Source organism: Antedon mediterranea, chromosome 4 (assembly GCF_964355755.1).
Source record: "Antedon mediterranea chromosome 4, ecAntMedi1.1, whole genome shotgun sequence".
NCBI lineage: Eukaryota > Metazoa > Echinodermata > Crinoidea > Comatulida > Antedonidae > Antedon > Antedon mediterranea.
The window spans coordinates 19,450,253-19,555,091 of record NC_092673.1 but is presented as its reverse complement, the minus strand read 5'-3'; the positions used below and the strand labels follow the sequence as shown (position 1 = coordinate 19,555,091).

General features: G+C 32.7%; 5 protein-coding genes and 1 long non-coding RNA gene across 6 annotated transcripts; all 6 read right to left on the bottom strand.

The window, feature by feature from the left end:
• Positions 1–35,512: 35,512 nt before the first annotated feature.
• Positions 35,513–57,807, bottom strand: LOC140047662 (uncharacterized). The gene is made up of 20 exons (XM_072092700.1): positions 57,477–57,807; positions 56,529–56,562; positions 55,940–56,440; positions 54,290–54,455; positions 53,630–53,715; positions 48,412–48,482; positions 47,021–47,126; positions 46,240–46,385; positions 44,226–44,315; positions 43,827–44,006; positions 43,379–43,630; positions 42,688–42,879; positions 42,179–42,373; positions 41,704–42,006; positions 41,449–41,520; positions 40,832–41,045; positions 40,401–40,439; positions 38,395–38,937; positions 36,408–36,464; positions 35,513–35,980 (listed from the first exon to the last, which is right to left on the bottom strand). Exons 2-20 carry the CDS (start codon positions 56,536–56,538, stop codon positions 35,811–35,813), a joined length of 3,393 nt encoding a protein of 1,130 aa, XP_071948801.1. The 5' UTR covers positions 56,539–56,562; positions 57,477–57,807; the 3' UTR covers positions 35,513–35,810.
• Positions 57,803–64,809, bottom strand: LOC140046815 (uncharacterized). The gene is made up of 3 exons (XR_011844856.1): positions 64,792–64,809; positions 59,511–59,735; positions 57,803–57,831 (listed from the first exon to the last, which is right to left on the bottom strand). It is a non-coding gene; the product is annotated as an uncharacterized lncRNA (long non-coding RNA).
• A 5,072-nt stretch (positions 64,810–69,881) lies between these two features.
• LOC140047661 (uncharacterized) lies at positions 69,882–96,071 on the bottom strand. Its single transcript, XM_072092699.1, has 12 exons — positions 95,970–96,071; positions 95,415–95,609; positions 94,884–95,186; positions 94,715–94,786; positions 93,806–94,022; positions 75,279–75,314; positions 74,796–74,840; positions 73,247–73,273; positions 72,916–72,981; positions 71,986–72,525; positions 71,771–71,828; positions 69,882–70,449 (listed from the first exon to the last, which is right to left on the bottom strand). The coding sequence occupies exons 1-11, from the start codon at positions 96,069–96,071 to the stop codon at positions 71,809–71,811; spliced, it is 1,623 nt and encodes a 540-aa protein (XP_071948800.1). The 3' UTR covers positions 69,882–70,449; positions 71,771–71,808.
• On the bottom strand, positions 76,659–79,383 carry LOC140046608 (uncharacterized). Its single transcript, XM_072091302.1, has 5 exons — positions 79,288–79,383; positions 78,755–78,955; positions 78,169–78,471; positions 77,944–78,021; positions 76,659–76,901 (listed from the first exon to the last, which is right to left on the bottom strand). The coding sequence occupies exons 1-5, from the start codon at positions 79,381–79,383 to the stop codon at positions 76,659–76,661; spliced, it is 921 nt and encodes a 306-aa protein (XP_071947403.1).
• LOC140046607 (uncharacterized) lies at positions 83,061–91,894 on the bottom strand. Its single transcript, XM_072091301.1, has 13 exons — positions 91,888–91,894; positions 91,289–91,451; positions 91,019–91,104; positions 90,354–90,427; positions 90,137–90,167; positions 89,958–90,019; positions 89,820–89,844; positions 89,584–89,652; positions 89,405–89,472; positions 89,214–89,238; positions 88,551–88,696; positions 83,183–83,272; positions 83,061–83,069 (listed from the first exon to the last, which is right to left on the bottom strand). The coding sequence occupies exons 1-13, from the start codon at positions 91,892–91,894 to the stop codon at positions 83,061–83,063; spliced, it is 855 nt and encodes a 284-aa protein (XP_071947402.1).
• Positions 96,072–97,096: 1,025 nt separating the features above from the next.
• On the bottom strand, positions 97,097–102,246 carry LOC140047660 (uncharacterized). Its single transcript, XM_072092697.1, has 7 exons — positions 102,050–102,246; positions 101,616–101,701; positions 101,206–101,270; positions 100,938–101,013; positions 99,835–99,992; positions 97,540–97,629; positions 97,097–97,342 (listed from the first exon to the last, which is right to left on the bottom strand). The coding sequence occupies exons 1-7, from the start codon at positions 102,235–102,237 to the stop codon at positions 97,097–97,099; spliced, it is 909 nt and encodes a 302-aa protein (XP_071948798.1). The 5' UTR covers positions 102,238–102,246.
• Between the last annotated feature and the right edge of the window lie 2,593 nt (positions 102,247–104,839).

The following is a 104,839-nucleotide window of genomic DNA, read 5'->3' as shown; positions in this document are numbered from 1 at the left end:
ATCTAGGTTACGTTGTACCTTTCTAATCGTCCATGTAGGGTAGTTACATTGTTTAAGTGAAGTATGTATCATCTCAGTTATGTTCTGTTTGTCTGCATTATTTGTGATTATCGTGTTACATCTGTGTAGAAGTGTGCGGATAACGGATAACTTGTGTTGTAGAGGATGATGTGAGTTAAAGTCCAAGTATTGATTTGTGTTGGTGGCTTTCCTAAAAACTTTAGTGTTGATGTTGCCTTCCCCATCAACTAAAATTAGCGTATCCAAGAATGGGATAGAGTTGTCTGTTAAGGACATTTCTTCGCAAGTGAAATTAATGTCATCATCGATTTTGTTTAAGTGTTGTAATAATGGTTGTGTCGCATCCTTGGGAATTATTGTTATAATGTCATCTACGAACATGCAGACGCGTGCATCACGGAAAGTTTCGTCCTCTATTTTACATAAATCAGCAATCACGGACCATACGACCACACACAACCACATACCTAACTGGGATAAGATAGAGGTACTACACAAAGAACAAGTTTGGCTTAAACGTAAAATTAAAGAAAGCATCAGCATAAGAAAGCAAAATAAAAATACAAAGATGAATAGAGACGAAGGCGCGCACCAACTATCTCACATTTACGATCAGCTTCTGACGACGACTGGTCCCCTAGGCTACACAACAAAATCATCTAGTGGCTGGAAAGGAGACCAGTCGGCGCCATAACGCATCATAGCAACTGAAGAAGTCAAGCTGACAGCTAGACGAAACTGTCTTGCCAACGTAAGTTTTATTGGTTTACTATCAAAGAACTACTTATATTATTATACGAATCGAAACCAGAAGAAATGTTTTCATTAGTTTGGAAGCGTTTAGTTTTGAAACTATAGTTTTCCACTTTACGATTATGTCTAAGGGTCATGCAGGATCTATACTGAGGGGCAGGGAACCAGGTGGAGAATTGACCAGAGGCGTCAAAAGTTCAACCATAAAAGGGACAGGACTAGTTTGGAAGCGTTTAGTTTTGAAACTATAGTTTTCCACTTTACGATTATGTCTAAGGGTCATGCAGGATCTATACTGAGGGGCAGGGAACCAGGTTGAGAATTGACCAGAGGCGTGTGCTTTAGAGGCAAAAACCTTGCAAGAGTGCCATCTTCTAGTGTGGAGTGGTTGAAGATTTAAAATGGCAAGAGAATCCGTGTATGTTGTATATTCTTTGCCCAACACAATTTTGCAGACACGCTTCTGAATCTTTTCCACCTGATTCACGTGTCCCTGCGCAAGACCTGCATGCCACAAAGGGGCTGCATAGTCAAGCACCGGTCTCAAATAACCTTTATAAACAGAAATAAGTTCATTACTATTAGGACCTGCTTCTCTCAACTTACGTATCATAAACATTTTCTTGTTAGCTTTAATACAAATGTTATCTACATGGCTTTGCCACTTTAAATTATTTTGAATGATTACACCTAACAAGTTAAAGCCCCATTCCCTACGTTTTTTAGATCTAATTTAAGATCACAAACTATATTTAATGTAAAAATAATACTATATGGTCCTATTGCGATAACTTTTTTCGTCTTTAAACGGTTAAAAATGTGAAAAATAAGTCAATTCTAATAATTATAGCGGCCCGCTATAAATCCCAAAATGCATTGCGCGCGGATTGATATTTTTGTTTTTCACCTGTAATTCGCCCACTTTTCGATCGATCGTGAGGCCAAAACAAATGGAAGACTCCTAACTTTTCAGCGAAAATACCGGGTTTTCCCCAATTTTTATCAACGGAGTCTGGCAAAAATAGAAAGACAATTAATGCAGCAACTATGCAACGTCAGGCTAGGTATATAGCTCGCGTACGATGTTCGTACGTTACCGATGTTTACCAGCTAGGCCTACAAAACTAAGCCTAGCTAGGCTAGGCCTAAGATCGTCCACGAGAGGTCGATCGCCGCGAGCTACTTAGGTAGTGCATTGTTTCTCACTTTTTATCATAATTTACCATAAAACGTACATTTAAGACAAGGAATGACATGGTTTAATGTTTTTAAAGTAATATATATGTATTATTTTCCAAAAAACGTCCAAAATTGCAGGGAAGGGGTCTTTAACTTCCTGAACTACAGCCAAGGAGTGATTAGATATATGCAAATCAAGATAGGGGGATATATGTTTTTTATATGTTTATTAAAATCAGATTCTATTAATTTTTTGAAACATAAACCTTTTTTATTTGTTATTTTATTATTAATCAATGTAGTTGTCCCATTTTATTTCATCTTTACAATTAATTAGACCATTGTCAATCATTGTTATCTTTACAGCTACATATGACCAATTTATATTTGTTTTACGGTCAAAAATATGTAAACAAAATTATACTGATTCACCTGAATATAAACAAGAATATTTCTTACAAAAAACCTGCTCGTTTATTGTTATTGCTAAGGTCAAGTCTGGGGGTCACATCATCAGGCCTATATACTTCAAGTATCCTATTACAAACAAAAACTTCAATGGACTGTTTTGATAATAATTCAATGATTATCTGACAGCGAATTATAGTAATATCATGGGACTCATAAATACCAGAAATGCTTTGGAATTTGTCGTTAGACTCTTTTCCCAGACGTTTATTGGATTCAACAGGTGGTACCTATAAATTATAGTCGAGAATCATTTTTTGCAAAAATGTCAGTGTCAAGTACTATAACTGCTGCTTGCTTTATATCTGAATGATTTATCTCTTGTGACGTAGCGGGCTAGAGCAGCAGCGTGAAAAATTACAAGTCGATTTTTTTGTTTATTAAGAAAATTAAAGATATATGTTATTTGATAGGTAACTGTATACTTTAAATCAGTTATCATAAATCATATAAACTATTTAGTTATTATTTTTATTTCGTTTGTTTAGTTTGATTTTTGTTAGTATGTTTATTTTTTTCTCTCATTGAATGGTTTACTACAGCATCTATACAATGTTAGCCTATTACACTAGCAAATCCCTGTACATTACCTTATTTTGCAATGCTGCTGGTGTCCCATGTTGTATGAGACACGTCACTATATCTTACCATGGATCAGATCTAGTGATTGTTAGCCTATTTACTTAATGTAAGTTATTAGTCATTAAATCTACTTACTGTACAATATCAATCACAAAATTTGAACATTAATAAAATACATATTTCACAAAATTGTACAAACAAATGTTCAGCATTAAAAATATGAGGCCAATAAGAAGTATAATGAATTTATATAAATTTAGGTAATAGGAAATTTCAGTAAATAAAGTGCACCTTCTAGAATTTTTACTCAATGGTAGAAAAATTGGTACATACTTTTGGTACATACTTTTTAACACCCAATGAAACGACTATCATAATTAAGCTATTAAGATATTAGATATTAACGATTAAAACAAATTTAGTTTAAACCATTTGCCTCAATGAAAATCACATCATATCATGAAGCCTGATACCATCCCATCATCAAATGTACCAAGACAGGAATTTGGTGAACAATACCATGTAATAAACAAAATTAAGGTAATTCTCAGGATGACAATTATATTTGACTAAATAAATTACATCATATCTGTATTTATTTGCTTTGTGTACAGTGCGACTTAGACAATTTTCAGTTATTTACCAAAGTTTATGTATTCGAGAACCATCTGTGGGCACTTGCTAGTATATCACATTTTAAATGGCAACTTTATAGAATCATTTTTTCCAAAAAGTCATAAGATACGGCACTGTTTGAAAAGAATAATTTCATGTTAAATTTCTTTTTCCAATTGCATTGCTCGAACATTTTTAGATTTTGGAAACCACTATAAACTAAACATTATTTACATTTCTCTTCCATTTGTGGCAAAATGTTTGCAAAAAAAAATGCTGGAAAAGGATCTCTTTAATTGATGGACACAATAGTGCTTAGGAATAAATTAATAAATAAAGATTCTAACAGAATCAATAGGTTATATGCATGATAATGCATATAACCTAATGAAACATCTATCTGCTAACACTAATATTTACTTAACGATAAATGATTTAATATAACGGTTAGTTCGTACGTACGTATTTTAAGTCAGATTAATGATGGTAAAAAATGTTATTCTTTAAAGAGGGGATCAGAAGGTTGTAAGAGGATACCATAAAAAGGACTGTGGTATTATAGGTAGATTCACATATCCTACGGTCAAAGCAACTAAAAGTTTCTTATTTTATCTAAAAGTCCCAAAAAGGTTGGAACTAAAGGTGGTGGGTTTTCTCTATCACAGCCGCTATCATAAAATCCTGAACCCTCCCATAGATAACTATTTTCACCAGTAAGGAGAGTAAGAAGAGTACCCTATCAACCATCAAGAATAACATTGCACACTCTAAAAAGGAGTTCTACGGCATCTAGAAAAGTTTGTAAATACTTTCAGTACTGATTTTTAACACACAATGAAACCAATATCATAATTAAGTTAAGTTAGATATTAACGATAAAAAATTTAATTTAAACCATTTGCCTCGATGAAAATCATATTCTATTCATGTTTTTAGTTTTTAGCCTAATGTTGTTAATCAGTGCATGCAGGTTATACCTCCATCATCAGTGTGTATTTATATTATTATTTTTAGCCTAATGTTGTTAATCAGTACATGCAGGTTATACCTCCATCATCAGTGTGTATTTATATTATTATTTTTAGCCTAATGTGGTTCAGGTTATACCTCCATCATCAGTGTGTATTTATATTATTATTTTTAGCCTAATGTTGTTAATCAGTACATGCAGGTTATACCCCCATCATCAGTGTGTATTTATATTATTATTTTTAGCCTAATGTTGTTAATCAGTGCATGCAGGTTATACCTCCATCATCAGTGTGTATTTATATTATTATTTTTAGCCTAATGTTGTTAATCAGTGCATGCAGGTTATACCCCCATCATCAGTGTGTATTTATATTATTATTTTTAGCCTAATGTTGTTAATCAGTGCATGCAGGTTATACCTCCATCATCAGTGTGTATTTATATTATTATTTTTAGCCTAATGTGGTTAATCACTGCATGCAGGTTATACCCCCATCATCAGTGTGTATTTATATTATTATTTTTAGCCTAATGCTGTTAATCAGTACATGCAGGTTATACCTCCATCATCAGTGTGTATTTATATTATTATTTTTAGCCTAATGTGGTTAATCAGTGCATGCAGGTTATACCTCCATCATCAGTGTGTATTTATATTATTATTTTTAGCCTAATGTGGTTAATCAGTGCATCCAGGTTATACCCCCATCATCAGTGTGTATTTATATTATTATTTTTAGCCTAATGTGGTTAATCAGTACATGCAGGTTATACCCCCATCATCAGTGTGTATTTATATTATTATTTTTAGCCTAATGTGGTTAATCAGTACATGCAGGTTATACCTCCATCAACAGTGTGTATTTATATTATTATTTTTAGCCTAATGTGGTTAATCAGTACATGCAGGTTATACCCCCATCATCAGTGTGTATTTATATTATTATTTTTAGCCTAATGTGGTTAATCAGTACATGCAGGTTATACCCCCATCATCAGTGTGTATTTATATTATTATTTTTAGCCTAATGTGGTTAATCAGTGCATGCAGGTTATACCTCCATCATCAGTGTGTATTTATATTATTATTTTTAGCCTAATGTGGTTAATCAGTGCATGCAGGTTATACCGCCATCATCAGTGTGTTTATATTATTATTTTTAGCCTAATGTGGTTAATCAGTGCATGCAGGTTATACCCCCATCATCAGTGTGTATTTATATTATTATTTTTAGCCTAATGTGGTTAATCAGTGCATGCAGGTTATACCCCCATCATCAGTGTGTATTTTTATTATTATTTTTAGCCTAATGTGGTTAATCAGTGCATACAGGTTATACCTCCATCATCAGTGTGTATTTATATTATTATTTTTAGCCTAATGTGGTTAATCAGTGCATGCAGGTTATACCCCCATCATCAGTGTGTATTTATATTATTATTTTTAGCCTAATGTTGTTAATCAGTACATGCAGGTTATACCTCCATCATCAGTGTGTATTTATATTATTTTTAGCCTAATGTTGTTAATCAGTACATGCAGGTTATACCCCCATCATCAGTGTGTATTTATACTATTATTTTTAGCCTAATGTTGTTGATCAGTACATGCAGGTTATACCCCCATCATCAGTGTGTATTTATATTACTATTTTTAGCCTAATGTTGTTGATCAGTACATGCAGGTTATAGCTCCATCATCAGTGTGTATTTATATTATTATTTTTAGCCTAATGTTGTTAATCAGTACATGCATGTTATACCTCCATCATCAGTGTGTATTTATATTATTATTTTTAGCCTAATGTGGTTAATCAGTACATGCAGGTTATACCTCCATCATCAGTGTGTATTTATATGATTATTTTTAGCCTAATGTGGTTAATCAGTACATGCAGGTTATACCTCCATCATCAGTGTGTATTTATATTATTATTTTTAGCCTAATGTGGTTAATCAGTACATGCAGGTTATACCCCCATCATCAGTGTGTATTTATATTATTATTTTTAGCCTATGTGGTTAATCAGTACATGCAGGTTATACCCCCATCATCAGTGTGTATTTATATTATTAGTTTTAGCCTAATGTTGTTAATCAGTACATGCAGGTTATACCCCCATCATCAGTGTGTATTTATATTATTATTTTTAGCCTAATGTTGTTGATCAGTGCATGCAGGTTATACCTCCATCATCAGTGTGTATTTATATTATTATTTTTAGCCTAATGTGGTTAATCAGTGCATGCAGGTTATACCTCCATCATCAGTGTGTATTTATATTATTATTTTTAGCCTAATGTTGTTAATCAGTACATGCAGGTTATACCCCCATCATCAGTATGTATTTATATTTTTATTTTTAGCCTAATGTTGTTAATCAGTGCATGCAGGTTATACCAACATCATTAGTGTGATATTGCAAAATAATTGTAATTCATTGTATAAAAAAATGTTATAATAACTAATAAAGAAAATTACAATCTCTATAATTTTAAACTTTAATGAAAAGAATTTCTTCTTTGATAATATTATAAAAATATATCTGTTTTTATACCTCATTTATAGATTTCAGAAGATCTGGTTGCGTCTTACAGATTTGTTTAATTGTTTTCAAATCATTCCTTGACAAAGCTTCTACCAAATGTTTCCTGTCAAAATGTAAGAAATAATCCATTTATACCCGTGTATTTATTGAGAATGATGATTGATGGAAATATTATTATTATTATATTTAATGAGAATAAGCCCTTTAATTGTAATATTTATGATTTCATAATTTTTAAAGAAAGAAAGAATTTTGGATTTTATAATCTTTTAAGAAAGTTTGAAGTATTTTTCTCAAAAGAATATCTTAAAATCAAAGTGTTTTCTTTTTGTTTGAACTATAAATTCTGATCATAAAGTATGTTATGTATATGTATGTCAATATAACTATTCAAACATTTTAATTTGTTTTTAATAGTTGCATATTTCAATAATATCAACACATATTGGAGCTGGTTATTTTTGTTTGAAATAATTGTTAAAAACGTACCTTTCCATTGCAAAAATACAGTGTCTTCATTTAACAATTATTAATGCCGATAGCTTCTAGTGTAAAAGTAAGCCTACACATTCTCTTCTGAAAGTATGAAATGTAAAACATAATTCCATCAGACAGAAACCTTTGCATTAAATGAATGAAAGATGACCTGTATGCTGGTGTTACTGCATGAAGATGACTCCTGTATGCTGGTGTTACTGAATGAAGATAACCTGTATGCTGGTGTTACTGCATGAAGATGACTCCTGTATGCTGGTGTTACTGAATGAAGATGACCTGTATGCTGGTGTTACTGAATGAAGATGACCTGTATGCTGGTGTTACTGAATGAAAGATGACCTGTATGCTGGTGTTACTGCATGAAGATGACTCCTGTATGCTGGTGTTACTGAATGAAGATGACTCCTGTATGCTGGTGTTACTGAATGAAGATGACTCCTGTATGCTGGTGTTACTGCATGAAGATGACTCCTGTATGCTGGTGTTACTGAATGAAGATGACCTGTATGCTGGTGTTACTGAATGAAAGATGACTTGTATGCTGGTGTTACGTCTGCATGAAGATGACCTGTATGGTGATACTGAATGAAGATGACCTGTATGCCTGCATATTACTGAATGAAGATGACTTATATAAATGCTGGTGTTACTGAATGGCTGGTGTTACTGCATGCAGATGACTCCTGTATGCTGGTGTTACTGCATGAAGATGACTCCTGTATGCTGGTGTTACTGAATGAAGATGACCTGTGCTGGTGTTACTGAATGAAGATGACCTGTATGATGGTGATACTGAATGAAGATGACCTGTATGCTGGTGTTACTGTATGAAGATGACCTGTATGCTGGCGTTACTGAATGAAGATGACCTGTATGCTGGTGTTACTAGATGAAGATGACCTGTATGCTGGCGTTACTAAATGAAGATGACCTGTATGCTGGTGTTACTAAATGAAGATGACTTGTATGCTGGTGTTACTGAATGAAGATGACTTGTATGCTGGTGTTACTGAATGAAGATGACCTGTATGCTGGTGTTACTGAATGAAGATGACCCTGTATGCTGGTGGTACTACATGAAGATTATTATTTTGTTCATAATAATTGATTGACAGATCAACAACTGGAAACATTGTTTTGTAGATTCATTTTCCCAAACGCCAATTATGACTTTTCTTTAATTAATACACAACTGGCTGCCATTCAGTTTGGCCGCTATACTTTACACCCTAAAAAAACAGCAAAAACATCCCTCTAGGCAATTGTGAGTATCAGAAAAACGTATCAGTTATTTGGTCAATAATTTGGTTAATCTCTCTCTAGGCTGGGTGTCAGGGAGGGGCCGCCAAGGGCCCCCGGTGGGGGTCCAGATGGCGAAGCCCCTGGAAGCAACGCGTTCTAGCGTCATTTGAGGCAATTTTAATCAGATTTAGGGTAGCCACTTTTTCCATTTTTCATAATGCATAAATAAAATACTGCGTGCAAAAAACCGATGCACAATAACTGTGTCAATCCATTTTTTCAATTTTAAAAAGAAGTGACCTTTAAAGTTCAAAATATGCCTATATTTATCGGGTAAATTGTAGCATAGAAATCAAGGGGTCTGGAGCCTGTAGCTCGAACTAACACTTTTTGAAGTCAAAGTTCAAACTACGACTAAAGTCCGGTTTAAGAATACGGGCGTATCACTGTACTATCAGGCTAATACACCTTTTTTTATTTTCATGTCAGACATGTTTCGTTCAATATATACTTAGTACTACAAGATATTCAGCAGCCTAACTTCTGTGACCTTTGTACTCTCCAACAACAGACATTAGTACGTTTGATATTAACATTTTAACACAAGTTTATTGAACAATTTATGTGCTATTAAATGAAAAGCCTAAAAGGTAAGTGATAACATAGGCAGAATTTGAGCAAAAGATAGTGATCACCCTTGTAGTGTTCACCAAGATTACCTTTTAAGCCTCTGAATTTCGAATTAAAATCTGTAATTTTATTGTATTGCAATTTTTGCTATAAAAATAAAATAGTTGAGAAACACTTCAATGGATGCAACTGGGTTGCCATAAACCAACATTTCCAAACAAAGTATTGCTATTCCTGTAATTGTCATAAAACAAAGCACAATTCTGTAAGTCAAATTAAATATTAAATAAATAATATAAAAACTCACACTACAACTGAATCTGAACAACAGAATTGTTGGTACCCTACCCTGGAAACAATCCTCCATCCACTGGTAAATCAGTCCGACTGAACAGCTCTACATCAACAGACGCTACTTGACTATAGGGTGTTTATAATTGTCACTGTCTTCATATAAACAAAGATAGTGTTAGGAAGATATCATAATTCCTATTAACCAATGTAAACGAACAAATTATGGGCAGAGCCAGTGCCATACAAAGAGTTACGACATTGGGTTAAACTTAAAAGTCATGTGATATACAGATCAAATTGTGTCAAAATTATCTCCATTAACCCATGTAAAGTATAGATTAGGAGCAACAAAATATTTTAAACGTTTCTTATATTTAAAAAAATGTAATTCAGTGTTCTCCCCTGGCCCTTGAAGCGTCACCGTATCGTGACGCTTGGGTTCTCTGCCGTGACGCTTTACGGTCGGCTGTGACGCTTAAAACCTTATCCGTGACGCTTCAAAATATCAACCACAACCTTTCTAAAAATAGATTAATAACAGGCAGGTACTTTCTAGAGCTGAGGCATGCATAAAGTGCCTAATGCATACGAGACACGTGACATGACCACTACGAAAAACAAAAGACTGCGTAACAAAGTGTTACTGCGACTGAGACGCACTTTCATCGGCCACCACCGAGAGATGTAAACTCATGTTTTGTTGCTGCCATGTTTCTCTTTTGATCTCTAGTATTGGCTGTTGCCTGAATCGTTTAAAATGCAGTAACTTGTATATTGTAAATAAAGTTAAAATAATGATTGTATTTATATTTTCTTGTAAAAATGTTATGTGCATTAACAAATAAATATATTAATGATATTTTCAATACCACACTGAATTAATTGACTCTCTATGGATTGGTAAAATTTAATTACTCTTTCGTCGGTTACGTATGCACACACCAACAAAAATAATTAAATTGCTAGGCGCAATTCATTTGCTAGCTGCATCGATCATACATTTGCATTCCAATCAAAAAGGCTACGATTGTTCTGCTGTTTGCTAGCGCGCTATGAAGTGTCGAATTTCCTCAAATGAAATGGGAAATAGAATTTAGAGATGAAATTATTGACAGGAATGAAATATGGAATAGAAAAGTATGTAGAATGAAACACATCGTAAAAGTAGCTCAATTTAATTTTAAGTTGTTACATCGAATCATTATATGTAAAAAAATACTAAAAATATGGAAATTATCCACAACAGACAAATGTAATAAGTGTAAAAATCATATAGAAAATGAAGAACACTTATTAATTGCATGTAAAACTATTCAACCAGTCTGGAAAAAGTTTAAAGATATGCTGGTTCAGTGTCTTTCAAATGAGGTTACAGTACAGCAAGACTTCCCAAAGTGGGTTAATGTAATTTTGGGAACAACAAACAAACTTGTAAACGAATTAATTTCAGTTTTTACATTTTGTATATATATAAATCCTCCATAATATATAAAGAACTAGAAACGACAGAAAAAAAAAGAATCTGCAAATATTTGGTGTCTATTTAAAAATGAAATTATAAACCTCATAAATAATGAGTATTCGTATGACTTTTATACTGCTGATCAGAAATGGAAAAATAGTAAAGACAAGATATTTGACTTATTGAATAATTAAAATATATATGTGCTGGAGATCTCTCTCCCTACGATTTACAATTGTATTTTATATTTGTGTGACATATGCTGTATAAGTTTTAATATACAGTAAATGTGTAGCCCTTTTTTATTTCAAGTGATTTTAAATGTAACCCTTGATTATGTTTCTAGACAATTTTAATAATTTATATGAAATCCGCAATATTCAGCATGTTTGTAATATATATTGTATGGTCATAAGTAAATGTTTTTAATAATTGTAACTTTTAAATATACTATGTCATTAAAATAAAACACGTTTTAACAATAATCACAAATATGTACGCGTCACTTGCATGTGACAAGAAAAATGGAGAACATGACCTTTGTTTTTAATTTGTACTGCAAACTGAAATAAAAGTGGGAAGAGCCCATAAAAGACAAAAAAATGAAGTGTCCTTTCCGGCCAACTAAAGGTGTCCTACTGACTAGTCGGGCTGTATTTCATCAGGAACTAATCCCCCTTATCGGGTATGTTTACCGGCGGAAAAAGTAGGCTACAGTACGATCATTCTGCAGTTTGCTAGTGCGCTAAGTGTCATTTCTGGCCAAATAGAGTTGTCCTACTGACGAGTAGGCCTATTTTTTGTCATTGGGGACTTCCCCCTGACGTTTGTAATGAACGCAAAAAATGTTTCTTATCGCGTATGTTTACCCGCGGAAAAAGTAGGCTACGATCGTTTTGCTGTTTGCTAGCGCGCTATGAAGTGTCATTTCCGGCCAATTAGAGTTGTCCCACTGATGAGTAGGCCTTTTTTAAAATTGGGGACTTCCCCCTGACATTCGTAATGAACAAAAAATTGTTTTCTTATCGCGTAAAATTAGGTAGTGCACTATAAGTGTCGTTTCCGACCAAACTAGAGGTGTCATTCAGCATGAATTTCCGGCCATCTAGGGTGTCAATTACCAAAAATCGGGGGGGGGGGGGGCGGAAGCGCGACGCTTGATGTGAATCCTGGGGAGAACACTGGAAGTACTTGCGGCAAAGAATAAATAATTGGGCTAGTACATTATAAGATTTATTGATTTTGGAACAAAACATCACATAACTATGTAATATTTTTTAATTCATAATGCATGCTTTGATGACTAATTAAAATAATAAAGTGTCGTGGATATATTGGTTAATATACTGAAAAGGGTATAAACAATATTAAAATTATAAAGGCAAATTATTACAAATGAAATGATGAACGAGTCTTGGAAATTTAAAGATGTATTCTCCCTTTGACAAATTCCAAAAAAATATTTTAAAAAAGATTTCCAAAAAAAGTGGTTCATTTTGAAGTATCATAATAGTTATTAAACTTTCACCAAAAATTAGTCGGAAAAAATTCAATCATTTAACTGAAATACAGACGTTTTTTTGTTCAAAAAATAACTTCAAAACACATCTTATAATGCAACGCGCATGTTTGGCTACTCTCTCTGTATGCATAAATCATAAAACTTCCTCGCGATCTGCGAACCGTGACGAGTTGTAAACAATCCTAATTAGCATCATGCATAATGGTTTGAAATCTTTGTTTATCTTTCGCTCGTGACGATTTTCCAGACGAAATGTAATCAAATTAATTTACCTGTTAATTACGCAAAATTGTTGTTTTTGGCTAAAGTTTTCGACTTAAAGTGTATAACTTTAATATTACTTTGATATGGCCAATTTAAATTTAGAATATTTTGACCTTCATTTTTTTTGTTTCAAGGGACAATACATCTTTAATAAAGTTGGTGGAGCAGTTCGTGTTAAAAACAGAGAGCCATAAAGAGGGATGAATATGTGTGTTATATGACTTGATTTATCACAACTTGCATAGCATTTATTTTTTTGTTCATTAAAAAAATACATATAGGCTACCGAATCAAGACCAAATAAAATAAATTACTAAAACTAGATGGTACGCTCGCTTCGCTCGCGTACCATCTAGGTCGTGCCCACAGATGGTTCTCGAATACATAATAATTTCAGCGTTTTTTTCATTTCTTTATTCGAATTCATAAAATAACACAACATAAAAAAAAAAATACAAAGAATGAATTCAGGGTAACACAAAAAAGTAACCAAAGGTCAAACTTATTTCCATTGTGGCCCGTTAAAAAACTGGCGATTTCAAATGTACGTACCGCAGGACAATAATACATGTCGTTTACAGGAACGAATAAATAGACACTGTGATTTATGTACTCAACTAAAATTAGCACCCTATTACTTCCGAAAGAGAAACTTATCACAAAATAAGACCAATTGTTTAAGTCAAATTTAAACAAACTTAATTTGTGTTTTGTATGTAACATTAGGGTTGAGGGATGGGGAAGAGGATGGGTGCAAAGAGGAACAATGTTAAAATATATTCTTTATCCATTTAGTAACGAAATATTAATTGCTTTCATGTTTTACAAATAATATACCACTAAACACAGTAAAACATTGCGATGTAATACTTTGTTGAAACTATCACCGTCCTAGTCGATTGAAATAGTACAGCACATGTAACGATACATCACTACGACGTGTATATGTTTATAATATAATGTAAAACAATTTGTGAAAACCACCTCTATTCGGGGAAAATCATAAATTCGATTTAATCGTCAATAAATATTAAATTATCTAACTCAACTTAATTAGTAGGCCTAATGGTTTTCAATTGTTTCTTAGAGCCAATTCATACTTAAGTTGGTTCCTACCCTACCCACCAAAGTTGTTCTGCGTTTAGGGCATGTGATGTACCGTAGGCCTATTCTCTACTGGTTTTACAACGCTACTCATGCCAGTGAGGGAAAGGTGATGATGTGGGTAGTTTAACTGCAATAATAAAGATTTGTACATAATATACGGCGAGTGAAAACGCTAGCTCATCATCCGTTTAAAAAAAAATTATATCCAACCTCTGCAGCACAGATTGAAAACAAAAATGGATCGAATTTCGAGTATACAGTACTGTACTTGCCTTTACGACGCCTGAGGGAATAGACACTTGTGAAACAGAGATTGGAATGTTCCATTCATCGCAAATCAATACATTTGTATAATCGTATATTAAATCTATCAAAATAGTATTTTTTAAAGAAAATCGGCCTGCCTTCAACATTATGATGCTGTACTCTAGCTGTTCAACCAGTTTTCAGCTATTAAAAACAATTATCGTAGGAGGAGATAGGAAAATACGAAGCCTCCTCGTATTTTTGTGGCGGGTATTTTTCAAGATGGACATCCATTAGACAGTGTATACTACGATCGGAAAACACCCCTATTTGGGGCAAATCGTTGAACCTAAATTCGTTTTAATCGTCAATAACTAATTACCTAACTCAATTTAATTAGTAAACAGGGTTACATAAGATGGTTAAAATCAGTACCGAAAGTATGAACCAACTTTATATACCATCGAGTAAAAATTCTAGAAATAAACCGAGATTTACCGAATTTTGCCCTTACGTAAATTTATATATAGATATAAACAGAATCTAAGCATTATTTCATAGATCTAAAAATAATGCATGAACTACAGGAAAACGATATACAAAATAAACAAGTGTGCATGGAGCGTGCAAATTCTTTGACACAAAAATGGCTTCTAATCATTCAATGTTGTAACTCTTTGTATATCTCTGGGCTGAGCCATTTACTCAATTTAAAGGACACCTTGCATGTTGAGTAGGTAAATGTAAAGTAATTCTATAAGAAATAGGATGTAGAATTACAACTGTAAAATAAAGATATCACACACAAACTAATACGGTGGAGGAGAATTGACCATGTTTGGAAAGAATAGTGGTCGGCTGTGCAGTGAGTGATGGGATCGGCTGTGTAGTGAGTGATGGGATTGGCTGTGTACGTGACTCATAGGTTGTTGTGGTATCAAATTGATGGGATTATTAATTAATTTATTTATTTATTTATTCCGGTATATGCATAAAAAAATAAATATACTGTACATTAATAATTAAAATTTATCCAATAGAGCAAAAATGCAATGTCATAAAAAAATAGATAATTTCTTCATTCATTTTATCAGTACAAAGTATCATTACTTAGATTCACTAGTATTTTAAATATAATTATCAACAATATTGCAATGTCATAAAAAAAATAGATCATTTTTCATTCATTTTATCAGTACAAAGTATAATTTAGGTTCACTAGTATTTTAAATATATTTATCATGGTTTTAATTTATTTTAAGCAATATATACAATAGTATTAATTTAAATGAATTTATTTATTTACTTATAAAATTCCTATATAAAAAGAAAAAAAAAATTATTGAGAGTTAAGTAGATCAACAATATACGGTACAGCAGACCGTTTATATCTGTCGGTTTTGCATTTAGGCACTTCCAGATTTCCACCATTGGATCTAAGATTGGCTGTGTATGTGACTCATTAGGTTGTTGTGGTATAAAATTGATGGGATTGGGTGTGCAGTGGGTGATGGGATTGGCTGTGTATGTTCCTCATTAGGTTGTTGTGGTATCAAATTGTGCAACAGCTTTTCTTGCACAATTTAATTGCTGTTTAACTTTATTATTGTGCAAAATCAATGCACTATTATTTACAATTTGAGCAAGGAAATCCTCAAAATAACTGGAACCCACATATCTCAAAACGTTCATGCGAATTACCCTCCGATTAACCAAGTCTCCGAGAAACACATAGGCCAGGGTGGATCTGAAACCCGATTTTCTTTGATTTTTAAATAATAGAAAGTTTTGAATAGTTTGTTATGATAGGAATGTACGATGTATAATGTACATTATGTTTATTAAAAATTGTTGATGGCTTTTTAATTTTGGAAATAAATTACGATGAGAAAACAGTTATTTGATCATTAGATACATTCATTTAATTAAATTTGTTAGTATTACCTTTTAAAATAAGAGTAAAGATATAAGGAAGAAAAGATTATGGAGCGGCTGTTCTAGAAAATACAACACCAAGTATTGTAAAGTAATACTAAAAATGTAGGCGATCTTGTCAAAAGTCAAAGTATGATTGATAAAAGTGAGTGTGCGTATTAGCTTTGTCAATCATAATTATCCTAATAATATTTTCATTTTTTTTAAAGTTTCTATATAATTTCATCAAAGTTAAAAGCAATAATAATAAATAATAATATATTTTTTAACTCATTATAACAAATTATAGGGTATTTTTGATATCTAAGATTTTTTGAAAAATAATAAATATTACGAAACTGGATATTTCATTAAAATAGATTTCAATATCATTATTATGTTGTAAATGAAACTAAATTTAGTCTATTTATGATGGTTGATTTAATGAATATGAATACAAAAATTATTAACACGCATGCATTGTCATTCCATAGTAAGCATAAAATAAATAAATAAATAACGCACAATTACATGTTATAAGCACTTAAACTTCCACTCTTTGTGAGACTTGCTCCTTCAGTCAGTATTTTTAAATCACGACTGAAAGCCCATCTGTTCTCATCCGGTATTAATTAACTTATTCATTCATTCATTTATTCCTTCCCCGAAACCTTGACTCAGAAATACCGGGATGGTGTCCGGCGGGGGATAGCTTAACCCTAGCTTAAGTTGTGCATGCTTCATTTACTCTCTATTCTTAATTCTGGCCCCGAAACCTTGACGGTGTCCGGCGGGGGATAGTTTTACCTTAGTTAAGCATAGTTAAGCTTAATTACATTTTTTTTTCGCATTAGTGATTGTCTCCATCCCCGAAACCTCGACTAAGAAATACCGGAATGGTGTCCGGCGGGGGATAGTTTATTACCATTAGTTAAGGTCTAATGTAAAGCACCTAGAGGGGTCAGTGATCCATTAGGCGCTATATAAATACTGTTTATTATTATTATTATTAAAAAGGACAATTATTGCCTTACAATTACATCACAATTTCCAACAAACACAGTGACCAAATTTTTTCACAATGAGAACATTTTTAATAAAAAATTTAAACCATATAAAATACTTCATTGTTAAAGATGTATTGTCCCTTTGACTAATACTATTTCGCAAAAAAGTGGGTCATTTTGAAGTATCATAATAGTTATTAACTTTCACCAAAAATTAGTCGAAAAAAAAATCATTTAACTGAAATACAGATGTTTTTTTGTTCAAAAAATAACTTTGACTTCCAGCAATAAATAGGTAAGATAGTGTCAGTATAAACTTGGCAATCAATAGGTAAGATAGTCTCAGCATAAACATGGCAATAAAAAGGTAAAGATAGTCTCAGTATAAACATGGCAATCAATAGGTAAGATAGTCTCAGTATAAACATGGCAATCAAAAGGTAAGATAGTCTCAGTATAAACATGGCAATCAAAAGGTAAAGATAGTCTCAGTATAAACATGGCAATCAATAGGTAAGATAGTCTCAGTATAAACATGGCAATCAATAGGTAAGATAGTCTCAGTATAAACATGGCAATCAAAAGGTAAAGATAGTGTCAGTATAAACATGGCAATCAATAGGTAAGACAGTCTCAGTATAAACATGGTAATCAATAGGTAAGATAGTCTCAGTATAAACATGGTAATCAATAGGTAAGATAGTCTCAGTATAAACATGGCAATCAATAGGTAAGATAGTCTCAGTATAAACATGGTAATCAATAGGTAAAGATAGTCTCAGTATAAACATGGCAATAAATAGGTAAGATAGTCTCAGTATAAACATGGCAATCAATAGGTAAGATAGTCTCAGTATAAACATGGCAATCAATAGGTAAGATAGTCTCAGTATAAACATGGCAATCAATAGGTAAGATAGTCTCAGTATAAACAGGGCAATCAAAAGGTAAGATAGTCTCAGTATAAACATGGCAATCAAAAGGTAAGATAGTCTCAGTATAAACATGGCAATCAGTAGGTAAGATAGTCTCAGTATAAACATGGCAATCAGTAGGTAAGATAGTCTCAGTATAAACATGGCAATAAATAGGTAAGATAGTCTCAGTATAAACATGACAATCATAAGCTAATTTAAAGACAGCAAACCACAATTAAAAAGAATTAATAAGACATTTAAAATAGCATTTATTCTCACACAACATATTTCTGTTGGATTATAAACCAAAATATGTTTTGGTTACTGTTTGTTGTATGAACCATTGTATTGTATTATTACTTACTAACTTTAAACCATGGAGCTATTATTACAGCTCCATGTTTAAACCTTCATACAACAAGCTCTACTAGCTTAAAAGCCAAATTACTATTATGAAATTTAAAAAATATATAACTCACATCACACTAATGACATGACCCTTTAGTGCATACCAACTAAAATGATTTAACGTTATACAACATAGACCTTTGTTTAAAGTAAAATGAACGTCCTTTCTAACATTTGTCAATGCTATTTGTTTCCATTCATCTTGAATGTGATCTTTAAAAAGTAGAGTAAATTCCCAATTCTCTTCATTTACAGCATCGCGTGGAAATGACAATGAAATAGGCTTGTTGAAGGTGGTACCTTCTGGTCCACATTTAATTATAGGTGATATTATTGATTCCCGAGGATGAGATACGGGAATGTCTATTTCCTCAGAAAAAATTTTAGATAGTATAAACTGATCTAGATGTGAAAGGTTCTCAGTTTTGTAGAATCTACAAAGTCTAATTATATTTTACATCTACAGTTTTTCCCTATGTTGAGGCGAGTAGCGTACACACAATTGGGAATCGACAACGGGCCAATGGACGCTTTTGACGCATAGTTCGTTGTTAATATACAAGTGGGGAATCCCCTTTTAGGACGTGGATTTATTAATCTACTAACTGGTTCTATGACGCTATTGTTCTGTAGTTTGCAATGAGTGTGTAACTTGACTGAAAAAGTGCAACCTTTGATGTACCGGCGGTGGGAACATTTACAATGAACATTCAATAGAAACAGGTCCCTCCCAAATTACACTCATAGCGATGTTGTTCCTAGCCAGGGGAACTTTTTATGGTTCGGGATGTTAGCATTGAACACAAATGTGTGTACCGGCGGAAAAAGTAGGCTACGATCCTTTTGCCAATTGCGAGCGCGCTATTATTATAGTGGACTAGAGGTGCCTTTTATATGGATTTTTACGTGCGACAGTACCATTTCCGGCCATCTATGGGTGTCACTTAACATGGCAGGTCTGTGGCTCAAATACGCAATGTTGGGTCGCGAGAATTACCAAAATAGGATCATACGACCCATGTGGACGTGGATTTAGTTCACGTTCACTCAAATCTAAAAGTCCCTAATATATCATATGTTTGTTTTGTAGTGCATTGATGACGCACTACTTATACACAGAAACAGGTTTGTCAGGGAAAGCAATTGATCCCAAAATAAATTATTGAGAGGTCATCATTAGCCTTTTGACCCCTATAATAACTCATAAAAATGAAATCTATGCTCTGAAACAGGTAGCTCCTAATCGATCACAAAACATTTCCAGTTGTAAACAATCACTTTGCTTGCTAATTATGCACCATATTATCCATCAATATTATCCATCAATATTACTTTGACTCTAAAAACCGTTTTTGTACCCCTACCCCGTGAATTGTATTTTTAATGACTGTATCATTTGTGATTATAGTCAATGCTAATGAAAGAAGAAAACTATCAAACCTGTAAATGTGCATAATTCATTCACATCTATATAAGGCATGGTTCAGAAATTATAATTAAATTACATACCGTATATTTCGGTGTATAAGTCGCACCTGTGTATAAGACGCACCCCCAACTGAGAGTAAAATATCGGTATTTTTTATATCGTCGATGTATAAGACGCACCTTATATTTCATCAAAACAATTTTTTTAAATTGTAATCAATATTATTGTGATAATATATTTTGTTATATCTACAACGGCGTCCTTTATTCAGGTTTTTACTTACCTAGGCTCGGCCGCGCCCAGCCTCAACAAGTTCTTTCTAACTTGTTATTCATGAGTTTCGCCGCAACATCGAGTGCATGACCGTGTGTGTAACACGCACGTGTGTGGGCTAGCCTCGCTCGATCATTTCGAGAGGGCGCACGTTTTCACGGACAATCGTATTCGATTAGTATCTATGTATCCGAGAAGTGTGTACGCTAGGTCCATGCTATAATCACCTGGAGAATATACTACTCGAATACCGTACACCATGTGCCACCAAAAGAAGGGCTTGCGCTTGTGGTACGGCGATCGTGCGTATAACTACTGTATAAATAAATACTATTCCAATCGTACGACGTAAACGTTTACAAATGAAATTTTATCGGAGCGCCATAATGAACAAATCTTTTCATCATATTTAGTATAATTAACATCATGCTAAAATGACTTGAAAACTAGGCCTAGGCTAGGCAGAAGCAGGTTGCCGTTACGTTAGTTAGTTACTGTAGCTAGGCCTAGCCTACTCAGGCCTAGCAAACGAGGTGACGATAGCCTAGGCCTAGGCCTATGTACAATCTGTGTGGTGAGGCATTTATGTTCGGTGTATAAGACGCACCCTTAATTTGGAGGTCAAATTTGCGTGTCAAAAGTGCGACTTATACACCGAAATATACGGTACATCCTCACAATGATTCTCTATAAGTTTAAAGAGTTTTTCAATAGCACAATGCATGGATACCGTACATGCACACAATTTACAGAGCTCATCATATGATCAATTTATGAGAAACAAATTTGAAATTCCTTTAGTTTGCCTTTTTTTGGGTGAAAAACTTTAATATTTTGGGAAAATTACAGATTTCACAGCGCAAACCCCCAAAAAAGCTGCGCAAACCTCCTTCAAACCAATTAATATTTATTAGAACACAACTAGACCTATATAGGGAGACATTTTATGGAAAAAAGTTTGCCTTTTTTTGGGGCAAAAACTTAAAATATTAAATTTAAATATTAATTGGTTTGAAGTAGGTTTGCGCAGCTTTTTTGGGGGTTTGCGCTGTGAAATCAGTAATCTTCCCAAAAATTGAAGTTTTTAACCAAAAAAAGGCAAACTTAAAGGAATTTTTAATTTTTTTCCTCATAAATTGTCTCCCTATATAGGTCTAGTTGTGTTTTAATCAATAATAATTGGTTTGAAGGAGGTTTGCGCAGCTTGTTTTGGGGGTTTGCGCTGTGAAATCAGTAATTTTCCCAAAAATTGAAGTTTTTCACCCAAAAAAAGGCAAACTTAAAGGAATTTCAAACTTTTTTTTCACATAAATTGTCTCCCTATATAGTTCTTGTTGTGTTCTATCAATATTAATTGTTTTGAAGGAGGTTTGCGCAGCTTTTTTTGTTGTTTGCGCTGTGAAATCAGTAATTTTCCCAAAAATTGAAGTTTTTCACCAAAAATAAGGCAAACTTAAAGGAATTTCAAATTTTTTCCCAATAAATTGTCTGCCTATATAGGTCTAGTTGTGTTTTAATCAATATTAATTGGTTTGAAGGAGGTTTGCGCAGCTTTTTTTGGGGGTTTGCGCTGTGAAATCAGTAATTTTCCCAAAAATTGAAGTTTTTCACCCAAAAAAAGGCAAACTTGAAGGAATTTCAAATTTGTTTTCCCATAAATTGTCTCCCTATATAGTTCTAGTTGTGTTCTATCAATATTTATTGTTTTGAAGGAGGTTTGCGCAGCTTTTTTTGTTGTTTGCGCTGTGAAATCAGTAATTTTCCCAAAAATTGAAGTTTTTCACCCAAAAAAAGGCAAACTTAAAGGAATTTCAAATTTTTTTTTCACATAAATTGTCTCCCTATATAGTTCTAGAAAGAATTTCATTTAGCTTCGATTTTGTATAGATGACATATTTCGTTAACGGAGTACTTACTCGAACGTTTCGATCTCTATCAGAGATCCTTCTCAACTGACTGCGGAGTGTTAATGCAGCTTGGTCATTCTTGACGTCATCTGTTGATGACGTCGTACGCCTCCGGTTGTAGGTTGGAGGCTATGGGAAGCCCAATAAGTCCTATATTGGCGAACTTGTATCTAGAGTGGCTCGAACATCAAGCCATAAACACGGCACCCACTAACATCAAGCCTGTGTATTGGAAACGATACGTTGATGATGTATTAGCTATCATCCCCATAGGTACAGTACATACATTTAACACACATCTTAATAACATCGATATAACTGACAATATCAAGTTCACCACAGAATCCATGACAAACAACACAATACCTTTCCTGGACATGCTCATCACACTCAATGACAATGGAACAGTTACCACCTCAGTTTATCGGAAGCCCACTCACACAGACCAATATTTACATTTCAACTCACATCATCCACTCGAACACAAACTGGGGCTTATAAACACGCTTGTGGACAGAGCTGAGAAGGTAGTGGGAGATATGGATTTGAGGAAAGTTGAGATGGATAACATCAAGAAAGCGTTACACAACTGCCAGTATCCAGAGTGGTCCTTCCAGAGAGTTATGGAAAACCGAAAAAGAAAAAAGAACAAAGGACACGAACCACAGAAGGAAAAGATCAAGATGCGAGGTAGCATAGGAATCCCCTATGTAAAAGGAATGGCAGAAAGAATACGACGCACTCTCTCCTATCACAATGTCGGAACCTATTTCCTACCCCAAAATAAAATCAAGAATAGCCTCGTCCACCCAAAAGATAAAATCGAGAAGATGGATACATGTGGAGTAATCTACGAAGTCACCTGCCGCAACTGTCCACAAGTTTACATTGGGGAAACAGGGAGAGCATTACAAACACGAATTAATGATCACAAAAAAGATGTTACAACAAACACGGGGGGAGTAATGACTAGGGCCTCCAGAACATCCACATCTTCGATCATACACAAATCTGCCATTACAGAACATGTCATAAAACACAATCATGTACCAAACTGGGAGGCTACCATCTTAACCAAAGAGCCTAAACGCAAAGACAGACAGATTAGAGAATCATTACATATAAGGAGAAATAAGGAGAAGACCATGAACCGGGACACTGGAGCCCACGAACTCTCGCATTTGTACAATGATTTGATAGACACATCACCTGGCCGAGCCCCGCACAACCTCCAACCTACAACCGGAGGCGTACGACGTCATCAACAGATGACGTCAAGAATGACCAAGCTGCATTAACACTCCGCAGTCAGTTGAGAAGGATCTCTGATAGAGATCGAAACGTTCGAGTAAGTACTCCGTTAACTTGTGCTTTTACAAAAACGAAATTTGTCATCTATATAGTTCTAGTTGTGTTCTATCAATATTAATTGTTTTGAAGGAGGTTTGCGCAGCTTTTTTTGGGGGTTTGCACTGTGAAATCAGTCATTTTCCCAAAAATTGAAGTTTTTAACCAAAAATAAGGCAAACTTAAAGGAATTTCAAATTTTTTTTCCCATAAATTGTCTCCCTATATAGTTCTAGTTGTGTTCTATCAATATTAATTGTTTTGAAGGAGGTTTGCGCAGCTTTTGTTGTTTGCGCTGTGAAATCAGTAATTTTCCCAAAAATTGAAGTTTTTCACCCAAAAAAAGGCAAACTTAAAGGAATTTCAAATTTTTTTTTCTCATAAATTGTCTCCCTATATAGTTCTAGTTGTGTTCTAATCAATAATAATTGTTTTGAAAGAGGTTTGCGCAGCTTTTTTTTGTTGTTTGCGCTGTGAAATCAGTAATTTTCCCAAAAATTGAAGTTTTTCACCAAAAAAACGGCAAACTTAAAGGAATTTCAAATTTTTTTTTCTCATAAATTGTCTCCCTATATAGTTCTAGTTGTGTTCTAATCAATAATAATTGTTTTGAAGGAGGTTTGCGCAGCTTTTTTTGTTGTTTGCGCAGTGTTTGCGCAGTGTTTGCGCAGTTTGCAATACCCGATTATAAACCAAAATATGTTTTGGCTACTGTTTGTTATATGAACCATTGTGTTGTATTATTACTGACTAGCTTTTAAACCATGGAGCTATTATTTCTCCATGTTTAAACCTTATACAACAAGCTCTACTAGCTTAAAAGTCAAATTACTATAATGAAATGAAAAAAAATATACTCACACTAATGATTTTATAAATAATGTAGGTAACGATAAAATTATGTCATTTGTCTGGAAAAGAATCCTCCATCCACTGGTCCAGCAATGGGATTGTACGCTACCAGCCTATAAGGTGTTTATTGTAATGCAAAGTGCTAACACCCTCTTTGCTGCGTTCTCTGTGTCACATGACTTCCTCAATCAGTCTTGCATGACTAGCCTATTTAATGGAAAAGAAAAGATTTTATGTCAACAAAGAACAAACTCACAAATGCAGTGATGAGTTTTTATGGTCTATTGGAAATTAATAATCACTTGTATCTAAACCTGAAAGATAACAATGACTGAAAATTGCCCTGGGGTTTCCAGCCAAGGTGAAAGTGCACCTTAAACAAAAGCTAGGCAAACGCACATCATCACATGACCTTTTCTGTGTAATTTACCCTATATTATATAATAAATTATCTCATTTTATTAAACCACAAAATGTTTATCAATGCATGTTACCATTTGTTAATTGAATGAAACTTATACATCCAAATCTCAATTAGTATGAAGAGTGCTCTAAGTCTAAGCCATAATGTTTTACTGACTAATTAAGATAAAATAATTGCATAATAAAATTAAATTTCTTATCAGTTTTATTTTGTGAGGTAACAATACACATGCCTTATGTGTACAATCTAACACACAAAACAACAACACAATCCTTTGTAGTATACTGTAGATTAGAAATACTAATATTCTTTTAAACAAATTAAACTTTTCAGGCACAATAAATTAATGTCAATAAAAACAAGTATTTTTGTCGGTGAAACTGGAAACTGAATTCAGATGTACAGTAGCCATAGTACAGCACCTACAATTATCCTACTTGACTGTTGATATAAAGTTTGTGGTATACCACGTATATTAACTCCTGAGGACGATCAAAGCATATTGATTGAAACGTCGAGAAACTCAACAGTTCTTAATATACGTGGTGTACCGCAAACTTTATATCAACATTTGATTTCACCATGAAAACCTTCAAACAATATAGCCGACTTCACATATAAAATGTGTATTTATGTTGTTCACAACTTTATGTTCCTTCCAAAGGATGAGGTAATTGTAGGACAGCATCTAGTTGACAATTTTACCACACAATTAATACTATTAAATGGCAGATACTTGTCAGTACACATACTATCACAAATCACAAATCTGATAATGTAATAATAGTTAATGCACACAATTGTGACAAATACTGCATCATAAATGTATAGTGGCATTCATCCTCTGAGTTGAGGAAATTCAGATATGGCATTATACTGTACTCACAGCAGCCACAGTGCATGGTTTACACAGCACCAAGTCAATCAACACACTGTGAGATGATCCCTTATTACACTTTTTAAATAGTGTACCAATTTCTTTATCATACCATGGACTATAATTAGATAGGTCCATCATCATACTCTATGTGCATTGCAAGTTCTGAAATTGTTAAAATAAATTTCAGTATTAAACAGAAAAGTTCAGTAGTTTTTTACGCATCTCGTCAAACTTTACAGTGCATTGTAGTTATTTGATGTATCATGAAAACAACAGACCACCACAATGTGTTTTCTGAAAATGAAAGACCACCACAATGTGTTTTCTGAAAATGAAAGACCACCACACTGTGTTTTTTGAAAATGAAAGACCACAACACCATGTTTGAATGCTTGTTGTGAGATCAGGGAAACCCAATGGAAGGCCTGTTTGTTATGTGGTTACACAAGTATAGAAACGACGTCAACTAAGTTCTGATTGGTTGGTTAAAAAGCTTACATATAATATATTTTTTCTCCATTCATATACAAAGTAAAACCCGATTCGACCAACGAGATGGATGGCTTGGTGTATTGATAAGGGTATAGCCCCAGAGGCAGGGGTTGCAGGGTCGACTCTCTGCTTTTGTTCTACTTTTTTTGTGGCTTTTAAAAAAAATGTTAACCCTGATCTCCTCAATGAGTCGAGCATGAACGTTAAAGCTTCCTCATCGTGATTTCGATCCAAGTCGGCCCTAAACCGTCTCGGCCAAAGTCAAGTCGGCCCCAAGTCAACTCGGCCTCAAGTCAACTCGGCCTCACGTCAACTCGGCCAAAAAATAATCGGTCAACTCGGCCCCGTTAAAATATGGAACGCAAAAAGTGCAAATGAAGGGGATTGATAAAATAATATTTCTTCACAATTTTTTAACTATAAATAATTCTGACTTTTAATGAATATTAATATTTAGACAATAATATATTTAGCAAAAAAAGTAGGAATGATTTCACCAACTTTTCTTTATTTACGTTTAATAAAATTTCAAATTGCACAATTGAAAACAATTCGTAGCTGCGCCTCCCTGCGCCTTTGGCAGCTTTTTCGATATCTACAACTGTTACGTGTTTTCACTGACCGGGGGATTCCCCTTTTTTTAAAAAGCAAATCATGGACAAAAACGATATGTACGATCATTTTTTCTATGGCCAAATGGTGGAACGTAGGCCTCCGTGTTCGATTTACTAAAATGCGGTACCTGCACGTGTTTTTGTAACACGCGGGTACTTATATTCATATCGGCAATGAGTTCATTTTTTTATATATTATTTAATTTTTTTTTCTAATTTTTTTTAAAGCGTGGATAGGCTAGTAAGAATTATAATAATATTAAGCACTTTTTGCGTTCCATACTTTATTGTGGCCGAGTTGACCGATTAGTTTTTGGCCGAGTTGACGTGAGGCCGAGTTGACGTGAGGCCGAGTTGACGTGAGGCCGAGTTGACGTGAGGCCGAGTTGACGTGAGGCCGAGTTGACTTGGGGCCGACTTGACGTGGGGCCGACTTGACTTTGGCCGAGACGGTTTAGGGCCGACTTGACCTGCTTCGTCTGAGGACCAATCCAATCCAATGCAGTTGACGTCTGTTATCTCTTAACTAACAACAAGTTGCGGAGACTTCCTCCATGCCTACTACTCTACTAGGCCTACTATAGTACTATCAAGTAGTAGGCCTAGCTAGGGTTAAAAGCCTAGGCTAGTAGTAGTAGGCCTTTGTTAGCTAGAGCATGGCTAGAGGTAGTAGGCCTAGGCCTAGGCCTAGCCTAATAATATAGGCTAGAGTAGTATTAGGCTAGGCCTAGCCTAGGATACGAATATAAGATCCAAAAAAAATAAAAGAAGAAAGATCTGCCATTAAAATAATGCAGTATAAAGAATTCCGTATATGATATGGTATGCCAAAAATGAAACAAAAACTTACTTCTTGTGTGTTGACATTCTTTTAGGAGGATAACATGTTGCGATGCGAGAGTACAGTGGTTTGTTGGAGTGAATAAACTTTATTTTTTATAGAGGGCGCAATCACCATTTGTGTACGTAACACATTATAGCTGTGTAAAATCGAACATTGGTGAAATGGATATTATTCCTATAATATACAATGAATTTTTAACAATAGCTAAGCACGTACATTTTGATATAAAGCTCTCCTCGATGTTAAAATCTACACCTTCAAAAAACACTATCCTTAAAAATAAACAAATAAGTTTTTCATTCATTAGTATTTATTAAAAATATATAAACATTAAATAGCAGCATAAACACTGAATTGAGTTTTAATTTACAAAATTGTTAGTAAAAGTGAAAAAAACATTTCAAATCATTTCAACAAACAGACATCATAAAATGTATTCATAAAAAATATAATTGAGTACTGTATAAACAATTCATCAAACATTAATTTAGATTTAAGCATTGTTTGTTTCAAATATGGAACAGGGCTAGAGAAGTGGTGTTTAGTAGCACAGTGGGATTCAACAAAAGTTGTGTCTATGTCTAGTATGGTAAGGATTAGAGGGTGCAAGGATTTAATTATTTACTTCCGTTTACCTGGTCTCATTTCCATGTGTTTAGTTTTGTAATTCTGCACATCAAAATCATAAATTAATTAACAAACTATATAATTAACTGGTTCTCTCAAGTAAAATAAAATTGGAAGACTTTCCAAAGTACTTCCAGTTCCAGGGTATTTTGCCTCTTTATTTTTACTATTCAAACTCTGTTCATTTACTGTATTTAGAAAAGAAAGACAAATATGTTATTGTGAATTGAATTATTATATTAATTACAGTAGGTCAAACTTGCAGCATTAAGAATGAAAACATTGAAATTGCAAAATATGAATTAAACAGACATTTTAAGATGACAGTTCACACAGATTGATAAATTAATAGTTATCATTATCACCTGTCAACAACTACAGATTGTGAATATTAATATTATCCACAATAAATTGTCTTGTTGTCCATAAACGACAACAACAAAAATAAATTGTCGAAAAATTGTTACTATAGTATTTCAGTTCAATAACATTTTTTTCAATAATGGTATCATTTCTGATCACAATAAAAACTTAGTCGGCTGCTCTGTTCTCCCACCAATTTTTATTTAAGAAATCTTTATTACTGTCGTGGTATATTCAACAATCTGTATTTATTTGGGTTTGCTTCAACTCATATATATGAGCGTGTGAGGCTCTCCTCGATGTAGTCATACGGAAATCACAGAATAAAAGATCCAAACTGTGTTTTTGGTTGCCACATAAATAACTTTATTCACTTTCTACGTTCTCTGTAAAATATGTGTATGCATACATATTGGCTTATCTATAAACATAAGGAAAACCCTGAGAGTACAGTACCAATTACAGTAATATAAGATATCAGTACATTTACACATCAAAATTACATAGCATGGTACGATAATTATCATAAAATTATTAATGTGAATATTATAATCCACCAACCGACACAACAAATGACAAACTTTCGATACCTGACATTACTTTACATGTTATTGTTGAAATATACACAAGAACAAATTGTAAATATATAGTAATACAGTATATTCAATTACTAGATTTAATTCGTCACTATCACAAATTATAGGTTATATGCATTGATTTAAATTAAGATAATTGATTTTTAAAAGATATATTGGTTGATTGATATTGTCAGAATCTTTAATTACGGTAGTTATAATATAATGAAAGATAGGATCTTGGTAACGCAAATACAATAGTCACTGCACATCAAATACAATAGCCAGTATCACTGCACATCAAATAAAATAGCCAGTATCACTGCACATCAAATACAATAGCCAGTATCACTGCACATCAAATACAATAGCCAGTATCACTGCACATCAAATACAATAGCCAGTATCACTGCACATCAAATACAATAGCCAGTATCACTGCACATCAAATACAATAGCCAGTATCACTGCACATCAAATACAATAGCCAGTATCACTGCACATCAAATAAAACAATCTGATCAATGCTCTTGCTGCGTATTTGTCAAAACCACCCTTGTTACATAATAATAAAAAAAAAATTTTCTCTAGATTTCATTATAAATCATGAATATAAACAAACAATATGGATATTTAAAAAAAATCTTATTTCATTTCCCAAGGTGAGACTCGATCTCAGTACCTTGAATGCCATAGATGCGATCACAGACCACCAAGCACACACCTGAATAAAAGTTGAAGATTCCTCCGTGTATTTTTTTAAGCGTTTAAAAAATTGCATGAAACGTATACTAATTTCATAGAAAAAAAATTTGGACAATTTTTTTGACATGTTAAGGCCGAATATGATGAAATATGAGCTAAAATTTAAGAGTACTAAATTTTGTTTAATTATGATACATGGTTGTGAAGATATGATTACAAACGTGATTTCGATAAATTGCACGTAGCCGCGTAATATTTGATTGTGCAGTGTGAAAAGCTAATCACATCAATTCCTGGCCATAAGGAATATACTCTGAAAAATTGACATAGCAAGATGAACTTAATCTCTGGATTTATTTACGGACAAAATAATGCTAAGGAAAGAATATATATATATATAATAAATATATACGTTAAGTCTGGAAAAGAAGTAAAAACTACAGTTTGGTCTCTACAGGCTTGTTTCGTGAGTCGTGCAACTCACTCATCAGGAGACTATAATGAGAAGAATCAATTACAACGCTGCTTATAAGCACATTTACTTGTAGAATTCATCAAACATTAATTTAGATTTAAGCATTGTTTGTTTCAAATATGGAACAGGGCTAGAGAAGTGGTGTTTAGTAGCACAGTGGGATTCAACAAAAGTTGTGTCTATGTCTAGTATGGTAAGGATTAGAGGGCGCAAGGATTTAATTATTTACTTCCGTTTACCTGGTCTCATTTCCATGTGTTTAGTTTTGTAATTCTGCACATCAAAATCATAAATTAATTAACAAACTATATAATTAACTGGTTCTCTCAAGTAAAATAAAATTGGAAGACTTTCCAAAGTACTTCCAGTTCCAGGGTATTTTGCCTCTTTATTTTTACTATTCAAACTCTGTTCATTTACTGTATTTAGAAAAGAAAGACAAATATGTTATTGTGAATTGAATTATTATATTAATTACAGTAGGTCAAACTTGCAGCATTAAGAATGAAAACATTGAAATTGCAAAATATGAATTAAACAGACATTTTAAGATGACAGTTCACACAGATTGATAAATTAATAGTTATCATTATCACCTGTCAACAACTACAGATTGTGAATATTAATATTATCCACAATAAATTGTCTTGTTGTCCATAAACGACAACAACAAAAATAAATTGTCGAAAAATTGTTACTTTAGTATTTCAGTTCAATAACATTTTTTTCAATAATGGTATCATTTCTGATCACAATAAAAACTTAGTCTGCTGCTCTGTTCTCCCACCAATTTTTATTTAAGAAATCTTTATTACTGTTGTGGTATATTCAACAATCTGTATTAATTTGTGTTTGCTTCATAGATATGAGCGTGTGAGGCTCTCCTCGATGTAGTCATACGGAAATCACAGAATAAAACATCCAAACTGTGTTTTTGGTTGCCACATAAATAACTTTATTCACTTTCTACGTTCTCTGTAAAATATGTGTATACATACATATTGGCTTATCTATAAACATAAGGAAAACCCTGAGAGTACAAATTACGGTAATATAAGATATCAGTACATTTACGCATCAAAATTACATAGCATGGTACGATAATTATCATAAAATTATTAATGTGAATATTATAATCCACCAACCGACACAACAAATGACAAACTTTCGATACCTGACATTACTTTACATGTTATTGTTGAAATATACACAAGAACAAATTGTAAATATATAGTAATACAGTATATTCAATTACTAGATTTAATTCGTCACTATCACAAATTATAGGTTATATGCATTGATTTAAATTAAGATAATTGATTTTTAAAAGATATATTGGTTGATTGATATTGTCAGAATCTTTAATTACGGTAGTTATAATATAATGAAAGATAGGATCTTGGTAACGCAAATACAATAGTCACTGCACATCAAATACAATAGCCAGTATCACTGCACATCAAATACAATAGCCAGTATCACTGCACATCAAATACAATAGCCAGTATCACTGCACATCAAATACAATAGCCAGTATCACTGCACATCAAATACAATAGCCAGTATCACTGCACATCAAATACAATAGCCAGTATCACTGCACATCAAATACAATAGCCAGTATCACTGCACATCAAATAAAACAATCTGATCAATGCTCTTGCTGCGTATTTGTCAAAACCACCCTTGTTACATAATAATAAAAAAAAATTTTTCTCTAGATTTCATTATAAATCATGAATATAAACAAACAATATGGATATTTAAAAAAAATCTTATTTCATTTCCCAAGGTGAGACTCGATCTCAGTACCTTGAATGCCATAGATGCGATCACAGACCACCAAGCACACACCTGAATAAAAGTTGAAGATTCCTCCGTGTATTTTTTTAAGCGTTTAAAAAATTGCATGAAACGTATACTAATTTCATAGAAAAAAAATTTGGACAATTTTTTTGACATGTTAAGGCCGAATATGATGAAATATGAGCTAAAATTTGAGAGTACTAAATTTTGTTTAATTATGATACATGGTTGTGAAGATATGATTACAAACGTGATTTCGATAAATTGCACGTAGCCGCGTAATATTTGATTGTGCAGTGTGAAAAGCTAATCACATCAATTCCTGGCCATAAGGAATATACTCTGAAAAATTGACATAGCAAGATGAACTTAATCTCTGGATTTATTTACGGACAAAATAATGCTAAGGAAAGAATATATATATATATAATAAATATATACGTTAAGTCTGGAAAAGAAGTAAAAACTACAGTTTGGTCTCTACAGGCTTGTTTCGTGAGTCGTGCAACTCACTCATCAGGAGACTATAATGAGAAGAATCAATTACAACGCTGCTTATAAGCACATTTACTTGTAGAATTAGCATTTACAGGTGATATGTTTTGGAATGTCAGCTGTTATGTAACAATGCTTTCTTTCTGTGCCGGCAGGCGGACACAAGTTCGTTACGTTTGTTTAATGTCGATAATTCAGGGTGGCGGATGATAAATAATTTCTCTTTAAGGCAGAGATTGCATTTTTTGTTTGCGCTACTATATGCTTTAGTAGATGTCAAGATGCGCCATGAGATTGTATAGTCTGTGTTATTGTCCTTGAGTGTCCAAATATGTTTACTGAGTTCAGTTGAGTTTCTAGAACGTGAATTACGGAATGATGAGGTGTGATTTCTGTATCGTGTTTTAAAATAATTTTCAGTAAGTCTGATATAAGTTTCCGAGGTGGATTTGTCTTTGCGTGTAACTGTGGCTTGGTATATTACAGATGATTGTAAGCAATTTCCGTTTAGCGGGCATGTGTTTTTCTGTCGGCAGTTGCATGTTTTGTTTTCTTGCGTGTTTTCCATGGATGTTGTTTCGGGCTGGTTGAGTATTCTCTGGTTGTGACTGTCTATTATCTGTTTCATATTGTTCATACAACTGTAGCTAATCTTGATAGTGTTTCGGTTGAAGATTTTTCTTAGTTTGTTATCTTTTGGAAAATGTTTGTCTACTAGGGATAGGAATTTCTGTCCAATGTTTGTGCTGACGTTTTTGCTGAACGGTGGGTTGTACCACAGAATGTCTTTTCGTTGTCTGTTTTTTCGTCTTGTCTGGGTTACCGGCTCATATTTTAGTGTGTACTGGTATCCACTGTTGTTGAGAGTTTTCTGGTATACAGGGGCGGCTTGGTCGAATGAATTCTTGTCGGATGACAAGGACGAGAGTCGCCTGTTTATTCCGGCGGGTATATTCTTTAGGATGGTCGGTGGGTGGTTACTTTGTTGATGGATATACTGTAACGTGGCGTTTGGTTTGGTTTGGTTTAAATATATATATATAAACATATTGGTCCTGCTCTGCGTTTGACATAAATTGTGTCAAACACATTTAGCACCATTCATTATATTAACAATCATTATCATCAACATTTTCAGCACCATTCTCATCATCACCATTGTCAGACCTCAACAATTTTGACAATAGATTGTTTTAATTTCATTTTGTTAAAATTTGAACATTCTACTTTAGTTTTTTTTATATGCACTCAAAAATAATAAAATTGGATTGCTTCTCTCAATTACTTGTTCATAATTATAGATGATAATATAATTTTGAAAACATCAATTTTCACATTTTTTTTTGGACATCCCTATTGCCCATTCAAATTTAACAAATTATAATTGACAGCAACAAACCCACATGTGTAAAGATGCATAATTTGAATTAAATTAGAACTAATATAACAAAAAACTCCCCCAATACTGGCCACAAAAACCAGAAACTCTTTCCTAAAAACAGACACTTCTTGAGTTCCAAAAGGTCCCATATTTATTTACCATTAGAAACACATTCTGAATACCAGACTTTCCAGAAAACTAGAAATATTATGCCAGCCCAAAGGTGTCCAGTATTGGGAGAGTTTTTTTTTGTCTTGTGTGAGTTCTTCTCACGTTTATTTAAATTCTCATTGATGAATATATTATATACATATAAGTACATTTGTGACAATTAAAAGTAAGTGTTTAGAGTAGTTAAAATACCGGTATATTTACATAATAAGATGCCAGAATTCATTATATTAACCATATATTTTCTCATTTAAAATTTTAGATACGATGTTAATTAAAATGTAGAAATGAAAAATGGCGGTAAAATACATGATTAAAATTGTCTTGTTAAACTATCTTATTTGTGATCTTATTTGTGTTCGAGTTTGTGTTCGAGTAGAGAGGCTATAAACTCAGGGGAGGAAAATGTAGTATCCTCCCTTTTCACCAAGATAAGATGGATGGTATGAAAAAAAGAGGAATGCAGTAGGTTGAAAGTTAGTTATTTAGAATGATAGCATGAAATGGTATATTTAATGGAAACCGTAAGGTTAGAGTCCATACACGGTGCAAGTCCAAGATGCAATTTTGGCTCTGTGTGTATGTGAGACGCTTCATACCCGATGTCATCTTAGTACAACTACTACTTACAATTTGTATTTACGGTATAACATATTATAGTAGTATAGAAGTATATATATTGAACAAATACACATACCTATAGATTAAATTGACATGTATACGATATAAAATAATGCAAATATAGAAAGATATATATGTTAAACAAATACCAATACATACAGATTATATTGACATGCTACATGTATTTGAACTATTGTCATCTTAAAAATCTTAAACTGTATGTGATGCTTATAAACAGATTTTACGTTGATATGCAGGATTTGTGTCCATTATGATAAGGTAAGAAAGAAAAAGGAATCGATAAAATAATTAAATTATTAACATCAAGTCTTTAGATAGTTTTAATAATTTATCTTTTAGGTTATTCGTCCATTTCTTCTGAGCCTTATGTAAATTATTCATAAATTCATTTGTTAATAAATACTTTAATTCATAGTAAAATAATATTAGTATTGGGAGAGTTGACTGTAATAGTAACAACAAAATAAACTAACTAGATGTTTCCATTTATTTAAATTATTTATTATTAAACACAATACTGGCATAATATATATATATATACCAATTTTTAACCTAATTAATTAAGATACTGTATTCTTTTTTTTTTCCATTTATATAATGTACGTAATGGCTAATTAAGATTAAGTGTTGTATTATTATTATTTGTATAATGTAAAGAGGGACTACAGCGACAGGCCCATTGGGCCTTTGTAGTCTCTCGACTATATATATTATATGCAAACCATTGTTATGATATAATATTTTTGGTCAATAAATGTTTCTTGAATTGAACAAAAATGAAGCATAAAATGAAACACAAATAAATAAAATATTCCATATTTTTACAAACATTGATTAGTCATCTTCTGTGTTTTGTGACTAAGTACCAGATGCAGTCATTTTTTTATGTACACACCACACCAATTCAACCAGAGTTACAAACAAACCCATAGTACTTAAAAATATTATTATTAGATCGTAAAATGGAACGAAAACTGCTAAGACTGCGATTAAAGCAATACAAAATACTGCAACTATCAACCAGATATCTGAAATTAAAAAGAAAAATGTTTTGATAAAGACTAAATTTTTTTGATTTTTGATTATCAAAGTGTTTTCATTATGATTTGTTTCTGTTTATCAAAATTAGCTAAACTTTTATCAATGCATCATTTTAGGGGATGACAAAAAGCACTTTTTAATTATTGGTAAAGATATTCCTTATACATAGCATTTAGTATTTCAGTACAAGTAATATTGAACTTCAATTTAAAATTGAATTCAATCTTTTATGGTTCGCAACAAAAATTAATTCATTATTTGTTTCATACCACAGCTACTGTTCTAAATTAATTTTGTTAAAATGTAAAACTCGCTGCTTTCACCTTTAATTGGATACAAAAATACCGTAATTGGTTCATTTAGTAGTATTTATACACACACAACTGTATTCCTATGACCTCTAATGGATCGTACCTTGTTGACTACCTCGGATGACAGACTGCAGTAATGTCTCTGTATCATCTTTTTCATCTGTGAAAACACAAGTTTTTGCAAAATTATATTAACTAGATGGTACGCTCGCTTCGCTCGCGTACCATCTAGGTCGTGCCCACAGATGGTTCTCGAATACATAATAATTTCAGCGTTAAAAAACTGGCGATTTCAAATGTACGTACCGCAGGACAATAATACATGTCGTTTACAGCCTGCAGGAACAAATAAATAGACACTGTGATTTATGTACTCAACTAAAATTAGCACCATGGGAATTACTTCCGAAAGAGAAACTTGTCACAAAATGAGACCAATTGTCAAATTTGAACAAACTTAATTTGTGTTTTGTATGTAACATTAGGGTTGAGGGATGGGGAAAAGAATGGGTGCAAACAGGAACAATTTTTAAATATATTCTTTATCCATTTAGTAACGAAATATTAATTGAACTTATTCAACCTTATGTTCATAAGCGGTCTCTGAGATCTAGATCTGAGTCTCTTCTTGCCCATATATTTCATCCTTCCACTAAGTTTTCTTTGGCATCCGTTTCTCTATGGAATGCGTTGCCTATTGAAATCCGTCAGGCTACTTCCATCAGTGTCTTCAAATCTCTTCTCAAAACCCACTTTTTAATTTGTAAATTTCTAAATTGTCAAGTACCTGCAGTTATTATTATTATTATTGTTTTCATGTTTTACAAATAATATACCACTAAACACAGTAAAACATTGCGATGTAATAATTTGTTGAAACTATCACCGTCCTAGTCGATTGAAATAGTACAGTACATGTAACGATACATCACTACGACGTGTATAATGTTTATATAATGTAAAACAATTTGTGAAAACCACCTCTATTCGGGGAAAATCATAAATTCGATTTAATCGTCAAAAAATATTAAATTATTTAACTCAACTTAATTAGTAGGCCTAATGGTTTTCAATTGTTTCATACTTAAGTTGGTTCCTACCCTACCCACCAAAGTTGTTCTGCGTTTAGGGCATGTGATGTACCGTAGGCCTATCCTCTACTGGTTTTACAACGCTACTCATGCCAGTGAGGGAAGGGTGATGATGTGGGTGGTTTAACTGCAATAATAAAGATTTATACATAATATACGGCGAGTGAAAACGCTAGCTCTTTATCCGTTTAATAGACAATTGTGGAACAGAGATTGGAATGTTCCATTCATCGCAAATCAATACATTTGTATAAACGTATATTAAATCTATCAAAAATAGTATTTTTTAAAGAAAATCGGCCTGTCTTCAACATTATGATGCTGTACTCGAGCTGTTCAACCGGTTTTCAGCCATTAAAAACAATTATCGTAGGAGGAGATAGGAAAATGTGAAGCATCCTCGTATTATCGTCTGCGGGTATTTTTCAAGACGGACATCCATTAGACAGTGTATACCACGATCGAAAAACACCCCTATTTGGGGCAAATCGTTGAACCTAAATTCGTTTTAATCGTCAATAACTAATTATCGAACTCAATTTAATTAGTAAACTGGGTTACATCAGGCGGTTAAAATCAGTACCGAAAGTACGAACCAACTTTATATACCATCGAGTAAACATTCTAGAAATAAACCGAGATTTATCGAATTTTGCCCTTACGTAAATTTATATATAGATACCATGTCAGTACATTAACATTCATGCAAATAAATGTAAAATTGATTAATAATACAACTATCACTGGGACTTTATAATTTCGTTTTGATTGCGTATCACCTGCCCCCTACATTTTACATGAGTGCTAATGACAACGATAACTTATTTCTAGAGCTCTGGTTGCTTATGCTATTCAAGCTACTAATTTCAATGAAGCAAAGAACTTGTCACAAAAAGGAATTTGGAAGATGGAAATATGGATATCCAAGAAGCATATATGCTGTACTTTAAAATTTCCAAGTGGAAAACAGATTTAAATCTGAAATACTAATAAACTAACCATCAAGGAAAATCTTCTTTGCCCATTTCATTCCATTTCTTTCTAAAACTTTGAGAAATGTAACCATCTTTGTGAAATCCTTATCAATGATCCCTCTATGTTCAAAGTCCATAATCAAACTCCAGCTGTCTTGGTATTCATTTACCACTACTGTAGGTCTGCTGTTAAATAACCTAGCAAGTTTTGATACTTCATTCTTTCTCAGTTTCACTCCCAGCTGATAAACCTTCTGTCTGAAAGGTGACAGCGTCGATACCACATGATCCTTAATATCTTCTGGAGGTTGATTCTCAACGTTTGATTTAAAGCCACACTGCTGGGTTATCTTTACTGTGTCATACAGAATAGTGAGATTTGATGGCTTCAAATTTCCTGAGGCTCTTAAATACTGCAGTAGATCCCAAACACTTCCAGCTCTCTCCATCTCCACATTAATATTCAGATGGTCTTTATATAAGACTTTCAATATTTTGAGATATCCAAGTCCATCAAACCACTCTGCTGTATCAGTCAACAGTTGCAGGAAATCATCCTCTGAGATTTCTGTAATCCAAGACACCTTGCATTATTATAATTTAGTCTAGACAAAAATAAGCAGCAAAACTAATTTATATTGTTCTAGATGCGATGCATCTGTATCCCAATTGAAAACTGATCATTCACTAGATACTTATAGAAAGTTTAATGTTTATATATTTTCCTTCTTTCATAGTCATTTTTTTTATTATGGTAGGTAGAGTTACAGCTCAACACATTTTTTTTTTTAACTACAATTATAGACACAAAATAAAAGTAATATAAATATTTTAAATTTACACAAATTATTATCAGCTTTAAGGCTCAATTACAAAAGAAATTATAATAAAAATGTAATAATCATGATCACTAAAAACAATATTATTGCTTTTATTAAATCAGGACATCATTTGATTGGAGGTGGGAAAATATATTATTTTCATCAAAAAAAGCATACATGGTTATCCTAAATAGTTCTATGATAACAACTCTTTAGATTTCTTTTGTTTTATGTATGAAAAATGTGTGTTTGTCTATATATTTACTGTATCATCCTAGTGTAAATGGGCCTTTAATAGAGTCACAAACTTGATGATGTGAACTAATGATCATCATGTGGAAATTTGGAGTTAAGCATATTAAAGTATAAATGTTTAACTGGTTTTATTTGTAGTAACAAATTTACCTACAGGTTTCTACCCATCAATGTAAAAGTATGTGCATGTTAATGGCTTGTGAGTAGGCCTATATTTGTCCAGTTCACACTCTACTATTAACTTAAACCAGGGAGCTAATCCAGTCAATATTTAAATGTTGTTCATCTATAAGTAAATTTATGCAAGGGTACAATTCGGTAAATCGTGCATTACTTCTAGAATTTTTACTCGATGGTATATAAAGTTGGTCCATATGGGAAATTGCACGAGCGTACGTATAAGGGTATGTATACATTTACGTAACAAAGTAGGTTTTTATAGGACGTAAAGTTTTATTCGTATGTATAATTTCTGTACTAAATTGTACCAGAAATTGAAATCCATTAGGCCTACTAATTAAGTTAGATAATTATTTAATAATGATTAAAGCAAATTTAGGTTAAACGATTTGCCCCGAATAGGTATTTTTCACCAACTGTTTTACATTATAAATAATTAATAGTATGTTAAATTAGATTTTTGATCCCATTTCTTTCCATACCCAATTTTATTTTGGCTAAGATTTATAAATATTTTATGCATTTTTGGTGAGCGTGAATTAGATTCTGTATTTCAATGTGTAAATATTTATTTTCCAAATTTGTTTTGTTTTCTTGTTTCATGTATGGACACAATTATATTCAACTACATACGGTACATTCTATCATGTCGGTATTATGTGTGGAGTGCCTTAATTGCGCTTTTGACAATTTCAAGTTATGTACGCTTTATATATTCGCGAACCAGTACTAGAGATTAGTTTAGCATAAGAAAATTGATGTCTACTTGTCATACCTTGTTTTGATTGCTCTTTGTTAGGCCCTTCTTTACCTCCTATAAAAATAATAAAGTTAGAAATAATATGAATCTATTTTTTTCTATTTAACAGAATTTAAATTACTATTACTAATTATTACTATAATATATATATGAAATCCATTTTAATGTGTACAAGTACAAGTGGGTTCAAATGTTTAGCAAATCGAGTAAACAACATGATGAATTAGAGGGCTACTAAACAATGAGTTTATTTTGGCAACATATATCATCATCTGGCAGGTTTGGATTGTTTACGCCATTACCACAAAAGTAAAAACTATGTGTAATTATATAAGACATACAGCAAAAGATATTGATTCAATGCTTATATAGAGGATATACAATACAGTGAAACATTTTAAATTTCCTAAAATTAACTCTCTATTGCATACAGTTTTTATTCTTACTTCCAAACAACAGATGGTAACGTGTAACGTCCATCTTTATGAATATGCCATCTTTGCTGCATGTCAACGACTTGCGCTGAAAATCTTTAACAAATTGGAAATGCTTCTTTTTTGATGTAAGACTACAATCACAAGGAATACATCTCTTGAATGGAATTCCTCTTCTACCGCCATCTTTAGATTGTTTAAATGACATCTCAACTGTTGATAAAACCTGAAGATATATTTTTTAATGATTTTCAATAACATGCAATTAACAATTATTAACTCCACACAATAACTTTATTAAACATAGGCTTTTGGCTAGCATCCCACATTTATAGAACATTGCAAAAAGATAAGATGAATTTATTTATTGTTCTTTAAATCCTTTAATTTCTACCTTGTGTAATATACTTTTTAATGAAGTGGTAGAGAATCAAGGTCAAGTTTTATTAAGGTATTTTTGATTGGCTGTTTTTTTCCTGCTTCCTGGTTAAATTTTCCCAAATAATTTTTTCATTCCATTGGGTTTTCTAGCTCAGCTAAAAAAAAATCGGCTCTAATTGTTATTTTTTTATTATAGATTTTTAATTAAATATATAACAAAAACGTCTAAAAAGACGATGATAACATACCTCTTTACATGCTTCAGAAGAGGGTTCTTCATTACTTTTTTCAGCAAGAGTATTTGTTCTTTTAATAGTCACCTGGAAAGAAAAGGAAATAGTTGTGACACATAGTACAGTGAAAAGATTGAGATAAGAAATATGTTCAAATATGAACCTACATGATAATTTGCAGCTGTTAATGGCATTGTTTTGCTTCTGACTATTAACAAACTAGCAATTCAGATTATTTATCAAGCACTGATATCAAACATGATACAGTACCTTTAACAAGAACTTTCGATTATCCTCCTTAGTTATGAATTTGACGAGAGATAAAGTCACATGATGGTCTTGGTCGAAGTAAAGTTGAGCATGATTATACAAGAGTATTGGGTCAACTTCTTCCATTTGAAATTTGTTAAGGAAATCAATAATCATGTATGGAAACAATACATCTGGCAGATATCCCTCAAAGTCGTAATAGATACTGATAGCTGGAAATTCATCAGGTACTGGTTTCACTTCAGTTGATGTCTTAAAAGCAAGGCGTAGTGGCACATAAAATGATCGCTTCACAACCGATTTCTGAAATTGAAAATTTCTATATAATTGATTTAGATTCTTGTAAAGAAACATCACATCATGTATATGTTAAAAACTGTTTTAGGTAAAAAGTTTAACAAAAAAATATAGTTGGAAATAAACATGTAATTTTACATGAAAACCATATGGGAAAAATTAAAGAATAAAAACCTACCTTAGATTTACTCTTTATGTCTTGGCTGCTGGTTGTCTTCCTCTTACAAATGAAACCTAATTGAATCATCAGTGCTACAAGGAATTCAAAATTCTTTCCTTTGTCAACTTTACTCTCGCTCCATAATTTTCGCAACAATCTTTCTTCCAGTATGCCTCTGTCAAGTTTATCAAAGGCATCTCTATTTATAGCCGCCTAATAAAAAAAACACTACATATTAGCCATACTTATGATTTTTGTTTATTGAATGATTAAAAAGTTAGTTATTGAGTGAGGCTAGTGGAATGTTGAGAAATTAAAACACACTAAAATTTCAGAATATAGATCATTGCTTTATAGACACAATGACCATGTTCATAATAAATAAACATACCATTCAACAATAAAAATTTAATGGCTATATATTTTTATGTTCCTCTATTTTTTGATATTAGAAACAATTATTTCCCCATGGAACAAGAAAACACCAACACTTGCTTACAATTTTGAATACCATATGACCCACTTACTGGAATTTCAGGTGTAATGACTGTTACAAAAGCAGTAACAATTTCAACCAGCTGCATCGGATCTAACACCGCTTTATCTTTCAATAATTTGTTGTCAGGCATGTAAACAATTTCACCAAGATCATACAGGAAGTTAAGAAGGATTGATTGATTATCTTCAGCAATACCATTCTTGCCAGCCAGTAATTTAAGCTAAAGAAATAATAAGTTATATTCAGATGTAAATAAAACATTCAAGTGTAAAATCACTTTGGTATCTTAGTTTAGAAGATATAAAGAAGTGTGGTACAAGAACTGCATAGGATAGCATTATGGGTGTTAGACCATTTTGTCATCAGATGTACAAATACTTTATTTCACGATTGACCTACAAATGTCTCACTCAACATAACAAGAAATAAAACAAAAACATTCCCACAAACTAAGGGTATGTTCATTACCATTTATTTATTAAAAAATAAATAAAACAAAACAAATCATGTGTTTGGCAGTAGAAAGCAAAAATTAATCAACAAAATGTTCTTTTTATTAGGTGAGTATTAAGTAAATTTATTCAAAATGTTTAATGGCTGTAAATATAAAAGATAAAATATAACAATAATATTTCTGTTGACAAACATTATTTCTCATTTAATTCTTAATTCAATACGTTGTATACTATAATAATAATTTTATAAAATATAAAGTTTACCTCTTTGAAAGGACACAAAGAAAAGTGTTTTTTTCCTCTTAGATCATCTAGTTCACATCGAAAACGCATCCATTTTAAAGGAATAGGCTTTTCTAAATCTGACATGAACTCATCAACAACTTTTTTTAGAATGCTGAAGCTCTCATCTGTTGTTTCTTGGCTGTTTTCAATTGCAAAATATCGGTGATATACATGTGCTTCATACAGTTTATCTTTAAGCACATTTCGAATCTTTTTAAACCTCTTCTTTGCCTGGTTATAAACAAAAAATGTTTATATCATAATGTAATTTTTGTTTAAATAAATATTTTAAAACTTCTTATATGACTATAGTATTAAGTAATTGATACAGTACTCCAGTAGATTCTTTATCTACTTTCTTCACTCTATCAATGTATTCATGGCTGCAGCTATGTTTAATGATGCAAAAATTAAAAGTATTATTAACCTCAACATTTTGTTGTTCTTCAGTCTCACCAAGCTTACCCTTATGTGTACCCACAATAAGGATAGTTGGTTGGTGAACGTCCTTCTGCATGTTCTTTCTTAGATCACGGCTATGAGAATAAACTGACAGGATGTAAGATAATATGAACTGAAGATTTGTCCAATGATGCCGATATTCTCTCTGTTAAAAAAATACACAATCCTTATGTCATTATTTTTTTAAATAGTCAATTAAATTTTATTTGTTTAGTATTTTAAATATAAATTCTCGCAGGTCATCCCATAGGTATGAAATACCATCTTTAATAGTCAGCCTTTTTGCAATTGATAAAACATAGTCCTACTCAGGACTCTTTTTACTACAACAAGGACAATGCCTAAATGGTCTTGAAATACTTACTCCATTTGAATCAATGACAATAGCAGGATCATCAAGGTCTTTACTGAGATCAAACACCACAATGTAAAGTGCTTCTAATGTCATAAAAATCTGAAAAATATAATTTTGATTGACTATACTGTACTGGAAGGATTTTTGATATATAAACAAATGTAAATTATTTTACTTTGTAAGAAAGAGTTTAATTAATAAACAACTTTTGAACAAATAACAACTTGATTACTGTTCATACAATTTTTATCAAATTAATTCTTCTCTGCAGAAACACCCCTTATGAGTAAAAAACTAATTCATTTTCATAAATTCTTCTTTTATTTCAGGGAACGACATTAAATAAGAAACGATAATATAAACTAGACATGAAACTCGTCACTTTGACGAGTTAGTTATCCGCACCACGACAAACGCCACGTGCACGTCATACGTTGGAATATTGCACACAGATAAAGATTATGGCATTATGACAAGAACTGAAGAATATGATATGCTGTTAGTGCTGAATTCTGTCAATTTTGTGTCATATAGTATATACATGCAAACAGTATAATCTGTATACATATTACATACAGTGTAGAATAGGTGAAATTACGGGACCCGCCATTTATTCCAATTTTTAACATGGCGACGGTATCAAAATGAAACACTTAGATAGCAATTTCAGAAGGAAATTATCTTAGGAACAACATATTAACGTGTAGAAGAAATTTGAATACGTAAAATATAGATGCGCACCCTTTTAAATGTGATGAACTATTACGCAAAATATAAAAATACAACTTTTTTTATTCAACTGGCCATATGATGACGTCACAACATCCGATTGGCAAAATGTTTACATGAATTCGTATCTACAATCCAATTGCTTCCAGAAAACGTTTTAATCGTGATTATCACATTTTATTCTTACGAGCTATTACAGAATAAAATTTACTGTAAAGATGAAATTAATGACCCACGTAATTAAAATTTTTAGGCATGATGACGTCATAAAAATTAAAATATTTTTATCTCATGCTAAAGAAAGTTGATTGACCTACACAATGTATAAATGTAGGAGAAAAAGGAAAACAGATAAGCGTGATGCGCTCCATTGAATGTGATGAGCAATAACGAAAGAGACAAAAATCCTATATTTTACATTCGTGTGGCCATACGATGACGTCACAATGTTTTTTTAGCCTTATCGATGCATGATCCGATATCTACAACTCATCAACTTCTAGATTTTGTAATAAAAATAAACGGTTCACGGTTTACTTTAGAAACTATGACTGTTTAAAAAAAGACAAAATTTTGACGATTTTTTAAGCTTTTTCATAAAAAACGCGCATGAAATGTTTAATTCAACGTGTTCGTGTGGCGTTATTTAAATTGGAAAAGGTCTAAATTGTTTTCAAAATTACTAGGAAAGACTTGAAAAATATAATTCAAGAAAAAAAAAATGTTTTTAACGCTACGTGCGCACCGCGTGCGTAAAAAATTGCGCGCCCGTGGGAATTTTTGACATGCTCAAAATGACAAGAAACGCATAAAAAGTTGATTAGAAATTAATTTTGCGCATTTTGAAATTTTAAATGCGCGTGCGTGCGTAACTTCTTGTGAAACATGCCATTTCTAATCCGTAGAAAGTTTGCCCCTGATATGACTTAAATTTTGTCAAAGTGTCAATACTAAATGACTTTTGGTTTTTAATCTATGATCAATCATTGAAATTCATAAAATTGCGCGTAAGTCACGTTGCGCAACTATGACGTCATTCAAAAATAGGAGGTGCACAACTTCACGTAAATGCCCATATGTTGTCAAAGTTATGAAATGTTATGTTTACACATTTTAGAGAAACGCGATCCACAAAAAGGAAGGATGGAAAGAAGAATAATACAGAAAAAAAATGTTGATCTCATACAATAACAAGGAGTTATCCGCTTGGTATACCAAGCGGATAACTAAAAATAAAACATGTGTAGTGGACTATCAATCAAAGGCAATACATACAGTACATATCACAACTAACCCGATGTATACCATGGTATATCAACTGTCCTCCATGATCCCAGATGTTGAATGTTTTTTCTAAGGTTTTCTCCTTATTTTTCTCAAATTCCTCAAGTGTTTTTTTATCTAACTGCTGTTCTGTATCAAATGGAATAGTTTCAGTCTCTGTAGATAAAATAGAATGCAAAGATTAATGTAATTATAATTATTATCAATATTATCATAATTTTCATCATTTCTTACTACAATTTAGTTCTCTTGAAAGAATTTCATTTAGCTTCGATTTTGTATAGATGACAAATTTCGTTTTTGTAAAAGCACAAGTTAACGGAGTGATGTGTCTATCAAACTGGGAGGCTACCATCTTAACCAAAGAGCCTAAACGCAAAGACAGACAGATTAGAGAATCATTACATATAAGGAGAAATAAAGAGAAGACCATGAACCGGGACACTGGAGCCCACGAACTCTCGCATTTGTACAATGATTTGATAGACACATCACCTGGCCGAGCCCCGCACAACCTCCAACATACAACCGGAGGCGTACGACGTCATCAACAGATGACGTCAAGAATGACCAAGCTGCATTAACACTCCGCAGTCAGTTGAGAAGGATCTCTGATAGAGATCGAAACGTTCGAGTAAGTACTCCGTTAACTTGTGCTTTTACAAATTTAGTTCTCATTATGTATTATTATTGCCGTGGTTGTCAATAACATTTAGTTGTCAATATCATTATTGAAGTTGTCATTATCATTGTTGATTTAGTTATTATCAGTAATTAGCAAAGTTACAAACCATCATCATCTTTGTTGTGGGTGTCATCATCATCTTTGTTGTTGAGGTTGCCATCACTATTATTGTCATTAACAATATTATAGTCATCTGCTGGTTCCTGAACAACCTGACACATACAAAAAAATCCCTTTAATAGAGTAAAAGAACTAAAAGTAAAATAGTTTTGCGAATAGTAATTTTTTTTTGTTTTAAATATATTAAAATTTCCAATCAAAATATTTGGCTAACTAGAGTGCATACTAGTACTACTATCTACTGTATAATTTTCCTACCATGAAAATCTCATTCAGAATTTTTTTTCTCCATTGTTCTGTCTTACCACTGTGTGCACTAATAAATACTGCAGGCGTTAGGTGTAATGGGTATGCATTTAACTTGCAATAAGTCAAAAGTTGATTTTAAAATGTTTTTTTTTTCAAAAATATTAAATGTTATTTTTGTAAAAATGTTTTTGACGTTTGTGGTGTGAGATTTGACTCTGTAATTTTGTGCATTAGTAAGTTATTACCTCCGCCAAGGAGGTTATGTTTTCACCCCTGTATGTTTGTGTGTGTGTTTGTGTGTGTGTCTGTGAACAGCCTGGAGGCCACAGTTTTTATCCGATTCTAACCAAATTTGGACACAATGATCTATGCCCAAAAAGCTCGAGTTCGAATTTGAGGGGGAAGGTCATAGGTCAAGGTCACAACTAACAAAAAACTATTTTACTGCCTAGAGACCACAGTTTTGATCCGATTCTCACCAAACTTAGCCACAATGATCAATGACACATCATATAATTGTGGTTAAATTTTGAAGGGTTGGGGTCAAATATCAAGGTCCACAAAAAACAAAAACAAATAAAATAAAAAAATAATAAAAAAAAAAAAAACCCTCAGTGGGGCTTGAACCAGCGATCTCAACTGTGAGAGGCTGGATACATAACCATTACACCACACTGTCATCCACAACTTTGTAGTGTGCAGTTAACATATTTACACTAATAAAAAAAAATGTTTAAAAAAAAAATATTCAGGGGGCATTTTATGTAGGGGAATTTTACAGTAGCCGGAGGTTTGTACTCTCGGAGTACCCTCTAGTTTAGGTTTAATTTCACTCTGTAAAAGTGAATTTCACTCTTCTCTAATGTTTATACATCCAGCCTCCCGAGACCCTGGATTTTTGAAATTTTTTTTCAACAATATATTTGTTTGTGACGTGATTCTGAACCTTATGATTGTCTTCTGATGAAAACTGTGGCCTGCAGACAATGAAATATAATAGTGTTTTGCTGATTGTAATCTTGACCTTAGACCCAACAGTTGTGGTTAGTATACCATAATAGAAAAGTCTTGTAGAAAGTTTTTGTAATATTAAATTTTTTTTATTACATGGTTACATTGTTGACATACATTTTTAGTTGACCTTTCCATTGCTTTTAGTTTGTCTGCAACCACCTTTGTATACAGTTTCAAAGGATTACCTGAAGAAAAAAAACAAAAAACAATGTAAATTTGTGTAGGTCCTAGGTTTGATTTAAGTGAATATATTGATACATAACTTTACCGCTTTCAACCTCATTATTAATGCAATTCTATTTAATGAAACATACATTTACACTAAACAATGTAACATAGTGTACAAATATGTTTGTTTACACTATTCCAAAATGCAATAAAAATATGCATGTTGACACCATGACACAGTTGTACTGTAGTAATTTATTGAATTACATTCTGTTATGTTATGTTTCACTATGTTATAGATACTGAAACTAGAGACAGATGTAAATACAAATAGACTGTTATTTTATTCAGCTCAAGAAGTCGTGTCCATGACAACTTCGTGTCTCTCATCATGCGCCCTCTATATCTTCTAGAAGATCATATTAATTATTTAGTACAATAATGTAACATCCCTCTTCTTAAGGAAAAGTTGCGGTTATGCATAAGTGGATATTATAATAATAAAGAGTTTAATATTATTATGTTGTCTGTGGTCATTATTGTTATTCTCTTGTTATAGTTAACATTAATATTCATAAAAACAATCACTGCTCAAATTACATAAATGATTATTGTCCAACATAACTGTATGTCCATGTAGAGTATGGTTATCAACACTAAAGTCTCAAAACGATAATAACTCACGAACAGTCATTGTTCATTAAACGTTTTCAAACAGTTCACTATAAAAATTAACTTTCTCTCTAAACAGTTCTGTAACACAACTATTTACAAACGTGAAGTATCATGGGTGCTTATCTTGTAGTTTATTCCATGATGTGGTCCTTGAATTTCTCTGGCATAGTGTGGGTTCGTTTAGGTCTCGTTTGCTGGGCTGGTATGATGTTTATCTTTTGTTTCCCAGTTATTTGTGGTGTGATCGCTTGTTTTTCACTAGGTTGTTTGCTCAGGGTGCTAGTTGGTGTAGGTCGTATGTTTATTCGATCTCGCTGGTATTGTACACCTTCTGGTGTTATTACTGTGTAGTTGCGGTCGGAGGTGCATTGAACAACTTTGGCTGGTTGCCACATACTTTTTGGTGCTTTCTGGAACCTGCATTCCTTGCCGACTTCAAGTGGTGGTGGTTCAGCATGATATTGAGCGTATGCTTCTGTGCGATGTGCTTTAGCTTGGATATGATTGTTGTTTCTCTGAGTTGGGAAGTTTATGCTTGGTACAGAGTTCTTGACTTTCCTGTTGAACATTAATGTATATGGTGATGGAATGTCTGATGATATGGGGGTATCTCTCAATGCGACAAGAATTTCATATAAACTCTTTTCCCCTTTCTCTGATTTCTTTAGCATGCTTTTGAGTGTTTGTATGCTTCGTTCAGCTCTCCCATTTGCTTGTTGGTGGTGTGGTGCGCTTGTTCTGTGGATGATTTCGTGGTTGTTGCAGAATGCTTGCAGTGTTTCACTTGTAAGCTGCGATCCATTGTCTGAAATGATTGTAGTGGGATTTCCAAACAGTGAAAATATTGTTTCGAGCTTGTTGATGACTGTATTGCTCGTCGTGTTTATCATTTGGTCTGCCCATATGTATCCTGTGAAGTAGTCAACTGTTAATAGGTATTGCTTTCCTTCAAATTCAAACAGGTCGATTGCAATAATTTCCATAGCTTCAGATGTATGAATGGGTTTTACTGGTAGTTTTGATTGGCTTCTTTGGTGGGTTTGACATGCATCACAATTGTTTATGATACGTTCTATGTCTGCGTTAATTCCTGGCCAGTATACTGATTGTCTGGCTCTCAGTCTGGTCTTCTCAGTTCCTTGGTGTTGTTTGTGGAGTATGTTTAGGATTCTTGGTCTCATCTCTTTTGGTATGATGATTCTGGAGCCTTTGAGAATTATACCATCGTGTATCGCTAGTTCGTATCTATGTTGCCAATACGCATGTGTAGTTTCGTTACACTGGTTTTTTTCGTTTGGCCAGCCATTCAGTATAATTTTGCTGAGTTCTTGTAGCATGTTGTCTGCTGCGGTTGCTTCTTTTATTTTATCTAAGACGAATAATTTCGTATCAGTCAGTTCGTTAATCTGGACATCAAGATCAGGAATTTGAAATGTTCTCTGATTAGTGTCTATGCAGCGCGAGAGGCAGTCTGCTATCGGGACTTCTTTGCCTGGTACATATTTAATTGTGCCTTTGTAATCCTGCATTTGCAGCATCAGTCGTTGGAGTCTGCTTGGCATTTTTGAGATGTCCTTCTTGGCGATGTCTTCTAATGGTTTGTGATCAGAGCAGATTGTGAATTCGCGTCCAAACACATAATATCTGAAGTGTTTTATGGCCCATACGACAGCTAGTGCTTCTCTCTCAATGTTACTGTAATTTTTCTCTGCAGGAGTTAGCGATTTTGATGCGTAATGTATTGGTTTATCTTGTTGCATGAGCACTGCTCCAAGGCCTTTCATGCTTGCATCACACTGGATTGTGATCTCTTTCCTGGCATCAAAATAAGCGAGGACTGGAGTGTTTATGATGGCGTCTTTTATGTTGTCGAGCGCTTTGTCATGGCTCGGTGTCCATTCATATACTGCATCCTTCTGTAGGAGCTTCCTTATAGGCTCTGTTAGATGGCTCAGCTTCGCAAACTTGGACAGATATTGTACTAGTCCCAAGAGCGATTGCAATTCCTGTTTGTTGGCAGGTGCTTTTAGGTTCTGTATTGCTGTTACCTTTGCTGGGTCGGGTGCAATTCCTTCTTTGCTGAGTACATGTCCGAAGAGCTTGACGTTTCGCTTGTTAATTTGGCACTTATCAGGGTTTAGTTTGATGTTTTCCTTTCTACATGCTTTCATGACATCTTGTATGGCCTTCTCATGTTCATTACTGGTTTTGGCTGCTATTAAGATATCATCTTTGATGCAGAAGACATTAGGAATATTGCCAAATATGCCATCTAGGTCCACTTGGAAAACGTCTTGTGCAGATATCAGTCCGAACGGTAGTCTTGTGAAACAAAATCTCCCGTAAATTGTACTGAATGTTGTCAATAGTTGTGATCTGTTGGTAAGTGGTATATTCCAATACCCGCTTCGGAGGTCTAGCGTTGAAAAGTATTTCGCCTCGCGCAGATCTGGGAGTATGTCATCTAAGGTTTTCGCGTAGTAGTGTGGTCTTTTCACAGCCTTGTTGAGGTCATGAGGATCCAAACAAATACGGAGTGTTCCGTTCGGTTTTGTTACGAGTACGATGTTACTGACCCAGTCCGTTGGTTCACGCACTTCCTTTATGATTCCTAGGTCAGTTAATCTGTTTAGTTCATTGCGTAGCGGAATCTTCAGTGCCTCTGGCGTTCTTCGGGCTGGCTTTATTGTTGGTTCCGCATCTTGTGTTAGTTCGATATCGTATTCATTCTGGATTTTTCCTACTCCTTTGAATGTCTCGTGATTTTCTTTAATGAGTTGCTCTTTTGTTGTGATGTTTTCACACTCTTCAATATCAAAGTTTGTGCAACAGTTTTGCTCTTTCTCACATGGGTATCGGACAATGTTTAGCTTGCAGCATAGGTCATGGCTGATCAAGTTGTTACCTTTCTCGGTTATGATAAACTCCACATTGTTCAATTTCATCCGATTGTGTTCAACACTACGTGCTGAAGCTTTGCCAAGGTTTTTGATTGGTATGTTTCCATAGCCTGTGAGGGTTACTGGCGATTTCTCAGTTTGATGACGGGGACCAAATAGAGCTCTGTATGTGCTGTGATTTAGTATATTTTTCGCGGCACCTGTGTCAACTTTCGCTTTAAGGCGTATGCTCTGTTGGTGGTCGGTTCTAACTATTATGACAGCGTATTTTTCACCTCTGGTTGATCTGCTTTCGCATGTATCAATGTTAATCACGTCAAGGTCAAACCCGTAGTTTGCTGGGTCATCGAGGTCATCTGCGGTCGTCTGTATTTCATGCGCATGTCTGGGGTTCTTTTGCCCAGACAAGCATTTCTTGGCCCAGTGGTTTCGTTTTCCGCATTTTCTGCATGACTGGCCATACGCTGGACACTGTCTCGGTTTGTGTACCGTTCCACAGCTTTTTGTGTTTGTTGTAGTTAGGCTTGTTGTAGTTTACTGCCTCTACATTGCTGTTAGTCTCGTGATCCAACGCTTTTAATTGCTTGTCTGCTGCCTCGCTGATTCTCAAACTTTCTAGTGTTGTTTTCAGATCAGTGTTTTTGTCTTTTAGACGAAAGATTCTGGCTTTCGCAGCCGCGTCAGAGCATCCTATTACTAGTTTGTCTCTTAGCATCTCGTCTTCTTTCGTATCAAACTTACATTCTTCTGCCAATTGTCTTAGACGGACAAAATATTGGTCGATGGTCTCGCCAGTTTCTTGTTTTGCAGTGTAAAATCTGTGCCGTTCGTATAGAACATTCCGTGTGGGCTTAAAATGTTCCTGTAACTTTGCTAATATTGTGTCATGGTCTGTCATTTCTGCGTCTGTGAGCCCTAATGTTTTTAGTCTCTTACGGCAGTCATCTCCCATGATTGATTTTAGTGTAGCAATTTGAATGTTAGTGTTCTTTTTGTCAAGGCCTACAGCAATTCTGTAATCTACCCAGGCCTCCTTGAAAGTTATCCAAGCCTTCTCTAGGTTACCGCTTCCCGCAAAGGTCATTGCCTTTGGCGGTGGGATTGCGTAAGCCATGATATGGTGTACGTCGTTGTACAACGCTACTCACGGTTTCACGTTTTAACTTGTTGGACGCCTCACTGCGACGTTCTCTCGGCGCTCTGTCGGCGGTGCAGGGGTTAGCTAGCCTAGCTGACTTTCTCGTTATTTTACGCAAAGGAATCTTGATTAATTCTCCTGTCCTTTGGTCGGGGTCACCATGTTATGTTATGTTTCACTATGTTATAGATACTGAAACTAGAGACAGATGTAAATACAAATAGACTGTTATTTTATTCAGCTCAAGAAGTCGTGTCCATGACAACTTCGTGTCTCTCATCATGCGCCCTCTATATCTTCTAGAAGATCATATTAATTATTTAGTACAATAATGTAACACATTCCATCTATACTTTCATTTTATTGTGGGTTTGTTTGTGTTTATTATGATGAGATTAAAGATAATAATTTTACATGGATGGTGGTAAAAGTAATAATGCTAATTGTTTACCACTATCAGCAGTATCTTCTGTCCACGTTGTGCTTGCTGTTCTAATCACTGCTATGCCATCTGTAATGTTATGGTCTTTCTCAAATCTGACAGAAATATAATAATTTGTAACCAACAATGATTTTCAGTCATTTTAAGTACTCTAAAATTTTCAATTTTCTCCTTTTAATTCAAAACCATTTTAATATATTCAATTATTATATATTTAGGAAGTCAAGTTATCCAACAATTCGTATGATTTTTTTTTAGAAGACAAGATTAAAATTAAATTCTATAATCTATAGAAAATGTGATGGTGTTATAATTAGGTAGTAACTGATTTAATTATTTCTAAAAGTTGTTATAATTCAACTGTTGTTAGATTTATCACTGCAATATTTAGAAAGTGGTAGGTATCAAAAACATATCAAGAAGTTGGCTGGTTTGTAATTCTTAGTTGACTCACAAATATTTTGTAATGTTCATTTCACTTTTGTAACAGTGGCACACTTCACATTTTGAAGGTGCGTCCAACAAAGTATATAACACAAAATAGACAAATACATAAGTAATCTTACTTAATCTACATAACATTTAATAAAACCCATTCACTCCCCTCCCTCTGCCCTCCTCACTTCCCAAAGATAACAAGTAAACCATTATCATCAATCTACTACTTACTCTTTTCCAAGACATGCATTTATGAGGCATGTTTTACCAACTCCTTCCTGTCCAATTACCTTAAGCATTCCAAGATTGACTTTCACTTTACCCTCTTTCAAGGCTTCATTGTAGGCTTCCTGAAAATCTAATTCACGAGCAGCAATTTCGAAAGTAAGTTCTGAACCTTGAATAAGATTTTAAAACGTAAATTGCAATTTATAGTTTCATGAGAATACTGTAAAAAAGTTTCAGTTTCCTTCATAAATAATGAGTGCTGTTTAATTTTTAAAAGTAGAAATTAAACCATTTTATTATCTATACATACTGTAGAACACAAACAGACTTATACTGGATCAGTTATTTAGTACACCTAAATTAATTTTGAAAATATAATTCACGAGCAGCAATATCTGAAAATTGAATCAAGATTTTAATAGATTTTTAAAACATCTGGAGTAAATAAAGTCCAAAAAAAACCACAAAAAAAAACCAACTTTTTTTCTTAATACGAAAGCAATACCAAATAACAGAAATAATAGAAATTGCGTTCAAAGTGATAGTTTTGACAATTAATTTTAATAGGAAAAGTTAAAATTGTAAATGAATTTGCTTTTATTCAAAATTGAAATATTATTGCACGCGTATACGAATTAATTTAATTAAAAACCTACCATTTATCCTAAATTAAAAATAACTGGTAATTATCGTGGAGCTGCTGTTGTAAACACACGTTTGCAATTATATCATTGATATTACATATTCTATTCTTTGGTGAAAGGATACACGACATATTGTTTTGTTTTTTTAATACCATGCATGTATGTTATTAGGTTAAAAGGCTATTTGTTGCGTAATATGTTTACAATTGAAACTGAATTCACAATTATCTACGTCATAATCACATTTATTTATGATTATCCACAATTTGATGCCAAATGACATGATACAATTGTGCATTTATAGGCCTTAATAATTAATGCTGTATCCATGAAAATAAAAGGTATTATAGAGGGCGACAAACAGAATATAGCATTAATCAGAACGAAATTATAACAATGTTGTTTGAACCAAGATGGTTGTAACTACAGTACATGAATTATTACGGTGAATTACTATTTTTCAATTTGATTACAAAAATCTCATCAATTGTTTTTATTATTATTATGAAGACATTTTATTTTCAAATTAATTACGATTAAAGTAAGACGATGTGATTTTATTATTCATTCAATCTTTTATGTCTGAATCTCTGGACCATAGAAAGTAAAATTAAATATAAATTTAAATAAAGACCGTACTAATTACTACTACTCATCTCATGTTGTTAATGCATTAAGAATGTTTGATTGTTACAGAAATGTAGTACGAGGCCAAGTATTTACTTTCACCAAAATTATACGGTACATTATTTAGTAATGGAGAAACAATTACTGTAAACGGACAAAAAATGCTACAATGATATTCTATACCGCTAATAAAAATATCTATTAATTATTGCATTAATTCAACACAAATATTTTTCATTATTTATACGAAATAATAATAACAAAACAGCAGCAATGTATTAACATGCACCTTCAGTCGGCGGACATGGATTTAATGTTGTCAAGACTGTTTTTTTTTTTTTTTTACCAAATTAATGTTTTTAGGCTTTTCGCACTAACATACCTTTAGTCAGAGGTGTTACTCTTGCTCCCAGTCCAACTTGTCTTAAATTGTTAATGAATTCTTCAATTTTTTCTTCACAGATTATTTTTCTCTGTTCAAAATCCAGAATCATGCTCCAGGCATCTTTATAATTCTTTAACGCACTACCATTGTACAATGCATCGATTCTGTCCACATCAGCCTGTCTAAGTCCATTTCCGAAAGCTACAATTTGTAGTCGATATCGAGTGAACTTAGTAATTTCTTGAACTTCAAGAAAAGAATGTTTGAGACGATCTATGACACCAAACTGTTCAGTTACTTTTATTGTGTCGTATAGCAATATACGATTGTCTGAACTTAAACGTCCATTTGCCCTTAATTCCTGTAGTAAGTGTATCGTTTTGGTGGCGCTGTCTATTTTCGATGCTGCAATCAAATCTTGGTACAAAACTTTCAGCTGTCTCAAGAGGTCGTGTTCATCATACCAAGTTGAAACATATACTAAATCCAGATCAAAATCTATAAAAAAAAATGGTAACAGAAAACAAATAAGACAACGATTTGAATAACTTGCCATTACTAAAAAAACGTGTTTATTTTGTTGTACCTGCTGCCATGTTGTCGATTTTCTGTTTTCATTTCTGAAAAATATAAATTTAAAATAGGATAATATAAAATGACGCCGCGGTGTGTAATGAACAATCCAGCGTGGAATCCAAAGTCAAATATGACTTTTCAATTTAAATTAGGCTCTATTTATTACAATCAAGCATTGTAACATGTATTGCTAATCGGAATGTCATCGGGTGACGTCATGCTACATACAGTACATAACTTAAGGCTCTAGTCATTACAATCAAGCATTGTAACATGTATTGCTAATCGGAATGTCATCGGGTGACGTCATGCTACATACAGTACATAACTTAAGGCTCTAGTCATTACAATCAAGCATTGTAACATGTATTGCTAATCGGAATGTCATCGGGTGACGTCATGCTACATACAGTACATAACTTAAGGCTCTAGTCATTACAATCAAGCATTGTAACATGTATTGCTAATCGGAATGTCATCGGGTGACGTCATGCTACATACAGTACATAACTTAAGGCTCTAGTCATTACAATCAGGCATTATAACATGTATTGCTAATCGGAATTTTATCGGGTGACGTCATAGTGTACCAAAGCCTAATTTAAAAGATATGAAAGAGCGAGAGAACCTGGGAGGCTACACTCTTTATTTAATAGAATACAACATAAAAAATATGCTCTCAGGATAATCAAATCATTGAAGTTAAATGTTTTTCATTCATTTATTATTTTTATTTGTAATATTTTTAATAGAATTTTAAAAGACCCTGAACATGAACTACTGACAATCTTGTATCCAGCTGCTGGATGGGCTACTAGATCTTGTTAACAACATTTCACAATCAGGTAAAATATACCTGTTTTACATTGTGCTCCTGCAGTCTACGCCTTAATCGCATCTATCAACTAATGCGCTTTAACTATAAGAACTATTATTTCAATTTTTATATGTAACTCACGGTTTTCAACGGTGACGTCATCTGCTATCTGGTAAAGTGAACAGTTTTCTTAACTCGGTTCCCAGCTTTGCTTTACAATTCTTTACAGTTCCTTCTGATTGGACAACGAGAAGGCCAAATGCACCAATTTGTCTGTAAGACTGCACGTAATCAGTTCTATTGTTCCCACCACACAAATCACAACTGGGCCTGAACGATGCATATAATTGGCTTCTACTTCAATCACAACTAGGCTTGGTACCACACTCAATTTCTTATGGTTACGTTTTTTATTTTGAAATTTGCTGAAACATTTAGGCCATCTGGTGAAAATCCTATCGTTCAATCCCGTTCCAGTCGCAATAGACTAAATAAACTGTACATGATAATTATGTTAATAATATTTTAAAAGTAATAACACAAATTTTCACCTAAAAAACGTATCATATAACAAGGAAATCACATTTCAACGTCAGTATTTGAAAAATGTTTTACATTGTGTTGACCCATGACCTTGGTACAAGCAACAACATTATAAAAATATTCGAGGAGCTGTTTTGAAAGGCATTTTTTATTGTGATAAAGGTAATTTAACAGTGGCTAAATCATGGGAACATGTTACATAATGGCCAAAAATTGTATGATGTGGGTGTGAGAAAAAATTTAGTTAGAAAATATACAGTAACAGTGTGGTGCGAAACTGCAGTAGCGCCGACAAAGTTACGATAGGAAAGAAGCATAATACAGAAAAAAATGATGAAACAGGACATTTAATACAAGGAGTTGTCCGCTACTAAGCGGATAACTAATAATACAGAAAAAAAAAAAAATATTGATCCAATACAATAAAAAGGAGTTATTCGCTACTAAGCGGATAACTAATAATACAGAAAAAAAAAAAAAATATTGATCCAATACAATAAAAAGGAGTTATCCGCTACTAAGCGGATAACTAATAATACAGAAAAAAAAAAAAAATATTGATCCAATACAATAAAAAGGAGTTATCCGCTACTAAGCGGATAACTAATAATACAGAAAAAAAAAAAAAATATTGATCCAATACAATAAAAAGGAGTTATCCGCTACTAAGCGGATAACTAATAAAGATTTAATACAATAACAATAGGTGATCATTTTATTCTAATGATGAATATAATTTGTAACTCATTGCAAAAAATTATAGGATATTTTGTAAATATCGAAAAATTATATTACAAAACTAGATATTTCATTAAAATAGATTTTTCAAATAATAGATTTAAACACTATTTGATGAAATGTAAATGAAACTACTGTACAAATGTACAGTAGTTTCATTTACATTTCATCAAATAGTGTTTAAATCTATTATTTGAAAAATCTATTTTAATGAAATATCTAGTTTTGTAATATAATTAGACTATTTATGATGGCTGATTTAATGAAGATGATTTATTTTATAAAATTATTAACATGCACGCATTAAATGTCATTCCATAATAAGCATAAAAAACAACGCACAATTAAATGAATAATAAATTTCCAACAAACACAGTTGCAATCTTACACATATATATCATATATAAACCATATAATGAAATATTTGATTATTAAGTTTCAAAATCATTCTTTTAAAATTGTATAACTATTGCAAACTACCAACCATTTTTGTTCCTAATTAAATTAAACATCTTGGTCTATGGAGGAAAAACCATGACTGATCCGAAACGTCCCTGATAATTACATAAATACTATTGTTTGATCAATAGGTAAGATAGTCTCAGTATAAACAAAAAAGCTAATTTAAAGACAGCAAACCACAATTAAAAAGAATTAAAAAGACATTTAAAACAGCATTTATTCTCACACAACATATTTCTGTTGGATTATAAACCAAAATATGTTTTGGTTACTGTTTGTTGTATGAACCATTGTATTGTATTATTACTGACTAGCTTTAAACCATGCAGCTATTATTACAGCTCCATGTTTAAACCTTCATACAACAAGCTCTACTAGCTTAAAAGCCAAATTACTATAATGAAATTTAAAAATACAGTATATATAACTCACATCACACTAATGAATTCATAAATAATTGTAGGTAACCATAAAATGATGTCATTTGTCTGTAAAAGAATCCACCATCCACTAGTCCAGCAATGGGATTGTACAGCCCTACTGTACATCAATGGACGCTACCAGCCTACAAGGTGTTTATTGTTATGCAAAATGCCAACACCCTCTTTGCCGCCTTCTGTATGTCACATGACTTCTTAATCAGTCTTGCATGTCAGCCTATTTAATGGAAAATAAAAGATTTTATATCAACAGAGAACAAACTCACAAACGCAGTTTTTGATGGGTTTTTATGATATGGTCTATTGAAATTAATAATCACTTGCGTGTCTAAACCTGAAAGACAACAATGACTGAAAACTGCCCTGGGGTTTTCCAGTCAATGGGCCTGTTCGGACGGGACTGAAACTACCGTGTACTTCCAACTGTGAGGTCGCGTGTGGCAATTAACTTACGCCTCTGGCTATAAAAAATTAGAAAACCATCTGGACGAAAAATCCACCAACTTTACTGGTTATTTCAATCCCATTCCAATTACACGCTGCCTCGGGGTATAATTAATCAAGCGTTAACGGGATTATGTCAAATCGCGACCTCAAATAAGCTTTCTGATTGTTTAACAATTATTGTTTAAAATGTTCTTTTTCGTTAATGCGAATGTATATCTATTGTTTTGTAAAATTATATATAAATAATCAACTCGTTGGTTTTTTTCCGGTGACCTGAACTTGCGAATCGGTGGCTTATAATGTACATGTAACGTCAGGGAGTTCTGTATTGTGGTAGCCTGGTGTCTGTGAATTACCACATCAACCGTTCGGCTCGCACGATAAGAGGGGTACAGTGCGTGTTAAATGGAATTTTTACAACAATAGTTCGGCTCGCACGATGAATACACGTGGTGATTTTTACAAGAGGGGTACAGTGCGTGTACATTAAATGGAATTTTCACAACAATAGTTCGGCTCGCACGATAAATACACGTGGTGATTTTTACAAGAGGGGTACAGTGCGTGTACATTAAATGGAATTTCCACAACAATAGTTCGGCTCGCACGATAAATACATGTGGTGATTTTTACAAGAGGGGTACAGTGCTTGTACATTAAATGGAATTTCCACAACAATAGTTCGGCTCGCACGATAAACACACGTGGTCAACAAACAACATACGTTAGCAGGATTTTCGATCATTATTTATTTAAAAAGTAAATTGTATTCGATGTATTATAAATATATAGGTCTGGTTGTCGATTGAAAAATAATAATTGAACGATTCGCGCGCGAAACGACATGCAATATCCAGTTGAATTTGTCAACACGCCATGTCAATTGATATGGGTCGACGCACAGAGGGCGCTTTTTGACCTAAGAATTCCGATCTTAATTGGTTTCGTGTCAGCTTACCGGTACTTTGTTTATTCGTACGAACGTCGTATGGGTTTTACCCCAAGGGTAAAAACCAAATAAACGTGTATTTCAATCGCCGTACGAACACGGTCAATGTGAAAGTGCACCTTAAACAAGGGCTAGGCAAACACACATCATCACATGACTTTTTCTGTGTAACTTACCCTATATTATAATAAATTATTTAATTTATTAAAACCACAAAATGTTTGTCAACTGTCAATGCATGTTACCAAATCTCCATTAGTATGAAGAGTGCTCTAAGTCTAAGACATGAAAAAATGTTAAACTGACTAATTAAGATAAAATAATTGCATAATGAAATTAAATTTCCTATCAGTTTTATTTTGTGCTGTAACAATACACATGTCTTATGTGCACAATCTAACACACAAAACAACAACACAATCCTTTGTAGTATACTGTACATTAGAAATACTAATACTCTTTTAAACAAATTAAACTTTTAAGTCACAATAAATTAATGTCAATAAAACAAAAAATAAAAAGTATTTTTGATGGTGTAACTGGAAACTGAATTCAGATTTACAGTAGCCATAGTACAGCACCTACAATTATCCTACTTGACACATAAAATGTGTATTTAGGTTGTTCACAACTTTATGTTCCTTCCAAAGGATGAGGTAATCATAAGACAACATCTAGTTGACAATTTTACCAGACAATTGATATCTGATAATAGATGACAGATACTTGTCAGTACAAATAATGTATCACAAATCACAAATCTGATAACGTATTAATAGTTAATGCACACAATTGTGACAAAACTGTATCATAAATGTATAGTGGCATTCATCCTGAGTTGAGGAAATTCAGATATGGCATGTACTGTACTCACAGCAGCCACAGTGCATGGTGTACAGTACCAAGTCAATCAACACACTGTGAGGTTGTACACAGCAGCAACAGTGCATGGTGTACAGTACCAAGTCAATCAACACACTGTGAGATTGTACACAGCAGCCACAGTGCATGGTGTACAGTACCAAGTCAATCAACACACTGTGAGATTGTACACAGCAGCCACAGTGCATGGTGTACAGTACCAAGTCAATCAACACACTGTGAGATTGTACACAGCAGCCACAGTGCATGGTGTACAGTACCAAGTCAATCAACACACTGTGAGATTGTACACAGCAGCCACAGTGCATGGTGTACAGTACCAAGTCAATCAACACACTGTGAGATTGTACACAGCAGCCACAGTGCATGGTGTACAGTACCAAGTCAATCAACACACTGTGAGATTGTACACAGCAGTCACAGTGAATGGTCTACAGTACCAATTCAATCAACACACTGTGAGATGGTACACAGCAGCCACAGTGCATGGTCTACAGTACCAAGTCAATCAACACATTGTGAGATTGTACACAGCAGCCATAGTGCATGGTGTACAGTACCAAGTCAATCAACACACTGTGAGATTGTACACAGCAGCCACAGTGAATGGTCTACAGTACCAAGTCAATCAACACACTGTGAGATTGTACACAGCAGCCACAGTGCATGGTGTACAGTACCAAGTCAATCAACACACTGTGAGATTGTACACAGCAGCCACAGTGAATGGTGTACAGTACCAAGTCAATCAACACACTGTGAGATTGTACACAGCAGCCACAGTGCATGGTGTACAGTACCAAGTCAATCAACACACTGTGAGATTGTACACAGCAGTCACAGTGAATGGTCTACAGTACCAAGTCAATCAACACACTGTGAGATGATCCCTTATTACACTTTTTAAATAGTGTACCAATTTCTTTATCATACCATGGACCTATAAATTAGATAGGTCCATGATCATATTCTATGTGCATTGCAAGTTCTCAAATTGTTAAAATAAATTTCAGTATTAAATAGAAAAGTTCAGTAGTTTTTTACGCATTACGTCAAACTATGCAACAGTTATTCGTCGTTTCGATGCATCATGAAACAGTGGCGTATCCAGGATTTTGAAGTTGGGGGGGCCGGGAATTGCCAATTTGCCAACAAAATTGGTGTACATACACGACGTCTCTGATCAAGGATTACATAGTCATATTGTCTTATATCCGGGGATAACGATGCAAAATTAAAACCAAACCAACATTATCTGTTAGTATGTTGTATTCATATTACAATAAAGAAAGAATTAGGAAAATCTGATTTGTAGTTTTCGAAATATAGGGTCTAAAACATCGCCGAAAATGATCGTTTTTAGCCAAGAAAGAAGTAAAACAATTTGCGGCCTCAGTCGACAATTCTATTAACTACGCCATTTTTGGTTAAAATAATTACATATAATTACGTTTTTTAGTAATTTATTTTATATATCACCATTGGAAATATCAATAAAACATGTTATTAAATGCTTATAAAATATATAAAGTTGTTTACTTAACGGAATTCGGACAAATTCATTGCTCTAACTTTGTGTAGTAACGATCAGAGAGATTCATGGTACACGTGCGAGAGAAAACATTCCGCTGCGGGTGATTCGCATCCACCAATCAAATCAGCTAGAATCCTAAATCATTCAACCGTGAGCAATGCCAATCGCGAAAAAGCTCAGCTTTGATTGGCTTACGATGACATCATATCACAAAATGGTGGTTTTGTAGTTGAGCCTCACGGAATATTCTGTTCCAAAAATGAAATACATGGATATTTTTTATGGTATATGTGCTTTTTCTTTAAAAATTTTGAATAATAAAGGCCTCATATCGAGAAAAAAAAACGGGTTTTTTGCACTTATAATAAATATATCTTAGACAAAAAAGCACATGGCATGTGGAACTATATAATCTCTTAGCGTAGGAAGACATACAAATCCCAGGTCATGAGAGGCTCAACTGCATGCAAAAACAAGGTCAAAGACTTTTGAGTAAACAATCTACCGCGTACGGCCGTACGTACGTGCTACACATTTTTTACGTGTTTCGTTAGATGTAATGAAAATAAAAAATAGTTGATCTGAAGGGATCAATGATGATATGATATGTAAATAAACAAACACTCAAAAGAATTATGTTTACAGTTCAATTATTGTCAGAATAAATAGTTTATTTTTTTCCCCGGCACCTTTGTTTGCCGACGGCCGCGATGATGTGCCGACGGAAACGAAATCAGGGGGGCCCAGGCCCCCCTGCCCCCCTACTGGATACGCCACTGTCATGAAAACAAAAGACCACCACACTGTGTTTCTTTTAAATGAAAGACCACAACACGGTGTTTGAATGCATGTTATGAGATCAGTGAGACCCCAGGAAGGCCTGTTTGTTATGTGGTGACACAAGTATAGAAACAACGTCAACTCACTTCTGATTGGGTGGTTAAAAAGCTTACGTATAATATATTTTTTCTCCATTCATATACAAAGTAAAAGCTGATTCGACCAACGAGATGGATGGCTTGGTGTATTGATAAGGGTATATAGCCCCAGAGACAGGGGTTGCGGGGTTGATGTCCGTTCCCTAACTAACAGCAAGTTGTGGAGACTCCCTCCATGCCTACTACTCTACTACTAGGCCTTTGTTAGCTAGAGCAAGGCTAGAGGTAGGGCCTGCCCCAGCTAGTAGGGCTAGGCCTACTAAACTACTAGCAATGGGAATCCCTAGCAATACCAATAGACTACTAGGGCCTAGGCTAGGCCAGGCTAGTTAGGCCGAGCCTAGCTAGAGAGAGAGAGAGTATGAATGAGGCCTAGGCCTAGCCTACTAGGCGTAGGCTAGTCTAGGATACGAATATAAGATCCAAAAAATTAAAAGAAGAAAGACCTGCTATTAAAACAATATAGTATAACGAATTCCGTATATGATATGGTATGATAATAATGACACAAACAAAAACTTACTTCTTAATCTAATATGTTTGACATTCTTCTAGGAAGGATCTAAATCTCCCTACTCCAATCCAGGAGTTCTTCTACGCATGTGTAGATATCTACTACGTCATCATATATATATCGTATTTTATTTGCGGTCCGGCCATGTAGTATATTACTCGCACATCGCTATTTTATACCGTATTACTTAAATATATATCGCTTTCTCATACCATCCCACAGCTACATATGCTATAATACACATGAAATGAAAGTGTACCAAACATTTGCAGCAGTTGAAAAAGATAGTATGATCGGGTTATGTTTATGCTGCAGGAAAAAGGAGAATCATCGTAAACGAACTAATCATGCCTACTAAACTATTCCGGAATCCACTGTATAGCCGTACCTGCCCTGACGTATGACAAATAATAAATATATTATTTGTCATCCTTCAGGGCAGGATTGTATGATGCCACTATAGCCGTATACCTGCCCTGACGTATGACAAATAATAAATATATTATTTGTCATCTTTCAGGGCAGGTATTGTATGATTCCACTGTACATAGCCGTATACCTGCCCTGACGGATGACAAATAATAAATATATTATTTGTCATCCTTCAGGGCAGGTATTTTATGATTCCACTGTACATAGCCGTATACCTGCCCTGACGGCTGACAAATAATAAATATTATTTGTCATCCTTCAGGGCAGGTATTGTATGATTCCACTGTACATAGCCGTATACCTGCCCTGACGGATGACAAATAATAAATATATTATTTGTCATCCTTCAGGGCAGGTATTGTATGATTCCACTGTACATAGCCGTATACCTGCCCTGACGGCTGACAAATAATAAATATATTATTTGTCATCCTTCAGGGCAGGTATTGTATGATTCCACTGTACATAGCCGTATACCTGCCCTGACGGATGACAAATAATAAATATATTATTTATTTGTCATCCTTCAGGGCAGGTATTGTATGATTCCACTGTACATAGCCGTATACCTGCCCTGACGTATGACAAATAAGACATTTATTATTTGTCATCCTTCAGGGCAGGTATTGTATGATTCCACTGTACATAGCCGTATACCTGCCCTGACGGCTGACAAATAATAAATATATTATTTGTCATCCTTCAGGGCAGGTATTGTATGATTCCACTGTACATAGCCGTATACCTGCCCTGACGGCTGACAAATAATACATATTATTTGTCATCCTTCAGGGCAGGTATTGTATGATTCCACTGTACATAGCCGTATACCTGCCCTGACGGATGACAAATAATAAATATATTATTTGTCATCCTTCAGGGCAGGTATTGTATGATTCTACTGTACATAGCCGTATACCTGCCCTGACGGCTGACAAATAAGACATTTATTATTTGTCATCCTTCAGGGCAGGTATTGTATGATTCCACTGTACATAGCCGTATACCTGCCCTGACGTATGACAAATAAGACATTTATTATTTGTCATCCTTCAGGGCAGGCATTGTATGATTCCACTGTACATAGCCGTATACCTGCCCTGACGTATGACAAATAAGACATTTATTATTTGTCATCCTTCAGGGCAGGTATTGTATGATTCCACTGTACATAGCCGTATACCTGCCCTGACGGCTGACAAATAAGACATTTATTATTTGTCATCCTTCAGGGCAGGTATTGTATGATTCCACTGTACATAGCCGTATACCTGCCCTGACGTATGACAAATAAGACATTTATTATTTTTCATCCTTCAGGGCAGGTATTGTATGATTCCACTGTACATAGCCGTATACCTGCCCTGACGGCTGACAAATAATAAATATATTATTTGTCATCCTTCAGGGCAGGTATTGTATGATTCCACTGTACGTACCGTATACCTGCCATGACGGCTGACAAATAATATATTTATTATTTGTCAGCCGTCAGGGCAGGTATACGGCTATGTACAGTGGAATCAAAATCCTCCCCTGAAAGGATGAAAAATAATATATTTATTATTTGTCATACGTCAGGGCAGGTATACGGCTATTGGAATCATACAATCCTGCCCTGAAGGATGACAAATAATATATTTATTATTTGTCATACGTCAGGGCAGGTATACGGCTATGTACAGTGGAATCACAACCTGCCCTGAAGGATGACAAATGCTATATATATTATTTGTCATACGTCAGGGCAGGTATACGGCTATGTACCGTGGAATCATACAATACCTGCCCTGAAGGATGAAATATAATATATTTATTATTTGTCATACGTCAGGGCAGGTATACGGCTATGTACAGTGGAATCATACAATCCTGCCCTGAAGGATGACAAATAATATATTTATTATTTGTCATACGTCAGGGCAGGTATACGGCTATGTACAGTGGAATCATACAATCCTGACCTGAAGGATGACAAATAATATATTTATTATTTGTCAGCCGTCAGGGCAGGTAACGGCTATGTACAGTGGAATCATACAATACCTGCCCTGAAGGATGACAAATAATAAATGTCTTATTTGTCTCAGCCGTCAGGGCAGGTATACGGCTATGTACAGTGGCATCATACAATACCTGCCCTGAAGGATGACAAATAATATATTTATTATTTGTCATACGTCAGGGCAGGTATACGACGGCTATGTAGCCTACAGTCAGTGGAATCATACAATCCTGCCCTGACGGATGACAAATAATATATTTATTATTTGTCATGCGTCAGGGCAGGTATACGGCTATACAGTGGATTCCGGAATAGTAGGCATGATTAGTTCGTTTACGATGATTCTCCTTTTTCCTACAGCATAAACATAACCCGATTATACTATCTTTTTCAACTGCTGCAAATGTTTGGTACCCTTTCATTTCATGTGTATTATAGCTTATATAGCTGTGGGATGGTGTGAGAAAGCGATATAGGGTATAAAATAGCGATGTGCGAGTATTATACTACATGGCCGGACCGCAAATAAAATACGATATATATATGATGACGTAGTAGATATCTACACATGCGTAGAAGAAATCCTGGATTGGAGTAGGGAGATTTAGATCCTTCCATTCTTCTAGGATATTAAACATGCGAGTGGTTTATTGGGGTGATTAAACTTAAATTTTTATAGAGGGCGCAATCACCATTTTTGTCTGCGTAACAATTATCGCTGTGTAGTGTAATATCGAAGAACTTTTATTATTCTCTGGATTGGTGGATTGGATATTATTCCTATAATATACAATACATTTTTAACAATAGCTAGCACGTACATTTTGATATAATGATCTCCTCGATGTTAAAATCCACCCCCTTTTTTTTAATTCATTAATATTTATTAACAAATATGAATAACATTAAAACATAACAGCATAAATACTGAATTGAGTTTAATTTACAAAATTTAATTCAAAGTGAAAAAACATCAAAATATAAAACATTTCATTTACCAAATTGACATTATAAAATTCATTCATATAAAAATATATAATTTAGTACAAAAAAATTTAACACTATAAACAATTCATTCATCAAACATTTAATAATCGGATCAACTATGGAACAGGGCTAGAAAAGTGCCGTTTTTAGTAGCACAGTGGGATTCAACAAAGTTGTGTCTATGTCTAGTATGGTAAGGGGAAGGATTAGAGGGCGCAAGGATTTAATTATTTACTTCCTTTTACCTGGTCTCATTTGCATATGTTTTTGTCCCATTTTGTTTTTATAATAAATTAACAAAGTATACAAGTTAAAAAAAAATTGGAAGACATTCCAACTACTTTCAGTTCCAGGGTATTTTGCCTCTTTATTTTTAATATTTAATCTCAGTTCATTTACTGTACTGTACTAGCAAGGTTGAATTCCTTCAGGAGAAAATTTTTGTTTTTAATAAACTTTGGATTATTTTTCAAAACAGAAGAAAGATTTTAAACAAAATTGTATCGGGGTATATTGGAGAGAATGTAATAAATGAAGTAGATAGGCTTGTTTGATCAATTTCTTTCATGGAAAAATAATATTCATAGTTTATTACAAAATGTAATAAAAAAAATATGCATATTATTCACAAGTGGTAGGCATAAATATCCCTGCACAGTCGTTTCTCCCCCTGTCTTCTGTTTTGTCTGTTCTTCGATGGTTTGTGTATTTTGATTGTTATTGTTGATGGATAGGATATATTTTCATTTAAGTATAAGTATATATTTTTGTTTAATTCAACCCAAAAGTTGCAATAAAAGTATTTTATCAGTTTATCAGTTGAGATATTTTGTTCCTCAAGACATGCTAATTATAATCTACAATTCATTTATTAATCCATTCTTCGTTTATGGCATTGAGGGTAGCACATATTCTTCTTACTTAAACCAATTACTTATTTAAAAAAAAAAGTATGTTTGTCGTTTGATTTTTGCCTGTAATCTCAACATAGAGATTTTAATATAAATGCACAACAAAATATAAAAACAGTTAAAATGGTCTTATCTCTAAATATAGGTAATGCCTGCAGGAACAGTAGCAATGTTTTATACCCATCCATGTATATTTTTGGGTAGCATGATTTTTTGAGTTTTGTAGGCCTACTGTTATTTTTTGTAATATTCCAGTATCGTTATTTTGTTTTGTCATCTTTCTGTTGTTACTAACATTCATGTACTATTTAGTACACTGAAATCTTATAATAAATATTTGTAGGCCTACTGTTATTTTTTGTAAATATTCCAGTATTGTTATTTTGTTTTGTCATCTTTTTTTGTTGCTAACATTCATGTACCGTTTAGTACGCTGAAGTCTTATAATAAATCTTTCAACAGTAGAACGCCTCCTCTTTACTACTGGAGTAAACCCCTTCTTTAGGACACACCCATTCAGGGGACACACCCCTATTCAGGGGACACACCCCTCCTCTTTACTACTGGAGTAAACCCCTTCTTTAAGACACCTTTATTCAGGGGACACACCCCTCCTCTTTACTACTGGAGTAAACCCCTTCTTTAGGACACCTTTATTCAGGGGACACACCCCTCCTCTTTACTACTGGAGTAAACCCCTTCTTTAGGACACCCCTATTCAGGGGACACATCCCTCCTCTTTACTACTGGAGTAAACCCCTTCTTTAGGACACCCCTATTCAGGGGACACATCCCTATTCAGGGGACACACCCCTCCTCTTTACTACTGGAGTAAACCCCTTCTTTAGTACACCCCCATTCAGGGGACACTTTCTCATAAAACGAGGGGAAATATATGTTTTAACACTACAGCCAACTCCTAATCAGGGGACACCCCTTTTAAAGGGACAGGGACACGTTTGAGAATGCCAAATGGTTGATGTAACCCTATTAAAGGGACAGGGACACGTTTGAGAGTGCCAAATGGTTGATTTAATCCTATTATAAGGGGACAGCAATTTTTTTTGGAAAGAAAACACCACAGACAATAACTAGTGTGTTTTAATTCTGGGATACCAAGGTACCTACGCTATTGTATATTGAGGTATGACACGCTAACATTACATCTCACTATCACTACTCAATTTGCAGGTAAAAGAGTTCACAGGTAGATTGCACTGGTACCAGTTTTTAACAGTTTAACGCCGTCTAACATTTGTATGAATAGAATATCCATGTTTATTGCATCATTGTGCTAAGTCTGTGACTAAGTCTTCTCATCTTCTGAGAGATCTATACGAATGAAAAACAGTATCAATCAATTTAGTATAACAGTTATCATGATTATTGTGGAAATTGTAATTGTTTTTTTAAGATTTTGAATAATAAATATAAATTCATAAAAACACCACAATATTTTCCAATGTAATAAATTCAGTAGATTAGCATCATAGTTATTGTTGAAATCATAATCATTATTTGAATATGATCACAGTATAATTCATGAAACACCACAAAATCATTTCCAATTTCAGGAAGTAAATTCAGAGAGCATTCTTATCATAATTACTGTTTTAAGATTTATGAATAAAAATTCATGAAAAACCACAAAATCATTTCAAATTTCAAGTAATAAATTCAGCATTTTTATAATTATTGTTTAATAATCATAATCATTGTTTGAATAATGATCGTCGTGAGGTAATTTCCCGATTGATCGTAATCAAAACGGTACTGGGTTTGGTCTACTAGCGTTCCTGCTCCCAACCAGTACATCCATTCATAGAAGCTTTAATGAAGTAAGCCTACCTGGTGGTAACCATAGAACGGTCAAGTTCAATATTGAATATCGAAACGTGGCAGGCTGAAGGCGCTTGACCTTTGACAAGATCGCCTAAATTTTTAATATATTAACTTTACAATACTTAGTGTTGTATATTCTGGTACAGCCGCTCCATAATCTCTTTGCTTTTCTTCCTTATATCTATATTTTTTAATTTATACTAACAAATATCTTTTTTATTAATATAATAATAATAATATATCAAAAATTTATTAAATAATATTCATCGCATAATATGCAATCTACGATAATTTAATTAATTGATATAACAAATTTATTAAATACATAACATCATTTGAATAAAAAGAACAAATCACATATCTACACAGAATCATAACATCGTATACTCTATCTCTAACAATTTATTCAATCTTCTATCGACTAAAGCCACCACCAGGTAGGCTTACTTCATTAAGGCTTCTATGAATGGATGTACTGGTTGGGAGCAGGAACGCTAGTAGACCAAACCCAGTACCGTTTTGATTACGATCAATCGGGAAATTACCTCATGATGTTATTTGAATATAATATAATAATTATAATTCAATGATTTTCTATATCTATAATCAGCTATTAGAAACAACAACAAAAAAACTACTCACTCTAATTATTTTATTCCTATCTACATTATTATATTCTTTGTTTTATAAATCCTAAATTTGTGAGTAATATCCTCAATATCACCAACTTCTATGTCATTATTATCTTAATCATATTATAATCATATATGATCTTCATTTTTTATGTTTATCTCCCAACTGAATAAGTTACCTTCACTTTGTTCACATTGGTGACTTGATGATGCTGTCTCATTTCTTCTCACTATTGCCTATAAATAATCAGTTAATGTAAAATTTTAATGATTAAAATGAAACCAAATATTATTTTAATCAGATTACAATTACGTAAACTGTTTAAAAAAATGAATGATTCAATAACAATAACAATACAAAAAACTTAATATAATATAAAGTAGAAATGCATACCAAGTAGAATGTTACTTGCTATTGTGCCGAGACGATCTGCAAACCGATTTATTTTGTCTGGATCATCTGCTAATAATTGCTGAATCTCCAGATAGAGAACTGCATCCCAAACATTGGAGAAGCTATATCTTCTTAACTTGTAGAAAGATATAACATTACGTAATGCACGTGGGTCAACTTGTTTCAGGGCTTTAAACAGCCGCTTTCTGTAAAACGACAACTTGGTTTTATCAGTATTTCTAAACTGAACGTTGTCTCTTATATACTTTGATACAAGATCTTTGGCATATTTGATATCTGATAACTTTGTAATCTCCAACAGCAAATTAACATTGGTTGATAAGATTAAACCTTTAGCTTCAAGTACATTAAGTAAGTCATGTCCATTGAAATCTTGATTTGTAATTTCACCGACATCCAACTTATCAAATAGTAGGAACCTTAGCCAACGATATCTTTCGCCATCAAAGCAACCACTGAGACCAGCTTTTAGGTCTTGGAAATTGTCACAAGTTTTCGATCCTGCAATTGTGTTCTTGTCTGCAAATAAAATGACAGGACATTCATTTGACAGTGATCATTATTGTACCCACTCAAAAATCAAAATAAATTTGTACTTAATCATCAGTATAGAATATCAACAAAATGTAAAACAGTAAACAGTATTAAATTTGTTTTATTTTCTCTCTCCACTCTACTATTTCAAAATAAAAATATTTGTGGAATAATGTCAAGTTCGGGTCAAGTTCAAAACAAATATGAAGCTACTGTCAACGTTGGAATACTTAATATTGTAAATTCTGGAAAATTTGACAGTCACGTGTGTGTCATTCTAGACTTGGCTATATGTGGAAAGTTTTGGTTTATTAAACAATTAAAATTAAGGACTTATCATCACAATATCACTATCTCTATCTACTAGTATCTTACCTTCACTTTGTTGGTGTGGGTGACTCAGTGATGTTCCTTCTCTTTCATCCTCATCACTACTACTACCTGAAAATGATAAAAATGAGAAGTATAATGTTTAAAGTATGTTAGGATTTGTTTATGTACATGTCACTTTTACACTGGATAATCGAGATTTGATCATTAGGAAAGTAGCCTAGTGCATTACTAATACACTATCAAACTTGTTTGACATAAAAAGTGTGATGTGCCCAAATATGAGTGATATACCCAAATATGGTAGTGATATGACATCATCATGTCCATATGTGGGCACATCACATTAGCGAAACATTGGCCTAATATAACATACCTTGATTTGAACTTGTCCCCACATCATCTGTAACAAATAAAATATACAATAATGAAATAATATGTTACTTTATATATATATTTTAATATTGTATATTTCCTATTATATTATTAGCTGTTTTATAGTTGTTATTTTAGGTCTTCAACCCTGTACAAGCTTTTAGCTTTTTGTTGTTGATCCTTTTCATCTTTTATGCATTTTATCTTTACATGTTTTATAATTTTTTTTTTTTGATGAATAAAATGAATGAAATGAAATGAAATGAATTCAATGGATGCCATTCAAATTCTATATTGCCAACACAACAGCACATTATCACATGTTCAAATGTTATAATAAATGCAGCAATGTATCTTATAAACTGTTGAAGGTTTTTAGATCATCATCACATTCTGTTATTTCCTTCATCATTTTATTTTTTATTCGATCAAAACCAACAGCGATGAAAACCGCCACTAACATAAATTTGCTACTTAAAATTGTCTATACCAATTTCATTTATGGATAGGAATCAGGTTGGCCTTCACCCAGTCATTGGCAATGGTACCAGTTGAGAGGGATAAATTAAACAATTTTGAAAGCGGCTCAGCAACAAATGTAGCAGTTGAGAATAGTAGAAGCTTGTTTATGAGACACTTTCATGAATATAAATTTGATATCTTGTTATAGTTATATTGTCTTTACTAGGGTAGGAAGCACTCGAGTCGGGGATGACGGGCCAAGTCACACATTGCAAAGGCATATCACATACTTAGGTTTGGGTTTAGTTTTTTCCCTCAATTTTCTACTGTATGATCAGCGCTTTGAGAGGTTTCACAACATACAGAGCTTTATAAGTCCATGATATTATAATATAAATACTCTGCGTATTTGTTAGACTCTCACAATGACATGCAATATACACATATCCATTTCTAGAACATGTATGCACTGAATAAATCATGGTGCCCATCTTATGCTAAAATAACATTCATTGATATTAACAAAGACAAATAATTTATTATACAAATAACGCACAAGTCTAAATTTGTGCGTTAGAGGAGATAAGGCAAACTTGAGGGTATTTACAATGGTGTATGTTGCACAACATTGTTAATACCAGAGAGTGCGTTGCATCTCCAGTAGCGCACAAATTTAGAATTGTGCGTTATTTGTTTTACAACATGGGTCTATGAATTATTATCACCACTCTGCTCGGCGACCAAATCACCGACAAGGCCTAGGGAGCAGCAATCACCCCTTTGCTTGCCGACCAAATTACCGCCTAGCCTAGAAAATGCCTAGCACGATCGGTAATACTCTGCTATATGATTTACATGCAGTGGTGTTATGCTTTTTTGCTGGGAACTTTTTCCACTTCAGTGCATGATAGTGAAAAATAAGAGCGCACATGTGACTCATTTCAGCGCATCTGATTGGCCACTGTACATCCTTGAACCCATGTTATAATACTAGTTAATTATCATTGAGTACATAAAAGTAAAACATAGGTACAATTTACATTTTTTTTTAAATAATCTATTTATCTGATATATAATATTTCAATCACCTTGGTCTGGTTTTCTTCTTTTTCTTCCAGTTGGCCCAATTTCATCTGCAAATAAAATGAAAAAAATTACACTAGGTGAACCTTCTGTAAGTGGACACCCTTGGGTCCACAAAAGTATCTGCTTATAAAAGTGCCTACAGACAGATTCAGCTGATAGTATCAATTGAGTGTTTTGTTAAGGGAGGGGAGGAGCACTGCATACCATGTTTAACTATAATCACTTGAGACACAAAGATGAAATTGCCATGCGGGTAATCTACAACAAGCGACAGCTCATCTGAGCTTATCCAATCCTTCACTTGTCATTGGTCAAATTACTATTGTTGTGCCTACGCTCTTGTGTTGCATCCTAGAGATTCAAACAATCGTCATTGAGGGCAGCACAGCATTAACAAAGACAAATACTTTATTATAATTAAATATCATTGAGTCCATAAAAGTACAACATTTTGCAAAATTTATCTACTTATTTCAATCAATTACCTTGATCTGAATATTTTCTTTTTCTTTCTGTTTCATCTGCAAATAAAATAAAAAATATTAGTTGAACCTCCTGTAAGTGGACACCATTGGGTCCAGCAAAGTATCTCATGGATGCACACCAAGATGCAATGCACAGCTCATCTGAGCTTATTCACTTGTCATTGGTCAAATTACTTGTGTGCCTATATTCTTGTGTTGCACAACTAATAGCAGCATGTTGTAACAATGTATAGATTATCAATAATGATTCTGATAGTACTACTATGGTAAGAGGAATGAAGATATCACAGCTAATAACAGCATGTTGTAACAATGTATAGATTATCAATAATGATTCTAATAGTACTACTACTGGTTAGAGGACTGAAGATATCATAGCTAATAGCAGCATGTTGTAACAATGTATAGATTATCAATAATGATTCTGATAGTACTACTACTGCTAAGAGGAATGAAGATATCACAGCTAATAGCAGCATGTTGTAACAATGTATAGATTATCAATAATGATTCTGATAGTACTACTACTGGTAAGAGGAATGATTTTATCACAGCTAATAGCAGCATGTTGTAACAATGTATAGATTATCAATAATGATTATGATAGTACTACTACTGGTAAGAGGAATGAAGATATCACAGCTAATAGCAGCATGTTGTAACAATGTATAGATTATCAATAATGATTCTGATAGTACTACTACTGGTAAGAGGAATGAAGATATCACAGCTAATAGCAGCATGTTGTAACAATGTATAGATTATCAATAATGATTCTGATAGTACTACTACTGGTAAGAGGAATGAAGATATCACAGCTAATAGCAGCATGTTATAACAAAGTATAGATTATCAATAATGATTCTGATAGTACTACTACTGATAAGAGGAATAAAGATATCACAGCTAATAGCAGCGTGTTGTAACAATGTATAGATTATCAATAATGATTCTGATAGTACTACTACTGGTAAGAGGAATGAAGATATCACAGCTAATAGCAGCATGTTGTAACAATGTATAGATTATCAATAATGATTCTGATAGTACTACTACTGGTAAGAGGAATGAAGATATCACAGCTAATAGCAGCATGTTGTAACAATGTATAGATTATCAATAATGATTCTGATAGTACTACTACTGGTAAGAGGAATGAAGATATCACAGCTAATAGCAGCATGTTGTAACAATGTATAGATTATCAATAATGATTCTGATAGTACTACTACTGGTAAGAGGAATGAAGATATCACAGCTAATAACAGCATGTTGTAACAATGTATAGATTATCAATAATGATTCTGATAGTACTACTACTACTAAGAGGAATGAAGATATCACAGCTAATAGCAGCATGTTGTAACAATGTATAGATTATCAATAATGAATTTTGTCACTGCTATTACCTCCAAATAGTAGCTTGTAACGTTCAACATTTGTGTTTAAAATCTTGTCATCTTCATTACATGGCAACCTTTCGTACTGGAAATTAGGAAGAATTTGAAAATGCTTCTTTTCTGATGTAAGACTACAATCACAAGGAATGCATCTCTTGAATGGAATTCCTCTTCTACCACCATCTTTAGATTGTTTAAATGTCTTCTCAACTGTTGACAACACCTAAAAATATAAATTGGATTATGATTTCAAACATGCAGAAATTTAAATTAATTCACACAATAATAAAAACTTCTTTAAAATAGCAGCACATATTCTTAGAATATTGTGTTATATATTATTTACAATACATTAAAAATAAAAAGAAATACCAGATAAATTATATGCATATTGTTTTTGCTATTATTGTAACTATTATTACGAGCATTTATTTATTTATTTTTTTCTAATAATTTGAAGTTTATAAAGTTTATGTACTACTGTAATAATTTGGTTTATTTGGTTTTAATGAACTATTTAATTGCTCATCATCCATTTTAGTGAAAGTTTATATGTTAAAATAAAAAAATAAATAAAACCTTAAATTGGCATTAGTCAACTTTAAGACTTCATTATGAACTTCAAACTTGGTTGGTTAAGGAGTATGTCATCTGGAAGTGCTTTCCAGATTAGTATTTTCATTAATTTTAATTAATATTAACATCATATATCATTACTATATCATGATTAATATCATAATTAATATTCTCATTTTTGTTATTTTCAATTTCAATCCAATTTCTATTCCTAGTTTATTTAAAATTGAAATATAAAATTTAACTGTAATATTTAACTTAAAATGTGCTCTTATGTCGACATGGAACTCAACTGTATCGACTTAAGCGTTCCGAGCAACTGAAAGCAACTGACTGGCACACAAAACATGTTGACATAAGCTTAGTTGCTTTCAGTTGCCCATGGACCTGGAAACTGAAAACCATGTGTGTGGCATGGGTAATCAAGTGGGTAATTTACCGCAGATACTGATTCTCATACAACTACAAATCGCGTGATGCTCGTCTTATGGTAACCACGACACTGGTTCCCTTCAGTTCCTCGAAATGTCGACATAAGCGCTCTCACGCAACCAGACATAAGACCACCTTTTTAAGTCAAGTAGTGGGCAGTATAATTGTTATGTGTCATCTCAAAAATGGTTTTAGAATGTTTAAAAAACCAAACTATCTACAGAATTTAAAAACCTAGAAAAATATCTAAAAAATACCTTTTGACATGCTTCAGAGGATGGTTCACATTTTTCATCATTTGTTTGTTTAAAAGAATTTGTTCTTTTAACAGTCATCTGGATAAAAAAATTATTTTTGTTATTATGTTTATACATGTGTACAGTAAATTCTGACTTATATTATTCAACAGATGTATGACACTGTTGACAATAAATATTATAAAAACAAATATATATTGAACATTTATTAGAGATTGTATGTACCTTTAACAAGAACTTTTGCTTATCCTCCTTAGTTGTGAATTGGACAAGAGATACGGTCACATGATGAAATTGGTCAAGGTAAAGTTTACAATGATTACATGACAATTTTGGCTCAAAACCTTCCAATTGAAATTTGTTAAGACATTCCACAATGACATATGGAAACAGTACATCTGGCAGATATCCCTCAAAGTCATAATAGATACTGATAGATTGTGAATCATCTGGCTCCTGTTTTACTTCACTTGATGTTTTGAAAGCAAGGCGTAGTGGCACAAAAAATGACCGCTTTGTAATGGAACCCTGAAATTGATAATTTTGTTTAATGTCATTTAAAAGAACCAAAGATCAGTTATATATGTTAAAAATATCTTTCAGTATAAATGTTAACAAAATCATGTCTGAAGGCTAAAATTGTGTATACTATATTCAGTAAAATCGCAGACAAATCATACTACTAACATTGGAAATTACAAGTTCAACAAACATTTATTTCATCAAATACCATACAAATAATACAGAGCATAAAAATGTAAACTTGTTTCAGTTAGCCCTTACATAAACAATAAAAAGAAACAAAACCTACTGTAGATGTACTTGCCACATCTGGGCTGCTGGTTGTCTTCATCTCACAAATGAAACCTAATTGAATCATCAGTTCTACAAGTAACTCAAATTTCTTTAATACATCTACATCTACTTTACACTCTTCAAAAAAGTTTCGCAATAAGTCTTCCTCCAGTATGCCCTTGTCAAGCTGACGATAAGCCTTTCTAAACGTGACCGGCTAAAAGAAAACACCAATAATTAGCCATAAATGTGATTGTGTGTTTCTGTATTTATTACATTAGTGATAGATGAATATTCAGAAACTGAATGAGAGGGATGTTGGGAACAACAATGTTAGTTTTGAGAATAATATGCATCATTTCTTCAAATAGACACTATGAAAAGTTTTAAGGATCACATATAATCTTACACTATACCACTACAACTGTTTAAAATAATCTTGCCTATAAGAATAAGTACCTCAGTTTATTTTGAAAAATAAAACTTTTTCCAAAAGGAACAAGAAATGATATTGAGCACTTGTTTATAATTTGATATGAGCCTACTTACTTTTGATGGAACCACAGTTACAAATCTGGTTAAAACTTTAACCAAGCTATCGGGAATTAACACCACCTGATCTTTTAATAATTCCTTGTCAGGCATGTAGATAATTTCACCAATATCATACAAGAAGTTAAGTAGCACTGATTGTTCCTTTTCGGCAATACCATTCTTAGCAGCCAGTGTTTTGATCTAAGGAATTAAGGCATGTCATGTTTTATTATGTTATATGCATTATCATGGATCACCCTCCCAATTATGGACCACTTTTTAAAATTGTTCAGACCTGCTAGTGTTAAAAGATAGGACAGAATTTTCAAAAGCTGGCGTGCAGTCTTAAAGTAAACAAGTAAACTGAAATTGCATTTTCTCGAGAAGTACTTGTTCAAAAAACTTTTTGTACAAGAGGCAAGAGTTATAATTTGTAATTTGTGAACATAATTGGATTTAATATACAGGTTTTTTGATATGAGTAGTTTCAGAAAAAACCTATTTCTTTTCAAATTCATCCGTTTGCTTTGGCGTTGATGTTATAATTTGTTAGTCAACTGAAACTATTGTTAGTTGAAAAGCTGGTTATATAACCATTACACCAAATTTAGCATACACATGCTTGTAGTGAAATTAGCCTAATCACACACAGTATGAAGACACAAAAATATAAAAATATTACACGGTCTACGCACGATTTAACAAAATCACGTTTGTAATCATATCTTCAAATTCAAATTCAAATTCAAATATTCTTTATTCATCACCAATCATGAAAATATACAACAATATATGAGAACATAAAATAAAGATGAAAAGGAAACACATAAAAACTCAAAGGAGCTTGATTAATTGTGTCCCCCTACGTCCCTAACTAGCCTAAAAACTAAAACATAAATAATTAAAACTAGAATTTAATTCGTCACTTTGACGAATTATAGGTGATCATTTTTATCATTTTATTGACATTAATTAATTAATTATTGATATTAATTAATTACTGAAATTTTTTTTTTTAAACATGCACGTACGTTAACATACGATCGGAAAATGATGATGTATTCCATCCTATTATACGCTTATAGTGTTGAGTTGTGCCTATTATATGCCATATACAATAATTATACAGTACCGTATATACTGTATATATCTATATACAGTGTAGCATAGGTGAAATTACGGGGCACACATCATGTTCTAATTTTTTGGTATGATGGAATTATCAAAACAAACTCGAAGATGATAATTTCGAAGGATAATGAATTGAGCAAATAAATATAAGAATTAGAAGAGAATTTGACACGTAGAAGCGCAATGTGCGCTCTTTGAAATTTGTATAACTTTGACTAAAGAAATTTAAAAACTATTTTTAACTTCAACTGGCCATATGATAACAACATCCGATCAGCTTAATTTTTATATGAATTCATATCTAAATTTCACCAGCTCTCATAATAAGTTATAAACATCAAGGTCAACTTTAATTCAGAAGAGCTGTAAGGTATTCAAATATACGTTGTGGGTGAAATTACGTAACCACTGTTATTCAAATTTTAAGACGTGATGACGTCATCAAAATGAAAATATTGCCAACTCATGAGTAACATACTTGGTTGAGGTAGGCTTTTTAAATTTTTAACGCGCGATTTCACGTGCAGGACCCTACGTGCGCGTGCGTTTTTATTTGATAATATTTTTACCCTTGACCTGAAGTTTACGTGTTGTTAATTTCGTTAATATGTGATAATGAATTATGGAGATATGATTGATAATGTGATTTCACAAAATGGCGTATAAATGACGTCACGGATGAGTGATCACGCTGAAAAGCTTATTAGGACTAAGTTAAAGTATTTGAAAGACATTGTGAAATTTTGGTAATCATTAACATTCAACTTTTTGAGATATTTGTTACACAAAATCTGTACAGAGAGAAATAAAGAAGAATCATAAGAATAAATATTTTATACAATAACAATAGGTGATCATTTTATTCTAAATGATCACCTAAAAAGCTAAATCCTGCAACAAGTATTATTTTAAAATTATTTGTAAAATGATAATAAATGTTCTTTAAACAATGATTTAAATATATATATTGATTTGGTATTTTGTTGTTCATAATTCAAGTCATTCCACAATTTAGGTCCCACACATGACACAGTAAAACTAGTAGAAGTACGATTACGTTTTCTGAGTCTCATTTTGTCTTTAGATCTTGTATTATAATTATGGTAAGAACCATTTTAATAAAGAGCGATGAAAAACGCACGTCCTGATTAGTAGTAACATTATACATGAAAAGCCCAATTTTCTTCACAAGCATTAATCATAATTAAACCAAATTTGATACTCATAAACTTCAGGTCATATTTCATCATTATGGCAATACAATTATGTGTGTAGCGCATAAAACGCATGCAAACGCACGCTTAAAATTTTCAAAATTGTCAACATGTATTTTCGATGAAATTAGAGTATGTTTAGTCTATTTTAAGCATTTAAAACATTTTACACGCGCACTATGACATTTTCTTGGACCGAATTACAAACTTAACATTCCTTCTTCTTTAAAATCTTCGTATATTAACGTTGGAAAGAAATATATACTTTGACAGCGTATATTTTTTTAAAAATGTTTAAAGATGTCATCTTAGTAACAAAATAAAATTCATTGCGGTATGTAATAATCTATCTGTGACAAAGTGGTTAATGCATAGTAAATACACGGAGGAATCTTCTTTCAACTTTATTCATTTGTATTTATGTCACAAGAGCAATTATGCGTGACACAAGGCTGTAGTGTGTGTCATGAATCGTGCACTTTGTTCTAGTCCATGTCTAAAATTGAAGTGCTACCTTCTCTGTTAGTGTTAGTTTTGTTGTAGCCTCTTATTAAAAGTAGGTGTGTTATAAAACAAATAATTCATTATTCGTATATTATTCCACTGTGGAGCTAATTTATATGTGTATATAGCGCATGATATGCCAGAGTGCATTAACAACAGTAATATGAATGGGGAAATAATATTTTCAATTAATTAAAAAAATATATATATTAGCTATGGTGATGTTCTTATAGTTAGTAGATACAAAATAAAGAAGATGACAAATAAATGTTACCTCTTTTAAAGGATGCAAAAGAAAAGGTTTTTGCCTTCTCAGGTCATCCTTTCTTAGATCATGTAGATCACATCGAAAACGCATCCACTTTAAAGGGACATCCTTTTTTAAATCTGTCATAAGCTTGTCAATAACTTTTTTGAGTTTAATGAAGCTCTTATCTGCAGTTTCTCGACTGTTTTCAATGGCAAAATATTGGTGATATACATGTTCTTCATATGGTTTTTCTTTAAGCGTATTTTCAATCTTCTCAAATACTTTTTTTGCCTGATTATAATAAATAATGAAAAGAAAAAAATTTCAGTTTAAGCTCTTTGAATCTAACTTGAATATGTAAAACACCAGAAGTCAGCCTGTTTACATTATTATTTAAAACAACATGTACACAGCTTGCTATTTTTAATAATGTAGAACTAAAATAAGTATCTAACCTCAACATTTTGTTCTTCTTCAGTCTTACCAAGCTTACCCTTATGTGTACCCACAATAAGGATAGTTGGTTCTTGAACTCCCTTCTTTGTGTTTTCTCCCCCAATACGACTATGAGAATAAACCGTCTGGATGTAAGATAATATGAACTGGAGATTGGTCCAATGATGTTCACGCTCTTCCTGTAAACAAAAAAATTACACAAAATTGGTATTTCAAATTGATTAAAACAGAACTTATGTAAGCTGAAAGAAATTACATTTAACAATTAAACTCCTTGTGACGCATATAAAGTATAAAGTCCTCATCAAGATGAATTGTTCAAACACAACAATTTAAATGTTCTTGAAATACTTACTCTTGTAGCATCAATGACCTTAGCAAGATCATCAAGGGGTTTACTAAGATCGAACACTACAATGTAAAGTGCTTCTGAGGTCATGAAGATCTGCAATAATAATAATTGTGTTAATACTATAGACTAAATTATAATTAGAATGTTGAGAATCATTGTTAATAGCTGAGAATTAATCTGGGCAGTTTTCATAAATTCAAATATTTTTGCTTGTATGTACATTTTGTATAACATGTGTATATATGTGCAAAAGTATACATATGCAATTAAACTTGAAGAGTTGGTTAAAATTTGCCACAATCTTATGAAAACTAAAAAAAAGCAAGCAAGTGAGACCTTATTTATTTACTGAATGAGATTAATTATACCATAGCACGAATATAAAATAATTATTTTTATATAACATCTACAGTAAGTAGATTCTTGTCATTTCATTCAGATTGATTGAATGAAAGGCCTGGGCCTAGCCTACATTTGATTCAGATTGAAACGTAGGCCTAGGATACCTAATTTTTTTTTTTTTTAAACATCTAAAGAAGATATTTACCACTATAGCCTACTGACCACATATTTGATTTGTTTTTTGGTGTTTTTGAGGGTTTGCATTATCATTTAACTCCAGTGCTTGTTGTCTATGGGAGGTCAAGCGTAGTTCTAGCAAAGATTGTATAGCGCGCAAGATAGATGATTGTGCGAGATATTCGTAATCCCATGGACACCAATCAGGAGGACAAATATGAAGCAGAATAAGTCATTGTCAAGGCAATATTGTACAATGTTTCGGTCAAAGACGGATGTAAACACACAGAATTAATAGGAAAGTGTCCAGATCCAAAAGAAACTATTATTTTACTTTGTTTACATAATTTATTACCTTTTTCATGAATCAACCCTCAAGATGGTTAACCACAGAAAGTTTGAGGCGGACTGCAAAAATTTAAACCATTTAGATTTTAAATCGAATAGAAGGCGTCTATGGAATTACAGGGAGCGTAGTGTTATAAGATAGGAGCTTAGCAACAGTTATCTATCTTGCGCTGGAGCATGGGCAAAGTATTGTTGTTATGGAGGACGCGCTGTCTAGGCTTCATTCGGTAAAATCCGAAATAACCACGTTTTTGGCGAGCATAAAATTAGGCCACTTAGATTTTACTATATTATTATTGTGACCCACAATTGTCCAATCAAATGAGAGGAATCTATTTAGGTTTTATATAATAGTAGGGCGGCCAATGTGAGCTTTTTCATCATGGGGGGCATTTTATGTTAATAGCAGGCAACCATGTGGAATATATCCCTTATGGGATGACAAAAAAGATAGGGGTGGATGCCGCTCTCAAATTTCAGGTCAAAGGTCATTTTCAAGGTTATAAGGTCAAATATGGTAAAATAGAGGTTTAAGCTGTTTTCAACAACATATAAGCTAATTAAAAGAAATGTAACCATTATTGGATCATTATTGACATATTGCTGTAGATGGTGCAGTTCATCAATTTTTCAACTTACAAGTTTAAAGGTCATTTTCAAGGTCATAAGGTCAAATAGAGCACAGACCTGTTAATTATCGGTATTAATAATTGAAATAAATATAATTTTCATGATAGCCTGGGGCTGATGGTTATAGTGTGGTGTCAAAAAGACCAGAATTGTACTGGGAAGATTTTAAACTTTTTGAGTCACTCCTGGAAGGTGTTCAAGGAATGGAGAGGATGAGTCCTAGAGTATCAAAATAACCGAAATTGGAGGCCTACTGGAATGTCTTAAATTTCATTTAAAAACGGTCACAGAGGGTTTGTGGGTTGGGAGTAATGGGCGGCATGGGCACATGCCAATATTCGAAATTTTTCTGGGATGGAAGGAGGTAACGCTCTGATGTGGGTATTTCTTCAAGCACTGATATATAATGCCTACTGGCCATCTGGGTAACGGCAAACGATTGAATCACAACCACATATGCATGCTTTCTGTAACAACTTCATCTGGCTCTTTAGTTTACATGCACATGTAACAAGTTCCAAACTGACAACTGGGTTAGGGGCTTCCAAACGACCCGATTCATTTAGGCCACATACTTATAGCTCTGCCTGATAGTTGGCTCGTATGTTCAGGTTCTATGATGTCTGTATTCACCATAGGCGAGTTTTTTTAATTTTAAGTGTTTCCCGAAGTAGAAATACAGGTACTTAAATATTTATTGAGTGAAGTGAAATACTTAATATTTAAGGGAAATATAATAATAATCTTCTTTATTGTATCAAACAAAAAACAATTTAATACAAAAGGTAGCCAAGGTATAGCCGAAGCTAATCAAGCTTGGTACCTTTTATCTTAACTAACTTAAGCTACAAAATTAACAAATAAATAACAGAACTTAAAAGAAAATAAAAATTTGATAACTTCAAAAACAAAACAAAAAATGTTGAATAATAAATAAATAAAATAACATAACATAAGTGCTGTATGTACTATACTGTAATAAACAAAACCATATCAGTTCAATAGATAATATCTGATGAATTAACAATATATAAAAACATTGTAAATTATAGATTATTCTTTTATATACTTAGATAAAAGTAATTCTTTAAGTTGTTTAGAGAAAGCAAATCTAGATGTAATTGTTTGTAATTCTAAAGGTAAATCATTCCAAATAACAGCACCAGAAAAAGAAATTCTAAATTGTCCACAATTAATACGACAAGGAGGAATGGCTAAATTAAAATAATGATTAATTCTTGTATTATATGCATGATCAGTAGTTTCAAAATAATCAGATAAACTATATATCACTAGTGTTAATGGTATATAGTCACTGAGTCTAGATGGAGGTAGCACCAAAGAGTAGTCTGTTATTATACAGTTCTGCTCAAGAGTACCATATATTTGGCAATATTAAACTTTAGTGTACACTGTACGTGGAAAGTCTTAATCTTAATCAATTCCATTTACAAGGAGTGGATGCGTTACAAATGATTTCCAGTATGACCTCTTCCCATAACCAGCAAATAATGACGTGCTGCAACCTGTAATGGCATGGAAGCTGGTTAGATTATTCTTAATAGGTTTTCAACCACTTTATTGTTCACTATACCAGACATCGTCCATACTTTTGAAGGCTACTGTTACAAAGTGCATATCATTATAAATTAACATCAACTTTCATGTATAATTGCAAGCTCTTTGTTATTGACATAAAGAATGTCTAATAACTTTGTGATATTTGTTCTCCTCCAAACCGATGAGTGTGGCCCAAAACACATACGGAAGTACAGATTAGTACATTGGGACTATCCTTTCAATCGTGTCACTGTCACAATGTAATGATCAAATACAACAAAATGACGAAATATCTAGGTAACTTGAATAAATACTTGCATAGTCACCAAAATGTTTACAGCCATGTTTACTGCATCCTATAGTGCATGACCATCATGTTTTTACTGTAAGTTTTCTTCTGGAACATCTGTGGGTATTTCAACGCCATCCATCAAGATATGTGAAGTCATATTTGGTTAAAGATATTAAAATTGAGCTATGATCATACTCCAATGGTTGATCAGCAGATTTTCTGTCAGTTTTTATATAGGCTACTTTTTTTTTTTTTATCGAAACAGTTGCCTTAGGCCTATAGAAATCCGCAAAGGTTTAGAGCGATGCTTTCTCAGTGGCTCATGAAGTTCTAAGTTCTACTGTTTTTTTTCTTTCAATAAGTTGTCATCATTTGTCAGTTCGAAAGAATATTGTGTATTATGTGTGATTCGTGATCAGTCTGACCATGTCATGCAGAACCTTTCAATGAATTACAGCGTTTCTTGTTATACCAATGATTCTATTTTGAATTGATCAATCATCCACTCAGTGTTTAGAATATTGGTTCTGATAGTTTAGATAGGTAAATTTGTTTACCCTTTTAACCTCATTTCTACAACGAATCCAATCGGTTTTTAAATGTGTTGGTGGTTTCAGAAATGACGACTTTGGTTGGCAAACTATTAAAATATATAATTACTAATTGTGAAAAAGTGGATCTCCTATCAGTTCTTTGTGAAATTTAGGTTTAAAAAGTCTAAGCTGATGTCCTCGTGTATTTCTGCTTAGATTGCATCTCATTTGAAGGAAGTCTTCCTTGGCTACACCCTCGAAATCTTTTGAAAATTTTCAATCAAGTCACCATGAATTTGTCTGTCATATAGGGTTGTTAGACCAAGAAACTTTAAACGATCTTCATATGAATAAGAATGGATAGCTGGAATTTGATTTGTCGCATGACGTTGTCCTCTTCAAGTGCGTTTATGTCTTTTTGGAGAGATGGATTTCATACCTGGACACAGTACGTAACGTAATGTTTCTAAATAACGTTAAAACCGTCTTTATCCATGTGTATAAAGGACTTCTTAATTACTTAAGGAGTTTTATATTTGTTATCACCGTCAGCCATGATAGCATAGATGCGAAGGCCTCAAGAAGAAAAGAAGTCCCCAATTACCACTCCTTCCAACCTTGATAAAGTCCAATAGTTAGGTTTTTGAAAGCAAAGACTCGATACCCAGGTTTCTCTTTCGAGATTTCTTGAAACAACAAACTTCAATAAAAACTTGTATCATTGAAATAATGAAAAAATGTTTAAATAGTTACATTATAGGGAGTCTCTGACCCAAACAAAAACATCTCGACATTAGGTCTCTGTTTTCGAAATTTTTTTAAAAACAAATTTCTAAGTATTATTACATTATTATAGGTAATATTAATAATTTTTCTAAAAACAAAATTCTAAATATTACTGTATTACATTAATTAATATAGGTAATATTAATATTATAGTAAAAGACCAATCTTTTGGCACATATGGCGTTTCATACATATAACACTTGACCTATTTTTTCCCGACAAAAATCAAAACGACTGGTGGACAACATGAAAAAGACAAATTTACAACAGACTGGGAAAAGCCTATTAAAAAACTGTGTGTACTTTACAGAAATATGTGAAAACAACATTTTGAGAAATGACACTTTTATATTTAATTTCCTATGTTTTTATGTGTAAAATTAAATGTTTATCTCATAATTACTATAATATGAAGCATCAGTTGATCTTCAGATATACCTTTTTGGATAGATCTGATAATGTAGATGATTTTCCGTGAATAAAAAAAAATCCTATATTTTGACATTGTTTGACCTCTTGACCACATAAACTGACCTTAAAACCCAAAACTGAAGATGGCATCCACCCCTATCGTTTTTGTCACCCCACAAAGGATACATTCAACATGGTTGCCTGCTATTAACAAAAAATGCCCCCCAAACTTTTTATAGAGGACTTTTGTGTATTTGGCCTCTCTACTATAATGCTGAATATCTGAACTTACACTATGTATACCATGGTATATCAACTGTCCTCCATGATCCCAGATGTTAAATGTATTTTCCAAGCTTTTAAATTTCTTTTGCTCAAAATCATGAATTACTTCTTTATCTAATGGCTGATCTGCATCAAAGCGTACAGGTTTAGTACCTATAATGAAAACAGTGGGTTTTTTTGTCACATAACACATGACATCTTCTTTTTAGTAGTCTTATTATTATTTCTTTCACATTCTTGTTGTTTGTTGTTAATAGTACAATAGTTATTGGCTCAAATTTGTTTTCATTTAAAAATGAAAGAACATGCCTATTGTTTTTTAGGGAAATCAATATATTGGTCACAAAAACTGATTAAAATCTGGAGTTACTGTATATGCATCTTCAATATGGGCCAAAATATTAAATAACATGTCCTCTGTTGTTCAATATATTTTGCTTATGAGCCTATAATGTATGACATTATTATATATTACATTATTGTTTGTTGGTTGAATAAACAAATGATTCATACGAAATTGTCAATACAAATTTCGATAAGCAAACAAATTTGTGAACTATTCATTTTTGTTTCTCAGAACTGCACATAAAAAGTCAGTCATTCAACTCTACATCATCATCTACTAATTAAGTGTTATTGAATGAAAATTACATGAGGAAATGTTACATACCTTTTGCACTAAATTTTTTGCCAACCTGACACATAAAATAAAATAAAACTATGAAGTACAATAAGTAATATTTTGACTGTCTTTTTTTATTTTGCTCATAATTTCTAAAGTTATGATTGGTAATTTCAACTTACTACTACCTTCCTACAAATCTACTATATATATATTATGAATGACAGTACTGTACTCACATCTTTCTTTGTCTCAATTGGTGTATCACCTTGTTCTGCATTATTTGCAGTTGTTACAGCGTTCATTCCTAAGTATAGGAAGTATTTTTCAATAAATGGGAAAATATAAATTGACAATAGTAGTAATAATTTCAAAACCATTAATATATGTATGAATGTAATAACAATTATAAAATTACCTGAACTACTCTGGATAAGTTTGTCTCTGTCAAACTTGTTGATGGATGTACTTAGCATGAAATCCAATCCTGAAAGATATTTTCTTAAATTATTAATATTTTTTAATATCATAAATATTGATGATATTTTTTAACTGCGACCTTGTAAATTTTCTGTGAAGGATGAAATCAAGTTTTTTTGTATCTGTATATTAATGCTATTATTTATGAAGAGAATTTAAAGAGAAGTTACATACCTTCTACAGTCGAGTTCTTGTCAACCTGATACAAAAAACAAAACAAAAAATAAAATACATATTTTTTAACATTTTCCCTCCTAATTATTGGTTTGCTACTCTAGATTATTATAAATTAAATGACAGTACTGTACTCACATCTGTCTCATTTGGTGTATCATCTTGTTCTGCATTATTTGCAGTTGTTTCAGTGTTCAATTCTAATAACAACAATACATTTTTCAATGAATGGAAGAGGTAGGATGAAACCATTAAACAAATTTCTAAAACATTTATACATATTTACAGTTTAATAATAAATATTATAAAAAACTTACCTAAACTCTCAGTTGATTCATTAGGACTTTCCTAATAAAAGAAATAAATTTGTTTATCAAACCTTGAATACTGCTTTCGTCAAAAACTTACTCTTCAAACCAAATAATAATACAATTCTTAAATCATTAGAAAATTAAATTAACATTTCATTGATTCATTATTGCACAAAAGTCCTGTAAAACTACTTCATTAATTTTATAACATGTTTTGACATACGTTTATAGCTGAACTTTCCATTTCACTCATCATTTTGTCAGTGACCACTTTTTTATACTGTTGTGAGGGATTACCTATTAAAAAAACAAAGTGTATACATATTTGTGTAGGTCTTAGGTTTGATTTAGTGAATACCTTGATAATTGATTTTCAATCTTACATTAGATAAATCATGTATGATTCCGCCAAACTTTCAAGTTAAAATAACGATTGTGGCAAACTGCCTTAAAATGTCTTGACATGTTTAGAGAAACTATTCTCATCATCAGGTGTTGTTTTCTGTTCTGATGATGAGAATAGTTTCTCGAAACATGTCTAGACATTTTAAGGCAGTTTGCCTATTTATCAAATGCCTCACAATCGTTACTTTAATCTTACATCACATTTTAACAGTCGGACTAATTTAATAATTTAATTATGCCTTCCCCTTCCCCCAAACAATAAACAATAACAGTAAACAATAAACGCGTTATTCAAATAAATGTGGTCTTTTAATTTACTATTTTAGCTTTTCAATGGTGGCCAAAAATGGTCATGGTTTTACGAAGGAGAATTGAGTCTATAGCTAACTTGTTTTAGAGCTTTAAAATGCAATATCATTCCACTTCGGGACTGTTTGTGTCTAATGATTGTATAATAATACTATTAAATGTATTCATGTTTACCACTATCAGCTTCAGCCTCTTTCCATGTTGTGCTTACAGTCCTAGTCACTGCTATTCCATTTGTAACAATATGTTTTTCCTCAAATCTGAAGTAAATACAATAATTTGAAATCAATAATTAACAGTTCTGTTCACACATGGTGTACTGCAAAATTTATAACATTATAAAAGTCAATATAAAAACAAATTAAAGATGATTAGTATATGCAAGGCTATAAAACAACTACAGTACTGAATGTTCCTTTTACTGTACTTGAAAATATTACTTACTTCAGCCCAAGACATGCATTGAGGAGGCACGTTTTACCAACTCCTTCCTGTCCAATCACCTTAAGCATTCCAAGATTGACATTGACCCTACCTTCTTTCAAGGCTTCATTGTACGCTTTCTTAACATCTGTACCACGAGCAATAATAGCAGATGGAATATGGTCTAACAAAAACAATTAAAATGTTCACACTATTAATGTAAATCAAGTAAAATTAACTATCAAGCATGTCTTTAAGAGTATTTTGAATAAAATGCTTTTTCTTTCATTTGTGATAAATATACACATATAATATCAGAATTAATATTAATAATAATATTTAGTCAAGCATGCAGTGGGGGCGGGACTAATAATGAGCTGTGCATATTAGTGTTTTTCACGTTGTTTCACAATTGGAAGTCATAGTCAAGTTTAAAGAACAAAAGAATACACGTTTCATGCATAGTCATTTTGACATGACGCCTAATAGCAGCATGTTGTAACAATAGGGAGGTTTCGCAACCGTACGAATACGATAACGAAAACGTCACACATTTGTGAAACTTTTGAGCTGATCCCCATTTCATATTCGTAAAGCATATTCGTGTTGATGAATATCACCAGTCATATTCGTAACTACAAAACGAGTATAGTTTTTGATCTATTTTGCACATTTTGCATTTGAATCAGGAATGATTCATGATTATAATATAATTATACTTTTATTGAAAGTAATTTACTAAAGTAATTTACTAAAATTCCAGGTAAATTTTGATAAATAGCAGTTTTTAAAGTCCTCACTCGCATTGATGCTACGCTAGGCCTAGGCCACCAAGTAACACGTACCTGCGCTTCGCTCAAATTTACCGCAGTCATATTTTGGACGGCGCCCTCAATATTTTGTTGCCATGCGAAACAGATTTTTACTGGCTTACGAAAAACGGATACGTGTGCGTGACGTATCCGTTTTCGTTATCATATTCGTAAGATTGCGAAAACTCCCTAATGTATAGATTATCAATTGCTAGGCCTACATCGGAATATAGCTTTTAGATAGCCTAAATCGTAGCTAGAAGAAATATCGTCATTTTCAGTTCATGCAACGGGAAATCCCCGGGTATAGTCCCACCTCCCAAATTCGGGCAAATTTCACGTACAAGGGGGGTGGGATTATACCCGGGGAACTACGGTACTGGTAAGAGGAATGGAGATATCACAGCTAATAGCAGCATGTTGTAACAATGTATAGATTATCAATAATGATTCTGATAGTACTACTACTGGTAAGAGGAATGAAGATATCACAGCTAATAGCAGCATGTTGTAACAATGTATAGATTATCAATAATGATTCTGATAGTACTACTACTGGTAAGAGGAATGAAGATATCACAGCTAATAGCAGCATGTTGTAACAATTTATAGATTATCAATAATGATTCTGATAGTACTACTACTGGTAAGAGGAATGAAGATATCAGAGCTAATAGCAGCATGTTGTAACAATGTATAGATTATCAATAATGATTCTGATAGTAATACTACTACTGGTAAGAGGAATGAAGATATCACAGCTAATAGCAGCATGTTGTAACAATGCATGGATTATCAATAATGATTCTGATAGTACTACTACTGGTAAGAGGAATAAGATATCACAGCTAATAGCAGCATGTTGTAACAATGTATAGGTTCAATAATGATTATGATAGTACTACTACTGGTATTAGAGGAATGAAGATATTTACTTTTCATGTTGATCATCTTCTAAATAAATGCAATAAGCTGCTTGGGCTGATGTGGCGCAATGGAAAATATCTCGGTCGTTCTTCCAAAGTTTATCTATATATCACCTTAATCCAACCTAATTTAGACTTTTGTTCTGTTATTTACAATTCAATCTCCAAAACCCAAGCCTCACGTATTGACCGACTCTATTCTAGATTTTTGCGCTACATCAGCCACAACCACAATCAGAATAATCTTTTTAAATGTAACAATCTTTATAATTGTGATGATAAAAAAATATATCCTATATCTCCCCCTTCATTACGTAGATGTCACAATGATCTTATTTTTCTTTTTAAATGTCTTCATTCTATTTTTGACTGCAACTTTATCTCCAATTTCGGTATTCGTGTTCCCGCCCGTAATTTAAGAAACAATAGTATCCTTTGTGTTCCCTTTAGTAGAGTCAATGTTCTAAAAAATGGTTACATCAGTAGATTAAGTTTATATTATAATAGTTTAGTCCAGGCCCATCCCCATATTGACATTTTTAATTCCAATCTTTATCTGTCTCGTCGTAATTTAAGTGTTTCTGAGTTGTTGTAATTGTTTTGTATCTGTTAAACCAAGCTGTAAGTGGCGGATTTGTTTCTGCTGTTGTTTCTGGTTTTAAAAAAAAAATAAAAAAAAAAAATAATAATTTGTATGTGTTTGTTTAATTAAATTACATAATAATCATTTTGTTCATTCAGTTTATTGTTATTGGTCAAATAAATAAATGAAAATAAACTTGTATATATATTACTCTTACCTACAAATAGCCGCTTGTAACGTGAAACATCCATCGTAACAGACTTGCCAGTTTTGGTGCATTTTAACTTTCTATACTGGAAATCTTCAAGATTTAGAATGTGCTTCTTTTCTGATGTATCACTACATACATCACAAAGTATGCATCTCTCATATTGAATCCCTCTTCTACCACCATCTTTAGAAGGTTCAAATGACTTCTGGATCGTTAACAAAACCTAGAAATATAAATTGGTAAACTGCAATTAACACTATATGACAATTAAACACATACTTAATGTAGCAACTTTGAATCAGCAGCACAAATTCTTAAAATGTTGTGTTCACTAAAAATTTACAATACAATAAAAGGGAAAACTAAAACAACAACAAATAAAATAAATATCTAAAATACAAATCTAGTGAATTTTTGAAGACGTTTTTATAAATCATTTGTTATTAATTAATGTTATATATTAAAAAAGTCAATCACAACTAGTTTTGACAACTGTACTTTAAGTTTCTTGTACTTTAAATTGATATTATATTAAAATCATTTTATAATTTAACTTTAAAGATGTTTTTATATCAATTGTTACTAATCAATGTTATATTATATATATATATAATGAAATCAATAAAGTTTTAACTTTATAAATGATAGATCTTAGCAATAGTGGGCTTAGGTGTGACTCCAGCTTACAACCTTAATCCTTATTTAATCCTCAAACCTTATTTATTATTGAAAACTAAACCAATCTACAGAATTACAAAGTAAAATACAAATTAAGATGACACCGCTAAAAGAATTACACAAAAATTATTTTAAATGTTTAAATTATTTTAAACTATGTAATATTATAACAACCTCAATATCAACCAAAACATCTATAAAAAAAATATATAGTTCTCCAAACTGAAATGAACAAACCTCTTTGCATGCTTCAGAAGAGGGTTCATCATTACTTGTTTCATTACAAGCAGGAGTTCTTTTAATAGTCACCTAAAAAAAGAAGAAACATGATGTTTTGATATTTTAATTGAGTTTATGCTTAGAATAAATTATGACTTATTCAAATTCAAATTTTATGATACAGTACCTTTAACAAGAACTTTCTTTCATCCTCCTTAGTTATGAATTTGACAAGAGATAAAGTCACATCATGATCTTGGTCGAAGTCAAGTTCAGCATGATTATATGACAGTATTGGGTCAACTCCTTTCTTTTGAAATTTGTTGAGGAAATCAATAATCATATATGGAAACAAAACATCTGGCAGATATCCCTTAAAGTCGTAATAGATACTGATAGATTGTGAATCATCAGGCACTGGTTTCACTTCACTTGATGTCTTAAAAGCAAGGCGTAGTGGCACAAAGAATGATCGCTTCACAACCAATTCCTGAAATTGTTGATTTGTAAAATGCCATTTACAATTCTTTAATGAAAACTAAAGATGATACATGATAAAAACTTCTTCAGGTTTAATCAAAATATATCATATAGCTCTACAAATATTTTGAAATGTTATGTAAAATCACCAATTATGTATCATCCCAAAAAAAGTATTTTTTACATAATCTTGCATACAAAATATACATGTTAGAAAAGATAAATGAACAAAACCTACTGTAGATGTACTTGCCACATCTTGGCTGCTGGTTGTCTTTCTCTCACAAATGAAACCTAATTGAATCATCAGTGCTACAAGAAACTCAAAATTCTTTCCGTCGTCAATTTTACGCTTTTTCCATAATGTTCGCAACAACCTTTCTTCCAGTATGCCTTTGTCAAGCTTATCAAAAGATTCATTAAACATACCGAACTAAAAAAAAATTGATATTTTGTGTTGTTATTACAGAGTGGCAGGAGGGAATCAAGAGGGAGGCAGGAAGGATGTTGGAAATAGTCAACAAATATAGTAAACTTTTATAATATGAATAAATAAATAATATGAATGTTATGTGTATAATGCAGTTGTGAAATTACAGTAGTTTGTTGCTGTGCTTTTCACTTTTTCAATTATAATACAATGAAAGTAAGATAATTAAAACTTTAGTCAATTGCAAATGATGTCTTCCAGCATACTTATATATAGAACAGCAAGAAATTTAGCACAGAACAGGAGTAATTATGTTACTGTAACACGTTTTTAAAATGCAAGACATTACATGAGTCTACTTACAGATTTTTTTGGGGGAACCACAGTTACAAATGTCGTAACAATTTCAACCAGTCTCATTGGATCTAACACTGCTTTATTGCTTAGTAATTCGTTGTCAGGCATGTAAACAATTTCACCATGATCGTGCAAGTTTATAAGCAGGACTGATTTGGGTTTTTTGTCAACAATACCATTATTACTTGCCAGGGTTTTGAGCTTTAAAAATTAGTGTTAATCAGATTTTTTTTAATGAAATCCTATTCAGTTTTTGTAAGATGTAGGTATGTATTTATTACCAACATTATTTTGGTCTTTAACAGCATCAATTGTTTTAGTAAATAACACTTTTTGGTAATTCAGTGTAGAGAATATAAATAAATGTTACATATATAAATTCATATTAATTGATGTAATAATAAATAATTATACAAAGTATACTTTTTTCTATTATTTTTGTGCATGTTTTAAAAACAATGTTATTCGATAGTGGCACGAAAAAAAACTAAGCAATTATCAGGAATTTTGTCAATTATTAGGTCAGTATTTAGTAACAATTATAAATAAAACAATGGCAACATATATAAAAGATGAAATTATGATCTTGAATATTGTTATTTAAATGGTTATGACAAATTCCAGTATAAAGATCATTTTGAAAATTATATTTAGACTTTCTTTTTAATAGATACTTGATAAATATTCTATACAATATTATTTCCTAAAATGTTTTGAAGAATGATAAAAAATAACCTTTACCTCTTCTAAAGAACACAAAGAAAAAGAGGGCTGTTTTTCTCTCCTTAGATCATCTAGTCCACATCGAAAACGCATCCACTTTAAAGGAATTTCCTTTTCTAAAGCTTTCATAAGGTCATCAATAACTTGTTTGAGATCACTAAAGCTCTTATCTGTCGTTTCTTGGCTGTTTTCAATGGCAAAATATTGGTACACATGTTTTCCATAGGGTTTTGTTTTAAGCCCATCTTGAATCTTTTTAAACATCTTTTCTGCCTGTTTGTAAATAAAGATTTACATCTATATACGAATGTGTAAATTCTGTAATTTATTTTAAGTAAGATTTAAATTTAAACTTTTTATGTGATGGCTTAAGTTATAAATATGTACTCTAATTTTTGTTAAATTTACTTTTAGAGCAGCAACGTATCTTTGGTTATCGCTATCTTTAATAATGTAGAAAAAAAAGAAGCATTAACCTCAACATTTTGTTGTTCTTCAGTCTCACCAAGCTTACCCTTATGTGTACCCACAATAAGGATAGTTGGTTTGTGAACTTCATTCTCTTCATCTTCTTCCACAATACGACTATGAGAATAAACTGACAGGATGTAAGATAATATGAACTGCAGATTGGTCCAATGATGTTTACACGTTTCCTGTAAAAAAAAAAACATTATGAGAACACTTAACCACAGTTAAACTTGAAATGGTTAGTTTTTGAAAGCATTCATTACTACTGTACATCTTATTTGGAAGGTATTAAAATTTTAATGCATAAAATGCATGTTCTTATAAATTAGAAGACTTGTTCAATCACAATGCCTTACTGCTGCCATGCTCTAGAAATACTTACTCCAGTAGAATCAATGAAAGTAGCAAGATCATCCAATGGTTTACTGAGATCAAACACAACAATGTATAGTGCTTGTAGTGTTATGAACATCTGCAAAAATATTCAAATATTGACAGATTAATATTCTGACAACATATGAACAAACATTATTTTAAATTGTATTGTTGCAACAAATGCCTCGACATTGCAGTGCCAGCCTTATGTTTACGGAATGTAGAATTCCTTCTTTTTATGAATTGTTAAAAAAATCAATATATGGCCTGATGGGTAGACTAAATGCAAGCGAAAATGTTTTAGTCTCAACGATTATAAGCAACGTCTTAGTTAAGTCGAAGATGCTCTCCAGGTGGAATGCCATCCTGAGATGAGTAGTAGTAATTAGTCTTGTTTATTTTATTTCATATATATGTAATTTTTACTTTCTATGGACCAGAGATTCCGAAATAAAAGATTGAATGAATGAATGAATGAATAAAGACTTTCATAAAGGTAAAAGGTAAAGGTATTATAATAATAGTTGTCCTGAAGCCTAACTGAAAACTGAGGAAATTCGGATTAGGCAGCAGTGCAGCGCCTACCAGATCACGAGACGAGTTTACATCCAATCCGAAGGACGAGGCAATGAGAGCATCTTGCCTAAGGATACAGTTGTATGGTACCGATAGATTTGAACCCATGCCTATTACATGCTAGTCTGATATTATCATTACACCATCGCTTTCTGGTATACAGCACCCGCCGTGAATGCAACCGGGCCCAACATTGCTTAACTTCGGTGATCTGACATAAACCGGTGTTTCAACGCTGTTTGGCCGTATACACACATTTTTTGATTTGTGGCAAAAAGCTACTGAAAATTTGTAATCTTAACTGGTGTCTAGAAAGCTAAGATCAAGAAAACTCAGATATCTGACTTTTCTAGATCTATAAAACTCACATATCAAGATCTGAGTTTTCTAGTTCCAGAATGAAACTAGAAAACCCAGATTGTCAAATGGATCGTTCCATTATTAATCAGAGGGTAGCTTGTTTGAAATACTACAGTATTATACGTTTTCTTACTACTAATAATAAATATTGTAAGTTGTAGTAGCGGCCTACAACTTAAATCATAAAGAAATACAGTATACACCTTTTAAAATATAGGCTTAGCATTTAGGCCTAGTCTAGCTATTACAAACTCAATTCAAGGCTCAATGTGTGGGCGCTATCGCAATGTATCACAAGGGGGTCAGCCTGGCCCTACTAGGCTAGAAGTGGTCAACTCGTACCCAAAATAACTCATACCTATTCCCAACTTGGCTAACTCCTACCTCAACCAACTCGTACCCACACCAACTTATACATACCTAATTTTTAAGCCTACATTTTAACGGTAACGTGCACTGTATTTCCGTTATGATTTACATGTTGACTACATGTTACAATATTAGTAAGAAAATGTACACAGAGTAATCAGTTTTAATAATACTCATATAATATATTGATTTTCTAGATCTGAGTTTTCTAGACACCCAATTTTAACATTAGGCATGGATATTTTATATTCATGCAATGAAAAAAAAATGTATTAGTGATAGATGAAATGTTCTACTTTTATCACATGAAATTATTTGCCCCAGTGCACTCGTAAACATTCATTATTTGTATATTATAACACACCTAAGTATATTCTTTTATTTGATTGGAGGATTATGGGTCGCATGATATAAATAAATGCTCTCCTAATGATGTCATCAAGAGTGCAACGTTATATGTGTGCGAATACTGCAATTTTGTTTTGCGCATATTTTACACAGTGAAGAGGCTGTTGTTGACTGATCACATTTCATTAACCTGTAGTGTGCGCTGTGTCTAATTGTTTTACTCCCTGTCTAAAATTAGAGTGCTACTTTTTCAATGGCCTAGCCTCTTGTTAAAAGTAGGTGTGTTATACTTTTAACAAGAGGCTAGGCCAAGGCCTAAACTATTCGAGAAGTACAACAATTATAGACATGACAATACAGATTGATTTTTTAACACGCAGTCTATTCTTGCCTCCCATGTTTCGGTTGCTCACTGTGTAACATAAGAATGTGTAATCTGACTTAAAAATTTAATAGTATATATCTATTGAATATCATGTGACCCACAATCCTCCAATCAAATGACAAGAATTTAATATTAAATTGTTATATATATTACTATGCAGTACCATGGAAAGATGTTTGCGATTACTTAATGGAAAAAAAAAAGAAAAAATCAAACTATACCTTGGCCATACAATTATGTTTCTCTATACAGAAACCTACTTACCCGATGTAGACCATGGTAGATTAATTGTCCCCCATGGTCCCAGATGTTGAATGTTTCTTCCAAAGTCTCCTCCTTATTTTCCTCAACTTTCTTGATAACATCTTTATCTAATTGCTGCTCTGTATCAAATGGGATAGCTTCAGTAACTGTATAAGCACCTGTAGTGGGAACAAATTTATTGGTCATTCCACAAACGGCATAACAAGCATCATTGTTTTAGTCCTATAATCATCTATAATCATCATAGTTAATCAGTCAGTTAAAAAGTCATTACTATGAGTATAGTTGTCTTCATTATCATCATTAGTGAGCTTTTGCATCGGGACGGTAAGCGAAAGGGGACGGTAGATGTGAAAGGATACAGTAATATATACAAACTATTAATCTGCACATTTGTATAAGCTAGTATATGTATATTATATAGTAGGTGTAGACTGTGAATTCACTTTGATTCTTCTAGATTCATACAAAAAGATAAGCATCTTTGTAAGCCCCTTTTAAGGTTTTAATAAGTGTTTTAGTTCATCTTTGTTTAACTTTGCTAACTAAGAAACATGCCCATCAAGCCTGCATGTACAGCGTCTGTGGACTATGTCTAGGAGTGGGATGGCCGCCGCCGTGTTTTCTCCAAATTACCATCATCATATTGTTATAAATCTGATAACATAATTTTATACTTAGTTACATTAAATTGGAAAATCTAACTAATAATCTTATAATTTTAAATAACTATGAACTTAAAGATGTATTGTCCCCCTGAAAAAATAAAAATTTTTTTTAAATGCCATTTTAATGTCACATAATAGTTATCCACTTTGACCAAAAATTGGATTGTAAAAAAATGTATTTACTTAAAAACTGTAATTTTAAGCAAAAAATAGTCAAATTGACTGCCAGCCAATGGGTATTTGGTTGAATTTAAAAATTTATTTTGTTATTTTATAATTGAAAACCTTAATTGTTTCTTTTTTTTTACTACAGAAAATGTTTTTGGGGACAATATTAATATGACAGAAATTGCAAACTGATGATTGCAACTTATTTATTAATGCTTTTACTACAAAAATGTAAGAATAATTAGAATTTAAGGGAAAGTTACATACCATCATTGTTGTCATGGTTATTGTAGTCAACAACAATACCATCATCATCATCATCTACAGGTGGTTTCATGTCAATCTGACACATAAAACAAAAACAATATATGGATATAAAAAATATAAGAGAAAACTAATATTATTTACTCTCAAAAGAGTAAATTTTAAAAGGATTGAAGAATCAAAAAGAAAGCCTAAGTGAATGATTTGCAATAGTCCTGTAGGTGCTACTTTATTCATTTAATATGTTTTCATTACACTATTATTGACATACGTTTAGAGTTTTCTTTTCTCTCAATTTGTCAGTGACGATTTTTGTATACTGTTTTGAAGGATTACCTGTAGAGAAAAAAGACATTTGTATGTATTATTTCAGCAGATACATTAATAGATGACAATACTTTAACTGATTGATTATTTAATGTAAAATTACAATTACAGTACATCAACAAACAATAGCTTGTGTGTTAAAATGGACCTGAAATGGAATTTCGATTGCTGTATGTATGTGAAAATATGACTGTTGACATCATACTACAGTTGTATGCATTTATTGAATTCCATTCTACATCTCAGTTTCATTGTGGGCCTGTTTGTGTCTATGATAATGAGATCAAAGATAAATATTGTTACATTGACTATGATGATGGGAAGAGTAATATGCTAATTTGTATTCATGTTTACCACTATCAGCTTTAGCCTCTTTCCATGTTGTGCTTACAGTCCTTATCACTGCTATGCCATCTGTAACTTTATGTTCTTCCTCAAATCTGAGATACATATAATAATAATAATATAATAATTTGAAACCAACAATGAATGTCATTAATTTTTAGTGCTGTAAAATTCAATTTTCTCTTTTTAATTATAGATACCAGTAGTTACTATTTCAATAGTCTTTATTTATAAAATACACATTTTAAATCAGTTATTTAGTCAACAATTAAAATGATCTTTCATTTAAAATTACAAAACAATGTTAAAATTTAATTCTATTATCTATTATTGTTATACTTTTGTTCTCTTAATTTCATAACAAATCATACATATTATACATACTGTATTAGGCAGTACCTACATGTATTTTGTAATGTCAATTTTACTGTCCAACTACTTACATCTTTCCAAGACATGCATTTATGAGGCATGTTTTACCAACTCCTTCTTGTCCAATCACCTTAAGCATTCCAAGATTGACTGGAACGGATCCATCTTTCAAGGCTTCATTGTATGCTTTCTGAAAATCTAATTCACGTGCAGCAATATCTGAAAATTGAATCAAGATTTTAATAGATTTTTTCAACATCTGGAGTAAATAAAGTTTAAAAAAAACTAGAATTTAATTCGACAGACCACCGAGCTATACACAACTGACTAAAAGTTGTAGAAAGATTCCTCCATGTATTTACTATGCAGTAACCACTTTGGCGCAGATAGATTATTACATACCGCAATGAATTATAATGTTTTACTATGATGACATCTTTAAAAACGATGCACTGTCAAACTATATAGTTTTAACTTTAATATATGAACTTTTATTTTGAAAGAAGAAAGTTTGTTATTTCGGCCTAAGAAAATGTCATAATTTTTTGATTGTCGAAATAAATTTTTTTAAATTTTAAATGCAATTAATGATGACTTTATCAACTTTTGTTCTCTTAATTTCATAACAAATCATACATATTATACATACTGTATTAGGCAGTACCTACATGTATTTTGTAATGTCAATTTTACTGTCCAACTACTTACATCTTTCCAAGACATGCATTTATGAGGCATGTTTTACCAACTCCTTCTTGTCCAATCACCTTAAGCATTCCAAGATTGACTGGAACGGATCCATCTTTCAAGGCTTCATTGTATGCTTTCTGAAAATCTAATTCACGTGCAGCAATATCTGAAAATTGAATCAAGATTTTAATAGATTTTTTCAACATCTGGAGTAAATAAAGTTTAAAAAAAACTAGAATTTAATTCGTCACTATGACGAATTATAGGTTATATGCATTGATTTAAATAAAGATAATTGATTTTTAAAGATATATTGATTGATTGATTTTCTCAGAATCTTTAATTATTTATATATAGGATCTTGCTAACAGGAATACAATAGCTGGTATCACAATTCGATCAAAGATCCCTCTGCGTATAATGTCATAAACCACATTGTTACATAATAATAAAGACATTACTTACATTTTATAGATTTCATTATAAATTATGTGTATATACACTAAAAAATAAAATTGAACAAACAATATGGATAATAAAAAAAAATCTTATTTCCTTTCCCAATGTGAGACTCGATCTCGGTACCTTAAATGCCATAGACACGAGCACAGACCACCGAGCTATACACAACTGACTAAAAGTTGTAGAAAGATTCCTCCATGTATTTACTATGCAGTAACCACTTTGGCGCAGATAGATTATTACATACCGCAATGAATTATAATGTTTTACTATGATGACATCTTTAAAAACGATGCACTGTCAAACTATATAGTTTTAACTTTAATATATGAACTTTTATTTTGAAAGAAGAAAGTTTGTTATTTCGGCCTAAGAAAATGTCATAATTTTTTGATTGTCGAAATAAATTTTTTTAAATTTTAAATGCAATTAATGATGACTTTATCAACTTTTGTTCTCTTAATTTCATAACAAATCATACATATTATACATACTGTACACTTCAAGAAAATGAAATAAAAAATACGTGTTCCCGAGCATTCTGACGATCTATAGTATTTTTAAAATTTTGTTTAAAAGTGATTCATGCTTGTGAAGATATGATTACAAACGTGATTTCGTTAAATCGCGCGTACATCGCGTGATCGCATGATAATGCATATAACCTAAAAATCAACAATCAAGCAAAAATCAAGCAAGCATGCCACATAAATCTGCAAACTAGCTTCATTCCATTATTACAGTATTTTAAATGGAAACAATCAAATGTTTGTTTTATTTATGATAAATAAAATCTCTCCATTTGTTATTTGTTATCAGTTGCACACTTTTTCGCCTTTTTACAGTACCGCTCAGAAATGATTTTTTAAATAACACTAGCGTCTAATTCTCTCTTTACTGAAATCCCATTTTAATCACAATTCTGTTAAATTATATATAGATACAATCATAAAACATACAGCAGGTCTTATTCTTAAACTTACCACTCTCTGGCTTAAGAAGTTTTGTTTTCTGTTTGTCACTTGTCTGTTTCTGAAATTGTGTTTGAAATTGCTCAACAGTAGTACTTGGTAAATCTAAAAAAATGCACAAAACAAAAATATTACATATTATATATTTTCATAAAAAACACTATATTAAAAGTCTTTTTTTTGTTTCAATGGTATAAGGTTATATATAAAGGCTCTGTGTGATACAAAGCCTTACAAACACTTGTGGGTGACTGTGTACAAGCAATCATTCATTCTGAATATACTATAATAATAATGTATTTTTTTAAACTAAAATGTATACAGTTAACAATTCTACAGTTATTAATTATGTCCTAAAAAATGTGTGGAACTCAAACTCATCCAAACATATAGGCGTTATGCAACATTTTTTGGTGTTTTGGATGTTTCCAGTCGTTATTATTTCACTTGTGAACATTCTTGATGGTATTTATGTTTGATCTGTGGTCCAATTTCGTGAATTTTAGATGTTTTTTGATGTATTTGTGCAATCGGAACTAAGGAATTCCGGATCACGCCGTGATTTGCATTTCGCGCCAAACCAGCAGCTATAGTACGGTGTAGTACACTGACTCGCTAGTTGATTAGCTGTACCGGTACAACAAACACATATCTGGACCTATTTGAATTTCCTTATTTAACAACATAATGGCTCTATTTAGTTGTTTGATGACATTACTCTGCACATTATTTGGTATA

Bases quoted from the DNA above. Each gene is read 5' to 3' on its own strand.
- LOC140047662 (XM_072092700.1), bottom strand. The intron at 44,316-46,239 runs GTTAGTTGTGAT...TATATTTTTCAG, and splicing joins TATACCATGGTATACATCGG to ATTTTTATGACATTAGAAGC. The intron at 42,880-43,378 runs GTAAACTTTATA...TTATTTCTTTAG, and splicing joins CTTTGTGTCCTTTCAAAGAG to CTTAAATTACTGGCTGGCAA.
- LOC140046608 (XM_072091302.1), bottom strand. From the start codon at position 79,383: ATGCCTGACAAGGAATTATTAAAAGATCAGGTGGTGTTAATTCCCGAT. The intron at 78,022-78,168 runs GTACATACAATC...TTTTTTATCCAG, and splicing joins AGCAAAAGTTCTTGTTAAAG to ATGACTGTTAAAAGAACAAA. The intron at 76,902-77,943 runs GTATTTTTTAGA...TTATATTTTTAG, and splicing joins CCTCTGAAGCATGTCAAAAG to GTGTTGTCAACAGTTGAGAA.
- LOC140046607 (XM_072091301.1), bottom strand. The intron at 89,845-89,957 runs GTGAGTACAGTA...TTTTTGTATCAG, and splicing joins ATACACCAAATGAGACAGAT to GTTGACAAGAACTCGACTGT. The intron at 88,697-89,213 runs GTATGTAACATT...TTTTCATTATAG, and splicing joins CAAAAAATTTAGTGCAAAAG to GTACTAAACCTGTACGCTTT.
- LOC140047661 (XM_072092699.1), bottom strand. From the start codon at position 96,071: ATGCCTGACAACGAATTACTAAGCAATAAAGCAGTGTTAGATCCAATG. The intron at 94,787-94,883 runs GTACTGTATCAT...TTCTTTTTTTAG, and splicing joins AAAGAAAGTTCTTGTTAAAG to GTGACTATTAAAAGAACTCC. The intron at 71,829-71,985 runs GTATGCATTTCT...GATTATTTATAG, and splicing joins AGCAAGTAACATTCTACTTG to GCAATAGTGAGAAGAAATGA.
- LOC140047660 (XM_072092697.1), bottom strand. From the start codon at position 102,237: ATGTTGAAAAAATCTATTAAAATCTTGATTCAATTTTCAGATATTGCT. The intron at 101,271-101,615 runs GTAAACATGAAT...TTTTCTCTACAG, and splicing joins AGAGGCTAAAGCTGATAGTG to GTAATCCTTCAAAACAGTAT. The intron at 101,014-101,205 runs GTATGTCAATAA...TTTATGTGTCAG, and splicing joins GAGAAAAGAAAACTCTAAAC to ATTGACATGAAACCACCTGT.